At 38.2% G+C, this 109003-nt stretch overlaps 3 protein-coding genes across 10 annotated transcripts; all 3 read left to right on the top strand.

Annotated features, from left to right (window-relative positions):
• Positions 1-18691: 18691 nt before the first annotated feature.
• Positions 18692-20210, top strand: LOC129249094 (dolichyl-phosphate beta-glucosyltransferase). Its single transcript, XM_054888724.1, has 5 exons — positions 18692-18911; positions 18972-19146; positions 19216-19421; positions 19490-19677; positions 19744-20210. Exons 1-5 carry the CDS (start codon positions 18840-18842, stop codon positions 20087-20089), a joined length of 987 nt encoding a protein of 328 aa, XP_054744699.1. The 5' UTR covers positions 18692-18839; the 3' UTR covers positions 20090-20210.
• A 1826-nt stretch (positions 20211-22036) lies between these two features.
• LOC129246843 (tyrosine-protein kinase Btk29A) lies at positions 22037-67573 on the top strand. Of its 6 annotated transcripts, XM_054885502.1 has the most exons (15): positions 22037-22140; positions 31794-32150; positions 35466-35561; positions 35639-35777; positions 35848-35994; positions 63654-63790; positions 63889-64005; positions 64217-64297; positions 64359-64489; positions 64560-64688; positions 64773-64966; positions 65029-65369; positions 65434-65671; positions 65742-65875; positions 65949-67573. In XM_054885502.1, the coding sequence occupies exons 2-15, from the start codon at positions 31917-31919 to the stop codon at positions 66045-66047; spliced, it is 2217 nt and encodes a 738-aa protein (XP_054741477.1). In that variant the 5' UTR covers positions 22037-22140; positions 31794-31916; the 3' UTR covers positions 66048-67573. The 6 variants fall into 6 exon arrangements, with proteins under 6 accessions (XP_054741477.1, XP_054741480.1, XP_054741479.1 ...); XM_054885505.1 differs by lacking the exons at positions 22037-22140; positions 31794-32150; positions 35466-35561; positions 35639-35777; positions 35848-35994 and adding exons at positions 41973-42310; positions 44071-44329; XM_054885504.1 differs by lacking the exons at positions 22037-22140; positions 31794-32150; positions 35466-35561; positions 35639-35777; positions 35848-35994 and adding exons at positions 41973-42389; positions 44071-44329.
• A 10787-nt stretch (positions 67574-78360) lies between these two features.
• LOC129246872 (uncharacterized) lies at positions 78361-108369 on the top strand. 3 transcript variants are annotated; one of them, XM_054885572.1, is made up of 10 exons: positions 78361-78866; positions 92765-92942; positions 93034-93339; positions 96023-96124; positions 96408-101258; positions 101579-101680; positions 104437-104520; positions 104792-104860; positions 107517-108051; positions 108258-108369. In XM_054885572.1, the coding sequence occupies exons 2-10, from the start codon at positions 92831-92833 to the stop codon at positions 108262-108264; spliced, it is 6168 nt and encodes a 2055-aa protein (XP_054741547.1). In that variant the 5' UTR covers positions 78361-78866; positions 92765-92830; the 3' UTR covers positions 108265-108369. The 3 variants fall into 3 exon arrangements, with proteins under 3 accessions (XP_054741547.1, XP_054741546.1, XP_054741548.1); XM_054885571.1 differs by lacking the exon at positions 78361-78866 and adding an exon at positions 92594-92693; XM_054885573.1 differs by lacking the exons at positions 78361-78866; positions 96023-96124 and adding an exon at positions 92594-92693.
• The last annotated feature ends 634 nt before the right edge of the window (positions 108370-109003 follow it).

Here is a 109003-nt window from a genome sequence, read left to right as displayed (position 1 = left end):
GCAAACTAGAAAAAACGTTATTTACTTTCGTTTTAAATTTCCTATTCGAAAAAAATGCCTTAACAAAATAATATATCCTGTTGCCAAAGCTCCATTTCTCTAGTTGGCGCAAAACAATATGCACGCCGACTCGATCGAAAGCTTTCTCAAAATCCAAGCTTAGACAGGAGATATGATTGCGGTTAGATAAACCACATGAGGCAAAGTTTTCAAAAAATAAAAGTGCATCCAAAGTTCCTTGGCTTTCTTTATATGCAACTTGATGTGGACTTATAAAATGATTTTTCGAAATGTACCACATTATGCGTTTTGAAATGATTTTTTCTAATAACTTGCTCATGCAGCATATAAGCGAAATAGGTCTAAATTCTGAGGCCTCTGCTGATGGATTGTTGGATTTTGGAATTGGAACGACTACTGCGTTCTTCCAGTTTTGAGGGAAAACTCCAGTGAAAAATATTTGTTTAAAGAGGTTGATTAATCTCTGTTTCACCTCACTAGGTAAGTTTTTTAACATTACGTAAGAAATGCGATCTGACCCTGGAGTTTTCCCTTTTAGGGTAGAGAGTGTAGCCTCAAATTCTAAATAGGTTATTTCTGATTCTATTAGGCTTGCCTGCGAGTTTGGCTTGTTATAAACCCGGTTAAGAGTGTCGTTTTTCATTGTGGTAAAGTTTTTATGAAAATTTGAATTGTTGGACAATTTAGACCAACTGAAGGCAAAATGTTCAGCTATTAGCTTAGAGTCAAAAATTGGACCGCTAATAGAAGTTGGAGAGAATGAACGTGCAATCCGTTTTATGTCGGACCAAATCTTTTTAGGACTAGAACTGGGAATTATATCCTCAGTTAGAGCTTCAAAGCAGTTTCGCTTTGCTTCCTTTGATTTTTTACGAAAAACTGCATTTGATTTTTTGTATAAAATCAGGTTCGCTTCTGTCCTAGTTCTTTTATATTCTGCCCAATTGCGCTGCTTTATATTTCTTAAATTAGCTAGTTCATTTGACCAGTACGGCACTACTTTTTTGTGTACCCTGTAACTTGTTTGAGGTATAGACATATGTGCCGCAGAGCGTATTATCTTAGCAATATTAGCAGCCTCTTTGTTAATATTATTTGAAACAGGTAGTCCTGTAGAAGAAATAGCTGCAATATGCATAAATTTTGACCAATCTGCCTTTTGTGTTAAAAACTTTGGCTTTGGATAACATTTATTTGTTGTGGGTGTGGCTAATTCAGTGACAATTGGATAATGGTCACTGCCTGATAGGCTATCAAGAATATGGCTATTTAGCTATGGGGCAATACTTGAAGAGCATATGGAAAGGTCAACGTGCGTCCAGGAGTTATGCGTGGAAAAGTGTGTAGGAGATCCGTCGTTTAAGACATTCAAACTTTCGGTAAGTATTAAATTTTCTAAAATAGTGCTTCTTTGATTAGTTGAAGAGGAGCCCCATAGTGGAGACCAAGAGTTAAAATCTCCAACTAAGAGAATGGGTGTGGAGACCGAGTTTAGAATATGTTTTAGTTCCACTAATGTAAAATTTTGTTGTGGAGGAATATAAGCACAAATTATGGTTAGTTTGAGGCCTATGGAGACTTCCACGGCTAATACAGAAATATTTGATCGAGTTTCTAAACATTTATGAGGAATATCTTTTTTTATTACAAACTGCGATACCTTGTTTATTCGTGGTATTCTGAGTTAAGTTTCGAAAATAACCAATGTATTGCTTGGGGACATGAGCCTCTCTATTTAGAGCAAGGTGAGTTTCTTGCAGTGCAATAATATTTGGTTATTGTTCTTTGATGAGTATTTCTAATTCTACTTGATGAGTATTTCTAATAATACGCAAGTAACACAAACAGGATTGTTGTTGCATCTTTTGGTGGTATGACCTAAAAGTTGGCATGATTTGCACCTCATGGGATTTGGAAAATGAGGTTTTACACGTGCAGTGCGCCATGAAACTTGAACTTTTTCTGGAAGTTTATAGAGATCAAACGTCAAAAGAACAACGCCAGTTGGTACATGTGCTTCATTTATGATTTTTTTTAATTTAAACACTGCTACCACACCTTGGTCTTTCATGTTTTCTATGATTTCTTCGTCCGGCACATCGTTTAAACATGGTGCATAAATTGTACCTTTAGAGAAGTTTAGATTTTCTTGAAAGTTAACCTTCACATCACATATTCCATTCAATCGCTTGACAGCTAAAAATTTGTTTGCAATCGAGGGAGTTTTCACTAGCAGAAGTATATTTCCGTCGCGCAATTCGGTGATAGAAATTATTTCTTTGCTTATTATCTCAATTGCTTTGTGTACAGCAAAACATGAGTACTTAGACAGTGGCTTAGCGGCATCAGCAGCAGAAATAGTGATAAATTTGGGGTTATCTTGTTTCGAGTGAGGAAGTTCGGGGAAGTCGAGGGCTTTGTATGTGGTTTTTTTCCTTTTCGGTTTGGGGCTGGAGGAAAGCAAAGCAAACCTGTTATCCCCCAAGTTAGGTGGCCCAGGGGCCATTGTAGTTCTTACTTTATACCAGAACACTTGCAATGAACGTAGAACTGTAAAAGAAAAAGTCCCGTACGATAGAAAAGTGATTAACGGAAAGAGATACTTTGGTGAGAAACCAAGAGAAAAAGCACAGTCTGAAAGGCACGTCCACTCGCGATGAGTATCAGTCGGAGACTGGTAAATCACATTGTTCTTCAATTTATTTACCACCAAACGCGTACTGTTGCAAAGTTTTGGTGGGCTTATGTTTCGAAGCATGATTACTACGGAGCCAACTTTTAGGCGTAAATTGTGCGGTGGTAAACCAGGCACATCCAAGGAGTTTACAAATTTAATTGGATAGTTGGTGGCTTCATCTTCACTTGTTACACAGTCAATAGATTTAAATGAATGCATTGTTCCAATGATATCATTTTGAATTATGTAGTTTAGGTCATCTACATCTTTATTCTTAGCCGCTAAAATTGCTCGCTCACGCAACCATTCATTATTTTTGTAGTTATTAATGATGTTTGGGAATACTTTATTGATAAGTTCGTCTTTCGATGAGACAAAGTTACAGAAATTCTGAGGAAATGAAATTAATTCGCTCGATTCGTCGACAGGTACTCGACCATTACCGATAGTCAGTAATTGCTCAGAGAAATCTTCAGTAGATGTATCATTAAGTAATCCAACTCTCATGTTTGTTGTCAGCTGAAGTTTCTTCACATAGCGCTATAGATTCGATGATTTGAGGCAAGCTTTTGTTTCGTCAGCAGCCGTTGATCTTGGAATTACTGGCAGTGTGTAATCATTGCGCCTCCAAAACATCTCGAGCCATTGCGTATATCTTTCAATATTTGGTTAACTGCTTCTAATGCACGTTTGTGCGCCATTGTGCATTCGTCCCAGATAAAACTGATAAAACTTTGGCCATTGCTGAGTTTTTTGAAATATTACATGTTGGTTCTTCAATTTTTTGAAGATTTAACGGCAATTTTAATGCTGAATGAGCCGTACGGCATCCTTCTAACAATGTGGCTGCTATTCCAGAAGAAGCAACTGCAAGCGCAATGTTGGATTTCGCACGAACAGTGGCTAAAATTATTGAAATGAGGAATGTCTTACCAGTTCCACCAGGGGCATCAAGGAAATATAAACCACCATTTCCATCATCAATTGCCTTCATTAATGTATCATAAACTTCTTTTTGTTGACGATTCAACAGTGGTACATTTGTTTGAACTACTAAATCTACTTGTTGGGCTCTGTTATTCGCTCGACGATTTCGCATTGCCAACCAAGCCGTTTCACGGGCTGTCTCGCTTTGCTCTTGTAATTGAGAAGCACGAAGTCGAGCCATACTAACGCGACGCTCTTCACGGGCAATTCCTTGTGCTTCTTCAGTCGTTTCATTCGCAATGTTTCGTACCCTTCTTGCATTACGACTTTGTCGGGAAAGATTCGATCGCCTTGGTCGCGACATTGATAATGATGATTCAAAGAGAATACAAATTACTGTGATTATATATTTCTGACAAAATTTATATTATCAAATTTTCTACTTAACCATAGATAAAATTTCATTTAGCTGTCATTTGCGTTTTGTTATACCATATTTTATAGTGACTTCACGGAAACGCGTTCGAATGGGATAAAAAGTATCCTGTTCGTCTACTGGTCCTAAGCTACCTCTCCACTAATTTTCAGCCAAATCGGTTTAGCCGTTCCCGAGTTATAAATAATTTAACTAACATGACTTTATTTTATATATATAGATATAAGTCTTTTAACACATGGGCTGAAAAGTCCCGGGCCTAGCAAAGAAAATATGTTTTTTTTTTGTTCAAAATTTACTTTACTCATCAACGTAATGTCCTTCAAGAACAACGCAATCGTTCCAGTACCGCTCTAACATTCCAATACCACTTTGTAGAATTCTTTACTTTTGTTTGAAAATAGGCCGCAGTTTTGGCGATAACCTCTTCATTCGAGCGAAATTTCTTACCGGGGGCATTTTGTTTAGGCCTGGGAACAGCCAGTAGTCGCTGGGAGCCAAATCTGGTTAATGCGATGGATGTGGGAGCAATTCGAAGTTCAATTCATGTAGTTTTACCATTGTGACAGAGCTTTCTCATAGTCAAATGTTCATGCAATATAAAGCCACACCCGTCATTTGATATCTTTACGAAGTCAGCTAACTTGTGGATACACCAAAGCTCGAAATTTAACTTTTTTTATATTACATTATTGCGGAGAGATTTTCATAGTCTCTTGATTAAGTTAACAGCAACCATGCCAGGTCATGTGATAAACCAAGGCATGCCGCATAGCATATTGCCATCGTTCAAGCTTCTGCGCCGTACCATAGGCTTTATAAAGTGTGACTTTTGTTCGTCGAGAGAGGACTTTACCACTCAATTGCCTACTTAGTCCAATGCAGCACTCGTTGCCAAGAAAGATTTTCCATTAGATTTCAAGGCTGACATTGTTATTGATGTTAATGCTGGCTCCTAGATAATCAAAGTCTCTTGCATCCAGGAAATCATAACAGTCAACAGTGACGTAAGTGCTGATACGCGAGTGCGTCGACTGTTTGTTTTATGACAGGAGGTACTTCGTTTTGTCCTCGTTCACTACCAGCCCCATACGCTTTGCTCTGCGGAACTAACAGCGCGGTTGTTAATGCCACTCTTATACAAAATTGTGCCTTAGCGGTTAAGCTCTGCGTCTCGCACGATCTTTTCCAATATCAGGTTAAAGAAGTCACTCGACAGCGAGTCACCCTGTCTGAAACCTCGTTTGGTATCAAACGGCTCGGAAAGGTCCTTCCCAATTCTGACGGCGCACAGTGCGGCCGATTCCCGAAAAGCTGGCCAAAACTCAAAAAATTAAGTAATTGATTCAAAATTTCTTACTCGGGGGTTGTCGGGGTCGCTGATTACGAATTTGATCTTAAAATTTTGAAAATCCACCCCCTTCCACCCCTATTGGCCACCCCCTCACGTGAAATAGCGTATATTCAAGAAAATAATCAAGATGACTGTAAATTTATATGTTTTCGGGGTCGCAAGGTAGCAAGTGGTAGCAGCTGAATCTTGTTTTATTCAGTAACCATTACTTTTTTGAAAAACCTTTTATAAAAAAAATTGCAAAAAATGTATCTACGTATTGCTGCAGCTAAAAATTTTGTGTCGAGGTATTGATATGTACTAAAGATTTCTCGTATTTTACTAACCTTCCGAAGATGATTCCATTTGGTTTGTTCAATTTACTCCATTACAAAATCTTTCAAATGTGTACAACTTTCACTATCCATCGACAGTAATACGATGCTCAAACGAAGGCCACGTTGCGACTGAAAATACAGAGGATACTTAGGGTACAGGACGTTGCTATGAACGGTTTTCACTACTCAAGGCATTACTGTAGCCAACCCAAAGACAAAAAAACTCTATCTAGAAACATTTTTTTTCGACTTTTGGCCAGCTTTTTGGGAATCGGCCGCACTGTGCGGCGCTGCTTACATTGAGCAACGTCATTTTGCATAACCGTATTAGTTTTGCGGAGATACCAAATTCAGGCATCGCGACATATAGGCAACTCCTTGTCATGCTGTCAAATGAAGCTTTACAATCGACAAAAAGCTGTTTTTCTCATTTTGGTTTTTTGAGTTATGACACTATTGAAATAAATGAGCTATATGTATAAAGGTCATTGCATTTCGAAGAAGAGGTCCGTCATTAGAGCGTATTTTGGGGCATTTGATATGTTTTCGGACATCACATGACCTAATCGGAATCAAGTAAAATAATCATATCACTTTTTATAGGATTTGCTGTCTAATGTGCGTACGTATGTATAATATCTACGAGTACATATGTATATACGCGTATGTCAGTACTTTAATTTCAACTACACACGCACCCCCATGCACCGAAAATAGCTTCGCATTTTCAATTTAATAGTTAGTGACTACATATCCATATGCACGCATATACGACCATGCATACATACATAGGAATGTGCGGCCAGTTGCAAAAGTACAGGTGCGTATGTGCGTGTTCTAAAAAATATGCCTACGCATACGTGGTTCCCCATTTATGTATATATATATATATATGTGTAAGTATTTAGTGTTCTTATTTTTCAATACCTTTGGCCCCTTTAGCCATTTGCAATTTACAATTCCTTTCCCCAGCCTCTCTAGGTTGACAACAAGGCAGCGCTCAAAGTATAGGTGGGGGTGGAACTTAAGAGAAATGTAAAAAACAACATACATACACACAGGGGCGGGTGAAATAGAGTGCGGCAAATAAGCTTTGGCATGTGCATTTGTTTACATAGACTGGGAGTCATTATTTGAGGCATAAGTTAAGGCGCTGATCGGCTACAAAAGATTCGATTTGATAAATTTCCGGTCTCCTTTGTAGCTTTTTCTGCTTTCTTCACCTAAGGCAGTGCTATTGTTCGTTTTTCTTTGAAATCGATTTCACATTTGCGAATGAATTTTCGATTTCATTTTTCAAAAAGCCCAGCTCTTCAACCACTCACTGTTCATTGTAAGTGGGTATGTAAACATGAGTACTTGGAAAAAATTAAGATCTAATGACATAAATATTTAAATATATATGTATAAGTATATACATGCCTTCATATTTACAGGGTGTTTTGTGGCGACCTAAGAACACAACCTAGTTAAGTAGAAATATATTTATATATATATTTATGTACAGCATTCCTTATACTATATGTAAGGGTATGTAACAAGCACATAGTTGGAATCCTCCTCCAATTTGGGGCACCAAAATGGGGGTAAGTATTGTTTAAGCCCCCATCCGAACGACAGTTAATGTTTTTGAGCATCTTTGCTCATGGTAGAAATGCACTTGGAGATGGGCGATTCCTATACAAATATAATAATTTAAAACTTTCTCTGAAGTCTCATTTTCATAGTGGGCACTGAAACCAGCAGAAATCAAACGCCAGTCACGCAAAAATTCACTCGGCACCGGTGGACGTCAAGCCTTTACTTAAGAAGCTAAAAAATGAGTTTGCTTCCCGCATAAGTGAAATTGTTGAATGGGTTAGATAGCAAAATATTTTGAAACCATTCATTCTATCTTACTAAGCAAATTTTAATGAAATTTATTTAATGGGAAAACACTGCGTTGCAGGTTTAGGCTAAATCAAGTATTGCAATTCCGATAAGACAAAAGTGTCTCAGGTAGATTTTCGCAAAACGTGAAACATTTCAAACTATCGAAATCACGATTAATTGCCTGATTGAAAACACCGGATATGATATTAAACTGGTGTTCACATCGCCGAAGGGAGTTCAAGGCAAACTTCTTCCCCGCTTTGTGTTAAGCGTCTTGGTATTGACCCACATATGGACGGCCATACAGTTTAATTTTGCCTCTGAATGGGGAATGAGCTTTTTAGAAACTTTTTTCAAGACAGAAATGCTTTCGGAAGCTTGTATTGGCTCTGCAGCGGTAATCCAGCCCGTAAATACCCTATTTGTATGCTACGAATTCAGTTATGTTGGTTGCCGAAAACGTCGAACGACTACGACTTAGAAAAAGGAATAAATGACATTCAATTTAGCGAAGACGACTGTACAAGTTTAGAATGTGTCAACTTGTTGACGTTCTGATAAATGAACATATTCAAAGCAGTCGTGCGTGTGTTAGGGAGCTCACTTTCCCATCTACCCTCATACATACATACACTTATCGTTTGTATGCAGATAAACATCAGTATGAGCGCATACGTCTATTTGTACTTGTATATGCAGCATCTGCTTTGCTCTTTAGTAGTGGAGTTCGTTTTCTCTTTTTATTAGAATTATATTTGGAAATAAAAATTTTATATGCCTACATGAGCGCATATGTGCCTAGTTTAGCGAGCCATTAAGCCCCACCGAAAAAAAGAGAAATAGATAAAGATGCAAAGAGTTTCTACCGAGTACCCTATGGATTGTAGGAGATTTATTGTCGGGAAGAACGTTTTCAGCTTTCTTTTTGTTGATCCCTTCCGAATAATAGGATTTATCCAAGTCTGAAAAATAGCCATTCGTTTCTGCAATCAACTCCTCGCTTGAATAAAATAATTTTCCTGCCAGCCATTTCGTCAAATTGGAGAACCAATAGTAGTCCGAGGGATCTAAGGGAGCCAAGTCTAGGGGGATGTGAAACGAATAGGAAGACCAATTGGATCTTGTACAGAACTACTTTTATGGAATCACTTGAAGAGGTTCCTATACAAAGTGCAGATACAAGCAACAATCTCAATGAAGTAATAGAAAAACTCACCAGTAACTACAACAAGGCGCTTGGTGCTGTCTGTGCCTTAATCAAGAACAGAGGGAAACAAAAAGCACCTTGGTGGTCGCAAGAATCAAATACGCTTAGGAAAGGCTGTAACAGATTTTTTAACCGGGCAAAAGCCACTGGGCTGGTAGATTGGGAACGTCATAAAAATAGCCTCAGAATGTATAAAAGTGTTCGCAAAAGAGCAAAGCTTATTTCATGGCGCGATTTTTGTAGCTCAGTTGATGGGTGTACGGAAACTTCTAGGCATAAGTATTGGTCCCAACATTTATTTTCCAAAGTTTTGTAAAAAACCCGGACGATAGCTACTCACTTTCCTGGCAGTTCAAGCATCCTTACTGGATTTACCACACAGGCGTTACATCATAATCGAAATCGTCTCTGAAACCAAGATTCAATGGACGCTTAATAGTTTCAAACCTTATAAATCACATGGCACCGACGGTCTCGCTCCAGCAGAGCTTCAGCGAATGCTTGATCCAACGAACCTGGCCGTTTTTAAAAGTTGTCTCAGGTTGTCATATATCCCCGATAAGTGGTGGTTTTTATTCCCAACGCAGGGAAGATTTCGCATGTCCTTCCCAAAGATAAACCAATCAGCTTGTCATCGTTTCTTCTAAAAGTTCTGGAACGTTTTGTCGCTCCTCACATAAAATGTTGCTGAACACTGGTAACTTCTGGGCAGCTCAACCTTCACTAAGGGTAGGCCGACCGATACTGCCCTGCACTCACTTGCGGGTACTATTGAGAAATCTTTCTCTGTTAAAGACTAGAGTATATTCTTCAGCCTTCCTAGACATTGAAAGTGCTTTCAATAACATTTCTCCCGAGAAAATACTCTCGGCCCTTTGTAAGGTTGGAGTTTATATGTCGATGAGACAACCGGTACGTAACCTGCTAGTTAGTCGAAAAATCATTTCCAAATTAGGAGCTTCTTGTACCGCTCACACAGTTTTCAGAGGAGCTCCTCAAAGAGGTGTGCTTTCCGCTCTTCTGTGGAGCCTGGCTGTCAATGATTTACTTTTGATGATACGCAGATGATAAATTTGTTACCTCATGTGGCAAATATCTTTTAACTCTAAGCGATCTTACGCAGCCCCCTCTTAACAAGCTGTCTAGATGGGCTCTAAATACAAAATTCTACAGTTTGTGAAGCCAACATTTCAAAGTAGAAACTTGGTATCGAACTTTGACTGACTTGATCGTAACATGCAAATGTTTGTATGTATGCACGCAAGTACAGGCGTCCGGGGAATTTTTTGTTGATAAATAAATAATTTCAATACAACCAAATACCTATTAAGGCCCACACGCATACGCACTTACATACCCATACGTAGATATACTTTTACTTAGAAGCATTAAACGCTGTGCTATTTACTATGATAAATGAGTTTGGCGAAAGCAATCTGCAGTTCCTTAGCAAAATATGTATTACATGCCAAATATCATTATAATAAATGAAAAAATTGTCCAATATGCGAAATTCATTTTTCAAGTTGGAAAAATAAATGTTTAAATAAATACTTAAGTATGTTGAGGGCTATAAGAGAAAAGTGCGCTGTTATGAGACTATGAGTGTAAACGTGTGTTGGCAAATGTGTCTGTGTATTTATATGTGTATGTGCATACTTAATAGCCTCTTAGAGAACTCAACTCGTTCCCATCTGGAGATCTCTATTGAATTTGAAGTAGTGAATATCTCAGCCACAGCTCACTTAAAAGAAGAGCTTAAAGATGTGGCCTAAGTCGAATATCATGCTTTAGGAAAAACACTTCATTTTTCAGTGAATTATACAGAAGGCAATATCTCAAGTCTATGTGTTTTATTAATAACTCTTTCAAATAATCCTTGTATATATTTCTGTATTTTATTGTTTTAGTGGTTCACAAGCCTTCCAAGCGCGTTGAAGTCATCGGTCGTCGCCGCCAGTCTCATCTCACGGCAGATCCAGGAAACATGTCCTTTTGACGGGTGGGTCCAGAGGGAGATTGTGTGTGAATAGGTGGTTAGTGTCATGCCGGGTACTTTCACATCGGAATTCATCTTCTTCTTCTTGATTGGCGCCATAGCCGCTTAAGCGATTTTGGCCGAGTTTAACAAAGCGCGCCAGTCGTTTCTTTCTCATGCTAACCGACGCCAGTTGGACACACCAAGTGAAGCCAAGTCCTTCTCCACCTGATCTTTCCAACGTAGAGGAGACCTTCCTCTTCCTCTGCTACCACCAACTGGTACCACATCGCCAACGGTACTCGCCGCCGGCCTTCCGCAGAATCTTTCTCTCAAACTCTCTCGCCAAGGGACCCCTCATTGGATGTTGCCATACGATAAGACGAGCATGATGAGAGCCTTATAAAGTGTTAATTTTGTGTAGAATTAGCAAAGATGTTTCATCTTTTGGCATCCTCGCCTTCATACCAAATTGTGCATATTTAACACTAATGTCAAATTTGTCCTCTTATATGGTTCCATCACATGGAAGGTAACCGCGGCACACACGAGACACCTGCAAACGTTTGTCAACCGCTGCCAGCGGCGTATTTTGCGAATATTTTGACCCCGTACAATATCCAACTAAAAATAAATAAATAATTGGCTTGTACACTTTTGTTAGATGTTTGGCCGAGCTACTTCTCCTATTTGTGGCGCGCGTCTTGATGTTGTTGATCTACAGTTTTAAGCCGACTCCGAACGGCAAAGAGTTTTTATGAGAAGCTTTTTTCATGGCAGAAATACACTCGGGGATTTGCAACTGCCTGCCGAGAGACGACCGCTTTAAGGGGAGGTTCTAGTCAAAAACGACCAAAACACTTATTTTTGCTTAACTTATTTTGTAACTTATTTGCTTTATTTTCATCCTTAAGGTCTTAAACATGTGTAGGAAAAAGCATATTTCCCTATCTAATTGATTTTACGAGTTGTAGCGTATAGACGAGAGACACGTTTTTTGCGCGCGCGGGGCGCGATTCCGCTTCAACAACTACACCGATTTCGACGTTTGGTGGTTCAAATTAAAGCTTATTAAATTCAGAAAGCATTTTGTGTCAAAAGAAATTTTTCAGTATTGTTTTTTTTAACGTTAAAAGAAATAAAAAGAGACAAAAAAGGTGTTTTTTTTAAAGAGTCCCCATTCTTTAAAAAAAAGGGTTTTTCTTAAGGCCCCTCAAATTTCATCTACTTTAAAATTTTTTTTTTTGTTTTTTCGTTTCAGATCACTTGGCAGGGCTGTAGAGTGCCCCCGGCACACTGTCCACCGTCGCGCACGACCGTCGTCAGTGAGGGCTGGGCTGCCATTTTGTATTATATTTACTGAAAAATTTTTGGAAACTTTTTAAAGTATAGACATATAAATGCCACAAAATTAAAAAAAAACAATAAGTATGCACCCTCAAAAAAAAAAAATGAAATTACGCACTCAAATTAGGAAGAAACTTTTTCGATTATTTTGCAGTTTCGTGCACGGAAATTACTTAAAAAAGGTTTGATGTTTCATTGGTGCAGGAGAACAGGTGTTGAGGACAATTGGACATTAGCCTATATTCTGGTGTCAAAACTTGCCCTGCTTATAGACTCCAGACAGCCTTATTTTACCAGTAGCCCTCTTCTGGAGCTTGGAATGCCACCTTTGACACACAAGGGGTACATTCGCCGCCATTTTTAGATGGCCAGAGACCATGTTGTAACCCTTGGTACCTGCCCTAACCTCGCCTTCAAATATGTTAAAGAAGCATAGAATAGGAAAATCGAAAGCTGGTTCTCACTACCATTTTCGCCCTTTGCGCTCACGCTAACCCCGCCGTTGGGTTCAGCAGCATGGTCACAAAGTGCATGCATCTGTATCTTTAGCTACAACTTAAACTAAATGGCAGCAGTGTAGGCCTGCTCTCGCAGAATACAATGTCGTTCGTCGCCGGCTGCATTGCGCAGGGTGTGTCCGCGCTAAGTCGGTGAGCGCTTCTAGGGGCAGAGTGTAGGATTTATACCCCAATGGCGCGCTATACCCCACGAGGGATTAAGGACCGGAAGAAGAAGGAGACTTAAAAATGTCAAAATATAGCTCCAATGAGTCTCAATTCCATTAAGTCGCTTACCTCTGCAGATGTTCATCCTCCAACCCATGCAGTGTCATTGGTATTTATTTAAAATCATAAACTTACTGCATAGAGGCGGGTAGAGAAATTCTCTCCATGCCATAACAATTTCGCTCAACTCGCACGACGTCTGCAATTCGCAACAGGCATTCGAAATAATTTTTTTAAGTTGTGAGGGACTGCAAATTATAAGCTCGCTGCTCTTCTAACAGCAGCGAATAGCCGTTTTGGTCTTCGAACTTTGGATACAAAAAAATAAAATAAAAATAAAAAATGCATCCGAAAACAAAATGAAACGCAAGTAAAAAAAAAAAACGATCAAGAATAAACAAAATTTGATTCTACAAAAAGTAAACAAATAAATTGAGTTACAATTTGAAGAATGAACAAATAGACTCGAGCGTAAGCAACTAAAATGTCAAATTATTAAACGGAAAGTGGAGGCTCCCATGCGTATGCAAGTAAATACAAATTTCGGCAACATGAACGACTAAATCAAAAATCCATTCGTATGAGCTTAGCCGAGCTCCAGCAGCCCGACCAAAAGTCCAGTCTGAATCCAAATCCAATCCTAATCATACAAAAATTAAGTCAATATTGAGCGCTGTGCAAAACGCAGCAAAAACAAAAGGCTGGCAACGAGCGATTTTTAAGAAGTCAAGAAGCGCAAGGGGGAACTCGATTGCAAATATTTGCGTTCAAAAAAAGAAGGAAAAGGGAAAAAAGTTAAAAGACAAACAATCAAAATAGCAAAACGACTGCGAGTACGCCAAGAACAATATTTGCTTTAGCCAACTGCCAACTGCCAGGAAAACTGAATATGTAAGTTACGTACTCAAATGTATGTATGTATGTACATATGTGCGTGTGTGTGCATGTGGGCATCCAGCAGTATAAAAACAAAAATTACTTACAAAATGAACAACGAACTAACTGAAAATGATGGCAATGATTATGTGTACCTTCGATTCTCTGTTTTCCAATTACACACAAGCGCACACCACTGCCGCCAATGTAGGTATGTATGCACGAATGTGTGTGTGTGTGTGTGTGTAAACACAAGTAAAAAGTTTAAAAACGCGCTGAAACAAATTTGGTACCATCTTGTTTGCCTGGAAGCTTGCGCTTATTCGCTGATAGTCCTAACGCTCAATCCCAAGCGAGACAAAGGCAGCCATTTGCCGCACCCTCGGCAAATTAATCAGCTGCCGGGTTACCCTCACATCGACGCGGGAAATTTGCAAAGTTTAAAATCTTAAATTGGCCAGCAACTGATAAGGGTGGCTGAGCAAACGCAACGACGGGCAAAGGGAAAGTCAATGCCCAAAATGTGGGGGCGTCAAGCTGCCATAACGAATTCCAAGTTGCTGGCGAATCGCAATTCGGATTTACAAGTTTGCATTTAAATGGGTTTTTAATGTGTGCACTTGCACTCACACACCATCCACGCTCGCAGATGTGCGTACTCACATGCACACGCTTACATGCACGAGTTCCATTTTGTTGATTCGAACCAGCGTTGCGTTGACTAAAATTTGCATGCTGTGATTTGCCAATTGCGCCAGAGCGAACTTCTTGTTTGGAGCAAATGGATGACTGAATGTTGCTTGCTTGTAAGCGCATGTGGAAGGGTCTACTGAGGGTGGCATGGCAACGCAGACCATTTTAATAAAAAGTCATATTACTTTATGGAGTTTAATGTCAAGCTTTTTTCATTTTCGCTTCTCTTCTGTTTTTTGTAGAGGAATTTGAAGACTCTTCAAAGTATTTACACAATTAATTAACTTCACACATATCTCCCCAAAACTTAGGCAATCACGCCACTCATATTCCCATCGTTGACGTGGCATTGGGGGAGGCAAACAATCAAACTGGACCATTTGAAATAGAAAACCCTTTTCGTCAACCTGAAACCATTTCAAGAGGCCTAATCATTTAACGCACATCATAAAAATCACATCAAGTGATTTTTATTTACACAACGTCACACAAGCGCATGCATCCCTCCACACGGACATTCTTCTGTACAGGCATCGTAGATATGAACAAACAGGTTTGGGCGGTGGAAGTGCGGGTCGCAAGCACAGAAAACAAAAGGATTGACAAACACACCCACTTACACAAATTCCTTTAACTACAGACGCACATACATACATATGTATACACTAGCCAGCACTGACCGCCACGTCGCACACTGACGGGGTTAGGCTTTCGTAGATGCTTCCTGCTCATTACCAAAAAAAACACTAACCTATACATACATCTGTAGGTACATGGGAATATCACTTTGCTTAAAAAGTCTATATTAACCCTTTCGTTTTTATATTTGAATACCCTTTGTTGGAAGCTGTGGTAAAAGCATCATTACCTTCATAAAGACAAAGATCCCATCTGCACTTCTAATATACTTATGTCCAATGTTTCTGGACATGATTTCGAGCAGAGTCAAGAGACCTATTAAAGAGTATTGAGGTAGAATAAATTTATTTCAGGTATTTTTTGCGAAATTATCCAGTTCTAGTGCCCACCACTCCTCGATTGGCCTACAAGTCAAGCAATAAAATGGACTGAATAAAATATCGCAGCTGACAGAAAAAGTGTCAGGCTGCAGCCTAAGGGAAGAGAAGCCGAGTACGAAGGTGAAGAAGAAGATGAAGACGAAGCCGAAACTGAAGGGGAAAAATAGTGCACTAGAAAACATATGAAAGTGATCACAGCGCAAGCGAAGGCGAAGACGAAAATGGTTACATACGCTGACGACTGCACTATACTGGCGTCGGGCAATGACATCGATGGCCTGTGTTCCAAAGTGAACAACTATCACACCGAACTTCTCGCTTTTTCACTGCGAGAAATCTGTAACTTTCCTCCACTAAGTCCACGGCGACCCTCTTTACCACCTGGTCAAAGGAGGTCAAACTGTCCCTCAAGGTAAAAATCGATAACACACCAATTCCGACGGTAAACAACCCCAAAATTTTGGGTGTAACCTTCGACAGTTTGCCCTCCTTCTCAGCGCACATAACCGCAATTGCCACTAAAGTCCAAAATCGCAACAAGATCCTCATATCGCTTGCCGGCAGCACTTGGGGCAAAGACAAAGAACTGTTGCTATCGACACTTAAGGCAATTGGCCGGCCTGTTCTAAACTATGCTGCGCCTGTCTGGTCGCCTGGAACCAGTGACACACAGTGGATAAACCTCCAGACATGCCGAAACACTGCCATTCGGACAGCGACGGACTGCCTCCTGATGTCCCCAATACAACCCCTTCACAACGAGGCTAACATGCTACCTGTTAAGGAGCATAACAAACTGCTCATCAAGCAGTTCCTGTTAGGGTGTTACCGTAGGTTTCACCCTTGCAGACACCTGCTTGAGCCAGAGCCGCCTCCCAGGCACGTCAGGAGACACTTACTACACTACGTCCGCGAGATCCAGGACAAAACAAACGGAAACCTACTGGGCCAGACAGTGTTTAGACAGACATTAAACGACATTCAGCGGGAGACTGTTACCACCTTCATAAGCTCCCGTCCATTGAATGCCGTAATCGGAGTCCAACCACCACCTATAGTAGATGAAGAGCTCCAGCTTCCCCGTGAGACCAACGTAACACTGGCACAATTACGTTCTGGATACTGTAGCAAGCTAAACTCCTACTTATCCAGAATTGGCCCCGACATACCAAACTTATATCCGGCATGTGGAGGCACCGCGCACGGCACTAACCACCTTTTCACATGCCCTTTAAAACCCACTCATCTAACACCTGTACCCAACCTGTCGAAACAGCATGTTTCCTGGGCCTACCTTTAGATGAGCCTGACGAAACGACCGATGATATACTCTGCACTGACGGGGCTTCTCTTAATGCTACACCAACAACAACGAAAACTGCGCGGCACTGTTTTGGAAGACGAACCGCTTGCCGTGGATGGTGAATTTTTTACATTTCCTTTAATTGTTTGCAAGTGTGAAATAAACGCGAGTTCCCTTTGAAAAATGTATTAATGACAATTTACTTAATTAAAACCAAATATCTTGGATTAAAAAATTACTTTGAGGGTTTCTGTCTCATTTTCAAATGAGTCCCGAAAGGTCCCCCGTGCCGCCCAAAAAATAGTGGACAAATAAATAAACATATCCCACTTGAATATCAATTTAGAGGCATCGGATTTCAAATTGATTAAAAAAAAACGAAAATTCAAATTAATTGGGAAATCTTTATTCTTTTTGAGTAGAACCTTTCATGACATTTATATTTTAAAGATAATCCCTTTCAAATGTCGGCGGCAACTGCGTCGTAATTCGGCCATCCGTAAACACCAATTTTGAATGACTCGCTGGAGGACTTCGTTCGGTACCTCGTGAATAACTTTAGTAGTGTTGGCTTCCAATTCCTCAATTGAAGCTGGCTTATCCACAAAGCATTTGGACTTTATATATCCCTACAAATAAATAGCGTTCGCCCTTGACTGCTACATTGGCGTCAACCTCGTCTTTGAAGAAATATGCGTTCAACATCTTCGAGCCGTCTGTGTACCAGTTCTCCTGGAGTTTCCTCTTAAGAGCTCCGGATTGTCTTGTTCAATTCTGGGACGTTTGCACACCCTCAGTGACTTGGCCGTTTTGAATCTTCAGTGGTCATTTCTCTCATTTCTTTCTTCTGGTGAAAGGCTATGCGTTATGGCCATTTTGTAAGGATTGAGACCAACCAATGTGTTCCATCTTTTCATCAGATTCAAACTCTTTGCGCAATATCACAAAGAGTGTTTTCGAATTTCCGTCGTGCTTTCATGACTTCCTCATTCGAATATCCTTGAGAGCGGATTGGAAACCTTTTAAATTTTTCGAGGTTTTCAAGAAGCGGTTTGCCAAGTGTTAACACTCTCGCCTTCCATAGGGCAGACATTCACAGAGCAAGTGGAATATAGTTTCATTTTTCTCCGGTTGATTACAACTGTGGCAGCACATATATGGCAAAGGATACCCATTTGGACTGCCTGCTCTCCTATGGGCCGGAATCCAGTTATCACTGCCTTGAGTCTGCAGGCATCCCTTCGTTTCATATTTTTCAATATTGGCGTTTGTCCATGGTTGTAGGTGGGCCATAACGTTCTGCTGATTTTTACAATAGGCGATTCGTAGATATTTTGAGGAGAAAGGTAGACTATTCCAAATTTTCTGCCTGCATTAAGTGAAGTAAGGGCGGTGAAGATGTGGTACACTGTCCTAGAATTTGATAACATAGAATATGGAAACCACTCATGAAATATGGATCCATAGCGCGCGACTTGTTCATAGAAAAATTTCAATTTGTTATGACCTACAAGCTTTATTAATTCCATTTCAACAATCAGCCTTCTCTTACCCTCGCACAATTAAATATAGAATCTTTAAACAGTACATCACATCAGAGAATGTTAATGGAATGAGAAGGAGCAAGTGTTAAATAATTTTTTTTCGAGTACTAATTTGTAGAATTCAGGTTCAAGTCCTAAAGTCGTAATTTTTTATCCTTGCACAATTTTTTTTTTTTCAAACCAGCAAAGTTTGGTAAAATTTTTGACCATTCCATTAACATTCTCTGGTAAAACATTTACGTTCTGCCTTACACATCTCGTTTTTATCATCGGAAACAACCTTATGAGAGCGCCATCTGACGTAGAATAGCTATACGAAAATGTTATACTTTTATATTCCATTCACAACCTAATTTTATTGTGAATGACATATTCCAGATATGTGACACAAGGACAGTTCTTTGACGACAGTTAAAACATTTGCTGCAGTTTACGAATCGTCAATAATCTTGATAAATTACGTGGCGTTTTATCTTTTCTGTTTGTTTAGTTCCTGAAGTAATGTTTTTTGAAATCAATTGCTTTTGAAAGAATCTAAGCTCCATGTCTCTGATTGAGCTTGCACAGGTGGTCATTATCACCGGCTTATCGGTGTTGTCTGGCCTCTTTGCGGTGGTGAGTAATCTAATGCTTACTATTTTCTTTTACAAGAAACACATTTCAAAATTATATCAGCTTTTTGTTATACAAAAAGCGATTACAAAACCTTTTCCAGTTATCAAAAGAAGTAAGGAGGAAACGCACTTTCTCGATCCAGTAGCGATACAAAATGTGGATTTTCCGTCGATAGCAGATGCGCCGGTTTTGGATCTCAGTGTGATTATACCAGCTTACAATGAGGAGCAACGGTGTGAGTAAAATTTTTGTGTAGTTAAATTTTTGTTTCAATAAATAAAATCTTTTAACTTCATGTCACCAGTGCCAAAAATGCTCGATGAATGCTTGAGTTACCTGGTGGAAAAGTCAAAAAATGAAAGGTTTACTTACGAAATTATAGTCGTTAGTGATGGCAGCAATGATGGAACAGTCTCACTTGCATTGAAGTATTCCAAACGATGCACTGTAGAGAAATTTCGTGTGCTAGAGCTTATTGAAAATCGTGGAAAAGGCGGTGCTGTTCGTCTGGTATTTGGTTATTTATTGGTTGTGCATATTTTTAAAATTAGTAAGTTTATTTTGTCTTACCTTTATAGGGAATGCTAAGTGCGAGAGGGCGCTACCTTCTTTTTGCTGATGCAGATGGGGCGACAAAGTTTTCAGATTATGACAAATTAGAGCAAAGTATAAAGAGTATATCAAAAGATTGGCAATCAGATGCCATTGTAGTTGGATCTCGCGCCCATATGGAGCAGGAAGCCATTGCAACTCGCAGTTTATTTCGGTTAGTATTAAGTATTCGATATATGAACTTTATAATTATTGGTAATATTAAATTTTCCACCTGTAGAACATTCCTCATGCACGGCTTTCACTTACTTGTTTGGCTCTTCGCAGTCCGTAGCATACGAGACACACAATGCGGCTTCAAATTGCTAACCCGTTCGGCAGCCCATACTCTTTTTAAAAATTTACATGTAGAACGATGGGCTTTCGATGTTGAACTTCTTTATATGGCAGAGCGTTTGAAAATTCCAATTGCCGAAGTAGCTGTGAATTGGAAAGAAATAGAAGGTTCCAAATTGACGCCGATTTGGTCATGGATACAGATGGGCATTGACTTATTTTTAATATGGTTCAGATATGCGATCGGGGCCTGGCAATTATATGACCAAAATAAGGAGCATAACTCCTAATCTCGAAGCATTTTATTTTAATAAGAGGCCGCGCAATGGAATGTTTTCCTCCTATTTAAAAATTTAAGCTACAAAGTTTTAGTATTTTGAAAATAAAAATAGATGACAAATCTAATTTAAATTTTCTAACCATTATTATTTTATTCTAAAACTAAAGGCCTTAATGACTTTCGTCGACATCATTTAAGTTGTTGGGGTTGTATCAGTTCACTAGGCCGTTCCAGTGCCGTGATATCACCGATCGTCATCGCTTAACTCATCTAACGGAAGGCCCCGGAAATGTGCCTTTTTGACAGGTTGGGTCCAGAATCAGACGAGTGTTAGGTGAATGGTTTAGAACTGCATTTGAATAGGTGGTTAGTATCGTATGGTGTACCTCCACATGCCGGAGGTAGGAGTTAAACTTGCTATAATATCCAAACCCTAATTGAGCCAAAGTTACGCGTGTTTCACAAGGCAGCTAAAGATCTTTTTCGAATATCACCAACACAGTCTCAGTTTTTTTGTAAAACACTTCAATCGACGTCATCGCATCTGGATACTGTAGCAGGTTAAACTCCTACCTATCCAGAATCGACCCCGACATACTAAACATATGTCCAGCATGTGAAGGCACCCCCCACGACACTAACCACCTTTTCACATGCCCCATCAAATCCAATCATCTAACACCTCTCTCCCTCTGGACCCAACCCGTCGAAACAGCCAGTTTCCTGGGCCTGCCGTTAGATGAGCTAGACGAAGACGACCGGTGATTACACTACACTGACAGGGCAAAGATACTGCTACAACAACAACAACAACGTCATCCCATCAGCTGATTCTGTCAAATTCGCTCAGAGTCGAAAAACGGCCTGTTAAAGAGCTCACCTTTGAACAATTTTCACCATGGAGCACCGCTCAAAATTCCAGGCTTTCATCCCATAGGGAATTCTCTATACCATTAACGTTCTCTGATGTGTGAGTGTGTATAATTCATTGTGTTTGGCGATTTCCATGGTTTTCCATAGCTTACTTCTCCTCTTTTTTTTTATTTATTCATAGCACTGACCTCACGGTGAATTGGGAAGGCGCAATCTTGCATTGTATCGTTCTTGATAGTGGGGTAATGGAGTGGAAGCACTCAAGTAGAATCTATACAAATTGCGTCAACAGCTGAATGGTGACTGATTGTCAAAGTGAGAGTATTTATATTTTCTTTCCTTTTTCTTCCTTCGATGCGAAACTCGATTAATTAAAACAAAATGCTTAAAAAATCACATGAAAAAATTGTATTATTTAAAATTAATAGGAGCCCGAGCGATTAAATTTCATAGCATTTTGTATTTAAGTCATGGCAGTGGCCTTCGTTTTCTTTATGTAAGAGTGGTTTTCTTTTTTCCATGATGACTTTTTGTAAGAATTTAAGCCATATATGTATGTATGAATAATTAATAACTAAATATACTCAAAACTTTAAAGTTGTGCGTGAGTTTAATGGACTTTTACCTAATTGACTCCTATGAAGAAACAAAAACGATTGCCTTTAATTTAATTTCGATTGTTAATTCGTTCCTACTGAATGTCTTCAGTTAGACCCACGTTGCATAGAATACAGAAGGTGGCACCTCCAAAAACCGCTACTTTATTTTTCATGATTTTGAAAAGCGAATGACGTCAGCGCTGCAGATATACAAACAAAAGGAAAAGAAGCTACTTGTTGACTTGTAATTTAAGTTAAACAAACTAATAAAAATTAAATGCCGTGTGGTAAATTGTAAAAGCTCAAATTAAAACTTCCAAATGCAGAGAAGCCCATAACAATTTGTATTGACGTTATTTATTTCATCTCAGTTAATTAAGAAGATCTGGCAACCTAGCCCCGCTTAACCGGTGAATGCTGAAAAAAATAAGAAATGAAAGTAGACAAAGAGAAACGATCACTTTGGCGCAGTTTGCAGTTGTAAAGAAGAAGAGTGGACAAAGTAGGCTTAGAATTTCATTGCGTTATGGTTTCCGCGAATTCCTGTGAAAATAAAGACGAAAAATAAATAATTAAAAATAATACCCAGGTGAATGAAAAAACAAAACTTAATTAAATAAAGACGCTTAATTAAGTAGCAGAATTTTAAAATATTCGACATGCGAACTTGATGTTTTTGTGAAGTGTTATAGGTGTAGCGACATGAAGGCACAAACTATTTGTATTTGCCGAAAAATATGTATGTAGATCGGAATGTAATGTCCGGGGAAAGGGCGGATGTGAATGAGTGTGAAATTCCTAGAATTTGAGACTTCGCAAGTTGGAGAATATTTCTTTCAAACATTTTCCTATATAAAATAAGGCTCTATTATTTTACTACGAAAGAGTGAGAGAAAAGGTTAAAACGATAAGAGTTAAACTTAAGCAGCAGTCCGATAAGACATATTTGTTGATATCAACAAATGCCTGTTAGTGCCCTAAATTAAATGGGCACTGGATTTTAGAAGGGAATTTTGAAAGAATACGGAGAAATATTTAAAGAATAATTATACACATTTGAAAATAACATTTACGTACCGATGGCATAGAAATGTGTAATTGAAATGAAAGTATCAAATTTATGTCCTAATTCAAGTATAGAATTCAATATAACCCCGTATTTTCTTTTCAAATCTACACAAGTTAACACAAAAAATAATTTGAGTAAAGTATCGATTGCCACCAAAGTATCGGAGAGAAGTACTCGGTACTTACTCGCATCGGTGCCGCTGCACATCTCGAAAATACGTCACAATCCGTTTTTGGCTTCCCCAATTACAAGGTTTCGGACTGTCACACCAGCAGCACTCTCCTACCACAACAAGAAAAATAACCCACGACTGCGTCAGCCTTGACATGCATATTTTGGACTGCTTTAGAATAAGCAACAGGTTCCCTGAAGTGAATATGTATCTAGGAACCAAAGCTGTAGCTATAGTAATGGAATTGCTATGGAACTCTACTTGGCCGAATCCTTTTTTATAGCTCCGATGTAAAAGTATTGCCAATCAGCACTTGAAAGAAAAGTAAAAAGTAAATATTTTAACCGCGCACTCAATTCCCATTTGAACGACTCGATTACAAAAAGTACTCAGTATTTTAATTAAGTATACTTACTCGTATCTGAGGAACCCTAATCTTGACAGATTTAACCCGAATTTATCTTCCAATTTATGGAGCCCGATTACATTTGTTTTACCAACCACCAATGGATTAGGCGGCCGCCGTAGCCGAATGGGTTGGTGCGTGACAACCATTCAGAATTGAAAGAGAATGTAGATTCGAGTCTTGGTGAAACACCAAAATGAAGAAAAGGTTTTTTCTAATAGCGGTCGCCTCCCGGCAGGCAATGGCAAACTTCCGAATGCATTTCTACCTTGAAAAAGCTCCTCATAAAAAAGTATCTGCTGTTCGTAGTCAGCTTAAAACTGTAAGTGCCTCCATTTGTGGAACAACATGAAGACGCACACCACAAATAGGAGGAGAAGCTCGGCCAAACACCCGAAATTGGTGTAAGTGCCAATTATATATATATAATATATAGTTAATGGGTTCTATGTAAAGCTTAGTTCATGCTGTATGTCCGTAACCTGTTTTGCTACAATGGCATATATTTAAAAACGATCAGTTACGTACCTCTCAAGACTCTCGCTTATTGTGTATCCATCTCCATCTATGTATGTAAGACATTTCCTGACTGTTGAACTCCAAACCAGGGGTAGTATTTGGCTCGGAAACCCTTTCTGTGGAAGGAGAATCATTGAATTAAGTCAAAAGTGGAATTTTCCAAACGATAACAACTTTTAAAAACGCGATTGCTCATAAGGACGGAATCAGAGTGTGACGATTTCAATTAAGGCAGCTGCACACAAGTTCTTTTAATGTTTATTCTAAAAATACGAAGTTTCTATATGAAACTCGTGGTGTTATTTACTTTTACTTGCTAAAACAGGATAAGCGAGCTGGCAACAGCTGCCAATAAAAGATAAGAAAAAGCTGATTACAACATGATATAATCCTGTTGTTGTTGTAGCAGTATCTTCGCCCTGTCAGTGTAGTGTAATTACCGGTCGTCTTCGTCTAGCTCAAGTAACGGTAGGCCCAGGAAGCTGTTTCGACGGGTTGGGTCCAGAGGGAGAGAGGTGTTAGATGAGTGGGTTTGATGGGGCATGTGAAGAGGTGGTTAGTGTCGTGCGGGGTGCCTTCACATGCTGGACATATGTTTAGTATGTCGGGGTCGATTCTGGATAGGTAGGAGTTTAACCTGCTACAGTATCCAGAACGTAATTGTGCCAAGATTACGCGGGACTCTCAGGGAAGCTGGAGCTCTTCGTCTGCGATAGGTGGTGGTTGGACTCCGATAACGGCATTCGGGGGTCGGGAGCTTAAGAAGGTGGTAAGGGTCTCCCGATGAATGTCGTTAATGGCCTGTCTGTACACTGTCTGATCCTGGAGTTGTCTGTCCGTTTTGTCCTGGATCTCGTCCACGTAGTTGAGGAAGTGTCTCCTGATGTGCCTGGGAGGTGGCTCAGGCTCGAGCAGGTGTCTGCATGGGTGAGGCCTACGGGATATCAGGAGACATCCTGTCGCGGTCCTGATGGCAGTATTCTGGCAGGTCTGAAGCTTCGTCCACTGCGTATCACTGGTTCCAGGCGACCAGACAGGTGTGGCATAGTTAAGAACCGGTCTGCCTATTGCTTTGAAAGTCGACAGAAACATTTCTTTGTCTTTGCCCCAAGTGCTGCCGGCGAGCGACTTGAGGACCTTGTTACGATTCTGTACTCTCGTTGCAATAGCGGTTGTGTGCGCTGAGAAGGAGAGCAAGCTGTCAAAGGTGACTCCCAAAATTCTGGGGTTATTAACCGTCGGTATTGGGGTATCATCGACGTGCACGTGAAGTGGCAGCTTGACCTCCTTTGTCCAGGTGGTAAAAAGGGTCGCCGTGGATTTAGTGGGAGAAAGTTTTAAGTTTCTCGCAGTGAAGAAGCGAGAAAGGCGGGCGAGGTAGTTGTTGTTGTTGTTGTTGTAGCAGTATCTTCGCCCTGTCAGTGTAGTGTAAATTACCGGTCGTCTTCGTCTAGCTCATCTAACGGTAGGCCCAGGAAACTGGCAGTTTCGACGGGTTGGGTCCAGAGGGAGAGAGGTGTTAGATGAGTGGGTTTGATGGGGCATGTGAAGAGGTGGTTAGTGTCGTGCGGGGTACCTTCACATGCAGGACATATGTTTAGTATGTCGGGGTCGATTCTGGATAGGTAGGAGTTTAACCTGCTACAATATCCAGAACGTAGTTGTGCCAAGATTACGCGGGACTCTCGAGGAAGCTGGAGCTCTTCGTCTGCGATAGGTGGTGGTTGGACTCCGATAACGGCATTCGGGGGTCGGAAGCTTAGGAAGGTGGTAAGTGTCTCCCGATGAATGTCGTTAATAGCCTGTCTGTATACTGTCTGATCCTGGAGAGGTCTGTCCGTTTTGTCCTGGATCTCGTCCACGTAATTGAGGAAGTGTCTCCTGATGTGCCTGGGAGGTGGCTCAGGCTCGAGCAGGTGTCTGCATGGGTGAGGCCTACGGTGACACCCAAGCAGAAACTGCTTGCCGAGCATTTTGTTATGCTCCTTAACCGGGAGCATGTGCGCCTCGTCATGTAGGTGGTGAATAGGGGACATCAGGAGACATCCTGTCGCGATCCTGATGGCAGTATTCTGGCAGGTCTGAAGCTTCGTCCACTGCGTATCACTGGTTCCAGGCGACCAGACAGGCGCGGCATAGTTCAGAACCGGTCGGCCTATTGCTTTGAAAGTCGACAGCAACATTTCTTTGTCTTTGCCCCAAATGCTGCCGGCAAGCGACTTAAGGACCTTGTTGCGATTCTGTACTTTCGTTGCAATAGCGGTTGTGTGCGCCGAGAAGGAGAGCAAGCTGTCAAAGGTGACTCCCAGAATTCTGGGGTTGTTTATCGTCGGAATTGGGGTATCATCGACGTGAACCTGAAGTGGCAGCTTGACCTCCTTTGTCCAGGTGGTAAATAGGGTCGCCGTGGATTTAGTGGGAGAAAGTTTTAAGTTTCTCGCAGTGAAGAAGCGAGAAAGGCTGGCGAGGTAGTCGTTTACTTTTGAGCATAGGCCATCAATGTCATTGCCCGACGCCATTATCGTGCAGTCGTCGGCATATGAGACCAGTGAGACTCCCTCTGGTGGCTGGGGGAGTTTCGAAATATAGAAATTAAAAAGCAAGGGTGAAAGGACACCACCCTGCGGTACTCCTTGCTTTATTTTTCTTTGTTTTGAGGTTTGGTCTCGAAATACTACCGACGAGTGACGACCACTCAGGTAGTTCGCGGTCCACCTCTTCAGCCCTGGCGGGAGTGTCGACTGTAAAATGTCATCTAGTAGCGTGGCGTGGCTGACTGTGTCGAAAGCCTTTTGTAGGTCCAACGCTACTAGGACAGTCCTCTCGCAGGGGCGGTTTTGGTTGAGGCCGCGGTTTACCTGGGTGTTTATGACGGTGAGTGCCGTGGTGGTACTGTGCACTCTACGGAAACCATGCTGGTGTGGGGCTGGAGTCAGGTGTTGAGTGAGGAGTGGGAGTAGAAGGGCCTCAAGTGTCTTCACTACTGGGGAAAGGAGAGTTATCGGACGATAAGACTCCCCTTGGTTGGCGGGTTTCCCAGGCTTCAGCAGTGGGACCACTCTCCCTAATTTCCACTTATCAGGAATGATGAGAGTGGCCATAGACAGGTTGAAGACCTTTGTGAGATATTCTACTCCCAATGGACCCAGCTTTTTCAGCATCAGCATGTTTAGTCCGTCGGGGCCAATGGCTTTTGATGGTTTCATGTGTTTGATGGCCCCCTGAACCTCGTCGCTGGTGAAAGTAAGCGGTGCACTGTTGTAGGGCAGTTTGTGCAGCCGTCTGGTGGCACAACGCTTGGATCTGTCGACCGGAGGATGCAATATAAATTGCCGGCTAAAGTAGCTCGCGCATCTCTTCGGGTCCGACGAAGTACGACCGTTGAAGGTGATGTCCACCTTGTCGTTGTGCTTCGTCGGGTTCGACAGGGACCTTACGGTGGACCAGAGCTTGCTCACACCAGAGGTGAAGTTGCAGGACTTCAGATGCTCTACCCATTTGGTCCGCTTATGTTGAGTGACCAGTTGCCGGATCTCCAAATTGAGATCCTTTATACGAGGATCCCCGGGATCGGCCTGGCGTAGACGGTCACGCTCGTTTGCCATAACGGCTGCTTCGGCTGGGAAATTGGGACGTAATTCCCGGATCCGTCCAGCAGGTATGAAGCGAGCCGCGGCGGCTGTAATCGCCTTGCGGAATGCGCGTTCGCCTGCGCGCACATCGGTGGGAGTGGGTAGGGCTGCGAAGATGTTCTCGGTAAATTCCGCGAATCTGGTCCAATCAGCTTTGTTAAAGTTGATATATGACCGGTGATCCGCGGAAACAAAATCGGCGGGTCTCTCGATCGAGATGATAATGGGCAAGTGGTCTGATGCAAGCGATAGCATAGGTCGCCAGGTTATGCTATTTATCAGACCAGCGCTAGCAATTGTTATGTCAGGCGAGCTGCTACAATTGCCCACTACCCTAGTGGGGGCGTCGTCGTTTACAGTGCTGAACGTCGAATCGTCTATCTGCTCTGCCAATAGCTGTCCCCTACGATCATTTGGCAGGCTTGAATGCCAAAGATCGTGATGCGCGTTAAAGTCACCTACTACCAATCGGTTTTCTCCCCTGATGAGCGCACCAATATCGGGGAGATATCCTGCCGGGCAGCAGGTGACAGGGGGTATATAAATATTATAAATTTCGAGCTCGGCATCGCCTGACCGGACAGCTATACCTTGACGTTCTAAGGTGCTGTCCCTGCGGTCGATGCCTTCATCAATAAGACGATACTGCACTGAATGGTGTACTATGAACGCTAGGCCACCACCGTTGTCTCGCTCGCGGTCCTTTCGGTGCACGTTATAGCCGTCCCTGGTAATCAGGGGGGAGCTAGCGTGCAGTTTTGTCTCTTGGACCGCAGCTATCTTAATTCCGAACCGATTCATGAAGTCGACTATTTCGTCAATCTTGCTCGTTAGTCCGTTGCAGTTCAGTTGCAAAAGCTTGAAGCTTCGCGGGAGGGGGGTGAGGGGGGTGAGGGATGCGTGATGTTGTCTGCGTTGGACCTGCTGTGCGTTCCGCAAAATGGGGAGTGGCCTGATGTTGTCGGGAGGCCGCGCCACAGGGGGCGGTTGCGGGTGCAGAGCTCTGCAGCAGGGGGCAACGTAGTCGCGCGTCCACTCACGGGTGGTGTGCAGGCCGGAGCACCTCCGAAAGTGACACCAGCCACTGCAAGAACTGCATTGGACAGTTGTCAAGTTCCGAGGTACTACGGTCTGGCACACGGAGCAGACTGTGCGGGGGACCAAGAGCTGCTGGTTTGTCCCCGCACTGCGGTAGGAGCAGGAGGGTTGTGGGTTGGAAAGGGAGTCGTGTTGCTCTTGGGGGCTCCTGGCCGTTGAGGTGTTGTTAGTGGCGGCAGTATGGTGTGCCGGCACTGAGGGCAGTGTCGCCGTAGAGGCGGTGACCGCCTGTGGGCGGGAGCAACACGTGGCCACATACCTTGTGGACCACTCCCTGTGGGTCTTAAGGCCTGAACAGGTCTTAAGATGGCACCACCCGTTGCACTGGTTACACCTAACCGAGGTGGAGTTCGGGTGGAGCCGTTTGTGGCAAATGCAGCAGTAAAATACTTCAGGTCCGGGGTTGGGTTCGACGCCAGCCCGGAAGAGAAGTATTTGGAGCAAACTGGCTGCAATGAGTTGCTCCTGTGACGAAAGGTTTAGGGTAAAATACGGTGCACTAGACAGGGCTAGTGTACTGGGGCGGCAGCCCTTGGTCGGGAGTAAAAACCCGAGTCATTCCGGTAACGTAGAACCGGCTGCCATGGGAATGGGGCGAGGTAGTCGTTTACTTTGGTGTGCAGTCTATATACTATTATCGTGCAGTCGTCGGCATATGAGACCAGTGAGACTCCCTCTGGTGGCTGGGGGAGTTTCGAAATATAGAAATTACAAAGCAAGGGTGAAAGGACACCACCCTGCGGTACTCCTTGCTTTATTTTTCTCTGTTTTGAGGTTTGGTCTCGAAATATTACCGACGAGTGACGACCACTCAGGTAGTTCGCGGTCCACCTCTTCAGCCCTAGCGGGAGTGTCGACTGTAAAATGTCATCTAGTAGCGTGGCGTGGCTGACTGTATCAAAAGCCTTTTGTAGGTCCAACGCTACTAGGACAGTCCTCTCGCAGGGGCGGTTTTGGTTTAGTCCGCGGTTTACCTGGGTGTTTATGACGGTGAGTGCCGTGGTGGTGCTGTGCACTCTACGGAAACCATGCTGGTGTGGGGCTGGAGTCAGGTGTTCAGTGAGGAGTGGGAGTAGAAGGGCTTCAAGCGTCTTCACTACTGGGGAAAGGAGAGTTATCGGACGATAAGACTCCCCTTGGTTGGCGGGTTTCCCAGGCTTCAGTAGTGGGACTACTCTCCCTAATTTCCACTTATCAGGAATGATGAGAGTAGCCATAGACAGGTTGAAGACCTTAGTGAGGAATTCTACTCCCAATGGACCCAGCTTTTTCAACATCAGCATGTTTAGTCCGTCGGGGCCAATGGCTTTTGATGGATTCATGTGTTTGATGGCCCCCTGAACCTCGTCGCTGGTGAAAGCAAGCGGTGCACTGTTGTATGGCAGTTTGTGCAACGGTCTGGTGGCACAACGTTTAGATCTGTCGACCGGAGGATGCAGTATAAATTGTCCGGAGGATGCAGTATAAATTGTCAAGGTGATATCCACCTTGTCGTTGTGCTTCGTCGGGTTCGACAGGGACCTTACGGTGGACCAGAGCTTGCTCACACCAGAGGTGAAGTTACAGGACTTCAGATGCTCTACCCATTTGGTCCGCTTATATTGGGTGACCAGTTGCCGGATCTCCGAATTGAGATCCTTTATACGAGGATCCCCGGGATCGGCCTGGCGTAGGCGGTCACGCTCGTTTGCCATAACGGCTGCTTCGGTTGGGAAGTTGGGACGTAATTCCCGGATCCGTCCAGCAGGTATGAAGCGAGCCGCGGCGGCTGTAATCGCCTTGCGGAATGCGCGTTCGCCTGCGCGCACATCGGTGGGAGTGGGTAGGGCTGCGAAGATGTCCTCAGTAAATTCCGCGAATCTGGTCCAATCAGCTTTGTTAAAGTTAATGTATGACCGGTGATCCGCGGAAACAAAGTCGGCAGGTCTCTCGATCGAGATGATAATGGGCAAGTGGTCTGATGCAAGCGATAGCATAGGTCGCCAAGTTATGCTATTTATCAGGCCAGAGCTAGCAATTGTTATATCAGGCGAGCTGCTACAATTGCCCACTACCCTAGTGGGGGCGTCGTCGTTTACAGTGCAGAACGTCGAATCGTCTATCTGCTCTGCCAATAGCTGCCCCCTACGATCATTTGGCAGGCTTGAATGCCAAAGATCATGATGCGCGTTAAAGTCACCTACTACCAATCGGTTTTCTCCCCTGATGAGTGCACCAATATCAGGGAGATATCCTGCCGGGCAGCAGGTGACAGGGTGTATGTAAATATTATATATATATTTCGAGCTCGGCATCGCCTGACCGGACAGCTATACCTTGACGTTCTAAGGTGCTGTCCCTGCGGTCGATGCCTTCATCAATAAGACGATACTGCACTGAATGGTGTACTATGAACGCTAGGCCACCACCGTTGTCTCGCTCGGGGCCTTTCGGTGCACATTGTAGCCGTCCCTGGTAACCAGGGGGGAGCTAGCGTGCAGTTTTGTCTCCTGGACCGCAGCTATCTTAATTCCGAACCAACTCATGAAGTCGACTATCTCGTCAATCTTGCTCGTGAGTCCGTTGCAGTTCAGTTGCCGAAGCTTGAAGCTTCGCGGGAGTGTCGTCGTAATTCGGGGGGTGAGGGATGCGTGATGTTGTCTGCGTTGGTTCTGCTGTGCGTTCCGCAAAATGGGTAGTGGCCTGATGTTGTCTGATGGCCGCGCCACGGGGGGCGGTTGCGGGTGCAGAGCTCTGCAGCAGGGGGCAACGTAGTCGCTCGTCCACTCACGGGTGGTGTGCAGGCCGGAGCACCTCCGAAAATGACACCAGCCACTGCAAGAATTGCATTGAACAGTTGTCAAGTTCCGAGAAACTACGGTCTGACACACGGAGCAGACTGTGCGGGGGACCAAGAGCTGCTGGTTTGTCCCCGCACTTGGGTAGGAGCAGAAGGGTTGTGGGTTGGAGAGGGAGTTGTGTTGCTCTTGGGGGCTCCTGACCGTTGAGGTGTTGTTAGTGGCGGCAGTGTGATGTGCCGTTTGTGGCAAATGCAGCAGTAGAAAACTTCAGGTCCGGGGTTGGGTTCGACGCCAGCCCGGAAGAGAAGTATTTGGAGCAAACTGACTGCAATGAGTTGCCCCTGTGACGAAAGATTTGGGGTAAAATACGGTACACTAGACAGGGCTAGTAACTGGGGCGGCAGCCCTTGGTCGGGAATAAAAACCCGAGTCATTCCGGTAACGTAGAACCGGCTGCCATGGGAATGACATGATGTGATCTTCTTCCTTTATACTTGATTACGTCATACTATTTACGATAGAATGAACAGCGGCTTCAAATAATTTTGCTTTAATTTATTTTGCAGATCGTTGTACCACTAAAAAATGTAACCGATGAAAACCAGACTAAAAACAAATAATAGTGCTTCACTCAAGATAAAATAAAATTCCCTATTTTTGACTTCTGAAATCTAACGGTTGTAGCAGACATGAATCGATCTACCCATGGCAGCATTCGGTCCTCGGTTTCAACGGTATGCAGTAGCAAATCATTCCAAAGCAGAATGGATAAAGTTTCGGAAAGACTATATGACATTGTGAAAAGCGGATCGATGGTGAAACGAGCACAGAATAAGAAACGCTTTACCCCCGTCAACTACAAACAACGCTGGTTCGAGCTCACCAAGAAGTCATTATCATATTTCGATATGGAAAACGTTGAAGTAAGTTAAATCTCATTTGATTTTGCAGGTTCGATAGTTGGCACAGCGGTGTTCTTTGAATGATATATTCGAAAACAAAACAAAAAAAAATATATTTATTTGTGAAGGCTTTGAAATAAATGCAATGGAGGTTGTGATGTTCATGTGTATAAATATATACAGGGGCTCAACCGTTTAAATATTATACGACTATTCAAACTTTTTTCGCCACGCAGAAATTCACACAAAATATGACTAGAATACGTGAAGCCATTATTTATTTAATAAATACGGTTGCGAATACGAAAATAGCAGTACCAAAAAAATAGATTTAGATAAAAAAAAAAATATAATCTATGATTAGATAGAAAGTTTTTATTATTAGTATGAAATATTCTATTCTTTAACTGAACTGAATTTAAATCAATTTTGTTTAAAGGGTCTGCGCCATAACATGAGAAACATTCCATTGCCATTATTTTTAAGTCCCCATGTTTCATGGTTTCTAGAGTGTATTTTGATTTTCGGTGCCATGTGAACATCTAACATATATTCGTGAGCCATAAAAAACTATTTGTCTGAAACATTTAATTTTACCTCTTTTTTAATTTGTATGGCTGACTTCATGGGATTCTCTTTGGTGCAGCTTACAATTCTGCCATCGTCTTGCAGGGAAGTTTTTCGTTTTCCTCCTTTTTTTCTTATTTGATTGCATTTCAGCCCGATTGATTTGTCTCGAATCCGATCCCTACCGAATGGTAGTCACACAAAAATACTGTCGGCTGCGGTTGCCATAGCCGACGTTTAAAAAACAGGAAAATTTTTGAAAATGAAATGAATGAGAGTCAAAATCGAAAAAATAGACTATCTTCCTTACCCTAATTCAAAACTTTAATTTAATATGCTTCTATTTTTATTTTCTGAGGAGTTGATTTATAGTAATAGAAGAATGCTAAATTATCGTAGATTTAATTCAGCCTTATAGTCATTCGGTTGCCCAAGTGGCACTGTTTTATCAGCCACTGCAATTGCCGGACGCTTGTTTGTTTGTCCTAAAAGTGATGCAACACGTTGGAAATTACCGGTCTGCTTGTACTCAGCCCTTATCTCCAGCTAAAGTATACACATTTACACAAATAACAATAAAAATTCGAATAAGGAAGCATTCCATTCTCCAATGAAGTCCTTTTAGGTAATGGTTGGAGGTTATGTTGTGTGTGTGTGTAAAGTTACACAGAAACATTCATGCATTTGCATAGGTATATGTTTTATGGCAATGCATAAGTACGTAACTGGTTAGCTTTAGCTGAAGTCGACAAAATTTCCGAAGTTTGAAATTTCGTATCAAGAGGAAGTAAAATGAGTTCTCTCCATTGAAGGACGAGCGAACTTTGTTTTTATTTTTTTATGCTATTATATAAAAAAATATTGATATTATGTTTGAAATTATTTTGCATATTTTCTTTTTATATTCTTTGAATATGTGGAGTACATTTTTATTTGTAGACTGTATTTCCAATCTGTGTATGTGTAGTTAAAAGTGCAACTTTTGTTTCTTTTGGCAACCATTGTCCGTGAATAAAAATTGTCATATACATCTGGCAATGGCATATCATTCTCTCTGCACGGTTGTCCTTTTTCATAAAGTTTTTCCAAGTAAATCAAAAATCTCTACACAAGGAAAACCATCCCCTTTTCGTGCTTACAATTGTAGGTGTTCAGCACTCAGCACGTCTGGCGAATTTGTCTATTCCACTTGGTACATATGCGCATATGTATGCATGTATGTGCATAGGAACATTCGTCCAAAAACAACCCGAATCTGGCAAAGTGAGCAGGAATAAACTTCGGCTTTCTGCTGACCGTTGAGGATATCGAGTTCACTCCCTGTAGTCGACGCGTATACATTACGGACAAGAGTCAACCGGACCATGGATTTATTCCATTTTAATTACAACATTAAAATAACTTAAAAGAAAAACTACTAAATTACAACATAATAAATTACTTTACGCAATTTCTCGCCGCTTTCTACGTTTTTTTGGCTGAGTCGTTTAAGCCTTTTTTCATTGAAGAGTAACTTCATTTGGTTGTTATTGCTATTTACTTTACAAAGAAGGTTCAATTATTAATAACCAGCATTAAAGTTAAAATGTTACTACTGCGTTAAAATAAACACAGAAAAGTTCAGACTATTGCGCAGATAAATTCTATTTCGTGTGTTTAAAATACACGTATGTATACACACATACAAACACGGTGGGGACAAACACGCCCAAATGCTTACAACAACGTGGTGGAAAAAGCACAAAATATGAATTAAAAAACTATCTGCTCAAGATTTGGCAATCTATATCCGGAAATATAACAAATTTCTAAGCTGTCAAAGCTGAAACGCAGATGCTGTGAAAGGAATGAACAATACATCTACTTGAAGCCCCACCCAAGGAAACTTTTGTATAAGGGAGCAAAAAGACGGGTTGGTTTAGTATACAACACCGGCTACTGTGCCTCTTTATGTAAGCAATAAAAACAAACGCCAGGAAATATTTTTTATATGCGTGGATTAAGTACAAAAAAAGATTTTTACAAGGCATTCGAAATCCTGAAAAATTTTCAGTCTAAACGCATTGTAACAAGTGAGTCAATATGCTCGTTTCTGATAATTAAAAAAATTAAATAATTTTGGAGCTACATATGTAATAATTTTCGGAAGGCAAGCCTAGCCATAGTCATTCAGCCGTAAAATCAAAAATAAAAGGGTGTTTTTACCTAGTGGACTTCATTGACATTTTGCTACTAGGATAGTGGCAAGTTGCAACGCCTGAGCATTTCCGCTTTGTTTACCCGTTTGCGAGCCACATCTCTCCCAGTTTAGCTATCAGGGTGTCTATTCGGTATCAAAGGCAAGCAAAGCGCAAACGAGAATATGCGTAATAAGTTAGAAGGGGGTTCAGTGAACTCAAAAATAAAAATATTTTGCAGGTCTATTACAACTATTAAGCCATTAGCTGTTTATTAGGTGCATACAAGTTTCATATTAATTATTATTATACATATGTACATATTATGTAGGTTTCTGCATATTTATGAACTGCACTACAAACCAAATGTTCTAAACATACATACCCACATACATACATACATATATGATATTAGTTGAGGTAGCCTAGATACATAAATGATTATGTTGTGCTGTGAAAAGGATGTGGTTCTAAAATGTGGGTAACAACGCATGAACATATTTAGTTTTGTTGGTGATTGGCATTGCAATTGAAGCCGATGAATATTAAGTCGTAATTTAATATTTCTTATTACATCTTGTTTTCTTCACAGCGACGTCGTGAACGTGGACGAGTTCCTGTTAAAGGTGTGCGCTTGGTTGAAACTGCTGTTGTTAGTGGTGAGGGTGGGGATCCATTTGCTCCAAGTGTGAGTACAAACCTATAAAAAATGTTTTTTTTTGCGTAATTTATTGTTGCTCTGACTTATATACATAAATATTGCAGGGATATCCGTTTCAAGTTGGATACTGTGAATCCTCCAATGATCAATCGCATTCTGGGCGTTCTGTGCCGCAATATATTCTATATTTATTGGCGAACAGTGAGAAGGAGCGTGATGATTGGATACGTGCCATAAGACAAGGTTAGTGGGGCGTTCACTTTAAGTAATTTATTGTACGATGCTTGAACTTTTCATTTTATCTGCTGTTTAGTTTGCGAAGAAACGAACACACCAAAGTCATATCGCTTCCATCCTGGCCTGTGGACCGGAAAACGGTGGTCCTGCTGTAAAGGCATCAGTCGAGCAACGTTCGGCTGTCAGGCCGCGACGCACTGGCTTGAAGCAAATAATAATCCAAGTGAGTATCATTTGTGTGTATTTTCTGAACGGAGTAACGAGGTTTTCTGGGAGAGACTTCGTTTGAACTGTTTGTTTTTGGAGTTAAAAAAGAGACACAGTTTACACTTTTTCTAATACGTCCAGCTCTGCTTGCAATCATTACAAGCATATAATTATAAATAATTTGAATTAATTTGAATTTCGGATCATTCCCATGGCTTTTAAACGTTTAGAAATGGTTGATTGATCAACTCCCAAAGTTTTTGCAACCTCTTCTTGCGTTTGAGCCGGATCTTGATCGAGCAATTCCTCCAATTCGGTATCCATGAACTTTGGCGGCGCGGCCAAAATCACCACTTTTAAAGCGTGCAAACCACTTCTGGCACGTTCGCTCAGCTAGAGCATGCTCACCATAAACTTCCACCAAGATACGATGACTTTCGGCTGCTTTTTTCTTCATATTAAAGAATTCCCCGCAAAAACACATTATTTGGCACGAAATTCGACATTTTCAAGTGTGGTAAAAATATTGTTGTTTACGCTTCAAATAAAAAACTTATACTGACGTTTGTGCCTTACGACAGTAGCTCTCCAATGAATGTTTGGAAATGTGGATCGATGGAATAATAATCAGGTACGCCATCTGTTGTAAAACCGCACGAACTTATCCATAGACCTATTAATTTTTTGTTTTTGCTATTCTGCTATTTGCTATTGCCCACAAAAATAGATTGGCTTTTCGATTACGTTCATTTTTAGCAAGATGATCATAACTCGAGAAAAAAAATCAAAATTGAATTGCGTTGGCATTTGTATATTTGAGTTATTAAAAAGTTTTCAGATGTCATGTACAGTTAACCCTCCGTTGGACACCTTCGGTTGGGCACACAGATCTGGCTTTTTTTTGCCCTGTTCGAGGATCCTTTTTAAAGGCTATACCCATAAATCGATAGAAAATTAAATTTTAGGAAGCTACCTTCAAAGCTCAAGTCGTTAGCTATAATAGAAATATGTTAAATTCACGTCCAAAGTCTGACGAGACCGAGGTGTCCAACGGAGGGTTAAATAAACTTGTAAGTAAGATTTAGTCAGTGGCTTAAAGCTCATTTCATAAAATTAGTCGGGGATTGCTGCTGAAGTAACAGTCCTTGGCCGGATATAAATCCGAGCCGTTCCGGTTTCGCAGAACCGACTGTCATGGGAACGTAAAATTAACCATTATTTGTTTTATATTCGTTACGGAATATCACTGCATCACATTTAGCGATTTCCAAACTCAGAATCCATGCAAAATATATACATACAGCATGTGTTATGTGTAATAATGTAATCGCTACCTCATAGCATAATCAATATAATCATAATATTTGTTCTAACAAATTATCCATTCGCACATTACGATTTCTTTTGATATACATACTCCCGTTTCCAAATGTTAACCCTTAACTGGTATCGTGGGGGCCGCGCAGCCCCCACGCGTTTTATTTTTTTGAATTATGATTATTATAAATTTTATTTTATTGAAGTATATGAATAAAAACTTATTAATTTCATAAAACAAGCTTGTTATTTGTCCTATCAAAATAATTCTTGAAAAAAATTGTAGACATTTGTATCCTAGAATCTAATTTTAATAGTTCACTAGTTTCGTTAGTCAAATTTACGATACCAGTTAAGGGTTAAGCACAGCAATCTTTTTTTTATAAAAATATAGTTCATACTACAAAAAATACTTCAAGACTTTCAACCTTTAAACCAGAATTTTCAGAATTAGAGCAAAGTTCAATTTTGAAGTTATAACAAAATGACATTGATTTCAGGTGTCACGCCCTTCTAAATACATAGTCGACATTTTTCTTATATGGAAGAAAAAACCCAGCGTAGTCAAAAAACGAAGAAAAAGAATTGTCAAATAAGTCATATAAAACACATTTTTATGTTGAAAAAACTTCAACACCGTAACCGAAATTTTTTTCCCAAAATCCACACAATTTTGGAAGGCTTCAAACCTGCACTCACAAACTAAAATGGCATGAGCTATGAAGCTTGAAATGTGGGAAATTTTGCGTTGATTTTTTGGACGGTTGTAAGCAAGGCGGCCGCCGCAGCTGAATGGGTTGGTGCGTGACTACCATTCAGAAGTACGTAGGTTCAAATTTCCGTGTATGAAAAATAAAAATTATAGAAAAAGGTTTTTCTCATAGCGTTCGACCCTCGGCAGGCAATGGCAAGCCACCAGTGTATTTCTGCCATGAAAAAGCTCCTCATAAAAAATATCTGCCGTTCGAAGTCGGCTTGAAACTGTCGGGCCTTCTATTTGTGGAACAACATCAAGACGCACGCCACAAATAGGAGGAGCAGCTCGGCCAAACACCCAAAAAGGGTGTAAGCGCCAAATAAATTATATTTAGAAATATAAGCAAAGAAAGTGAATAAGATTAGTATGTATTTTTTTTTATTTTATCACTATGATTTATTACTCATTAGGTAACTCAATTAGATTTACAATATTACGCAGGTGTTTTTGTTTTTTGTTTTTTTTGCTTACATAAAACATTTTATAGAAAATTTGGCATAAGTTTCCCATCATCTTTATTTATTCAAATCAGTTTTAGTAATAATACTTTTCCGTATGTGAAAACAAAAGAGAATATTTGCCTATGTGTATTTCATGAATATTAACAAGGAAATTTGAAAACAAAAAAATGTCTTAGGCTTGCAATGAATCATATCTCTTACCCTAATTAACTTCATACTGTATCTAAATTGAGTAGAAAATAAAATAGAGATATCGACCGATAATATCGTACCAATACATACACTAATGTATATGCATGCATATGTTTGTATACATATAGTACATATATGTATGAACATATGTCTGTATTTATTTGAGCATTTCTTCAAAAACAAAAAGAAGTTCTTACGGCAAGAAAGTCACTCAAACTACAAAAACCGGTTAAAAACTTAACCAAAAACATTCAAAAAATAGAAACTTCAAAACAAAAAAAAAATGGTGAAAACCGTAGTCAAGGCAAGAGTAGTGATAATTGAGTGAAATAACAAATATCGTGAAAAATTTTCCTCAAATCCAAAGCCTGAAGAGCAGCTTGGTGCTAGCGCTAGCGCAGCAGGCTGTAGGGCAAAAGCCAAACGGGTTTTGGTTGCTTATTTTGTTCTTTTTGTGTTTTTTTTTGGGATTTTTGTTTTTGTTGTTTTTATATTCATCGTCTTGTACAATATATGAATAGACGAATTGGGTACTGCCATTATTTGAACCATTAGCATGGGCACGTGCAATGAACTTGATAATTTTCAACCGTCGCTCATTTGTTGACTTTTTAGTGATTGTTATGCGCTCATTTATCAAATTTGTTTTGTTATTTCCTAGTTTAGTAGCTGTCAATAATAACGCTGGCTTGCTTTAACTGAAATAATAAGTACTTAGGCAGTCTGCAACTCTTCAGTTTTGGTTGAGTCAGATCGTAAGTGAAAAAATGCCTATGCATAGAACATTCACACTTACAAACTATTCCTTGATGAATACAATATTTTGCGATATAATGCAGGTAAATTTAGTATTATTAGAAAATCGTTTAAAAATATGTAAAGGGTAACGCAGTAATAAAAACTTTTTAGAACTTTTCATACCAAATGCAAGATTTATTGCATTTCGTTTGCCAAGCTTCATAAAAGCCCTTTCAGAGATTTTAGTATAGCATTCGAGTATGTTTAAGACTTTCGTTGACCAAAAGAGGTTTAACCCTCGTAACCCTCCCCAAGGATAAAATGAGAATGCTCACGGCATCATCATAGTCATCTACACATGATTAGGATACAGTCCACTGATTTTTGTCGTTTTTGCGACCAATCCCAGAAGACTCCAATGCACCTTCTCCTTGAATGGGACGCTATGACGCGTAGAAGGGTGAGACATCTCGGCCAACTGCAGCCGAAGGAGAGGCACATACCCAGTCCAACCCAGCTTTATCCGGAATTTAATAAGGGAACTGGGTTTGGATGAGGTACTGTGAGGAGTAGAGGGCACAAAAGACCAAGAAGTCGTAACTACATAGCACTGACATGGTTTAGTAAGCTACTACAACAACAAAAACAACGAAGAGGTCGAAGTGCAAGTGTTTAACTCATCTAAATTATTTCGTGCTGATAGTAATAAAATATAGCACAATAATTTGTTAGCTGTATTCGTTCCCACGACAGTCGGTTCTCCGTAACCGAACGACCCGGGCTTATATCCGGCCAAGGACTCACTTCAGCAGCATTCCCCGTATATGTATGGAGAGTGGATATGCTGCTACAACAACAGCAACTAACCTGATAGTAACAGTATATGGTACAATAATTTGTTAGCTGTATTTATTAAAAACTTTTTTCTTGTAAATTTTTGCAACGTTGCTTACTAAGTTTGGTTGAATTATTTCAGTATCTGATCGTTGGCGACATGTACAAGTAGCACTCCCCTCTTCTCACAATAATTATTAGTTACGTATAAAATCCTCCTCTTATGTGGTAGCAACGAATTTTGAGTTTACGGCTGCCGTAAAAACATAAATAAATGCGAAAACATAAGCAGTTTAAAAGCACAGAAAACAATTTGTTCACTAATTTCCTGGCGACTCACACTGTAACTAAGAAAATGTTTTCTACCAAACGAATGTTGCTGTAATTTCCTAAATTATATTTGGAAAAGTTTTTTTCGTGCGCAGAGCCCATGCATGATCCATGATGGATTAGCTCCGAAGTACGCTGGCATAAATTTATCCATGCATGCGTGTGTGCGTGTGTGAGTGCCTATATGTATGCGTACATCTCCTCTGTTCGCATTTGTAAAACATATTGTTCGCTTTGTGATTAATGATTGGTTATTTTGTGATTCTAAACGTGGGAAATTGGCTGAGGTAATAAAGCTCAAGACATTTCTCTTGTCGCTGACCACGCATTTTTCGTCGCAACATACAAAGGCACTTAAACATGGATGGCTTGGCTTAAAGGCAAGCATGTCGGTGGTCATTTTATGGAGTTGGGTATAGTTGGGTTTCCAAAGGTCGTATTTTTTACATGCATACATACATATTTACATAAAACCATAGTATGCTTGTGTTGGGTGAGCAGCTAGAAAAAGATAAGAGAACTTCCCCCTTTTCAGCCTTAAGTGCAAACACATGTGGATGATGAAAATATGTATCTATGTATGTATATACATATGTGCGTATATGTATATGCACACTTTTATGTATGCACTTATCTGGATACATTCAACAATTAGGGTCTACAGTTTTAAATTTTTGACTGTCGCAGTTCGTTAATGCAATTTTTTAGATCTAGAAACCTGCATATTTTTTTAATAGACTTTAGTTTATTGTGATTGATGTCAAGACAATATTGTAAATATTGACAATACATATGTATATGTCTATATATATAATATATATATAACTCGCATTTGGGCTTCGGAAACGTCCGCCTTTACTTACTTTAAATGCCTCAAAGTTATATGTAACTTCAAAAATACAAACATGCAAATATTTACATTCATGCATGCAGATATCTATAAAAGACGTGCATGTACACGCACGTACATGCATATAGTACATATCTTAAATTTAGAAATGCAAAGTAAAAACAGGAGTATCGGAATTGCTTGCAATGGGCGCATCAAGTTAGCAATTTGGTGCGTTCAAAATCGTGTGCTATTTAAAGTTTACACAAATGTGCCTTTCATGCATAGATGAATGGGTGTGCAACTATAGCTGCATTTGTGCAGCAGTCTGACTTTTAGTAAAGATTCCCCCTTTTGAGATTTCTTCAAAAATTCTCTGCCCAACCCAATTTGTGTTTTGTACTCCCTTCTTAAAAAGTGCTGGGGCTACCCAACTAGTTGAGCAAGTTGGATTGAGCGGAAATTGCTTTGAGAGGAAAGCAGTAGGCACTATCACTCGGACCGCACCAATTCGGTTTCAGTTTGCGTCGAGACTCAAGCGAACGTGATCGTGCTGCGAGACACCTCTTCGTTGCCTGAAGTGTGTGTGGCATTGTCTGTGGCTCCGGTAAATTCGTTGTGCTAATAAAGTAGAAATTAACATATACATACATGCATGCACACACAAATGGATAAACTTGTATGTATGTATGCAAAACGTGTACATAAGTTTGAAACGTGTTTAAAAATTGATTATTAATTTTATTTGTTTTGTTGTTTCGTTGTTCCGTCGAGCTAATGTGAATTGTATTATCTGCTGGAATTCAATAAATATATGCAATAGTTAATGAAGTGAGAACTTTAAAAACATACTGAGGGAATTGACGCAAAAACAGTTACGTAGATACAAAAAACAATAACAGCAACCAATTTGCGATCTTTGGCGAGCACAACACAAATAACTTCAACAAAAAGTAAAGAAGTCATTTCATTAATTTGAAAAATTTGCAAAAATGACTAATAGAACAAAAAAAAATTTGTTTTGTTCGATTCGGCAAAGTATTTATGCTAAAATGTATGCATTTTTGTAGAAGAAATTAAAAAATGTAGTTGAGGAAAAACGGCGTACATATGTATGTGTGTGTATGTGCGCTAGTATATGTGGCCTTCAAACAAAACCAACCTATTTCGACTTGACGCTCTCTTCGACTTTGCATTTAAGCCCATTTAAATCGTTATTTAAGTTTTAATCAGCAACTGTTTTACATAGAAGATAAATTTTAAGCAAACATTACAAAACAAATGAATTACATACATACATAAGGGTGGTTGTGCGCTGCATGCGCCTTCAAAGCAAATTCTGCCAAAATTAGATAAGTTGCTTTGTAAAAAGTCAGCAATTGCCTGCCTACACATACAGACATACATACATACTTATGTATGTACATCCGAATTACTATTTGGGTTACTTCAAATACTGAAATTTCAATGACTCGAAAACTATATCATTAAAAATTGATTATAATTTTACTTACGGCACTGTCTCTGATAAATCGTAGTATATTGTTAGTATGCACGCATACGTGAACATGAAATTGTTTAAAATTTCTGTTTACATACATACATTATAACAGTTTGCTACTCGTTTGCTCATTTTTTCTATAGTCTAAGCGCATTTCGATAATTTGCACGAAATTATAAATTTCCCTAAACCGGTTCTTAGTTTCTTACCTGCTGACTTGGACGCCCGATCCTGCTTGCGTTTGTGCATGCAGTTGTGCTTGCGCATGAACGACGCGTACACAAGTCGAGATGGTCACGCCGATAAAAGGCTGACAATCTTTCTAGTAAGAAAATGCATTCAATTTCCCAGAAAAGTAGATACAATTTTAAGTCGAGTGTTCTAAGAAAATAAATAAAAAAATTGAATTCATGCGCACAAGAATTTTTTAACACTTGTTGTGTGTGTTATCTGGAGATCAGTCAGTAAACAGTTTTTTCATTTTACGATGCTTTTTTGAGATTTGAGATATTGCGTGCACACAAATATGCACACGGGAGGAGCTATGCTTCTGCGAGTACTTTGCTGCATGCAGGTACTCGCGTAAACAGGAAATAATAAAACGATTGTACACTTGTAGAACCCGTGAGTAGGCCCTAAGCTAAAAAAACCTCTCAGTAAAGCACACCAGGCCACTCCTTTAACCACTTTCTTATTTTTTCGCTTTCCTTCGCTTCCTTCCTTCTTTTATTGTTTGTTTTGTTTTTAATTTCTCGCTAATTCGCGTTAGTAATTTGAACTTTCTTTATTCAGGTTGTTTTTGGGTATATCAATTTGGCCACACACACACATGATTACATAGCTGCATGCATGCATCCATACATGCTTGCCTTTTCTTTTCTGTAAACATTGTGGCAACAGTCTGCTACCTTTAAAGAACCTTTTAACTGTGCTGAAGTTCGCTGTCAAAAGTGAGCAGTGCCTACATCTCAAGCATAGTAAATTTGTTTAGGACGTCGCGCATAGCACACACATACATACATCCATGATGGAGTGTAGTGATAAATTACAACTGTTAAGAATTTATTTATTAGTCATGGATCGCAAAACAACTTACCAAATTTCTCTAAAAAAATTTTAATTTGCTGCTCTAGTAAACAGATTTGAAAATTAAAGAAAGTTAAAGAACTGCCGGCCACTCAGTGAGTCCGTGGTAATGGTAGCCGAATTTATGAACCAAATCGGCTAATCAATTAAAGTACATCGCTTGCGGTTCACAAATGCTTCCGTGTGTTAGTTTCGCGGAAACCAGTGTGCTGGGCAATATGAAAGAACGTGTAAAAGAAATGAAAGTCTTTGGCTGTCGGTTAAATTTCTGGAATAATGTCGGACAATGTCTGCCAAGTTCAAAAGGTACGTACCCCTACACATCTCGCAATCCAATAGCAGTTAAGTGGACTTTTTTTTTTCATTTAAACTCAAGTAAGTGAACACCTTTTTCAAAGTAAAGTTTTGAATTGTAGAGGGATTTTACGCAGAATTTCGTTAAATGCAGAAAAAACCAATGGACAATCGAACTACTAGATCGTTTCATAAAATTCGTTCATTTATACAAATAACATCAAATAATGTGGACGATTCACGTGAACATATAGTCCCGAGAACACTAAAATCGATGCTTTTAGACAGAATGGGCCGGCAGATATGGAAGAAACGTGTTCTAACCCTTTGCGATCAACAGATTTCGTCTCGAAGATATGTTCACGGTTTTATGAATATGGCATATTTAGTTTGTTTGTGAGAGGCATAAATAAGGCAAGTGTTTACATGTTTGGCAATTTTCTACTATCGCAAAAAATGGAACAAAGAAGTTACATCAAATTTTGGGTAAAAAACTGAATTAAGTGTTCAAAAACACTTGAAATTTTGACATTGCCATACGGTGGGAGCACTCTGAGTCAAAAAGGTCACAGAAGGTCGAGAAGATGTGAATGACGAGTCTCGCTCTGGACGCCCCAGCACATCAACAACTGATGAAAATGTTGAGAAAGTGAAGAAAATTGTTATGAAGAATCGTCGAATCACAATTAGAGAAGTTGCTGAGGATGTCGGCATATCGGTTGGCTCATGCCATACAATCTTTTCGAAAATTTGGGCATGAAGCCTCTGGCAGCGAAGTTCGTTCCAAAATCGACGAAAAAAAACAACGTCGCATGAGCATCGTTCAGAAATTGTTGTATGACGTCAACGATGATCCAGATTTGCTTATAAAGGTCATAACTGGTGACGAATCATGGGTATATGGTTATGGCATCGAAACCAAATCACAATCGTCCGAATGGAAGAGTCCTAAAACACTTGTCTTATTTATGCCTCTCACAAACAAACTAAATACTCTATATTGCTAAATCCATGAACATACATATCTTCGAGACGAGTGTATTAACATAAAAAAATAATAATCAAAAGTGGAATGTACGTAGCCCGCGAAATTTGAAAATTCACAAACCTCGTATATGGATATTAGAAAACACTGAATTCGTTGTAACTGATTTATTGTGTTTAGTTTCATAACAAAATTACTTATCCCAACTCGACTGATTCCGGAAAACTTTCCTTTCTTCTTATTGACATCTTGCCACAAAACTGGGGGTACCGACTTTTACGACGACTTGCGAATGTGGCTGCATCGACTGCAAAGGGTTAAACATCAAATGAGAGAAAAAGTTTTTTCTAATAGCGGTCGACTTTCGACAGGCAATGGCAAACCCCCGAGTGCATTTCTGCCATGATAACCTCTTCATTCAAGCGAAATTTCTTACCGGCGAGCATTTTTTTAGATCTGCAAACAGCCAGTAGTCGCTGGGAGCCAAATCTGGCGAATACGGAGCAATTCGAAGTTCAATTCATGTAGTTTTGCCATTGTTTTGATTGACTTGTGACACGGTGCGTTGTTTTGATGAAACAAAACAGAGAGCAAATGCGAGACCCCCTTTGAACAGAGCTTTCTCATAATCAAACGCTCATGATATAAAGCCAAGCCCGTCCTTTGACATCTTTACGATGCAGCTAACTCACCCAACTTGACTTTTCGATCATTAAAAACCATTTTGTGGATTTTTTTATGTTTTCTGGTGTAACTGCATCATCGGTGTCTCCAAGACCATCGTTTCATTGTTGTTTCTGAGGAGCGAAGTCTCATCTTCAGCCCTTCGAAGGGAGAGACAATTTAAGCTGCTGTAGTTTTCTTTTAAGTTCTTTGCGCATGTGTTGTGGGTGTGTGTGTGTGTAGGTATGCATGACAATGCTTGCCATATAGTTGTGTGTATGGCAGAAGACATTTTGCTAATATATTTCTTACACTTCCAGCTTTGCATTCATTCTCTTTGAGATTTTGGACAGTTCGTTCTCGAAAGGCACAGCAAAAAATTCAATTTCGCCACTAACTTCTCATGAGATATAAAAACTTCATAAGGCTGTCATAGTGACGCCAAATTCGCTTTAACGCTTCGAAATAATATTAGATTCTTTATTTCGAAAAATTTTGTCATTGCATTTATTACGAGTTTAGGAGTATCTGTTCCTAAAGTTAAGCAAATATTGTTCACTGTCTGCAGCTGTTGCTGACGCCTTTAATTTTAGTTTGTGTGCTTATACAGTGGCGGGCATAAACATGCGAGCATGGGAAAATTGCAGCTGTTGCCGCATTTAGTTTTAATATGCGAATATTTTGAAATTTAAATTTTTTTTAAATTCTATGTAAAATAACTTATGAGAAACTATTGCAATTTGTTTTTTGTTGAATATGGAAATGTGCCAATTTTGTGTTTCGAATTATAAATTGATGGTATGATTAGTATTAGATATTAATTATTGTTAAGGCTAGTACTAATTTCAGAGCCGTTGAATTTCGCCAGCCACATTTGTCAGTAAATGCTGCTAGAAACACTGATTGACAAATGAGAAGAAACGTCAGAATGCAAATTGAAGAAATGTGAACAAACAAATTTATGAGCACCTTTCCAGAAGCAATTAGCAAATTTTGGTAAGAAAAGTGTTCTTAAACAAATAAACACACATACATAATAGCACAAAAAATATATAAAGTTCATTTACTTACAGTCTTTACACAGACGTTTCGTTTAAAAATGTCAGATCTTTGGAGTATTCAAACTCAGGCACTTCACTCGCAAACAAACTGTCAGTGTTCACTCAATTTTAAATTATTATTTCCTATGGTTCCAGGGCGGAACAGAGGGCCACAGTTTAAACACACATTTAAAATAGGTGTGAAAAAACGTAACTGGCATGTCGCGTGGTGTTTTCACGACGTGAACTGAGTACTACTATGCCGTGAAATACATATGAAATTTCACGCATATTTCACGGCAATGCAATTTGTATAGATTTTGACAGCCATTTCATGTGAAACGGGAACTTAGTACTATGCTTTAGATATTTAAAAAAAATTATTAGGCCAAGTATTTCAGAAATTTCAATAGAGATTATGGCAAATGGACTGCTTAGGATCCGAATGCCATAGATATCCTTTGAAGCTTTGTTAAAGTAATTCGTCCGTGAATAGTGTTCTTCAATCAACTTTCTCCAATAAGCTTTCGGTACATAATGGCGCTTACTATCCCCTCTAATAGTTATAACTTCCGAACTCCTTGGTGGTGGAGGTAGAGGTGATTTTATACACCACTCCTTTTTATTAGTCGAACCGTCTTGATTTGACTATGAATCTGGCTATGTCGTCTATTTTCTTTTCAGCAACTTCTTTCAAGTTGACCATCGAGAATCCCCCCAGCATTCTTTGTTGTAGAGCACTCAGACTTGGGCACTCACACATATAGTGAAATACTGTTCCCTTGGACTCTTCTTGATTGCAGTTTCTACATATATCGTTATACGGCCATACCATCTTACTGGGGTGTTTTCGCAAAGGCCAATGGCCGGTTATTGTTGACGTAATTCTGAATATTTCTGCTCGTGTCTTTCTTAACAACTCGTCAGTTCTGGATTTGTGGAAATTGTGCCACGTTTGTTTAGTTATTTTGCAGGTATCCGTGTTAGTTCATCTATCAACGGCCTGCTTCTGGCATAGCGAGAAGATCTCTTTTTTGAGCACGCCTTGAGGACAGCCTATTTCTACCACTTCGGATTCGTTATAGGATACCCCTGTCTTACCAGTTCATCAGATTTCTTATTTCCTTCCATGTTCCTATGTCAAGTACCCAGATGAGAGTGATGTCTGTCAACTTCGAACTCCAAATAGCAAAACATCATCAGCCAATTCAGTTAAAACCTTGACTAACGCTACGTTGGGCACACTTGACGCCGTAGTGTTACCAAGTTCTCCATGGATTTTAACCCACATCTTCAGGTTTTCAATGGATACTCAGTAATAATTTCTTAGGCAATTTGAATCCATCCAAACTCATGCGTTTTCGGCATCCATCCTCCTTCGCGCATACAAGCTTGACATCTGTCTACATATCTATGTTCGCAACTGTATATTCATGTGCCTTTGTTTATGCATATGTGTACTCCCATATGCGTACCATTAAACCACAAAACCAGAAGCGACTTCACCAAGTTTTGCTTGGCTCGTCATTGTCGCTATTAGATGTTTGCCATCGCTGTTGCCGTTCCCGTCGCCGCATTGCCGGATACACACAGCTGTGCCTTTGTATATTTGTATATAAATGCACACATGCATACATACGTACATATATTTTGTTAAAGTTGTTTATTTATGTGTGTTCACTTGTGCTTGCTAGTTGAGATATAGCCCCTGGTGACAGTCCAGCATTGCTTGTCAAGCACTTTATATGTGTGCGTGTCGGGTGCTTGTCGTTTGCCCGGTGACGTTCAAAACAAAAAGCTATCAATCCACCGTTGTATTTAGAAGTAAATATGTCGTCATCGGATGATGAATTTTTATTTATGTAAATTTGTATTATATATGTATACGTAATTATTCTATGGCTGAAAAGCGTAAGTAAGGGAATTAAATTTGAGTTTGGAATATTTTACAAAAATTAAAGGTAATCTGCTTTAACTTATTCTGTTCGTTGTTTGAGAATTTTTTTGTTACCCACTTTCTGTGTTATATTAAAAAATTGCAATAAGTCATGTTTTTAATTATAACTTATGTTTTTCGGGTTCATAACTTCATTATTATTAAATTACTTATGTATATCAGTTTTAAATAATTTCATTTACATATAATTTTTTTAATTTTTTGCTTATTTATGTACATATTTCATACGGATTGTGCTTATTTTTAGTATATGTATGTGTTTACGAGTAATATACTATTGGGCAACCGCACACTAAATACTAACCTCAATGCTAAATACAACACTGCTGTTTTGTCCATCAGACTCAGACACGATCAAAAAAGTAAGTGCCCATTTACACGATGTCTCCACTGGAAGGGAAACATTTTGTTCGGGGGTGAAGGACGGCCGGGGAAGAGAGAAGGGAATTTGTCTCCTGTACTGGCGACACGCTTTGTGCTTCTTATTCGTATTTCCAATCTTAAAGCAATTTTTGACAGTTGCTTCATTCGTTTTCTTCTTTCGTGGAAGAAAGTTCTAAGTTATGTGTTGGTTTTCAAGCAAACGGAAGATAACAACGATGACAAACATACGAACGCTGCTTGGGAAATGCACAATTATTTTTGATAGTAAAGTAGTATAATTTAAAATAGTTATGGGACATGTTTATGTTGATTTCTAATTTTTCCCTGCATTTCTAGATACTCAGTTTAATTTTAAGTTAATTATTTACATATGAAGTATTTTTAATTTAATTTTTTTTATTCAAGTATAAGAATTTATATATATATATTTGAATAAAAAAAACAACAAATTATTTATTATTTAACCAGTTTGCATTTTTAATTCATATATTTAAGAAACTGTTGTCGAACGCTCTCTGCTTTACATGTAAGCGCGTGCTACAATACATCCGAACCAGACGATGCTAAAGTATTAAATGTCAAAATGTCGCCGAAAACAGTTTTGCCCGTGTGTCCGCGAATGAGACATGAAAAGAGAATTTCCAGTGTCTCCATTCCAGATGTCTCCGTGTGTAAATGGGGTGTAAGCGTCAAACGAAAATATCAAAAATTTTTGATTTTCATCAAGCATCGTAGGTGTAGCCGACAACAAATACGTGTGTCACGACGCCACCCGACTGCACTAACACATACAAAGCGCAGTCAAGCATGCTGGACTGTCACCAAGCCCTAATGGCCTCGGGAGACGTTCCAGCATGCTTGACTGAGCTTTGTGTGTGTTAGTGCAGTCGGGTGTCGTCGTGTCACACATACTTGTTGTCGGCTTTTGAATGATGAAAATCAAAAATTTTTGATATTAGCGTCAATCAGCCGACACGCACACATATAAAGTTCTTGTCAAACAATGTTGACCGTCACCAAAGGCCATAATACTTCAACTTAAAGTTTGTTTGCTTGTGTGTAGTTGTTTTTCCACTTTTTTACCGTTGCTGCTACTGGCGTCTCAACTGGCTGTGCCGTTGACTATTGTCTCCTGCAGTAACTCAATTATAAACACAACTAAATGCGAAACTGACTTTGCTCAGAGTTGGCTCTCTTGTGACTCTTCTGAAGTGGGCTGGGAACAGCTTTAATAAATACAATAATAACAATAACCACAACAGCAACAGCTCAACCGCAATAGTTGCAGTGGTAGCAGTAACAGGTAGGCAGGTTGTGTACTTTTTGTGTTTCTTCTTGCACAGTCGAGTTTTAGCTTTTATCATTAGAAGATCGTCGTCGCGTACTCGCAATGCCATCTGAGACATACATACATAGATAGTATTTTGCATGGCTTAATAAAAACATAAATATTTCACAGCGCAATAAGAACAATTTTAATAATAAAAATTCAATATTCGATATTGATTTGTTGAAGCATTTGAAGCAGAAGAGTTGAAAATCCATCTTTTGGTTGTAGCAAGAAGCAGCATTTCTCTTTGCATCAATTGGATATTTGCTTACCAAGTGGAAAAGTGGCAGAAGTGCACATAGTACATATGTATGTGCAAGTGTATGTGTGGAAGACTGAGGAAATTTCAAAATATATTTGCAGCAGTGAAGTAAAAACCTCGTAGATGGTTAGCCATTTTGTTAACTTTAACGAAAACCGTTTTTGCGCTAGTGTATGTGTGTGTATGCACAGAGTTAAAACCGAAATTAATAAGAATACTAAAATAGTCAAAGAGTGAAAAAAACGCAAAACACAAAATATGCCTGTGGCTTTAAAACGCTTAAATAGACAACCTAAAACACAAGGCAAAAAAGTGGAACAGTAAAGCTAATTATTAGGCATCCAGTCGTGATTACACAAACGCGGAATCGAGTGGAAGTTTTTTGCGAAGCTAGCAGAAGAGCAACGCAGTTTGTATGGATTCGGTTTAATGTTTTAGCAGCTTTCATTGTAGCTAAAAAATGTATATTCTTTAGCTTTATTTAATCTTCAAAGTAAAAATAATAATAAATGTATTTCTTTTCGTGGCTCGAATACTCGATTACCCCATCCATACATAATTCCTAATAAGCAATGAATTTTGTAAAACGGCCTCAGTCAAAATGGGTACCAAAAATTGCCTTGATAAACTGTGCTCCAACTGTTTTTATTTTACTTAATTTTATTTTATCCAAAAAATACGAACGAGTGCAGACATATCCACACGTAGTTACATATTTATACATATACACATACATGCATATGTAGTGCTGAAGTGTGTGTGTGCGCGCATAACGACTTTTTATGGCGTTTGGCTCATTGGTGGTGAATTGCGTTTGAAGGTGATCACAAGTATAGCCATTACAAATATATGTACACACATGCGTGTGTGTGTGCGAACGTGTAAGCGTGTGTTTTAAAAGGCCTATACACCTGAGCTTGTTAAACCCAGCACTCAAGTTGGCTGAATGCAAACTAATTCAAAAAGTTGAATTTACGCTAAGAACGATTTTATATCTGGTCCTAAGCTTTCTCGATATTGGTTTTGCCATTTTGGAATGCAAACAAATACATACAGACTTGTAAGAGGTGGATATTAGAATAAACTTTTGCATCAACATTTGTTGGAACATGTGGGAGAGCCATCGGCAAGAGAGAGACCCTTCAATTTTCATTTTTGTCAAACTCGTTTGAGATATAACGGAATTATGCGAAATTAACATTTAATAGAGAAGAATTAATTTTTGAAGTCGCTCCTTTACTTTTCTTCTAAATTATTAAAAAAATTAAGGTTTCTGTCTTTCTTCTGTATAGGTGGAAAATCCCGCAAAGCTTTTAGTTTGAGGCTTCAAAACCCTAGTAGTTTATCAATTATGAAAAAGATCTTCTTTTTGGAATGTATGGGTATCATCCTTTCATATGTAAACAATAATAAAAACAACTAAGTATTCTCACCTCTCTATCACTTGGTGAAGTATGGGTCCGATACCTGTTCGTCTCGACAAATCCGAAAGATGAAATACTTTTTTGATTTACAAAATAATTGCTTATTAATATATGTATGTATGGAGATTATGTATGTGTACGTGCCTTAAAATTGTATGTCTAAAAAATTCAAGCATTTCAACTTGACTTATGTTTTCTAAAAATGAGTTGCCATATTTGAATTGTAGTCAAAATTTTATAAGAACCTATGTGCGCAGTGTAAACATTGACTAAATAAGAAAAAAAAGTATGTATATATGTATGTATGAATATGTGCGCATTATGTTCGTAAGTAAAAACGTTGATATTTTCCGTTTATTTCGAATTTCCATGTGAAAGTGAATTGTTTAACACAGTTTTTTTCTGATTTATTGGCGCAAACACGAGTGTACATGTATCGTACGTATGTACACACACACATATATGTACATACATGCATGCATGCATGCATACAAATATACATACATACGTACGTTCATTTGTTTGCATTTTCGCGTAAAATCTTAAAAAAGGCAAATATAATTAACGCGTCACGAAACATATACACACACACACATCCACTCACGTGCATTTCACTTGCTGTTAGCAGCCGCCGCCGTTCATGCCAGTCCCAGCCAGTGAATTGAGGAAAAGCAAAGCCGCTACCGACTGATTTCTTGTTTTTAACTACAGGCAATTCCATGCGAAGTCATCTTTCATTCGCCAAACACAAATTAAAAGCGAAATCTCTTGTGTTACATCTGTCTGTGTTGTTTTTTTTTTATCTGCGCAACGTCCAACACCTAGCGTCCGGCTCCAAGTGTGGCTCTTCGGCTCAACTGGTGCAAATATGATGCTTTTATCCGCTTTGAAGTTGGGTATGTTGCTAGGTATAGTATAAAATGTGTCTTTATTGTAATTTTATTTTATTTCATTTGTTTATTTTTGATTTGCTAATATTAAATGTACAGTTACGTTCATAAGAAATATACACGCGCAAATGGTTTGTAAAGCAATGAGGGTATAAGCGTAAAATTCGAAAGCAACAAGGAGAGTAGCTGAGTATATTGGCCGGCATATTACAATGGTGAAGAAGGGCACTTAATCCTTTCAACGTTTTCTTTTTAGAGTACCATGTCTTAGATTCGCCAAGAAGGATTCTTATTAAGAACTACGTTTGAAGAAGCACACGATTCGCAAGAAGCCACACCATCGGGCATATGCTTACCTACTTATTTGTTTAGTTGAATTGAGTAAAATATTTCTTCAAACCTTTAGATACACTTTCTCAGTTCTCAAATGCAGCCTTATATTAACACATTGTGTGCGGGACACGTAAAAATACGTTTTTCGCAAACTGTGGGTAGAGCGCGGGTTACGTAGTTATACGTTTTTATAGATGGGTGGTAGAATAAGGGAAATAAAGATATACGGGTTATTAATGTTTGTTGTTACCCTTTCTCATACCTAGTATTACCATGTACAAACATATACAAATCAAAATAATAACGGTAAATTGTGTTTAACAGTAAACATCATACGAGCAAATTTAAAAGCAATTAATTTCAAAACAACTCTTATTTCAGTTTTAGTTAAGTGGCGTAATTCACAGTATACAGAAAGTAGCTTTATTTATTATAATAACGATAGAGAATACATTCTAAGATAAGAAAATAAAAGTTAAAAAAAGAAATCAGAGCCTTTTTAAATTTATACTGATTTTTAATAACAATAAAATTCGCGCACACTTTTCAATAAATTACCCGCTCCAGCCGTAATGCACTGGCACAAAACGCCCGACCACAATGTGTTAACATAAAATAAATCTTGAACGCATCTGTGCTTTCGAAATTCGTAAAAATGTTTCCATGTTCACGTGCTATTAATATGGACGCAACTGTATGCAATGAGTGTACATACGTTCATATTGTAGGAACGTTAAAAAAATTAGCTTAAATGAGGGTAATAGAAGCAAAAGCCGGATCCAGTGCCTCTCAAATTTCATTATGTCGTGGTTCGACACTGTTTCAGTCAGCCGCTTGAATCTTGCATCGCCTGTTTTGGCAACTTGCTTTGTTTTAATACAGATTTTGAATACTTTCGGCTAATACTTGTCTATATGCAAATAACGGGTGTCGACAAAAGCTTGCAGAATTTGTTGTTTTTTTTTTTGTATACATGTGGTATTGGTATTATATTTCGTGCATAAGCCCCTTTATGAATTAGGAGAAAATACTTTTTCTCGTTTTTTTTATATTTCCTGTGGGCAAGTAAATGTTTGTCCTTGTGGCGAAGCTAATCTTAGAAAAAACGCCATAACTACTGATGTTTCACTAGATTGTCTGATTGGTAAAGCGTACTTTTAGGGGCTTAATAAAAATAATGGATAGCAGCTATATTTCTGAAACGTGTTTAGTCCCAATTTTCACGCCTGTTCGTGGTCTACCTCCGTCTTGATGTTGTCCCGCAATTGGGGGTTTAATACAGCAGTAAAATTTTACCAAGGGAGAATAATAATTAAGCTGTAACAAGTTAGAAAAATATTCGCCACAATATTATTGTAGGAAAATTTAAAAAACTATGCCTATGGCGGGATGTGTATGTGCAGAAAATCTGAACTATTCAAAAAAATCCGTTCCCAACACTTCTATTTCAACAATTTCAAACGAGGTTGCTAGCGATAAAATACTCACTCGTTCAAAAGCGAACTGCAGCTATAAACACTTATTTTTATATTATTTTTTTTTTTGGGTATTTACATGTACAGTATTTTGTTTACTTTTGTGCAAATTGGTTTGGTTTCCATTTCTTTAGAAATATAATTTTGAGAAATTTGCAAAAACGTTAAAATTGTCCAAGCGTTGTTAGCTTTGTACAAATTTCAAAGATTTGTACAAGATTTCTTGGCAGAGTAGTTATGCCCAACAGGTGCTATTATAAATTTGTGTAAAACTGCGAACCATCAATATTATGTTTTAGTGTAATACAGAAGGTTTGTTCATGTAAAAATTATCCAGTAACTTAATTTTCCAGAACTCGCGCTCAAAGAGAAAAATATAAAAAAAAGTGCATGAGCACAAAACCAGTAACAATTTGCGAGTTTTACGAACAGCTGATTCAATTTTTGGCTGCAAAAATCAAAAGTTGAGCTACCTCGTATTAAATTTAAAAAAATATAAAGCAAATAAAATGCAAAATAACCAGCTTAGCATCGCATGATTTTATTTCGTCCGCAATAATTTGTTCCATATCATCATCGCTGTCTGATGCAGAACATTCCATTAGCAATTGTGTTGTTGTGGCAATCTCAGCTTTCTTCATATTTTCCTTGCTTCCGTCTATGCATGTATGTATGTATACTCGTAATAGCTAAGAAGTACAAGCATAAAGTACAAAAGATACCTTCAATGCTGTCGATTTGTATTACGGAAACTGCAGCAACGGTAACTGGAGGCTGTGGTTCAGAAGTGCATAATGTTTTATCATTGGCCGATTCCTATTTAATACGAGTATATGACTTCAAATAAACTTTAGAAATTTTATCTAAAATACATTTACTTACGGTCTCCTTATAATCACCTTTTTTTATTTAGAACTTTTACTCAATTCGTAAATTTGAACTCGTGTTTATTTTTACTTTGCAATCAACTGTTTTTCTCTTTTTCAAATTCTTACAAGTAAATATGTGTCCAGTAAAAAGTTGCAACTTCCCCTCAAAATGAAATGTCACTCTCACTTTCCCCTATTTTGCGAGCTTTTTGGATACATGAACACCAGACCGAATTTCATACAGACGACTTTATTAAACAAATACAATTTTTAATTACTCATATAATGTTTACTTTAAAGTTAATTATAGCACGTATCTAAAGTTAGTGAAAATATTGAAGTGCACGGCTCCTGCAGATGATTTCCGAAGCCTCCTCCAAAAAAAAGCGTTCGGCGGTGGAGATATTTGATAAAATGGCGGCTATAGGAAAACAAATCGAATTTTCTACAAAAAAAGAGGTTGTCTGTAAAGTCGGTTTACTGACGATAGTTTAACGTGATAACGTCATTAGAAAATACTGATTGAATGGTTGCATTTTTCAAAAGAAAATTTTAATTTTATTTGTTTGATAGATATTTTGTATGGGTATAGAGAATGAGGTAACATTAACATAACATAATATACTTTAACATAACATAACATAACATAACATGCTGTTCAAGCAAGGTAACGACGCAAATCGAATTTTCTACAAAAAAAGAGGTTGTCTGTAAAGTCGGTTTACTGACGATAGTTTAACGTGATAACGTCATTAGAAAATACTGATTGAATGGTTGCATTTTTCAAAAGAAAATTTTAATTTTATTTGTTTGATAGATATTTTGTATGGGTATAGAGAATGAGGTAACATTAACATAACATAATATACTTTAACATAACATAACATAACATAACATGCTGTTCAAGCAAGGTAACGACGCATTTTTTGGTGCGTGCAGCCGGCTACATAGAATTATAAGACGTTATCACGTCATAAAATAATAACATTAAAACAACAGGTATTATTAACAAACTTGGTTTTATTTTAAATTCTTCAAATAAATCAAATTAATAATAATCAATAAGAGGGCATATGCAAATACAAATTTATATATGTACATATGCGCATATACATACACATATACGCTCACTTAAGTAGGAGAGAGCAAGATGTCGAACGTTGCCGTTCGTTTTCTTTGTCGTTCGTTCCGCGCTTTCGCTTGCAGTTCATTCAAGGTAACGGCAATGAACAAGGTGACGACAAATGAGCAAGGTAACACTAATGAGCAAGGTAACGACACATTTTTTCGTGCGTGCAGCCTGTTAAATCGAATTATAAGACGTTATCACGTCAAAATTTCGCGAAAAATTGCCTAAAAAAATCGAAAAAATCATCATCTTATTCCTTCTATTAATACCTGGAGAATATATCTGAGAAGGTTGTGTTAAAATTTCAAGACGATCGGTTCAGAAATTGAGAGAGAGAGAGATTGAGAAATCGTGTCCACCGACTGCGAAAACACGGTTTTGAGAAAAACGCGTTTAAAGTTTTAAAAACTCTTTACATAGCACAATGGTCTGAAATTCAAATATTTTGGCATAAATCCAAAATTTGTTTTTTCTTAAATCAACAAAATAGGTACGCAGTATTAATTAAGAGATTTCAGTGGTCTAAAATATACAAAAAATTATTTGGATATGCAACTCTGTTCTAAATATGAGCTGTAAAACATGTTGCTTCTGAAGCAAGAACAAACTTGTAAACAGTTCAGTAAAATATTGTAAGAAAACAGCTGTTCGATAATAGTTAAAAAGGAGAAAAAAGAAATAAATTTATAATGGAAGAATATAAGAAAGGTATCTATTTTTTACCTTAATGAAAAAAATGCGGTTTATTGTGTCATATCTGTATAGTGTAGAGTTTTGTTTAATAGCTTTTTTAACCGAAAATTTCGTATTAACCTGTGTTCTGTGGAGTGAAAGTTGTGTGTATTGTCCCGTATTGTTCCAGATTTTTATGTTCGGTGGAAGTTTGGGGTATGTTCTTTAAAATCATGTATGTAACATTTGCCTGTTTTTGCCCCATTTAAGTATATCTGCAATTTTCAGCAACCTTTCAATTCCAACACGAAGAAATGCTTGGAGTTTGGATGGAAGGCAATCGCAAAACAAATGTTGTTTTGGATTGGGTTTTTAAAAAAAATAATACTAATGAGTTAAGTTTAAAGAAAAAAGAAAAAATACAAAATTTATTAGCATATCGCACCCTAAATACAAAAGGGTCACAACTCAAAATACTAAGATTTTCAGGAGAGACGAAAAACGTTTTATGTAAAAATTATTGTAATATTTAAAGAAAAAATTGTTCCATCATGAAAATATACAACATTGAAGAATGTTCTACTATATTTTTTTCAATTTTATATTATGTTTGCGAAAATAAAACAAAATTTTGATTTATGACTCTTTAACTGAAATTTTTTCGATTAACTAGTGATATTATCTTAAGTTGTGCCTTTTTAACTGATAAAATGTTTTAATTTTATAAGTTTCCTAACCTAATTGAACTCACTTTTCACAACTAAAGAGGCACAATGCAAAGTAATATACCACGAAATTTATCACTTTTTGCAGTTATAGAGGCAGAACTCAAAATAAAACTCTTTATGTGTAATAAAAGTAATCAGCTGTTCTTGAGCCCATTAACGCAACTCAAAATAATTCTCTTTAGTTGATCGTGCAAAAGCAACACACTTGACATAAAAATAGACATAACTGTATTTTTCCAGTTAAAGAAGATAGTTATGTGAACGAAATATTTGCAGCAGGTAGAAATGTGTACTCTGAATTAATTTATGCAAAAAACTCAGTTTTGGAAATTTTTGAGTTGTGACACTTTTGTATTTAGGGTGCGATATGTTAGCGAAAAATTATCAAAATGTAATCGTATAGTTAATAGATTTAAAGAGAATTACCCCCAGTAGGTTTCCGCAACAACTATTATTGAAATTTCTGAGAATGATTTTGAAAACCCTGTTCAAGTAGGTTAGCTACACAAATGCAAAAGATCGGCTTAAGAGGAAGCTGGCAAGTGATCTTTCTTGTGAAAACAATGACGATGTTGATTTTTTGATTCATGCAGCTACTGTTGTGGCAAAAAAATCAAAACAAAATGATTTAGCATTTATTTTAAAGAAAACTGCGCATCAAGCAGAACAAAGCGAAATAAGAAAAGCTGTTACCTCCAAAAAACCCGAAGGAGTTCCACTAACTCCGGAAGAAGCTCTCGCATTTTTACTTGAAAATGATTTAAGCAAAAGACAACATGAGGTTGTTAAATAAAGAAAGGAATTGCAATATATATCCAAGCTATGAGGAAGTAATGAAATGCAAGCTACTTTATGTATAAATATTTGGATAATAAAATTATTTGACCACTTTTGCCTATCATATGCAAATTTTTCATTTTATGAAACCAAATTTTTACTATAGGTCCAAGGGAGGCACTCCTAGGGACTGGCCGATTTCAACTATTTTTGGTATCGTCGATGCGTATTACGATAATAACATATTTACCAATTTTCGATAAGATATTGCAATTTTTGGAGCTGAAATTCAAAAATTTTTACTATAGGTCCAAGGGAGGTACCCCTGGGGAATGACCGATTTCATCCATTCTTGGAATTTTTCTTAACTAAGTCATATATAACATGTGTGCGAAATTTCAATGGCCTAGTACCACTCCTTCTAATTTATGCCAAAAAATTTGAATTTCAGACCATAGTGCATAGGGTAAAAATTCTCTGAAACGCCTTTTCAAATTTGCGTGTAACTTCGAAAATATTCACCGGAACGATATTAAAGTTTCTGTGTGCATTTTTAAATATGTATATGTACATTAAGAAAATAAAATAAAAGCAAAATTGATTTTTTGAAAATTCTAACTGTATATAACCCCTTAAACCACTTAGATCTTTTTAAGAAGGTGAGATATTTTGCAAATTTGCCAGGTCTTCGAAGAAATAATCGGCGGCATTAAAGTCTAAAAACTTGTTGCAAACCTGAAAATAAAATACATTTTATAATTAAAGTTCATGAAAATCTGGTAAAATGGCTTTTGATATCTACACCCATATAAACATATAACGGGAGTGTGTGCTGTTTTTATATGAATAAACGGATTTCCCTCCTTATAATCGATGCTGAGTTTCTTCACTTTAGCCTTCGATTTAGCTTTTATATGCAAACATTTACGTGCTTTTTATGTTAAAAACAAAATATTTTAATAAGTTCAATTATGATTGCGCCAGCATCAATGTGTTCGCGTACTCATAGAAGAATTCAATAACCTGTGAAAAGAACCTTGAATCTACGCAATTTTCTCATTTGTCTGACCATGACTTGAAAACGAAGCACACTTTCTTCGTCAGCTTGCGACCTCCATATGACGTTTCTACAATCGAATGCAAGCTAAAAATGCAAATAAAAAAGCAGGTCGGCTAAAAATTGAAAATCCCACACTCCTACAGTGATCGCATAACAAAAACAAATTATACCATTTTGGCAAAAGTTTGTAGTTGCGCACGATAACTCCTACACCGAACTGTATTTGATGTCGTAACGTTCAATGGGCATAAGAGACAATCAAACGTTTGGTTTTAGATCTGTTTGTTTGTATGTATGTATATGCCGGTGACTATACTCGTACGTAATCATAAGTGTCTTCACTTTTGTGTGCCTTGAGCTGATTCATTCCCGAAATAACAGTTATGTTTCTTAGCAACAAATTTTCAAACCTGAATGTGCGCGACAAGTTAGCGTTAGGGGACATTTCTACTTTGTTTTTTTCGGGGTTTTTATGACTGTCGAATCTTCAATCAGGCAGCGAATATCAAATCAAGATAATGGCCATTGCCTCATCTGCGTGTGATATACAATATTTTATTTATTATTTATATTATACGTATCTATACTAATATTATAAAGAGGAAAACTTTGTTTGTTTGTTTGTTTGTAACGAATAGGCTCAAAAACTACTGGACCGATTTTAAAAATTCTTTCACCATTCGAAAACTACATTATCCAGGAGTAACATGGATTACATTTTATTTTGGAAAAAAATAGGGTTCCGTAAGATATTTGGATTTTTCGGACACAAACTGAAAAAAATCTTATATATAAAATAAAGTCAAATTTTTGTGTGTGTTCGCTAACCGGCCGTGTCTGCACCGAATTAAACCAAACTTACACACATAGTTAAGAAGGTATTGAAGATGGTTTCCGTATAGTTTGGATACCTATTGGTGGATAGGGCTCGAGATATAGGTCAAAACGTGGACCCGGGTAACCTTCGGATGTGTATGTACAATATGGGTATCAAATGGAAGCTGTTGGTGAATGCTTTAGTTCAGAGTATTTTTCATGCCGCTCCGTGACTAGGGTCTCGAGATAGAGACCAAAACGTGGACCCTAGAATGTGTATGTACAATATGGGTATCAAATGGAAGCTGTTGGTGATTGCTTTAGTACAGAGTATTTTTCATGCCGCTCCGTGACTGGGGTCTCGAGATATAGGTCAAAACGTGGACCCGGGTAACCCTAGGATGTGTATGTAAAATATGGGTATCAAATGGAAGCTGTTGGTGAATGCTTTAGTTCAGAGTATTTCCATCCGCCCCATGACCAGGGTCTCGAGATAGAGACCAAAACGTGGACCCTAGAATGTGTTTGTACAATATGGATATCAAATGAAAGCTGTTGATAAGTGCTTTAATACGGGGTAATTTTCATACCTAGTGATTACTAGGGTCTGGAAATATATGCCAAAACGTGGACCCGCCGTGTCTTTGCACCGAATTAAACCAAACTTACACACATTCTTAAGGAGGTATTGAAGATGGTTTCCGTATAGTTTGGATACCTATTGGTACATAGGGTCTCGAGATATAGGTCAAAACGTGGACCCGGGTAACCCTAGGATGTGTATGTAAAATATGGGTATCAAATGGAAGCTGTTGGTGAATGCTTTAGTTCAGAGTATTTCCATCCGCTCCGTGACTAGGGTCTCGAGATAGAGACCAAAACGTGGACCCTAGAATGTGTTTGTACAATATGGATATCAAATGAAAGCTGTTGATAAGTGCTTTAATACGGGGTAATTTTCATACCTATTGATGACTGGGATCTGGAAATATATGCCAAAACGTGGACCCGCCGTGTCTTTGCACCGAATTAGACCAAACTTACACACATTGTTAAGGAGGTATTGAAGATGGTTTCCGTATAGTTTGGATACCTATTGGTAGAAAGGGTCTCGAGATATAGGTCAAAACGTGGACCCGGGTAACCTTTGGATGTCTATGTACAATATGGGTATCAAATGGAAGCTGTTGGTGAATGCTTTAGTTCAGAGTATTTCCATCCGCTCCGTGACTAGGGTCTCGAGATAGAGACCAAATTGTGGACCCTCGAATGTATTTGTACAATATGGGTATCAAATGAATGCTGTTGATAAGTGCTTTAATACGGGGTAATTTTCATACCTATTGATGACTAGGGTCTCGAGATATAGGTCAAAACGTGGACCCGGGTAACCTTCGGACGTGTATGTACAATATGGGTATCAAATGGAAGCTGTTGGTGAATGCTTTAGTTCAGAGTATTTTTCATGCCGCTCCGTGACTAGGATCTCGAGATAGAGACCAAAACGTGGAGCCTAGAATGTGTTTGTACAATATGGATATCAAATTGAAGCTGTTGGTGAATGCCTTAGTACAGAGTATTTTTCATGCCGCTACGTGACTGGGGTCTCGAGATATAGGTCAAAACGTGGACCCGGGTAACCTTTGGTTGTGTATGTACAATATAGGTATCAAATGAAAGCTGTTGATAAGTGCTTTAATACGGGGTAATTTTCATACCTATTGATGACTAGGGTCTCGAAATATATGCCAAAACGTGGACCCGCCGTGTCTTTGCACCGAATTAAACCAAACTTATGCACATTGTTAAGTAAGTATTGAAAATGGGTTTCGTAAAGTTTGGTTGTAATTCGGAGCAGTGGCAACGGGTACAGCGTTCTTTTGAGCCAGCCATAATGTCGCTTACTTTTTTAACGCTTGGGGCGGAACTGAACTGTCAAATTGACAGTGTTAGTTACAATGTGTCAATATTTCTTTCTGATTTGGATGTCATAAGGAAAAAACGTAAGTGCAACATGTAAAAATTGTTTGTGAATTTTTTTGGAGTGGATTTTGGAACAGTGAATTTGAGAATTTAATGTGAAATCCGAATGAAATTATGTGTTCGTGGAAAAAACAATTTTTTTCGTTTTTTTTTTTTTGAAAAATATAAATGGATAATGGTTAAAAATCTCCAATGCTTAATAAAACATATAAATTGAAACGAAAAATTCATGGATGATCAGGAAAAAAGACGATTGTTTATTCATATGCGTTGATTTGAAATTTAAAAACAATCTTCTTTTTTCCTGATTTTCATTTATATTTTATATTTACTCAAAAACAAATAGAAAAACAAAAAATATTGTTTATGCCAAAGCGCTTGAATAAAGAATAAAGAAATAAATAATATGAAAACCATATATTTTCTGTTCTAAACCATATCTATTCTATTTTAGTGTGCCCAGCGAAGGGGGCCGGGTTTGCTAGTTTTTTAGTAAAATTGTTATTTTTAGTGATAATTTGTTAGAACTTTCTTTACAATCTCTCGCACATGTTTTTAGGCACTGGAAGTTCTCCTGCCCAGAATTCGACTCGTAGCATCAGTCCAAACAACTCCACCTCAACCAGTCAATTCAACTTGCATCACAACAGCTCTGGAAGTTTGGGCAGCTCTACGCCCACATCTGCACCCATACAAGTGAGTATCATTTGGAGCAAGCGCAAACTCTGGCGTTCACGCCTAATCACATTTTAATTTCTTTATTTTTATTTTTTCTCTTTTTTGATCCCGTCTAGCCTTCTGTTACCACATTTAAGCAATCACCAAATATTTTGAACAGCAGCACTACATTGTTGGACAACACCATGCCGGGGGGTATTCCAACGCCGGGTACTCCAAATTCTAAGGCTAAGGTAAGCATATCCAGTGTCGAACGTTTCGCAGTTGTTTCGAGAATCGCAACAAAAAGTGATGAGTCAAAATTTGATGTCGCCATAACTACTTCAATTTCGGTACTTTGCGCCCCCGGCCGGCGCTCTATCAAATAATAAGAATAAAAACCACTTCAACTGACCTTAAAATGTTTACTTTTTATAGATGAAAACATTTTGTATATCTTTGCAGGATAACTCCCATTTCGTCAAGGTTGTTGTGGCTCTCTACCCATTCAAGGCCATTGAAGGTGGTGATTTATCACTTGAAAAGGTAAGGAAATTAGTTGGAAGATGTAATTGGTTTTCAATTATTGAATATATTTCGGCTATAGAATGCTGAATATGAAGTGATTGACGATTCGCAAGAGCACTGGTGGAAGGTGAAAGACGCCTTGGGCAATGTGGGTTACATACCTAGTAACTACGTCAAGCCCAAAGCTTTACTGGGCCTGGAGCGTTATGAGTGCGTTGTTATTTTCAAAAAGTGTATTTTAATTTCTTTGCCTCAAAACTAAACTAAATCTAATTCGCAGATGGTATGTTGGTGACATGTCACGCCAGCGCGCTGAATCTCTTTTGAAACAAGGTGACAAGGAGGGGTGCTTTGTTGTGCGAAAGTCCTCCACTAAAGGTTTATACACGTTGTCCTTACATACCAAAGTGTAAGCGCATAAAAATTAAATTGGCGAAAAACAACAAACAAAATAATATTTGATCTCTTTTCCGCTTCTTGCATTCGCAAATAGTCCGCAATCTCATGTAAAGCATTACCACATCAAGCAAAATGCGAGAGGGGAATACTACTTGAGTGAGAAGCATTGTTGCGAGACGATACCCGACCTAATCAACTACCATAGGCATAACTCGGGAGGACTAGCGTGCCGTTTAAAATCATCGCCTTGTGACAGACCAGTTCCACCAACGGCAGGATTGTCGCATGGTATATAACCTCAAATGTTTTTTTTTTTTTTGCATCTCAATATCCGTTTGATTGCTCTGTAGATAAATGGGAAATTCACCCAATGGAGTTGATGCTGATGGAGGAACTGGGTTCGGGCCAGTTTGGTGTGGTACGGCGCGGAAAATGGCGTGGTTCTATTGACACTGCCGTTAAGATGATGAAAGAGGGCACCATGTCCGAGGACGATTTCATTGAGGAAGCCAAAGTGATGACCAAATTGCAACATCCCAACCTTGTGCAGTTGTACGGTGTTTGCTCGAAGCATCGTCCGATATATATTGTCACCGAGTATATGAAACATGGATCGCTGTTGAATTATTTGCGCCGACATGAGACCACATTGATCGGCAACATGGGCTTGTTGTTGGATATGTGCATACAGGTACGTGTTGCCATTTTCGCCAAAACTAAATTATTCAACATTACGACGACATGTCGGGTTATAGGTCAGCAAAGGCATGGCTTACTTGGAACGCCACAACTACATTCATCGTGATCTGGCCGCACGCAACTGCCTGGTCGGCTCTGAAAATGTGGTGAAGGTAGCAGATTTCGGTTTGGCCCGCTATGTTTTGGACGATCAGTATACAAGCTCGGGCGGCACCAAGTTTCCTATCAAATGGGCACCTCCAGAAGTATTGAACTACACACGCTTTTCTTCCAAAAGTGATGTCTGGGCATACGGTAAAAGTTTGTTTCCTTTATGGTAGCGTCGTCCAAAATTATTTTTCATTCTATCTGTTTCAACAAACAGGGGTATTGATGTGGGAAGTGTTTACGTGTGGCAAAATGCCTTATGGCCGTCTCAAGAATACCGAAGTCGTGGAACGAGTCCAACGCGGTATTATACTAGAAAAACCAAAGTCATGTGCAAAGGAAATATACGATGTAAATATTGCGGAGCTCACTGCTTTTTGAATCCCATGGAAAATGTCTTATGGTTTTTATATTCTGTTCGTAGGTTATGAAGAAATGCTGGTCGCATGGTCCAGAAGAGCGTCCCTCATTCCGCATTCTCAAAGAGCAGCTGGCACTCGTCGCTCAAACACTAACCGACTAAATTGCAGCCGAGTTTCTCGACGCGGCATTCCGTGATTGCCGAATCACGTACTGAGTTAATTTATATGGATATTAGCAATGAAATCTATGAGTGAAACGCAACGCAAGATAGATAAATCATTAAGAAAACTAACCTAGAAATTAAATAGTTCAAGGAAAGCGATAAGTAAGAAGAATAAAGTACTGTGCAAGGGAAGTTTTTTTTCTTTAGAAAAAGGAAATGCGAACAAAGCCAACTGCAAATATGAACTCGAAATATCATTCAAATTTACCAAGTAGTCAATACTTTTGTTAGAAACTAAACTGTAAACGCGCGTAGAAAATATAAAACAAGTCAAATAAGCTAAATACTTTAAATGTATGTAAAAACGAAGCTTTTGCAAAGTGCGAAATGCAATCGTATTCAAAAAACAAACAAAAAACTACAACAAAGAAAAACAGAAACAAAAAGCTGTAAAAATGACTAAATCATAAATGCTTACATACATAAATGCATCCTAAACTGTTTGTAGTTGTCTCAACTAGCCAGCCACGTTAATTAAGAATAACAAACAGTTGATCGTAAGGAGTTTGTCAACTATTTTTTAATATGAAGTAATGTTTGTATGCTTTTTTATTGTGCTTTTTACTTTTATACATACAAAAAATGTACGAATGCATACAAAAACTGAATTTAGATATACAAATTCGAATATTGAAACTGATTAATTATAACACCTATGGATAATCTATATGTAAGTGAAGACGCCATGTAAATCGTGAAAGCTAAGTTCACATTAAAGAATTTAAGTAATGTTTCATATTTTTACATGCATAAGCTGCGGCGAGTTGCATAAGAAAAGCAAAAGTATGAGTAATAATTAGACTTAAATATCAAACTACATACATAAATACATAAGTAATGATTTTATAAATTTTTTGCTGATGCGAAATGTTGCTTGTTCCCTTCATTCAGAGAAACTCTCACCGCTCAAATATTTGAATTTCGGTTTACATATTTACATATAAACACGTATGTATGTATATAGAGCAAACATATTTACATACAATAGATCAAATGGCATTGAGTACGCATAGTAATTATGGATTAATATACATTTTTTTGTGATTTACGTTTAATTTATCCTGATAAAAGTGAGACATGGTTGCACTTTGTGCGTATGACCGACGCAACGCTTGTATTATTGACTTATACGTATACATATATAAGCAAATATTTATACATATATGTATGTAGGTGCACTTTGCGATTATTCAAGTTTTATTTGATAAATATATTAAAAGTAAAATTATTGTTTGCATCATTCTTTGGATTTACAATTACATACATACATACTTCGGTATTCATATACAAACAAACATGCATACAAAGTACATACATATACTTGTACGACACGCAATATCTATGCATTGGTTTTTTTTATTTTTATTATTATTCGTATTGTCAATGTTTTAGTTTTATTTAAATATTTTGTAAGTTGTATTGAAAAAACGAATAAAAATCTACATAAACGTTTTTTATCAGTACAGTTTTAATTATTATTTGAAGCTGCGGAGAGCCACATAAAGGTGCAACTTTACCGAAAAAAGTTTGCTTTTGCGCTGACGAAGACTTTAATTTTTAAACGATTTTTTTTTTGCTTTACGAACACTACGTTTTTTTCAGCAGTGATGCTAATAGACAAAAGCGTTTTCAACGAGTCGGTAATTTGCTATGTTATTTGGTAGCGCGTTACCTTAAAACTTGTTCTTTAAGCTTTTAAGCTAATTTTTTCCTATCGCAGCGCAGCAGCTGCGTACATTAGAAAGCTTCACCAAATCCGTATAAATATCTACATATATTTCCATGCAAAAGCTTTAAGCGTTCGGCTCTTTGGAGTGATTTATTTAAATTACCATGCAACTTGGGGGTTTTTATTCTACTATAAGCAACAAAATTTAGTTTCATGCTTCATGTGCCCAACGTGATGTGCCAAGGCGTGCTACCAATTGCACCCAGATGAGGAAATCACAAGTAGAGTATGGTTTTGTTCATAGCTTAGTAATCTTCAAGGAAAGTTACATATTTAGCATCTTTTTTTCTTTTTAATATTCAATGCACAAACGATTACTTTTGAAAGCTTCAATGAATGTTTCACTAAGCCCAAGATTTCACATTCAAATACAGCAGCTATACTTAAGAAAAAATAAAATAAAGAATATAAAACAATACAGTACCGCAAACAAGTCAATAGACTTAGAGTTGTGAGAAATGCATTTTGTAACTAAATTAAAAAAAAAAAAGAAACGGTGATATTCATAAATAAATGAGAAAAGAAATAAATAAACAATTACTACTAAAAACAAAAACAAAACAAAGTCAATTGAGCGCACTGATTAAAGAGATTTATATTATATCATAAATGGGGATTGCTGTTATATTAAGGACAATGGGCTTTGCATACCCTCACCATTTATATGTGCAACGTAGCGATTATGCTTTAACTATATTTAAGTTGACTGCGAAATTCTTTCATGCAAATATAGCCATTGGAAGGCTGTACTTTGACTGTTAAGCTGTTTTCGTGCATCAAGTGTGTATGTACGTATGTAAGTGTGCACCTATCAGTCAGATAATTGATCCATCGCGTGACTACGGTGGAAGTGAAGAGATGAAATAAAAATTGGAACAAAAAAGTTAAAATTGTGTCATTCTTCAAAGCGGTTGTGAAATGTTGCATTTAAAATCATATCACAGCCAGCTTTGAGGAGCGATACGATTTTCTCAACACCAATCAACCCCTGCGTAGGTATACTCCGTGGTACTAATAGCTTATATAAGTATGGTAATGATCTATTGTGCGCCCCAAATTACTTAATTATAATTATTTAGTATACCGAGGAATCGAACCAGCTCCTTAGGATGGAGCGATTGTAGGTCTCGCTCCTCAGTTGGGGACTAAGTGTTCCATTGACTCCTCTTCATCACAGCAGAACCTGCATGATCTTGTATCATACTAGATAACCCCATTGTGTTAAAGTATTTATTACAGGCAAAGTGATAGTGCCTGTAAGTGCTCCACAGAGTAATCTGAGGCACTTTTTATCTAGGGTTAGAGCAGATTTTGCTCTGTTGGCATTGAAGTTCAAAAACTGTTTGGAGTGTTGTAGCAGCATAAACATTCCCCATACTTACATACGGGAAATGCTGCTGGAGTGACAGTCCTTGGCCGGAAATAAATCCGGGTCGTTTCGGTAACGTAGAATCGACTGTTGTGGAGTGATTAAGGCCGCTTGTGCCATTACAGTATTCCCGTTTTATATTATTTTTGTTTTGGCATAAAAGTCTGCCCTCTCGTTTCCTTCGAGTCCCTCATATCCTGGTACCCAAATCTCTGAGACCAGATTATGAGTGGACAGTTTGTTTAGTGCACTGTTACACTCTATATAAGTATATATGTATGTATATATAGAATACAGAGCACAATTTTAGGTGTGTGGTCAACAGCGCTTTGAATTGACTTCGCGGAAAAAACTAAATTCGGTTGCAAAATAAGTGTATTTCCTCCTAAGCCAATGTGTGTGTCTGTATGTATTATGCCAGTACGTACATATTGTACATTTGTGGTCAAAATAGTGTGCCATAAAAATATAGCTCTAACTGCAACAAATATTATTTAAAGCAAAATTTCAAACTCAGATTAAAAAAATGGGTACGCAGGTTTAAATTTTAGTTTAATAAAGTGCAAGTACTAAATATTCAAAATTCTTGTTGCTTTTTGATAATTTTTCTCTATGGCGGTGTTCCGTATTTTCTTTTCCTCATACAAATTTTTTTTTTTTTGAATCCATTTATTTACTGCAATCTGTTTTCTAACATTCAGCAATATTTGTACTTAGAGCTAAGACATTTTATGAGACTTGTATGGAAAGCACGCAGTGGGGCAACCATTCCTAAAATGTTTGCTTATTAGCTTAATAAGTCCAATGTTGACTTCCTCTTCAGCCTGTTAAAGGAGATGGGATGGAGAGTTATTTCTGTGATTAAAGCCTTTTGGTTCATATTGGTTTTAATAAAGCTAAAAACGTGAGAATTTCGACTAAGTAACCAGTATAGGTTTTGGAGTTTAATCCCAAAGGGCTTTGAGTTTGGTGAAAATATGCGCGTTCCATGTACGCTCGCTGCCCAGATATTTTGCAACATTATTTTGGGGAATTATTTCATTATTAAGTTTAACGGGTGGGCAAGGGTTTCGTTTGAGCGTAAAAATAACTTAAACATATTTTGACTCGTTGGCTCCTATGTGCCAGTCTTTCAACACCATTGAGCTATTTTATCAAGTCCTTTCATAATTAATGGGTAGAGTGAGTTTTATTTTGCAGAGTAAGCCGTCATGCCAAACGCGGTCGAAGCTTGAGATATGTCGAGAAATGCGGCCATGCAATACTTCTTCTGCTCAAAAGTTCTTGTAACGAATGTACGATTTTTTATATGTAAATTATTTAACGCCGATTCGTTAAAAATGCGACCCTTGCGATTTAAACTGCTGGATTTGTGAGAATCTGAGAAGCTATTGATTTAAAGTAAATCCATAACTAGTCCAAAATGTATACCCTATATAATATTTTTTTTATATTTATTTATAAAGGGTGGTTAAGTTTCAAGAGTCGGTGTTGATTTAGAATAAAATACAATTTTTTTAGGAAATTATTGTGATTTCTCTTTATTATGATAATCCTGGTATGGCTCAATTACGTATGGAACAAAATATCGGCCAAATAGCCGCCGTGACCTCGGCGGCACACCTCCATCCGATGGTCCAAATTTTCGATGACGCTGAGGCATAATTGAGGTTCTATCCCGTTAATGTGCCGAATTATCTTATCCTTTAGCTCTTGAATTGTTGCTGGCTTATCGACGTACACCTTTTCTTTCAAATAACCGCAAAGAAAGAAGTCCAACGTTATCAAATCACATAATCTTGGCGGCCAATTGACATCGCCGCGACGTGAGATTATTCGGCCATCAAATTTTTCGCGCAAAAGAGCCATTGTTTCGTTAGCTGTGTAACAAGTGGAACCGTCCTGTTGAAACCACATATCTTCCAATTCGAGCCATAAAAAGTTCGTTATCATCTCACGATAGCGAACACTATTCACAGTAACTGCCTGACCGGCCTCATTTTGGAAAAAACACGGCCCAATGATGCCGCCGGCCCATAAACCGCACCAAACTGTCACTCTCTGTGGGTGCATTGGTTCTTCGGCAATCACTCTTGGATTATCATTTGCCCAAATGCGACAATTCTGCTTATTGACGAATCCACTGAGGTGAAAATGTGCCTCATCACTGAAATGAAGTGCGCGATATGCATTTTGATTTTAATGCCCATTTTCATAATAAGCCTGAATAACTTTAACGCGTTGCTCGATTGTGTATCTTTCCATGGTTCGAATTGTGTTAGTCTGAAATTGAAAAATGTCAAATGAAATGCAGGAAAAAACTTGACGTTTCAGTTTGGTTGACGTTCAACATCGGCCCTTGTAATTTAACCACCCTTTATGATAAATTAAAAACAATACGACTCGCAGCACTGACGAGGAGGAGACCTTCGGCTGAATAACAATTTATTTTTATTAGTAAATAGAATCCGAAACTCTTAAAAAAATCCCATTGTGGTGTAATATGGTTCGCAAATGTTAATTTTTTTCAACTTTTCAAAATTCAAGTACCAAAACAAATGTCAACCAATTTTTAATAAATTTGATTTAATTAGAATTTCTATTCTACTTACATACATTTGAGTGGGTACGTAATTGGCTTGTATGTGGGCTTGGAATTGATCGCGAGTACTCGTATTCACTTCATGACAAGTATGTATGTATGTTTGTAAGTATTTTCTTTTCCATAACGCAGCACACACCGGCAGGGAAGCTCTATTTTAAGCGAACATTGTGTGGGCTAAGGTTGTCTGGGTGAACCATAGCCGCCAACACCAACTGTATCTGAAACGCTTACTGACATATCTACCTACAAATTTAGGTTAGGGTGCGCTTTAGATGAATTTACAAAAACCAAATTAAGCATGAAACTGCCAACGAATGGAATGATAAACTTGGAATAGGAATAAATTATGCTTCGAAGCACTGTTGGGCAACCACTGCTGGAAAACAAGATTTTAGGGTTAATCGGGTCGTGAGCACTTTTTATTAAAGCATTAAATGAAATTAGTAATAGTTGAAGTATCTCCATAGATTTTGCCCATCGATGGAAAGATTATATGCTTACCAACTTGATTACGAAATTCCCAGAATATGTTCAGAAAACTCAAAATACAAGTTTTCAAAAGTGATATTATCGCCTTCAAAGTACTCTCCATCAACTGCAATGCACTTATGCCAGCTTTTGATTCAGCTCCCGAAACATTTCTGGAACTTCTGGAAATCTTTTTTCGGTATAGCCACCAGAGCCGTTTTCGATTTGCCCATTACTTCCTTTCGACTGTTAAAACAAGTTCCGCGTTATTTGTTATTTGTGGACTTCGTTAAATACTGAGCTCCTTAATTTTTTTCGGGAGTTGGAGTGTTAAAAAACAAAAAAACGTAAAAAAGCGTGTTTGTGACAATTAATAAGTCTTTTAAAGCGTTTTCTTTCCTTGATTTTGAGCAAAACCATACTTCGTCTACATCGAATTTTGTCGAACGTTCAAAACTTTAACTAAAATTTTCCTTTTATGGAGCATATGTAGGCATGTATGTATGTGTATATAATTCTTTGTATTCAATTACAATTGTCACTTCAATTAAGACACGCAACAATCGTTCAGGTGTATGCAGGCACCACAATAAGTAAATATGTACGTATGGGAATAAATGCTCGTTTGAAAGCTTTCTTAATTGAATTACTAAAATTACGCAGATAGGAATATAATTCAGAAACTGGTTGAGACAAATTCTTTTAAATTGACTGTGTATGAGTGTGCGAATTTTCATTTTTTTAAAACAAAATAAACTACTCTGGAAAAAAATCGCATTTGATTTAAAACAGCCTATTCGTGGATCCATGCATAGTTGTAAATCGGGCATCCCTCGGGCAATATTTATAAAACAATATGCGTATTACCACCTTGATCAAAAAGTTCCCGGAAAAACATCCAATGGACGCTCTAAGTCCACATCTGGCATTAACATTTCTACCCAAAAAATTATCGCCATTGCTTACCATTTGTAAAAGTTACGCCGTCTTGAATGAATCTACATCGGCACATGTTTTCGATTTTTTACAGTTTCAAAATTTACAGGTTCAATTTGCAAAAAAGAGTTTGTAAATTTTGTTTAAAAGTTTATTTACTTAAATTTGTTTTTAAATTTAAAAGTTGAAAATTTTGCGTTAAAAATGAATTAAATGGCGCGAAACCCTTAGAAATGTTGGGGAATTGTTTCGGTAATGATACTCTAAAGAATCAAACAATTTACGAGCGGTATAAACGTTTCAGAAGAGATCGAGAGTTCCTCGAGAATGATGTACGGCCTGCATAATGGCTGACCGTCGACATAGAAAATTTGATCAATAACCGCAAACTAACCATCAGAGAGGTGGCACAGATCGGGAACATTGTTTATGCATCCGTTCAGGACATTGTAATTAATTGTTTGGGTTTGCAAAGTCGGTCCCAAAGTACCTGGATTTCATCCAGAAAAAGGAACCGCGTTGATATCGCCAAAGACTTGATTTCCAACGCTGAAACCGACCCAACATTCGTGGGTTTATGAGACGTAGGTTTATGAGTATGACACGCAATCTAGACATCAGGAGAGTGAACGGAAAGCTCCGAATGAACTAAGGCCAAAAAACTCATGTCATTTTCAGTCAGAAAAGAAAGAGATGCTCACGGTTTTCATGGATTACAACGATATTGTACATCAGAAGTTTTTGCCCGAAGGTCAGACAGGACTATTGTTTTGGCGTCATGATACGTTTACGTGAAGCAATGACGCCAAATAGGAAGGATTTGTGAGAAAACAACTCGTGCATTTGGCGCCATCGCACAATGCCTTAAAAAACCATGCATTTTTGACCAAGAACGAAACGAATACCATCGAATGATCTAATGCTCCCTGCGATTTTTTTGGTTTGATCGAGTCAAAAAATCAATACGAGGAACGCGGAACTTCTTTTAACAGCCGAAAGGAAGTAATGGGCAAATCGAAAACGGCTCTGGTGGCTATACCGAAAAAAGATTTCCAGAAGTTCCAGAAATGTTTCGAGAGCTGGATCAAACGCTGGCATAAGTGTGTTGCTGTTGTTGGGGAGTGCTTTGAGGGCGATAATATATGTCATTTTTGAGGAATAAACTTTTGTATTTTGTAATTTCTGAATATATTCCGCGGACTTTTTAATCAAGGTGCTATTTATGTGTTTCTACAAGTGATAAAAGAGTGTATCATCCAGTGTACTGGTGTACCATCCCGTGACGTATTTGTCTATAATAGAGGGGTTTCCATTGCACTTTCTTACCAATATTGGCATTTGTTTCAGAAAAGTTTGAAAGATAATGGATACAATCATCATTTTTTTACGTTAAACAAATATGAGTCCGTACGCCTCCATTCGAGGCGTACCTCTTTATTCTGCCATTAATCTTGGGATGCCATTAACCTCACGAACGATATTTTATTTTATTGCTGGTCGAGGTTATTCCATAGACTTTACTTTTTAGGTACCCCCACAGAAAAATATCCATAATGGTAAGATCGGACGACCTGGGTGGCTACAATATGTCACCCAGACGGCTTATCAGTTTTTTAGGAAAGAAATCAGGCAGTATCGCTACAGTCTCTCTGGCCGTGTGCGACGTGACGTCATTTTGCTGGAACCATGTGTGTGTACTGAAGGAAGGATGTTGTCTCATTATTGGCAGAATATAATCGTTCAGCAGGTGCCGATATGAGACACCGTCCACAGAAATTGACTGCTCTCGACGATTTTCAAAAAAATATGGTCCTATTATTCCAATGCTTGGCAATGCACACCAAACTGTCACTTTGGGACTATGAACAGTGAGGTGGCAATAATAGTAATTTTGCATATTTTTGGAAATATGGGATAGAGGTACGGGGCACTGCATCTAAACGAAAAATAAGCATGCTGCAATGAGTCCGATCCAAAATACTTAGGACCATGACTAATGCGCAGTGGGATATGGTATGTTAAATGCTGATATTTATCGCGATCGATGTAACTGACAGTAAAAAACGCAAGCAGGTTGCTGATACACACAAATTCTATGATGAGAAGGTTTACAAATGTAGAGAAATATAATCTAAGACGGCTTAAAAGAAAGACAACAACAGATCTTGCATAATATTTGTAGCTTAATTGTAAAGTTTTGCTGTAACATTTTTCGTTCGTTTTGGTTTATTAATGTTTTATTTATTTTATTAACCCTCTTTATCGCTTCAATATTCCTCTTTCTTCTAATTTTGGTTTTTATTAATCAAATTACTTATTGCCTCACCACAGGAGACAACAACATTTTATGGAAACAAAAGAAAGGATTTAAGAAGTTGCATGCAAGGCAAAATTACTTAAACTTTCTGAACAATTTAGATTTCCGAAATTAAGAGTTTGTATCGTCCACTACGGTTTTGTCTGGGATTAAACCCCATCTCAAATGCATTAAATAACACGCAGTATGGTTTGCAAATAAAACACAGTAAGCAAACACTACACAAAATAAATCATTTACTATACATGGACGACATAAAAATGTATGCACCTAATTTAACACAAATGCAAAGTATTCTGAGAATAGTTGAAAAAACCACGGCAAACATTGGAATGGAATTCGGAATTGAAAAATGCAAACTTGTACACATAGAACGAGGAAAACTAACGCTTCAACAACAAAACGAGACACTGGATGGTGAAATCCTCAGTAATATGAAAGCTGACGAAACATACAAATACCTCGGTTTTGAACAAAATACGAAAATTAACCACGGGGTGATTAAAAATCAATTAAAAAATGCATATAGGCACAGGCTCAAACTTATACTTAAAACCCAGCTAAACGCACTTAATACATTTAAAGCCGTAAACACATTCGCGATACCCATATTATCATATTCATTCGGAATTATTAAATGGACAGATACGGATCTCGAAAGTCTCAATAGATTAACAAGAACAACTCTAACAAAACATCGCTACCTGCACCCGAATTCGTGTACAGAGCGGATCACGATCAAACGGAAGGAAGGTGGAAGAGGACTTATTGATATACATGCATTACACAATACACAAATAAAAAATCTAAGAGAATACTTTCACAACCAACAAACACAACTACACAAAGCAATAGCCAAGGCAGATGATGATTTCACCCCACTAAACTTAAAACAGGAAAACATCACCACACAAATAATAACAACTGAGTCAAAGAAACAAACGTGGAAACAAAAACCAATACATGGAAAACATATCAACATAATGCTTAATAGTAGAATAAACACAGAACTCTCCTACAAATGGTTAACACAAGGTCGTCTGTTTCCGGAAACTGAAGGGTTTCTGCTAGCAATTCAAGACGGAGTAATCGCAACGAAGAACTACAGGAAATACATCCTCAAAGAGCGCTTAGATTCCGATATTTGCAGAAAATGCTATCAGCAAAGAGAGACTATAGAACACATCGTAAGTGGATGCTCAATACTTGCAGGAACCGATTACACTGAGAGACACAATATAGCAGCCAAAATAATGCATCAACAACTGGCCATCAAATATAAGTTAACAAACAACACCGATGAACCTTACTACAAATATGTACCTCAAAACGTAATGGAAAACGAAGAAATAAAGCTTTACTGGGACAGAGCGATCCTTACGGATTTAACAGTTACAAGCAATAGACCAGACATCACACTTATAAACAAAAAACAAAAAGAAACATATTTGATTGATGTTGCAGTCCCTAATGACAATAATTTAATCCAAAAAGAACAAGAAAAAATTTCTAAATATACTCCAATCGCAATTGAAATAAAACAACTATGGAAGCAACGAAAAGTTAATATAGTACCAATAATAATATCTGCAACTGGCTTAACCGCAAATACATTTACAAACCACATAAAAACAATAGAACTAGAACAAAACATCCACCGTACAATTCAAAGAGCGATAATCATGCAAACGACACGGATAACTCGAAAATTTTTAAACCAAAATTAACAAAATATATAAAAGTGCCGACACGACTTGCGGTCCGAAACTGCCGTTGTGCTCGGTGAAAATGGACCCCGCCTCGCGCGGTATGCGGGGGGGAGAGTGGCGTGGATAATAATAATAATAATAATAATAATAATAATAATGATGCAATATAATGGAAAATGAAATATATACACTATACTGGGACATAGCAATACATACAGATAAAACCAAATTTACAATAGACCAGATATAACACTTATTAACAAAACCAATAAATCCAACTTCTTTATTGAAATTAGCGCCCCAAGTAATGCAAATATACACAAGAAATACACAGAAAAAATAGAGAACTAGTGGCGCGGGATGATAATAATAATCCATTGGGTGCAGCTGATTTGGTTGATACAAGCGACGAGTTTTTTGTATTTATTTATTTCTTTATTTAAGTCATTGGGATCTGCGGGATTACTTAATAATAGCTTAACAACTAAATTAAACAGATAGTTTATTTGATAAATAATTCGACACAATAAGTGATTTACACAGAGACCTAGGAAGATTAAATTCTTCAAGTCCTCTTGTAAGAGGCGCGAAATTGAGGTAGCTCGATCTGAGAACTGTATTGATGGATCAGTAGTTCTTTGGCATTTAAATAGTTTTGAATATTTCTTTACTTTATTTATAGAATAATATTTTTCTTAATTACTAGGTACTATTTTTTCTCAAAAAAAATTAATCTTTGTTTATATCAATCTGATGCCCCGCGCCTATTATTGTTGCAAAAGACACTGCGCCTCACAGAAGATTAATACTAACAACACCATTATGTTTGTTGTTATTATTCGTAATATTATTACTTTTATGAGTGGTAAGCATTACATTTTTATGAATATAAATAGTCATTACTTTACGGTTCAATACAAACATAATGCAGGCAGAAGCAAGTCGTAAATAACATCACAATTTAGATTTGACACAGCACCTTGTCAATTTATCGCAGAGCTTTTCTACAAGCTCTTGCAACCGAAACAACTACACTCACTGCTCACTAGCATAAGCTTGCTTGGAAGTTAGACGAAAGCCAGAAACGCTAGCATTAAACGTGTCAGTTGTAGCTCAACCGCCTAATGGAAAAGTTTACCGAAAATCGTGTTCCACTTCAACTTCGCCTCAATTCGCAATCAATTATAACAATCTTCCAAGCGCTGAAAAGAACAAAATAAAAATAAATAAACGACTGTGCGTACATAACTAAATAATCTAGAACCTATTTTACCTCAATAAATAATTGGTTCAAGCGAACCCGTACAAGCGACAAAGTTTCTTGTTTTGTAAATACCAACACATACTCACCTACTCATATTTACAAACAAATAAACGACTCCCACTCCCTTCGAATAGTGAATCCTTTTCTGGCTCCAACGTGAAAATCTGAGTTCTTCTAAGTGCGCGCAGAAAAGCATTTTATAAACGAATTCTGCGGAACATAAAAAATTCTATGCGAGGCTTGCCAATTTAATAATTTGGAAAATATTTAGCCAGGCGCTGAAGTGCAAGGACAACGAACGATTTTAAGTAACTCTACTAATCAACGGCAAACGGGGTTTCTGCGGAGAAGCAACGAAGGTACATCCATACATACGTTGCATGCACTAACAATTCATATTACTAACAATTAAATGGAAAATGCGCTGTAACGGAAAAGTGGGCGGCACTATGTTTCAGGCAGTCCTTGAGACGCTGACGGTGGGCGGTTATTTCGCTGGATGGTGCAATGCATTTCGTGTGCAACTAAATATCTAGCTAATTCTATGTTTGTGTGTTAACGTGGTTTGTTTGTTGTTGCACTGCGTTTGCGGTTCATTGACTGACTGCTGTGCGAAATGAGGTGGGATGGGCGATATCAGCCGGTTGCATTCATTCATCTATCGATCGCGCTGCATTTTTGTCACGTTGTTTTTGTAATAGTTTAAATTTGCACATCCAGAATATAAAGCGTTTTTCACTCTTTAAGGTATAAGTCTCTCTGAATGCTAATTGAATGGCGACGGAAATGTCCAAATATGTAAATCTCTCATTAAAATAATTAACTTTTTGCGAGATTTATTGATGTGGTGACAATCTGTCCTACAAATAATGACACAGCTCTTGCCATTTATGGCGGGCAGCATATTTTAAAATAAAAAATTATTAATATGACTTATAGAAAGGCCTCATAACAATAAAATATTTACATTAACATAAACAAAAAATTGTGTAGTTAGTCCTGAAAATCTTTGTTAAACGCTGGCCGGTTAGGCACGTCTACCTTAGCCCCTTTATTTACTTATGGTTTTGGTTATCGGTGATAGCCGAGCCCAATTTTTTGTAAGTTAAAGTTTAATAAATTAATTTCAAATAATATATACACAAATACATATATACACATATATATTTAGAGTGAGAGTTAGATTTGTCAGTAAAGTTAGATTTACTCCATTTTGTACCTACAACTTTATGCCCGCTGTATGTTTGTGTAAATGTATTCGTATGTATAGTTAATATGCGAAATTTTTATTCTTGATGTGGTTTTCTAATGTTTAATAAACGCATATGCGTATGCATGGACGTGTGCATGCATGTGTGTGTGTGTATAAATATAACTATTTGCATGCATTCTGTAGCACTTCATTGGGGCGCTGTTATATATAAATGTACACACATGGATGTATATACTTGTATATATATGAATGTATGTATGTATGTATGTATGTATGTAATTTTAAACGATAGCAGCAGCTTCAGCCACATCCGATGTACATACATACATGCATACAATTATTTGCGTGTATGTAATGAAAACAAAACAAATGTATGACATCAGCACAAGAAACCGGTCTATAGATTTCACAGCTAATCTCATTTACCATTTCCCGCTTATGAGCTCACGTTACCACAAGAAAGAAGCCAATCTTGCGCACGAATTGGAATGGGCGGCTAAGAGTTTGATTGGAATTGAACCTTTTTAATTGAGACAAACAAAAAGTGTTTGTATTTCCTAATAAGTAGGAAGCTCTACATATATGTAGATATATTTGTAAGTATATATAAGTTTGTATGTGACTATGCATGCGTGTGTGTAAAATGCAATTTCCGCACCTCCAACGCAATCAGTTGATCAACAAAAATTCAATTAAACTTTTAACTCCACATTTGTAGTGTTTTGTGCGTACGTATATATGTATGCATGCACATATGCATGTGTACATGCGTATTTAAGTAGCCGCATCTATTTATGTGCTACCGTTTGCGAGACCTAGTCCAATTGGCAAGCAACCAATTGCTGGGGCAAAACGTCAACGACACTTTGCAGCATTTGCTTCCGTGAGATTTGCGTGAAAATTTTAGGTACAAATCTATACGTATACACATACATACATACTCGTATATGTATGAGTACGAAGGCAGTTACAGAAGTACCCGCACCAGCAAAGAATTTACCAAACATTCGGAAACAATATTCCTTCTGTTAAACATTGTCCGTTTTTGGTTCGATCACCGGTTCTGGGGTGATAATCGTCAAACTCTCCATGGTCGACCTTTGAGCGCAGACAACACTTATGAATTGCTAGCAAATCTTCCGATTAACATATCGTATAGTCAGCGTTCGATTGTTATAGCAAACAAAATCCACCAGATTAGAAGTTAGCCCAGCTTGGAGTTATCTCAAATAACAGTATTTGGCAACATAACAACAGGGTTGGGCATAGCCTAAATAATTAATGCAATCATCGGATAGTTAAATCACTGAACAACTGAATACTTAGTGATTAAAACCCTAATTTTAACTACGAGTACCACTAAATCCTTTGAAAGCGTAGTTATTTATTAGACCAACGAATATAATAAGTTCATATAGGATAAGTAGACATATTTTTAGGCATTAAATAAAATATATATATATAATTGGCGCGTACACCCGAGCTCCTCCTTCTATTTGTGGTGTGCGTCTTGATGTTATTCCACAAATAGAGGGGCCTACAGTTTTAAGCCGACTCCGAACGGCAGATATTTTTATGAGGAGCTTTTTCATGACAGAAATACACTCGGAGGTTTGCCAATGCCTGCCGAGGAGCGACCGCTATTAGAAAAATGTTTTCTTTAATTTTGGTGTTTCACCGGGATTCGAACCCATTCGGCTACGTCGGCATTAAAAAATAGGTGTTCAAAAAAATACAGATAAACTATTTATAATAATATAAATATTCAAAAAAATCAATAGGCGATCTTTTGAGCATGAAAAATCTATATCAATGAATTTAGAGATTTCATTAAACTCAATAAGACCCCTAGTAATAGTAACATTTCAAGCATAAGGAGATTTCGAAACTACGAAGAGCTCCGGTCGGAATATTAAAGAAAATCCTCTCTAGAAGCAAGGGACAGTCAGCAGCATCACTGATCAAATCGAAAATAAAAAATAAAAGAAAAGATTATTGTCATGTATTGCAAGGATTTTAGGCTAATCAACAAGCATTGTGCTTCATGGGTAGGGATAGGATCCGAGAAGCGTAAATTTGCCCAACGCGAAATGTAAAAATACTTTCTAGCAGCATGGCACCTATAAAACGGAGGTCAAATGGACGGTGCATACTCAAGTTTGGTATTAGTAAATAACAGAAACTAAAATAATAGGTCAGTTCATGTAAAAACTATCCAGTAACTTGCCAGTAACTTAAATATCTAGAATTTGCTCTCAAAGAGAAAAATATCAAAAAAAGTTCTTGAACGCTTTCTAGTTTTTGCGAAATATTTGCAAATTTGCAAATTTTATCCACAGCTGTTTAAATCGTTGGCGGGAAAAAATCACAAAAAGTAAAAAAATTTCAGTTGAGCCACCTCGTATTAAATTTAAAAAAATAACCAGCTTAGCATCGCATGATTTCATTTCGTCCACAACAATTTTTTGCATTTCATCAACGATGTCAGATGCAGAACATTCCATTAGCAATTATGTGTTGTGGCAATCAAGGCTTTCTTCATATTTCCATTGCTCCCGTCTATATGAATATATTGCCAAATCAGTTAATAACCAAGAAATACTAGCATACAGCACAAAATATGCCTTAAATTTTTTCGATTTGTATTACGGAAACTGCAGCAACGGTGACTCGTCTAGTCTATGAATACAAATAAACTTTATAAATTTTAATATATGTAAAATATATTTACTTACGATCTCCTTATAATTACCATTTTTATTTAGAACTTTGACTCAATTCGTAAATTTTAACTCGTGTTTATTTTTACTTTGCAATCAGCTGTTTTTCTCACTTGCAAATTCTTACAAGTAAAAATGTATCCAGTAAAAACTTGCTATTTCCCCTTAAGATGAAATGTTATTTTGCTCTCCCACTTTCCCATACTTGCAAGTGCTAAGGTCACATCTGACGTTCAAAATCACATTATTTGATAATTATCAATATTATCATTTAAATAACTGTTACCGTTATTATGATCTAATTCTTTATATATAAGTTAACCTGTAAGTCTGCTTTCCCATAATGTCTGCTTATTTTTCTTATCCAAAACTTGTAATAGCAAATCAATGTTTTCGGTCCACTTTCATCAACTTTCTCCTGAAACTTTGAACTGAGTTTGGCCAAAAGATGTATCTCTCTATTTCAACCACAATAAAGATTTAATTTTTCGCACATCAATCGCCTTCAATAGGTACGCCAGAAGGCGTTCCACAGTTACTACTGGAAGATAACCTCGTATTAAAATAAGCATGAATTATAATCTAAAAATACTATAATTATATGCTGCTGTCGAAATTACCTGTAATACTGATATTCGGCCAATTATAAACACACAAATTTTTAGTTACTGTTGCGAAAAATGTAAAATGAAATCAGTTGTATACAAATACATGTATGTGTAGGTGCATGTATGCTACCATGCGGCAAATTCATTGTCAAAAGCATGTTATTTTAGAATTGACGTCATTTGTATTTATTACTTTTATATTTGCATGATATTTCCCATTCTACTTTGATTGCTGTTTGGTCTTTTGCTCTTTTGTTCCTTTAATTTTTTTATATATATATTTTTTTTGACTCTTTTGATTTCGCTTGGAATAGGTGGCATGAGGTAATAACCGCATCTCACAGATGGAAATTAAATTGACAAATTAAAATCCTATTATTCTTGTAATTTGCATGAGCTAATATGAAGTCATGCTAAAACATTTGCCCACTAATGCTGAAACCGATTTGTTATAGGCTTAGTACAGAGTGGGCCATATAGCGTTTGCTTTTTGAACTGCTTGGGACTGAGAAAATCCACACGTTTTTTTCGAAAATGAGTGAGGAGCCGCGGTTACAGTAAATGGCAAGCGTTACTGTGACATGCTCAACGAGTTATTTCCAAAAAGAGGATGACATGGACGACATTTGGTTCCAACAGGACGGTGCAACTTGTCACACTGCCAAAGTTGCACTCGAACTTTTGGCTACCGTTTTTGAAAACCGAATAATTTTCTCTATTTTTTGTGGGGAGCCGTTAAGGACAAATGCTATGCGAACCATCCAGAAACGAGTGATGCTTTAAAACACGAAATCGATGTTGCCATTCATGAAATTGGAGCCCAAATAATCGAAAATGTGCTTAAAAATTGGGTTGATCGAATGGCCTACTGTAAAGCCAGTCGTGGCAGTCATTTGACCGATATTATTTTTGATTCATAAGAGACAATGTTCAATCGTCAAAATAAAAAAAAAGTTTGAAAAAATATTGATTAGTTTTTTTTTATATCCGATTCAAAAAGCAAATTTTACATGGCCCACCCTATATTATAAATATTTGATTAGGTGGAACGAGTATAATCCTTTAATTAGTTTCTGTTTTGTTTTTTAACAAACTCAAAATTCCATTTCACATTTCTACAATCACTTTTGTGCCACTTCTTAAGTTCGATTTTACGTAAAAACAGAGAATAGTAAAACAGAAGAACAGCGGCAATGGGGTACGCAGCTCATACTGGTTTCATTAGGCTCTTCAGCATAAACTTCTTTCAGTGCTCTTTTTTCTGGCTTAGAGAAAGAGGTTAGCCTAAGAGTGAAGAGTAAAGTACGTTTTGGCAAAACAAAAATAAGGCTTGCGTAATACTACACACTTCGAAGCTGTGAAGGATTTTGCAGCTTAGGAATCAGCATAAATAATACAAACTATGTCAACCTTCGGATAAAACAAAGAATAGCATTTATCAACAGGTACTATATTGGGATAACCTGGTCGGAAAAACTGTTTTAGGTTCTTTACTGATGGCTCAAAGCTTGATGATAAAGTTGGCCTTGGCCAAAAGCAAACGTTTCGGCTCGTCATCTTAATCACTGTAACGCATTTCATACATTTGGAGAAGTCTAAATTTATTCTGAGAGGTAAGTGGCGATTAAATCTCTTGGTGCAGTGGTCACTAATTCCATCACTGCTCGCTAATGCCGGACGTCTTTTAACGAGATGGCGGAACATTGTGAATATGCGGAATATTGTGTGGGCATAGTGGCATACCACGGGATTGTAAGGCAGACAAATTAGTGAGAGAGGACACTACCACTCCCCTCCCTCTTAGTATGGAGATTGTAGGTATGCCCCTCTCAACCTGCGTGGTAGAAGTAGCTTTGCGTGGTAGAAGTAGCTTTGCTACCTCAGCTAACACGAGATGAGTTGATAGTCTGGCATGTATTGCAAAAGCTGCAAGAATGAGGAGGAGCAGAGTCTGTCAGACATCTGCTCTGTACTTTCGCTTTTCGTTTTTGAATGATACTGATGACCTTAGGCATTTAAGTGTCGGCCAGATCAATGGGTTTGTGCTTAAAATCAAATGGTTTAACGGGAAGTAAACTGCTGCTGTGGCATCACATTGGATCGGCATCGGTCTAAGTGAGTTAGTTTAAAGACCGACTGCCACTTTTACCTATCAAACTACCTAATATAATATATTGAGTTTGGTAGCCAACTGAAACGCGAAGCCTTGTCTTGACTATTTTCAAATTTCGAATATGTAATGGCACCCAATGGCCTACCTTTCGGATCATTCCCATGGCTTTTAAACGTTTGGAAATGGTTGATTGATCAACTCCCAAAGTTTTTGCAACCTCTTCTTGCGTTTGAGCCGGATCTTGATCGAGCAATTCCTCCAATTCGGTATCCATGAACTTTGGCGGCGCACCCTCGCGTTCTTCGTCTTCCAAGCCAAAATCACCACTTTTAAAGCGTGCAAACCACTTCTGGCACGTTCGCTCAGCTAGAGCATGCTCACCATAAACTTCCACCAAGATACGATGACTTTCGGCTGCTTTTTTCTTCATATTAAAAAATTCCCCGCAAAAACACATTATTTGGCACGAAATTCGACATTTTCAAGTGTGGTAAAAATATTGTTGTTTACGCTTCAAATAAAAAACTTATACTGACGTTTGTGCCTTACGACAGTAGCTCTCCAATGAATGTTTGGAAATGTGGATCGATGGAATAATAATCAAATTACGCCATCTGTTGTAAAACCGCAAGGAACTTATTCATAGTCCTATTATTTGATTCGCAAAGTTCTACAGCTTTCTCTCTGATTTGCATATTAGCATATGTAAATTTGTATATATGTATACTTTTATTTTTTGTATACAAACATATTCCCACATAAATGTGTACGTAATCTCTAGAACAATTCTAGAATAAAACTTTCTTCAACAGTCACTTCTGGCGAATCCCACTCACTTTAATGGTTTTGTCTGACATCTTTTCAATTTTGTATAAATGCGAATTTTTCATTGAATTCTATATATTTTCGTGTGCTTTAAAATTAGCGCAACTCCATATTTAGCCAAGAGCAAGCGAATGTAGACATGTCTGTAGGTGTGTACACGTATGTATAGGCATTTAGAAACCTGATTCATAGTGAAACGTAATCTTCGATGACACAGAAACAAGTCTTAAACCGTCATTGAATTGTGTAGGCGTTAAGTGTTGTATAGTTTTTTAAAACGAGTCATTTCTACTATTTTCTTAAACACTGCATGTATACATACATACATACATAGATTTTATACATACAAATAGATTCATATGCAGTATTGAACTGACACGCAAGACTTGGTATTGTATTTTGGCCGTTTAAAATTTTTAAAATTTTATTTGGTCTGCTTCGGTGTGTGCCGCCGGGCGTATGAGCAACATTTTATATTAGCGGTGTCCTACTATCTTTGTACTTACATATATACATATCTACACATATACATTTATATGCACACAACTACGTGCTTTATTTCTCATACACAAAAACCACCTACATACTTACATTTTCCAAAAACAAAATATTATATAAAAGAAAAAAATTTGATTGCAGATTAATATTGTAATTAAAATTGAAAATAAGGCCGTTTTTGTTAAGTACTCTCAGTACATACTTCAATCGTCGAAACAATGTCGGTTATATTAGGTGCACAATTAAGTTCTCGCTGTTGTTTTGATGAAAATACAACTTTATTCTGAAAAAATGGCTAATAAAATAAAAAATAAATAATTGGCGCGTACACTTCTGTTAGGTGTTTGGCCGAGCTCCTCCTCCTATTTGTGGTGTGCGTCTTGATGTTGTTCCACAAATGGAGGGACCTACAGTTTCAAGTCGACTCCGAACGGCAGATATTTTTATGAGGAGCTTTTTCATGGCAGAAATGCATTCGGAGGTTTGCCATTGCCTGCCGAGGGGCGACCGCTATTAGAAAAATGTTTTTATTAATTTTTGCTTTCACCGAGATTCGAACCAACGACCTCTCTGTGAATTCCGAATGGTTACAAGTGAATAATTGAAAGTATTGCCCATCGTTGGCTACTACTTTTTTCCATCTTTCTGGTAGATCTGGTATACCGTCGCGGTAAAACTGTTCATCTTTTGAGGCTATCCACGGATCAAACCATTTTTTGATGTGTTCATATGAACGGAACTGCTGGTCAGCTAGACCATGTGCCATCGATCGGAACAGGTGATAATCGAACGGCGCAATATCTGGAGAATATGGCGGGTGGGGTAGGATTTCCCAGTTCAGTGTTTCCAGGTAGGTTTTAACGGGTTTGGCAACGTGAGGCCGAGCATTTTCATACTGTAGAATCACTTTCATGCCTCTCCGCGTATTGCGGCCGCTTCTCGTGCAGTGTTCGGCTCAATCGCATCAATTGAAGTCGATATCGATCCCCAGTGATGGTTTCGCTTGATTTTAACAGTTCATAATAAAAAACACCAACTCGGTCCCACCAAATACATAGCGTAACCTTCGCAGCGTGAATATTCGGCCGAGGCGACGACGTAGAAGAATGATCGGGCACTCCCCATGACTTTCTTTTCTTTGGATTGCTGTAATGAATCCATTTTTCATCACCCGTCACGATGCGATGAAGAAAACCCTTCCTTTTTTGGCGCTGGAGCAGTTGTTCACAGGCGAAAAACGTCGTTCAACATCCCTTGGTTTTGAATCAGTCCCAAAGCATGCAATCGCTTGGAAATGGATTGTCGGGTAACTCCTAATACTGAAGCAAGCTCTTCTTGCGTTCGACACGGATCCTCATTGAGCAATGCCTCGAAGCCGTTTGTTTACCATATGTCTAAGCTTGGTTTATGACGTTTAGTTTATATTAGAATCGACTAACACACACTGCTGGCGGCATCTATTGAGCTTAGTTGCGCACCTAATATTATTTAAGAACTGAGAATTTACCGGACCTAGTGCCCATACATACAAACATACGCCTAACTTCGCCCTCAATTTGGGGAGAGAAGCTTTTTCTTAGCAGAAATACCGTCACAAGTTTAACATGGCCTGATGATGGTTAACGGCTATCAGAAAATACTATTAATAAGTCTTAATATTTTTGAAAAATAAATAAGAAGTAAGTAAAACAGACATTCAAATGCTTCTTTTTTCTTCTATGAGAAATAAGTAACAGATAGGACTTGATATGATTTGTGTAAAAAATAAAAAAAAAATTCTGGTATAGGGGTCTTTAGTAAAGGGGCCTCAGAAATGCAAAATTAGCAATATCTGACTAACATGACTGACGAATATAAAACCAGAGTCAAATGTCACGCTTTGAAGAGAAAACTCTTTAACTTTAGAAAGCACCACATTTGATAAAGTATAAGAGGAAGGAATAACATTAAAAGTTTTTGAAAAGGTGACATGAAAACATTCTTTGTATTAAGTGGAAGCTTATTTTTGACACTCCAAGCGACAAGGTTGTTTAAATCCTGCTGTACTAAAGAAGCATCCGACTGGGAAGTTATGGCATAGAGTAAAAACTTACTGTGGTTTTCTTAGCTGTTAATTGCGCTAACGGACTACTCTGCAAAGCCACGTGTGTGCATATGTTTGTGTAGTTTGTTGTTATACTCGCATGAACTTACCTGCGCAAAAACGCACTATACAGTGTCAATTACTTTTCTCCCAACCTACTTCTTGGACATTGCCTTGCAGAGTAGCCCATCCCATGAAACATTTCCTTCTCATTAGTCCCGTGACGAATGCTAATGCTGCACAATATTAGTAACGCCAATTGGCTCGACGCATGACTTCCGTTTATTTCCAGTATAGCCATTATTATTTTCTTCATTTCGTTTTAAATGGGTGCCAAAGCACCTGTTAATATCTGAGCAACGGTTTCGAAAATGGAAATTATGTACCGGTAATAATAGGGTGAGCCCTACTTCTTCGACTTCAATATTTTTTGACTTACTTTTATACTTTTATCTGACTGCATATTATGAGACAGTCTCATCACAAAAGAAAAGACTAGATTTTAATTCACCAATAAGTTGAAGAAGGCTTGCAAAAAGTTACTTATCACATTGCATACATTTATGTGAAACATATTAGTTAAAAATAGTTTTAATCATCCCCTACCAGAAAATATCACGATTTCGTAAGCTTCGCTTAGGAATATTGAAATTAGTTTTCTCGAGCAACGATATGGGAGTCTATCGCCCCACTTATCAAACCGAAAACGAAAGTGAGGGAGGGAATGAATATCTAGTGTTTTTAGATTCATGAGCAAGCACCAACTTTTATAGGATTGAAAAGGATCAGTCAAATGCAAAGAACGCAAAGCATAACGGACAAGGACTTTTTGAACACGTTCAAGCCTACTAATATGGCATGCAGCTTCGAGAAAATTATATAAAAACTTTCGAATTGAGAGTCAAATACCACACGGAGGTCGCACTCGGTTTGCAATTTGGTAGTATTTAGAAGTGAAAAAAGAGATTTTCGGCAAAAATAGATTTTAAGTTATTGTATGCACGGACTTCAAAAATAATAAATTTCAGGAAAACGCCTTAAAGTCTAGCAGGTATAGAAACCCGGTACTCATAACTTCGCGACTTTTTGCTCCTATTCGCCGCCTATTATATATATATATAATTGGCACATACACCCTTTTTGGGTGTTTGGCCGAGCTCTCCTCCTATTTGTGGTGCGTCTTTATGTTGTTCCACAAATGGAGGGGCCTACAGTTTCAAGCCGACTCCGAACGGCAGATATTTTTATGAGAAGCTTCTTCATGGCAGAAATACACTCGGAGGTTTGCCATTGCCTGCCGAGGGGCGACCGCTATTAGAAAAATGTTTTTCTTAATTTTGGTGTTTCACCAAGATTCGAACCAACGTTCTCCCTGTGAACTCCGAATGGTAATCACGCACCAACCCATTCGGCTACGGCGGCCACCATTCGCCGCCTATTACCTATACAAAATTTCTTAAATATCCACTGTGGCTGAAAAATTCAAAAGTGATTATTTTATAAAATCGATTGATTATCTAAATATACCTACATACGAACATAATTACGTTTACCTCTTGACGTTTAGTAAAACAACCTACCTCAAAACTGTTTTGTCTTTAATACCACCCAAAATCGGCCAAACACGTCGCTACTAACAACCGAACACCTAAATATAAATTACATCAAAATGAGGACAACCCATCAATGTATGTATATCACTGTTTGTTCCTAGACATACATATGCACATACATACATACATACATCTACAAAAGTGAATACTTTATTGCTGCTTCAAATTTCGAATGTTTTTTGTTTTGTTTTGCTTCATTGCGCCGTTATTATTGGTGGTTGTCCTAGAAAATTCGACATTTTCCACGGCATTCCTTTACTTGTGTCTACAAGCGCTTCACATGCGTGTGTGTGTATGTGTGTGCACTTGAACGTATTGATATTTGTATGTATATGTTTATTGGCGCATCTGACGCGTACATAATCGTATGTATTCGTGCTTAATAAACAATGCACATGGAAATGGTAAAGTTATTCTAGAAAAAGGTGTCCCGTCTACATAAATCGAAGGCAATCAGCTGTTTGAAGGTTATTCTATAAATTGGTGATAACAAAGCTTTTGCCTTTCTGCCACTAAGCAGGAACTTTTCTAAGACTTTCCTAAGTCCAAGTATCCATAGCAAACTAGTAAGGCTAGCTACGTTGACATTGACTAATATTTATATTACTTTTGCAAAGCGTGCAGCAAGGTGACTTTCGATAACTTCACGAATGTTTATCCTCATAAATTTAAAAAATTTAAATATTGCAAACAAAAACCTTCGTGTGTGCACTTCTGAAGTTGAGTATTTTTATGAAGTGTGCAAACATCTTTACTTGATGAAGTTAGGGGGAAAATATTTGAAGATTTCACGCTTTGTGCGCACACAGGGAGAATGTAAGGTCCAATTACTCGTATGTGAGACATCACTGCATGATTTTCTATCATATGACAGCCAATCGATGGTGAGAATGAATGAAGTAAAAATGCATAAAAGCACAAAATTTAATTTCCACCCCAAAAAATTACTCTTCGCAAATTACTCTTTACGAAAAGCAGTGCAGTAGTAAACACACGAAAGTGATCACAGTGCAAACGAAGACGAAGATGAAGGCGTTGCGCAAGCGGTCAACTTGAAGCTGTGCAGCACTGTTTTCAAAGACGAACTGCTTGCTGTGGTCAATTGCTTACATTTCATTTAACTGTTTGCAAGTGTGAAATAAACGCGAGTTCGTTTTGAAAAATGTATTAATGACAATTTGATTAATTAAAATTAACAATCTTGGATTAAAAAAATTCTTTTATGGGTTCTGTCTCATTTTCAAATGGATGCTTAAGGGTTGCACAGGGGAAGGGCTCTTCTTCTTCTTGATTTTCGCGATAACCGCTTACACGATTTTGGTCGAGTTTAACAAAGCGCGCAGTTGGGCACTCCAAGAGAAGCCAAGCCCTTCTCCAACTAATCTTTCCAACGTGGAGGAGGTCTTCCTCTTCCTCTGCTACCACCAGCTGGTACCGCATCGAATAAATACTTTCAGAGCCGCAGCGTTTCTACGATAGATGGATAGGTGAAGAGCTACTTTTCTTAAAGCTTGGAATTAGTTTTTATGTGGTTTCAGGTGTTACACCTCTTCCACCTCCGCAAACTAAACATAAAGAAGAAGTAAACATTTCCCATTTGGATATCTTCCTTCAAGTCACAAAATTTGTCCATTGTTTTTCAATAAATGGCTCAACGGATTAATTGGAATTTTTGAATAGTTGAATAGAAATATTCGTCTTGCCGTAACTCTTCCTGAGAGGGTATTTTTTAGCTACATAAGAACTACCCATATCGATAACTATGGTTTCACAGCTGAGAAGGGCTAACTGTGTTGACACTTCTGTTCAGTAATATTTGGCAAGTCATGAATCGCTTAACGCTAGAACAACATTTCTAAATTGTGGAAATTCACTTTCAAAAATGAAATCTGTTCGCGAAGTTCATAGAGCACTTCATCCATTTTACGTGCGGTGTATACTCTGGCGGCATCATCGGCCCTTATTTCTTTCAAAATGAGGAAGGAGCTGCCGTTAGGGTGAATGGGTAAACCTCGACAACATTTGGTTCCAACAAGACGGCGTAACTTGCCATACAGCGCGCTTAACAGTCGGTTCATTGCAATATTCAAGCCACAATTGACGCCATACGGCCGGATTTGTTAGAAAAAGTAGTCAAAAATTAAATTGATCAAATGGACAATGGAACTCGTAGTCGCGGCGGACATATGCCGGATTTCATAACAAAAATAAGTGTCAATTTATGATAAAACAATTAATTCCAACAATATTTCTGTTTTGGACTATCCTTTTAATTTCTCAACCTCTTAAAAAACACCCGGTACATACATACATATGTAATTTATGGTACATTTTGGAATAGATTGTCTGTCTCGCACTCATATCTCGCACCTTGCCATGATTTTCATCATAATTCCCATTTGTCAGTGTCACTTTGGCATTCCACTAATTTTGAATAAACTTAAAAAAATCATTATTTTATATTCGTAAATAGTTTTTAATACAAAATGGTAGCTACATATATAGATACTTATGTATGTAAATCAAGTATTATTATTATTATTAGCCTTCACTAACCAAATCAATGTCTTTCATCTTTCATCAGATTAGTGCAGCAGAAAGGAGTAAACTCGGACCCTGTGAACCAGGATATCAAAGACGACAATTGGCCATGGGTAGCAATATCATACAACTACCTTGGGTACCGAATTTTCGTGGCGGCAAAATTGCCGCGGAGATTTCTAGTCCGGGACCAGCGTGTGTGCAATTACCAACTTTAGTCGGTATGAATTTGAAATGAATAGTGAAAACCAATATTTGTATGTATGTAGGTCGTTCGATATGTGTGTTAAAAATGTTTAATTTAAATGCTAGGCAAAAAAGTGCCTGACTCAAAGAAACCAGGCGCTCCAGCATTTTCTTTTGGTCAAAAACATCGCAGAAATTACGATTCGATTGGACCAGGGCCAGCACAATACGACGTCACTGGCTTGGGCATGAAAGGCAAAGCTACACCAACAGCTGCAAGTTTGCGCAGCCGCCCCAAAGATAAGATAGTTTTCACCACACCCGCACCGGGGGAATACGATGTGGACCGTGGTGCAAAAGCCATCATCGATGCAACGCCAAAGTACTCATTTGGACAAAAACCGCCAAAGGAGAAGCCAAGCCTAACACCTGGTGAGTTATTGCAGTGTTTCGTTATTACAATGTAACTATCAAATCTGTAGATGAATGGATGGATGAATGGATGGGCTTACCAAAATTAACTCTTACTTGTTTCCTCATGCACACAATTCATATCTACTAAGCTTTCTAACATTTGTGTGTTCTTAAGGTCATTTAAAGTTAACATTCATCGAAATCAATCGCACCATTCATAACTTTTAGTCCTCCTTCATACTAACAAACTCCATAAATGAAATGCATCGGAATTTAGTTGGTGGCGCTCAACAATGGGTTAACAATGAGTTACTCTGCGATTTCAACATACTACGTGCACAATCTTGTACGAACAAGAATGTAGGCTGAGTTCTTATATTGGAGCTTTGCCAATAACAAACAAAGGTAAATTCGTAGATTTTTTCTTTGTAGAGTTCTTCGTTCTGTACAGGGTTCGTTTGTTATGATATCGAGCAGAAAGCTCACGTAAACTTGAAACTTTAACTTAACATTTTCGTACTGCTTAATGACAAACATTGGAAACATACTTACATACGCATATGCATACTTAGAGCATCGTAATGCATATCTCAGCAAAAGTAGTTGTACGAATGAATTTTGTATTAGTTGGTATTATTAGAGAAATTGTTAATATACTTGGAAAAATGTATTTCAAATGCCCTCTTTTGTACTAATTTCCAAATTATACTTTATTTTACTTCACATATTTTCGAATATTGCGCTGCTTAGAACAATGTTTTTTGCCATAAAATCAGAGTTCATACTCGTATGTATATATAATATGTAAATAAAATTAAGAACAACGTTGGAAGCTCAGGTAATCATATCATTTAGTGCATTTTTGTAGTAGTTTTGGCACTTTTTCTATTCTAATCAAATTAATACAAATTTATAAGAAGTTCAATTTTTTTTTAATTTTTTATCGAAAGGCACGGAATCAATCCTATAGAAGATCTATATTTTGTTTTCTTTTTGACCTAAGGCTTCCCAAGGGCCATGAGGTTAATGCAGGCAATAAACAAACTAAAAGCAGAAGAAGAATAAGCGAACATGAGTGGAAAGTGCAAAATATAGAATAAATCGTGCACACATACATCTGCACGTGCATGGATTTGCACATAAGGTTTGCTTATTTTGCTTTGAGATTGACTCCAATACTTCGTAGAGCAAAACAAACGTAACATAATATGAAACACAGTCTACATCAGTGCAACCCTGCCAAATGTAACCGAGCGTAAAATGCCGTATCTACCCGGAGCCATTTCTTTAATTTTTTTTTTCAATTTTTAGTCAATTCTATGAGATTTTATAAATTTTTTCGCAAAAAAATAGAATTTTTTGATTTACTTATGAAATATTTAGAGAGACAGTTTTCACTAACAAGAAAATAGTGGTGGTACCACCTTGATCAAACAATTCCCAGAATATACAATAGTCAAAAAATTCAAAATAAAAGTTTATTCCTCAAAAGTGATATTATCGCCTTCAAAGTACTCCACATCAACTGCAATACACTTATGGCAGCATTTGATCCAGCTCTCGAAACGTTTCTGGAACTTCTGGAACTCTATTTTCGGTATGGCCATCAGAGCCGTTTTCGATTTGCCCATTACTTCTTTCGGCTGTTAAAACAAGTTCCGCGTTCCTCGTACTAATTTTTTGACTATCTGCTGAATTCGATGGCCATTGGATAGTATTCGTATCGTTCTTGAGTAAAAATTCACGGATAATGTTTTCCCACAAGTCCTTTCTTTTTGTTCTTTTTTTGGCGAATTGCTTAAGATAAACGTCTCATCACGTCCACATAATAGTCCATAACAACTGTCTGACATTCTGGCAAAAATTCGTGGTATACGATGCTGTTATAGTCCATAAAAACCGTCAGCACCACAAAGGCACAAACTCGTTTTTGCAAATTCAAATCCATTCTTAAAGTTGTAAAAAATTGAAAACATGTGCAGAGGTAGACGGCATAATTTTTAGAAATATCAAGTAATGGCGCTAAAGTTTTGGAATGTTAGGAATGTTAATCCCAGATGTGGCAACCCAACAAAAACAAAAACAGAACTCAAATCAGTTAACTTAGAGCGTTCATTGTCGGTTATCCAGGGAACTTTATGGTCAAGGAGGTAGCCTGCTTCACACCGATTGCACGAAAACCATTGCTAACCTGGTCTTCTCCTCTGAGAATTGCAGAGATTGGCGAAACCATTTACATTAGGCGAGTGAAATAGTGAGGCCAGTGGCTAGTGACCTACATTTGAATGTTGTCTTACAAATGAAGGGCTATAGAGCGGGTCACTAACACAAAACTGGTACTTACATGCAAATATGAGTTTTACAAATTATTTCAAAATGGAGTAGATATTAAATAGTGAAATAGAAATATTTAGTAAATACAAATAATTGGTTTTTAGTTATGGTTAGAGGATAAGCACTTTTGTAAAAATGTACATACATACATACACACACATATAAGTAATTGTAGTCCATGTAAGCAGTTGAATGTTCGTATGCTTTTTCGCATGTCTCCCAAAATTAAATTTATTTCTCTACATCTCTGTGAACAGCTTCACATTCGTGACACGCGCTTATAACTGTTTTAATTCACACTTTTTTATTTATTTTCCAATTCTGGCTAATAACCAAATTTTCTCAATGCAATGCTCCGTATAAATAGCTCCAAATAGTTACTGCCCTGAGGTATCATTTATTAAAAAAAAATCACCGAGCTACACTTTTGGTAGAAGAACGAAGCTCAACTTCGATAAGGGGACACCAGGTAACTCATTCACAGCAATACGCACAAAAAATATTATATTAGAAAGCAATAAATATGTGGTAGAATTGAGTATAACTAATTCTGCATAATTAATATATTTCAAAAGTAATTAAACAGCTTTGCCATTTGCATCGTAAATCAAATAATCAATTAGTAGTTAACAAATATCGCATAGTCTGCATTCACTCGATTATACTAGTAATTTAATAGAATCTTTGTGCGTGCGTGCCTTCCCACAGCTTCGTTAACTTAACAAATGTCTAAAATTGTTTACTTGAATTAGCACCTGGAGAGTATCAACCGGAAAAAGTTCGCCTAGACCGCAGCCCCGCATACTCAATTGCGGGAAGACATGAGATTAAAAAAAGCACCGATTCTCCGGCACCGGGAGCATATTGCCCTGAAAATGTTCGTCTTGATCATGCTCCTGCTTACACAATAAGTGGTAGACATAGAACTGTGGTTCAAAGTGATACCCCTGCCCCTGGGGCGTATTGTCCCGAAAAAGTTCGATTAGATAGCACACCTTCGTATACAATAAGCGGTAAGCATGGAATCATTTCAATACAAGACTCCCCAGGTCCAGCGAATTATTGTCCCGAAAAAGTGCGACTTGATCACACTCCCGCGTATACAATGGCCGGAAAACACAATCCCAAAATAAGTAACAACACACCCGCTCCTGGAGATTATTGCCCCGAGAAAGTGAAATTGGATAATACACCGGCCTACACCTTCGGAGGGAAGTATGATCCAAAACACAATAACAATACTCCGGCGCCAGGTGATTATTGTCCCGAAAAAGTGCGACTTGATCACACTCCCGCGTATACTATGGCCGGAAAACACGATCCCAAAATAAGTAACAACACACCCGCTCCTGGAGATTACTGTCCTGAGAAAGTAAAATTGGATAATACACCGGCCTACACCTTCGGAGGGAAGTATGATCCAAAATACAATAACAACACTCCGGCACCAGGTGATTATTGTCCCGAAAAAGTTCGACTGGATCACACTCCAGCCTACTCCATGGGTGGACGACATGACTTACAAAAGCCCAGTGACACACCAGCTCCAGGAGCTTATTGTCCCGAGAATGTGCGACTCGATCATAGCCCAGCGTTTACGATGGCTGGAAAACACGATCCCAAAATAAGTAACGACACACCCGCCCCTGGAGATTACTGCCCCGAGAAAGTGAAACTGGATAATACACCAGCCTACACTTTTGGAGGGAAGTATGATCCAAAATACAATAACAACACTCCGGCACCAGGTGATTATTGTCCCGAAAAAGTTCGACTGGATCACACTCCTGCCTACTCCATGGGTGGACGACATGACTTACAAAAGCCCAGTGATACACCAGCTCCAGGAGCTTATTGTCCCGAGAATGTGCGACTCGATCATAATCCAGCGTTTACGATGGCTGGAAAACACGATCTCAAAATAAGTAACGACACACCCGCTCCTGGAGATTACTGCCCCGAGAAAGTGAAATTGGATAATACACCGGCCTACACTTTTGGAGGGAAGTATGATCCAAAATACAATAACAATACTCCGGCACCAGGTGATTATTGTCCCGAAAAAGTTCGACTGGATCACACTCCAGCCTACTCCATGGGTGGACGACATGACTTACAAAAGCCCAGTGACACACCAGCTCCAGGAGCTTATTGTCCCGAGAATGTGCGACTCGATCATAGCCCAGCGTTTACGATGGCTGGAAAACACGATCCCAAAATAAGTAACGGCACACCCGCCCCTGGAGATTACTGCCCTGAGAAAGTGAAATTGGATAATACACCGGCCTACACTTTTGGAGGGAAGTATGATCCAAAATACAATAACAATACTCCGGCACCAGGTGATTATTGCCCCGAAAAAGTTCGACTGGATCACACTCCAGCCTACTCCATGGGTGGACGACATGACTTACAAAAGCCCAGTGATACACCAGCTCCAGGAGCTTATTGTCCCGAGAATGTGCGACTCGATCATAGCCCAGCGTTTACGATGGCTGGAAAACACGATCCCAAATTAAGTAGCGGCACACCCGCCCCTGGAGATTACTGCCCCGAGAGAGTGAAATGGGATAATACACCGGCCTACACCTTCGGAGGGAAGTATGATCCAAAACACAATAACAATACTCCGGCACCAGGTGATTATTGTCCCGAAAAAGTGCGACTTGATCACACTCCCGCGTATACTATGGCCGGAAAACACGATCTCAAAATAAGTAACGACACACCCGCTCCTGGAGATTACTGCCCTGAGAAAGTGAAATTGGATAATACACCGGCCTACACTTTTGGAGGGAAGTATGATCCAAAATACAATAACAATACTCCGGCTCCAGGTGATTATTGTCCCGAAAAAGTTCGACTGGATCACACTCCAGCCTACTCAATGGGTGGACGACATGACTTACAAAAGCCCAGTGACACACCTGCTCCAGGAGCTTATTGTCCCGAGAATGTGCGACTCGATCATAGCCCAGCGTTTACGATGGCTGGAAAACACGATCCCAAATTAAGTAGCGGCACACCCGCCCCTGGAGATTACTGCCCCGAGAGAGTGAAATTGGATAATACACCGGCCTACACTTTTGGAGGGAAGTATGATCCAAAATACAATAACAATACTCCGGCACCAGGTGATTATTGTCCCGAAAAAGTTCGACTGGATCACACTCCAGCCTACTCCATGGGTGGACGACATGACTTACAAAAGCCCAGTGATACACCAGCCCCAGGAGCTTATTGTCCCGAGAATGTGCGACTCGATCATAATCCAGCGTTTACGATGGCCGGAAAACACAATCTCAAAATAAGTAACGACACACCCGCTCCTGGAGATTACTGTCCCGAGAAAGTGAAATTGGATAATACACCGGCCTACACCTTCGGCGGGAAGTATGATCCAAAACACAATAACAATACTCCGGCACCAGGTGATTATTGTCCCGAAAAAGTGCGACTTGATCACACTCCCGCGTATACTATGGCCGGAAAACACGATCTCAAAATAAGTAACGACACACCCGCTCCTGGAGATTATTGCCCCGAGAAAGTGAAATTGGATAATACACCGGCCTACACCTTCGGAGGGAAGTATGATCCAAAATACAATAACAACACTCCGGCACCAGGTGATTATTGTCCCGAAAAAGTTCGACTGGATCACACTCCAGCCTACTCCATGGGTGGACGACATGACTTACAAAAGCCCAGTGACACACCAGCTCCAGGAGCTTATTGTCCCGAGAATGTGCGACTCGATCATAGCCCAGCCTATACTATGGCCGGAAAACACGATCTCAAAATAAAAAACGACACACCCGCTCCTGGAGATTACTGTCCCGAGAAAGTGAAATTAGATAATACACCGGCCTACACTTTTGGAGGGAAGTATGATCCAAAATACAATAACAACACTCCGGCTCCAGGTGATTATTGTCCCGAAAAAGTTCGACTGGATCACACTCCAGCCTACTCCATGGGTGGACGACATGACTTACAAAAGCCCAGTGACACACCAGCTCCAGGAGCTTATTGTCCCGAGAATGTGCGACTCGATCATAGCCCAGCCTATACTATGGCCGGAAAACACGATCTCAAAATAAAAAACGACACACCCGCTCCTGGAGATTACTGTCCCGAGAAAGTGAAATTGGATAATACACCGGCCTACACTTTTGGAGGGAAGTATGATCCAAAATACAATAACAACACTCCGGCTCCAGGTGATTATTGTCCCGAAAAAGTTCGACTGGATCACACTCCAGCCTACTCAATGGGTGGACGACATGACTTACAAAAGCCCAGTGACACACCAGCTCCAGGAGCTTATTGTCCCGAGAATGTGCGACTCGATCATAGCCCAGTGTTTACGATGGCTGGAAAGCACGATCCCAAAATAAGTATAGACACACCCGCTCCTGGAGATTATTGCCCCGAGAAAGTGAAATTGGATAATACACCGGCCTACACCTTCGGAGGGAAGTATGATCCAAAATACAATAACAACACTCCGGCACCAGGTGATTATTGTCCCGAAAAAGTTCGACTGGATCACACTCCAGCCTACTCCATGGGTGGACGACATGACTTACAAAAGCCCAGTGACACACCAGCTCCAGGAGCTTATTGTCCCGAGAATGTGCGACTCGATCATAGCCCAGCCTATACTATGGCCGGAAAACACGATCTCAAAATAAAAAACGACACACCCGCTCCTGGAGATTACTGTCCCGAGAAAGTGAAATTGGATAATACACCGGCCTACACTTTTGGAGGGAAGTATGATCCAAAATACAATAACAACACTCCGGCTCCAGGTGATTATTGTCCCGAAAAAGTTCGACTGGATCACACTCAAGCCTACTCCATGGGTGGACGACATAACTTACAAAAGCCCAGTGACACACCAGCTCCAGGAGCTTATTGTCCCGAGAATGTGCGACTGGATCACACTCCAGCCTATACTATGGCCGGAAAACACGATCTCAAAATAAAAAACGACACACCCGCTCCTGGAGATTACTGTCCCGAGAAAGTGAAATTGGATAATACACCGGCCTACACTTTTGGAGGGAAGTATGATCCAAAATACAATAACAACACTCCGGCTCCAGGTGATTATTGTCCCGAAAAAGTTCGACTGGATCACACTCCTGCCTACTCCATGGGTGGACGACATGACTTACAAAAGCCCAATGACACACCAGCTCCAGGAGCTTATTGTCCCGAGAATGTGCGACTTGATCACACTCCCGCGTATACTATGGCTGGAAAACACGATTCCAAAATAAGTAATGACACACCAGCTCCGGGCGAGTACTATCCCGAAAAGGTTCGACAAGATCACATACCGTCCTTTACCATAACCAGTCGCAAGTATTTGACTCATGTCGACAACACTCCATCTCCATGCGATTACAAGCCCGAGGAGTGTAAGCTTGACTATTCGCCAGCGTACACCTTTGGCATGAAGATGAACACAGTCGTAAGAAGCGAATCACCAGCACCAGGACAATATCAGCTAGAGAAAATTAATTTGGATCGAGGACCAGCGTACACGTTCGGCATAAAGGTGACTCGTGACATAGTCAGTGAGACCCCAGGTAAGACAAAAGTAGTTGTACGTAGAGGCATAATTTAGATAATTGCATTTATGTACATAGATCAGTCAAGTGTAGTATTTGTGAGTAAATATAAGTTATAGATAGTTGTATGAAGTCGTGTATATATATTTTTATGTGTGAATGTACACTTTTGAATCTTAAACTATTCCACGCATACATAACCATAACCATGCAGGCGAAGAGTTCAGAGGCAAGTGAGGATGCATGGCCGATTTATAGTATATCTTTTGTTACATACTTATTTACGTTCACATATACATACATGCATATACACATACGCATTCCTTTCGTCTTCGTAGCACCCACTGCTTATGAACCAGAAAAGCACATCCTCGAACATGCACCCTCCTTTACTTTTGGATTAAAACCCAAGGACGACAGGCTTGGTTTGAATGCGCCAGGTAAGTTTAAAATACTTTTTTATGTCATACAAATCATTTTAATCATGGACATTTATGCATGGGAAATTTAATAAGGGGAGTGATACCATACATTTTGCGAATATTGTGCATACAGTCACTTACACCTTGTTTGATACAGATAAGATTTTTTCGTAAAGTGTTCTATATTTCACAATATTTTTCGAAAATGGAAAAGCAGAGTATGCAGATATTTTTTATTTATTTATTTTTTATTGTATTAGTCCAGAATGCACAAAAAATGGTTGACTCCATGCCACGTAATCGATAATAAAGGATACCCAACAACGTACCAAATACCTTAAAACTTTAAGAATTAAAAATAAATAGTTGCCCTTTTTTAGCTGTATCATTTAAGCTGTGACGTGAATTCTCTGTATGCCTTGCAAACAAACAGTATATTTATCAAACAAGGAGTAAGGAACTGTATGTACCTATGTACGCGGTGGCATTTTCTGGTTGATGGATTACCCTGATCGTATAAACTGTGGGTGCCTCCGTATATAGAATAATGTCAACAAGCATACCACAAATTGGAGGAGGAGCTCGGCCAAACAACCAAAAAGGGTGTAGGTGCCAAATATATTGTATATTAATACGGGTATATATAATGGCTAGCGACTTAAAGGCGGAAATTAATTGATTTTCACAGATTTCTTTAGGATGATGAAAATATTTGCATCAAATTTTCGGAACTTCACGATGCTTGTACTTAATGAAGCAAATACATACGAATATCCATCCTACAAATACATAAAATTAAAGAATTGAAATTTGGCACGCTTCTAGAAAAAAAATTAAGTTCTGGCCATCTTTTGCTACTTACTTGCAAAAAAAATTCTATTAAACTGCAAACTTCTAAACTGTAGTATAACTTCATATAGAAAGCAACGCTTTAAGATAAATTCCTCCCATTTTGTCCGACTAGTTTTTATGTCAGAGTTCAAGTTAATTTGAAAAACGCAGTTTGTCGGTCTTGGAATTTCGTTTTAAAACTTTATGCGATATTCGTGAAGGTATAAACTAGCAACTTTGCAGCAACTAAAAAAACGGTCTTATATTCTATACAGGAATAAAGTGTAACTAATTCGGATTGACAACTAGACTTAATTCTCTTATTTGAAGCGAATTAGGGGAACTTTTGATAGTGACATTGCCGAAATCCGACAATTAATATCTATTGTGAATGAAAAATAATGTAACTTTTAAAAAGAAGAACAAAAAAGACCGGATGCAATGCTAGTTTGCACTAACACCTTCGAAATTACATTTTTTTTATATTTCGAAGCAGTTTAAGAAATTGCAATTTAACATTTTTTTAAATATTTATATAATTCTTCTTCTTAGTATCAGGGCAGCTAATACCCGTATTTGTCACCCGAAACACCATATTTGTCACTGACAAAACTAAGCAATAACCAAAACAGCTGTTCACTAATCCCTGTAACAACCGCCAGTCCCACTGCAATTTTAATCAGAGTCAACTGCGCCAGTAATCCCAATTAACGCCTTCGTCTGGATAAGCTATTAATACACTGTAGTTTTTGTGTTGCCACCCTGTATATACAGTTTATCCATAGTCTGTGGGGTTTAGTGAGTGAGCTTGTGCTTTAAAGAGTTAGTAAAAAATATGAATGTTTCTTTGCATAAATGAGTTTTAGAGTCATCTAAGAGATAAGTATTCATTCTGGTAATTATTGGTCGCATTCATCAATTTTTTCTTTCACTGACAAATAAGCTTTTATCTGCCTTTCATAGTAAAGGGTTTTCCAATAACAGGTGTTATTTTGAATAGCTCGCTATTTCGCTTTTGAAACTGTCCTTTATTGATATTTCACAAGTAGAAACTACGCCATTAATAAAAATGGAACGATAACCGCTTAAACAACGCATTGAAGTTATTAAAATTCTCTATAAAAATTGTGAAAATTTGGCAGAGACGGTTCGTAAAACTCGAACCTTTTTGGGTCATCGTGAAGCACCTTGTCGGACCGCAATACAGAAATTGGTGAAAGAATTTGAACTGTTGAGACAAATTAGTGCACATCGCTCAAGAACAGCCGGAAATATTGCTGTTGTAGCCGAAAGTGTTGAAGAAAACCCAGGTTTGTCCATTCCTTGTCGTTCTTTGGAATTAGGCAATCCACAAACGTCGTTACACCGTATTTTGCATAAAGTTTTGGGTCTTAGGGCTTATAAAGCCCAGTTAACACAAGAACTCAAGCCAGCCGATCATCCACAAAGTCGTCTCTTTGCTGATTGGGTCGTTGAAATGCATGAAAATGATCCGGAATTCCATCGAAAAATCATCTTGAGTGATGAGGCCCATTTCCACCTCGGTGGCTTCGTCAACAAGGAAAATTGTCGGATCAAAGGCTCAGAAAATCCAAGAATTATTGTTGAAAAGAGAGGCTTTTCCTCAACGTGTGACTGTTTGGTGCGGTTTATGGTCCGGCGGAGTCATTGCACCTTACTTTTTCGAAAATGAAGCTGGAGCAACAGTTACGGTGAATGGATTGCGCTATCGAGAGATGATTAACAAATTTTATAGCCGGAATTGGATGGTATTGATCTGGATAAAGTTTATTTTCAACAAGACGGCGCTACGTGCCACACAAGCAACGAAACCATCGGTCTTTTACCAAAATAGCACCTCTTATTGGAAAACCCTTTACTATATTCGCGTGTACTATGTATTGTTTTATGTATTTCAATTTGAATTTTCATTGCTCTCAAAGCACCTGGCCACTATCGTCCTGAAAACTATAAATTAGATAATTCACCCGCTTTTACGTTTGGTTTGAAAGTTCCACCCATGCCAGGTGAGTCTAGCGGAAGCTTGCAGTATGTACAAAGTGGCGCAAAATTAATCACCTTATCGGAAGAAAAGTTATTCAAAAACATGATGATTCATTTTGCGCCACCTTGTACATAGGTATACACATATGTATATATCTTTGGAAATAAACGTATGAAAATATTCTGTTTCTATGTTGTGTTTGCTTTCTTATTGTTTTCCTTTTTATTGCTTTGTATTTATTTATAAATGGAAATGGCATTCCATCATCATGTCTGTATATGTCGCATATTTAGCTCTTCCAAAGGGTGCTTATGTAGAAGATCGCATTTTACAAAGACGTGAACGGCGTTTAACGAGTCCCGGTAAGTAGGCATAAGTCGATATTTAGGCGCATGTATTATTTTAAGTATTTATGCAACATCCAATTCACATTTTTTTCATAATTTTTCACCAAATTTTCCTAGATTCTTTCGCACGTTTTTCATAATATCTACTACATTGCGCATACATACATACATAGGTACTAAAGCTCTAGATAGCCGGATAGCAAGCAATGCGAGTAGCTCTATACTCCCTCGGTTCAAATGTTTGTTCAAAATTTTCGAGCTTTCGAGACAATTTGTGAAGTTGAAGAAAAATTCTCAATTTTATTTGCCAGCATTTCTATAGTTTTCCAACGATGTTACCGCCGTATAATAATTTGTAAAACTTAAGAAAGAGTTCTTACAAAAAGTCAAAATTTACCGCACGAAAAAATTATAAAAGCAATAATAAAAAAAATGTCAAAATATCGTTTCCTTGATTGTATGTTTAAAACGAAATCTCATAACGGAAGTTATTCCGCAGTCATTGCCGGTATTTTAGTAACACGCAAATTCTTGTTCTGTGCATAACTAAATAAATATATATAAGACCAAAAGCGTTTGCTTTGAGTTTTTATGCTTTTTCTCGTTCTCATATTTATGTGGTTGTTTTGGTTTAGTAACAACAAATATGCCGCGCGAAAAACTTTGTCTGAATTAGAGCAGAGACAAATTTTAGCACGAAGAGAGAGGCTGCTTCAAAATTAAAAAGAAGCAAAACTGTGGTTTTGCATTACTTCCATTTGAAAGAAAGTACGGATGTACCAAGAGAAATTGTAGAATACCATAACTTGGCGCTAGAGATGTTCGGGAAATCAAACGTTTAGCTATAAATAAATAAATTAAAGAGCTCTGCTGAAATCGAACGCAATCTTAATTTGGAAGTTACTACCCTTCGTGTGCAACAAAATTTGCAAGCGGATTCTAGTCTAGAATATGTAAAACGAGTACCTTAAGGGGGGGGGATAGGGTCACAAAATCGAAATTTATTTTCTTCACTCATCTTATAGTAAATCATTTCAAGAATGTTGTGTCAAAATTTTAAGTGGATCGGAGCAGAACTCTCAAAGTTATAGCCTTTGTAGGCACTCTACCTCGAATGCGGAGCATCGATAATTTTTCAGAGTCATTTTTTCAAACGCGTTTTTCCCGAAACGACTTCTTAAAAGTCGGTGCCAATCACAACTCCGAAACTATTCAACCGATTCTTTTCAAATTTGGCACACGTTTTCTAAATCAAAAATACCTCCCCCCCCCCCCCCACTGTTTTTTTTTTAAGGTTGTTTTTCACTTACAAATATGGCGAAGTTTTTCGCCAAAAATGCTCGTTTTACGTTTTTTTGCCACCAAAACTACAAAAATGAAAAAAAAAAATTTTTGTTAATGGTGGGGGGAGCATTACGTCATACTTTAACTGAAAAATTCGACTTTTTTAGTTTCAGATGATTCTACGACGAATGCCGATTGGCACCGCAGAGCACCTCTCGAAAAACATATCTCCAAAAAAAACTCTGTCATGGGCTTATTTGTCAATATTTTATTATTAATATTTTTTAAAAACTTATTGAAAAGATGTACAATAACATGCAACTGATTTTATTAAAGTATCTTAAGCCATATTTCTGTAAAAAATTCAAAAAAAGTGTTTTTTTTTAGCGCTAAACCCTACCACCCCCTTAACCTAAGTTAACCACACGACACAAACAGGCCAGCTTGACATTTGCTAAAAAAGTACCAATTTTAGTAAAATGAATGAGAAAGAGTAATTTTTTCCTATGAAAAAATGCAATCTGGACGGACCACTTTTTTTTTATGATAATTTCAATGAAGAGTGAATTTTTCAGCATGACAACACAGCAGTTCATGCTTCTAAACCGACAAAAGAGTTTTTGACAGCGAAATACTTATTTTAGAATGGTTTACCTGCAGCGCTGACCTTAACCTAATCGAAAATGTATGGGGAATACTTTCCCAATCGATTTTCACAAATGGATTTGGAAGCGCTAAGAGCCTTAGAAGTGTGACTAATGTTGAATGGTCTAAAATTTATCACAGTATTATAAAAACTTAATTAAATCGATGTCTCGACGACTTCAACAAGTTATATTCAAATCCAAAGCAATTGACTAAGCTCAAAATTTTAAATATAATAACATTGGCTTTTATACTTTTTTCGTTATATAGAATTTACTTTTCTTTATAATTAATTTAAGATTCGCGTAATGTGTGCTTATTTCTGTAGATTTTTAAAACATTTATCCTTAAAAGTTTACATATTAAAAACATAAATTGTTAACTCTAAACTTATAAAATATAAGAAATTGATTTGGCCTTATAATTTTTTCGTGTGGTGTTATCAAGACAAGTATAGCGCGAATTACTCCAAAAACCTCGATATACTCGAACTCATGCGCGAAAAAATCGAACAGGTGTGCGGGTACTCGTTGCTCATTCGCCCATGCATTTGTGCACAAAATAGAGAGCTCTAGTGCATGCATATATATTTTAGCCTAACCAAATACTCGTAGAGAGCTGCATAAAAGTATGTACTTACATACATACTATATATGTACATAAGAACATTTAACTCTCAGCAATCTTGTTTATCACATACGCATACACTAAAGCCTATTTATTTAACACATTCTCACTGTAGTTCGCACCAATCAAAATCAGAATAAACTTAACGCTGATGATGTAAATTTCAAAACAACGGTTACCGTAACCGAAGTCTGTGCCAATAATGTCGACCACACACCCACATCGATACTCACCACAACCACGAGAGTAATGGGTGAGCAAGGTGAGCAAAAAATGAGCAAAGAAATTCAAAAACACAACGGTAGTGACATTAAGGCAAACAGCACGGCTATCAGCACCATACAGCACACCACCAGCGGCACACTCAGGAATAGCTTAGAAGCTGTTAAGTCGAGTTCGGGCAATGCAAGTTCTAAACTGATCACCACCACTACCACAATGCGCACAGTTGCAAATGGTGTACAAGATAACGGTAGGGAATTTCGCACTGCACAGGGGAAATCCGATGCGGCAGCGTCCAAGTCTGCTGGTTCAGTCACCAAAACAGTAGTTCAACCGGACGGCACAACTGTCACAACAACCACAACTTCAAGAACTTCAGCAGTCAAATACGCTGTAGAGGCGAGTGCTACACACGAAAAAATTTCAAGGTAAAATTGCATGTTAAATTGTTTACGAGTACTCGTATGGCAATTATTCAACAGTTGTTAATCCCTTTAAAATTTTACTTTTCTAGCGTGCCCACTAACCCATTCATCCACGTCATTATATGCATTTCTACTCATCATCTCAATTACTTATACTTTTTTGCTGCTTATAAGTAACTTTAATAAATCAATATTTTTCTTTTGAACAGCTCCTAACGTCTATAAAATCCCCACCGTCTTGGGTATTAGCAAAGAAGGTCCTATACGTTCGGCACCGGCTTTCACAATGGCCGGTAGACAAAAGCCACGACTAACCCCCGCACTCTTACTTCCCGGTCCCGGTTCCTACGATGCTGAGTACACAGTTATAAAATATAAGCCACCCATGTTTACGATGCGCGGCAAATTCAAGTACCCGAGTGATGAACATAACAAACCTGGACCGGGCGCACACTGTCCCGAGAAGGTAACAATTCGATATTTTGCCGTGCATATTTGCACAGCTACATACATACAGTTGGGTAAACGAAAACAGCAGTACCAAAAAAAAATTAGATTTAAAAAACAAAAATTGTATCCATGATGTGATTATAAACTTTTTATTATTATTTTGAAAACTTATTCTATTCTTGTACTGAACACATATTTAAATCAAATCTGTAACGTAAAACAAAACTTTTTATAACAAAAGTTAGAAACTCAGGGTTAGCATTAAAATAGCAGTGGCCATATAAGTTATGCATGCTGACCAAGTTTATAAAAAAATTTAAGAAAAACTGCATTGACAATATTTGCAGATACAAAGTTGAAACTAATATTTAGTTTAATTTACCAAATTTTTTATTACGTCAGCACAACGGCGGGGCATTGAGTCCACCAGTTGCTCACATCGCTGCTTCGGAATCTTGAGCCACGCAGCTTTAACAATTTCTAAAAGCTGTTGATGGTTTCTCGG

The sequence above is a fragment of the Anastrepha obliqua genome, chromosome 5 (genome assembly GCF_027943255.1).
Source record: "Anastrepha obliqua isolate idAnaObli1 chromosome 5, idAnaObli1_1.0, whole genome shotgun sequence".
Lineage (NCBI taxonomy): Eukaryota > Metazoa > Arthropoda > Insecta > Diptera > Tephritidae > Anastrepha > Anastrepha obliqua.
The sequence above is the reverse complement of the archived record's forward strand: the minus strand, read 5'-3'. Positions and strand labels throughout refer to the sequence as shown.

Excerpts from the sequence above, each read along its gene's own strand:
- LOC129249094 (XM_054888724.1), top strand. The coding sequence starts at position 18,840 with ATGTCTCTGATTGAGCTTGCACAGGTGGTCATTATCACCGGCTTATCG. Across the intron at positions 18,912-18,971 it reads TGTCTGGCCTCTTTGCGGTG|CTTTTTGTTATACAAAAAGC; the intron begins GTGAGTAATCTA and ends AAATTATATCAG. Across the intron at positions 19,678-19,743 it reads GCAACTCGCAGTTTATTTCG|AACATTCCTCATGCACGGCT; the intron begins GTTAGTATTAAG and ends TTCCACCTGTAG.
- LOC129246843 (XM_054885502.1), top strand. The coding sequence starts at position 31,917 with ATGAATCGATCTACCCATGGCAGCATTCGGTCCTCGGTTTCAACGGTA. Across the intron at positions 64,298-64,358 it reads GTGATTTATCACTTGAAAAG|AATGCTGAATATGAAGTGAT; the intron begins GTAAGGAAATTA and ends TTTCGGCTATAG. Across the intron at positions 64,967-65,028 it reads AACGGCAGGATTGTCGCATG|ATAAATGGGAAATTCACCCA; the intron begins GTATATAACCTC and ends ATTGCTCTGTAG.
- LOC129246872 (XM_054885571.1), top strand. The coding sequence starts at position 92,667 with ATGGTAGCTACATATATAGATACTTAT. Across the intron at positions 93,340-96,022 it reads GAAGCCAAGCCTAACACCTG|CTCCAAATAGTTACTGCCCT; the intron begins GTGAGTTATTGC and ends CCGTATAAATAG. Across the intron at positions 104,521-104,791 it reads GAAAGTTCCACCCATGCCAG|CTCTTCCAAAGGGTGCTTAT; the intron begins GTGAGTCTAGCG and ends TCGCATATTTAG.